The sequence below is a fragment of the Schistocerca gregaria genome, chromosome 4 (genome assembly GCF_023897955.1).
Source record: "Schistocerca gregaria isolate iqSchGreg1 chromosome 4, iqSchGreg1.2, whole genome shotgun sequence".
In the NCBI taxonomy this organism is placed as follows: Eukaryota; Metazoa; Arthropoda; class Insecta; order Orthoptera; family Acrididae; genus Schistocerca; species Schistocerca gregaria.
This window is the reverse complement of record NC_064923.1, coordinates 37,797,676-37,941,854: the sequence shown is the minus strand read 5'-3', so window position 1 is coordinate 37,941,854 and position 144,179 is coordinate 37,797,676. Positions and strand designations below refer to the sequence as shown.

General features: G+C 39.1%; 1 protein-coding gene across 8 annotated transcripts; it reads left to right on the top strand.

Annotated features, from left to right (window-relative positions):
* The first annotated feature begins 77,823 nt into the window (after window positions 1–77,823).
* LOC126267302 (putative transferase CAF17 homolog, mitochondrial) lies at window positions 77,824–142,567 on the top strand. 8 transcript variants are annotated; one of them, XR_007548980.1, is made up of 5 exons: window positions 78,221–78,312; window positions 78,444–79,599; window positions 103,738–103,826; window positions 120,663–120,701; window positions 141,992–142,567. XR_007548980.1 is itself a non-coding variant. In XM_049972377.1 (4 exons), the coding sequence occupies exon 2, from the start codon at window positions 78,511–78,513 to the stop codon at window positions 79,597–79,599; it is 1,089 nt and encodes a 362-aa protein (XP_049828334.1). In that variant the 5' UTR covers window positions 78,221–78,312; window positions 78,444–78,510; the 3' UTR covers window positions 120,663–120,701; window positions 141,992–142,555. The 8 variants fall into 8 exon arrangements, 2 of the variants coding, with proteins under 2 accessions (XP_049828334.1, XP_049828335.1); XR_007548983.1 differs by having other exon boundaries at window positions 77,824–79,599; XR_007548982.1 differs by lacking the exon at window positions 120,663–120,701.
* The last annotated feature ends 1,612 nt before the right edge of the window (window positions 142,568–144,179 follow it).

The window sequence follows — 144,179 nt, the reverse complement described above, 5'->3', positions numbered from 1 at the left end:
TGACAGGAAATGTTCAAATCACAGACCGTTTGAAGTGGTCTCACACATCAATACCAATATGCAACAGATGTGTTAAACACTTGATGCTTGCATAAATAACTGAGTAAATAAATAAGATGTAAAGGACAGTATTAAATCTTCATCACACTTTATTAAATACTAAGGCAGTATTCCCCTCGCCCCCTCGTACTTTTTTCCCTTCAACAACAAACTGTATAGTTATTAGAACAGAAGTCGCAGAAACAGTTGGCTATGGCGGCGACTTCTCAGCCGAGCCTCCACGTGTCCAGTTCGCCGCTGACGACGAGAACATCGACGCCCGCACAGATGTGTCGTGCGTGTCGGCGGCTCAGAAGTGCTGGACGCTTCGATGGGGAGAGCCGCAGGGGTGCGTGGTAGGGGCTCTCCAGCGTTCTGTAGGCGGAATAAAGAAGCTGGAGAATTTCGCCACAAAACAGTAGTCTGAATACTGCAATCGATTGTTTCAAAGTAACTGGCAGGAAATTGCGTTAATTCCCAGAGCTGCATTTTAGCGTGAAGGTCGTAACCATGCTGTTCCGATTTTCAAATAATGGAAGGCACAGGTTGGTCGACTTCGCAGTTCACAGACATTCGTGTGGTCACCTCATGAAAGGCATTCGATGTAACAATTCTAGGGTATTGTTCTTGCATTAAAGGAGTTCTCATGTAGTACGTCGGACTGTTCGCATAGAACGAATTCAGAAGCGTACTCCTACGATAGGAAGAGGTCGGTTTAGCCCACACGAAAAGAAACAGAAATTCAAGTCTAAATTTAATGAAACTCTTTGGATGAAAGACTACGCACGTCTGAAACTTTGTAGCGTAAATTTAGGGATCCTGTATCTGAATAGGACTGTACGACATAATGCTGCTGCTGTCGTCTGCATCACAAAGGAAACATCAGATCAAGAGACTACCAGGAGACAGAGGTGGCTACACAGTCAGGTTTCATCACTCAGCACAAGAATGAATTTTCACCGATATTCGATAACATTGTTAAGAAGGTCACTCTACCAAACGTCACACTCTGCGTTCTGTTGAATATTGATAGACATAAATTTACCACTTCTGATTGTCAGCAGTGAATGTAAACTAAAAACGTAACAACAATACGAACATTAAGTCTCTGATCACTCAGTAAAAGCCTCATCTTATGGAATTGCATTTAAACTGACGGTGCCACTATCTTTTGCTGCAAAATTAATAAGATCTTTGACATATTGAGTACTTTCTCCTTGATTTCCTGCCGCTCATGCCGGACGAAATGAGAACGGCGAAAAAGTATATAGCTCATTCAGAGGTTAACAACAGACATTCCCTCCAGCCACACTACATTGGCAAAGCAGCACAGAAATGGGTGAAGCGACAATGCTACCAGAAGAACTCTCCGCCACACACAAATAAGAGTAAAGTGTGTCAGAACACAAACGCAAATTAGAGATTTGTGTTGGCTGATCGGTACTTACACCCAACATTACATATGTTGTTGTTGTTTTCTTCAGTCCTGAGACGTGTTTGATGCAGCTCTCCATCCTACTCTGTCCTGTGCTAGCTTCTTCATCTCCCAGTACCTACTGCAACCTACATCCTTCTGAATCTGCTTAGTGTATTCATCTCTTGGTCTCCCTCTACGATTTTTACCCTCCACGCTGCCCTCCAATGCTAAATTTGTGATCCCTTGATGCCTCAGGACATGTCCTACCAACCGATCCCTTGTTCTAGTCAAGTTGTGCCACAAACTTCTCTCCTCCCCAATCCTACTCAATGCCTCCTCATTAGTTATGTGATCTATCCACCTTATCTTCAGCATTCTTCTGTAGCACCACATTTCAAAAGCTTCTATTCTATTCTTGTCCAAACTAGTTATAGTCTATGTTTCACTTCCATACATGGCTACACTCCATATAAATACTTTCAGAAACGACTTCCTGACACATAAATCTATACTCGATGTTAACAAATTTCTCTTCTTCAGAAACGCTTTCCTTGCCATTGCCAGTCTACATTTTATAACTTCTCTACATCGACCATCATCAGTTACTTTGCTCCCCAAATAGCAAAACTCCTTTACTACTTTAAGTGTCTCATTTCCTAATCTAATTCCCTCAGCATCACCCGATTTAATTTGACTACATTCCATTATCTTCGTTTTGCTTTGTTGATGTTCATCTTATATCCTCCTTTCAAGACACTGTTCATTCCGTTCAACTGCTCTTCCACGTCCTTTGCTGTCTCTGACAGAATTACAATATCATCGGCGAACCTCAAAGTTTTTACTTCTACTCCATGAATTTTAATACCGACTCCGAATTTTTCTTTTGTTTCCTTTACTGCTTGCTCAATATACAAATTGAATAACAACGGGGAGAGGCTACAACCCTGTCTCACTCCTTTCCCAACCACTGCTTCCCTTTCATGCCCCTCGACTCTTATGACTGCCATCTGGTTTCTGTACAAATTGTAAATAGCGTTTCGCTCCCTGTATTTTACCCCTGCCACCTTCAGAATTTGAAAGAGAGTATTCCAGTCAACATTGCCAAAAGCTTTTCCAAGTCTACAAATGCTAGAAACGTAGGTTTGCCTTTCCTTAATCTTTCTTCTAAGATAAGTCGTAAGGTCAGTATTGCCTCACGGGTTCCAAAATTTCTACGGAATCCAAACTGATCCTCCCCGAGGTCCGCATCTACCAGTTTTTCCATTCGTCTGTAAAGAATTCGCGTTAGTATTTTGCAGCTGTGACTTATTAAACTGATTGTTCGGTAATTTTCACATCTGTCAGCACCTGCTTTCTTTGGGATTGGAATTATTATATTCTTCGTGAAATCTGAGGGTATTTCGCCTGTCTCATACATCTTGCTCACCAGATGGTAGAGTTTTGTCATGACTGGCTCTCCTGAGGCTCGAATGTTGTCTACTCCTGGGGCCTTGTTTCGACTCAGGTCTTTCAGTGCTCTGTCAAACTCTTCACGCAGTATCTTATCTCCCATTCCGTCTTCATCTACATCCTCTTCCATTTCCATAAATTGTCCTCAAGTACATCGCCCTTGTATAAACTCTATATATACTCCTTCCACCTTTCTTCTTTCCCTTCTTTCTTAGAACTGGGTTTCCATCTGATCTCTTGATGTTCATACAAGTGGTTCTCTTATCTCCAAAGGTCTCTTTAATTTTCCTGTGGGCAATATCTATCTTACTCCTAGTGAGATAAGCCTCTACATCCTTACATTTGTCCTCAAGCCATCCCTGCTCAGCCATTTTGCACTTCCTGTCGATCTCATTTTGAGACGGTTGTATTCCTTTTTGCCTGCTTCATTTACTGCATTTTTATATATTCTCCTTTTATCAATTAAATTCAATATTTCTTCTGTTACCCAAGGATTTCTAGCAGCCCTCGTCTTTTTACCTACTTGATCCTCTGCTGCCATCACCACTTCATCCCTCAGAGGTACCCATTCTTCTTCTACTATGTATCTTTCCCCCATTCCTGTCAGTTGTTCCCTTATGATCTCCTTAAAACTCTGCACAACCTCTGGTTCTTTCAGCTTATCCAGATCCCATGTCCTTAATTTCCCACCTTTTTGCAGTTTCTTCAGTTTTAATCTACAGGTCTTAACCAATAGATTGTGGTCAGGGTCCACATCTGCCCCTGGAAATGTCCTACAATTTAAAACCTGATTCCTGAATCTCTGTCTTATCATTATATAATCTATCTGATACCTTTTAGTATCTCCAGGATTCTTCCATGTATACAACCTTCTTTCGTGATTCTTGAACCAAGTGTTAGCTATGATTAAGTTATGCTCTGTGCAATTTCTACCAGACGGCTTCCTCTTTCATTTCTTAGCCCCAAACCATATTCACCCACTATGTTTCCTTCTCTCCCTTTTCCTACTGACGAATTCCAGTCACCTATGACTATTAAATTTTCGTATCCCTTCACTACCTAAATAATTTCTTTTATCTCATCTTACATTTCATCAATTTCTTCATCATCTGCAGAGCTAGTTGGCATATAAACTTGTACTACTGTAGTAGGCATGGGCTTTGTGTTTATCTTGGTCACAATAATGTGTTCACTATGCTGTTTGTAGTAGCTTACCCGCACTACTATTTTTTATTCATTATTAAATCTACTCCTGCATTATCCCTATTTGATTTTGTATTTATAACCCTGTATTCACCTGACCAGAAGTCTTGTTCCTCCTGCCTCCGAACTTCACTAATTCCCACTATATCACATATATTACATATGTGAATACAAAGTGGTGCAATAAGAACACTTTGGAGGAGAGAAGTCACCACAGTCGTATTATTTGTAAAGCCAAGAGAAAATATCACTTATGCAAAGCCTTATTGGAATTCCACTAATATGTGATAGACTTCAGTAACCAGTGCAGATGTTTCATGCAGTCAGGTTGCCCCAGTTGCCACTGTTCCGTCTGCCCTGTCATCAGTGACGTAACAAGGGCCCCCTCACCTGCAGAGTGTCTGGGGCCGCAGCAAGGCTCTGCTCCTCCTCTTCCACGTACTCCTCCATCTCCTGGCATCTGGCTCCAGGCAGCACAGGTTCCTGATGCGTTGCAAAATCTGCATACACACAACAAGGTGTGAGGCAGTTGCCAGAGCAAGCGAAATGCAACGCAATTTAATACATGCTGATGATGCTACACAGTTCAAGTCATGCAAGAATTACGAGCTTTCTCCTCTTTGATGAAAAACATCTGACTGTGTGTCAATCTGTGTGGAACCCCAGTTTCGCAGCCGTCGGGAACGTCAGTATTACAAATAAACGTTAAAGTTCCAGAAAATGCAGCTACTTTACTCGCCGACAGCAGTTACCTTATGTAATGAAAACCCAATATATTGTAGGTCATCGATTCGGTAGACTCAACAACCCATAGACATCTTCCTCCCTAAAATGCCATTGCTACTGTTTATCTTTCAGTTCATCGTACATACTAAGAATTGAAAACATGCCATCCCCTGAGTCTATATCTCTACTAAAACTGCACTCTGCGTACGTATACTACTGGAGACGTACCGCGTGGCGTGCAGATCCTTTTCCCCCTCCCGTGTGTTGAGGGCGCCAATGCAACGGGCGCGACGCGACGTGTGGTATCTCTGGAGAGCGGGACGTCTCGGTGTCCACACTAGTCCAGCAGGCAGACGAGGCGCCTCCAGTGTCCTGGAGAAAAAAATTAAAAAGTTTGAAATACTGCCGCCTAGCAATGGTGTACTAGACTGACGTCTTTGGTAAGGATATAAGCATTAGCGGGAAGCTAAGGTTGCTGCCTTAGCATTGAAAGGTATGTGTTATGAACTGTATGAATATACATGTTTATATATGACTATATATGTTTGTCAGACACTTAATATAAGTGACAAGGGTTTCATTGCGTCAACTGTGCTAAATAAAGGGGCCAGGAAAAAATATCCTCGTATTTTTTCAAGACGCCGTCTGCACTGCTAACATATAATGACTGGAGGCAATTTGCAGTAGTTGTCTCCAGACCACTCCTACAGCGCAAGAGTACGGAATCTGTGGTACTCACCCCTCCAGCAGCACGCTCGTCCTCTTCGTGCAGGCGGCTTTCCATCAACACAACAAAGAACTCGTCCAGTGTCAAAGTTTGCATCTGTTGGAGATGACAGTACAAGTGTAGACGGCGAACATTTAGTTCAAATATTGGGGCGCTGTAATACTCAACGTGTGTTTACATTATAGAACCTCGAAAAATGTCTACAGCTAACCTGACTGATTAAAATAGAAATATACGCACGTGGAACTACATGGAAACTCTGGTAAAAGGCTGGTAATACACAATATTTACAAGAAGCAAAAGGAAAGTGTTACAATCGAAAACTAAGAGAAACATGTTCTGATTAAAAGTGTAGTAAAACTGGGAGGCAGTCTTCTTTCCCTACTGTCATTGCTGTACATCAAAAGCATTGAAGAAAATAAGAGAGAGGGTCATCAGTGCAATTAAAATTCGGAGAGAAAGAATATGAATGGTACAATTCACTGAGATTGCAATCCTCTTTGGATGGGAGAAAGGATTACGAAACAAAGAGAGTGAACTGAGCACCGTAATGAGCAGAGAATAGGCTCTCTGAGGAATGCAATTAAATAAGTAACCAATCAGGTGGAGGGGGGAGGAATACTCCTAGTATGGAAACAAAATAACACAAGATGGTCATGCAAGGAAGCTACAAGGAGTAGACTAGAACAGATGAAGACAGCGATATTCCGTAAAAAGAAATCTGCTAACATCAAACAAAGGTTAGTAGCGTTTGGTAAGTGCTGTTAGAGACTTGCCTTAAAATTCAGAAGACTGGTAAGATAAGAAATAATGAAGTCCTCCTGTGAGAAAACAGGAATGTATGAAAATTCACGGACTACAGTCATGAACTTCAGGAACTGAAATTTATCAGGATGTCAGGGAATAAATTCCATTTAACCACAGTGCGCCGTAAAGAGTCAAATCTTCTGGAGAAAGCACATTTTGTAACGCGTTCAACAAATAATTCAGAATGATTGTAAAAGTTATTGTAAAACGAAGAGGTGGGCACAGTGTTCTTTTATTCTTTGTGGTCGCATCAAACTAGTGGGGATACTCGTCACATTGCCTCCGCTCCTGATAGAAAAGGCGCTTCACAACACAAGGACATCCAGTGCACCCTCGACGCCTGGCAGACTCCTTCTATACATCACCAGAGCAAGACAGCTGCACCGGCGCCTTCCACCGCCAGGTCCTGTTCACGAGGCCCCCTGTCACGTACCGGTGCGACACCACCACCTGCAGCGCTACCCCGACCTTATCTGTAATCAGCTTCCCTCGTGTCGGCCTTGTTACTCGCAGCTGAAGCCGTAAGTAGCTTGTTGTGGAACTCTTTTGCACACTTCAGTTCTTTCAGTAACATTAAACTGTGTGCATTCTGGAAGAGTCCGACTGAATCTGAAGGAAAACTAATGAACTATCTTCATCCCTGACAACTTAAGTTTTGCTCCGGGCAGCAATGTAGCGCGACGAGACTCAGCTGTAAGGCGTCTTCTGCTGGAGAGACGTCGCCCTCCAGGTGCGTCTCCTCCGCCTCCCCTGGCATTGCTGACCGACAGCAGAACCACTCCCTCATACGAGGAAACATCTGGGCAGAGGAGGCACCACGTCACATGTAGTCCAGACACTCCACAGGGATAAACATAACGGCTGGTGACATTACATTTTAAGAATCAACTTAACTGCTAATTTCAGGCTGCTATTTTTCACAAATTTCCTTTACTTTTATTATTACTTTGCTTATTTCACAGCAAAAAAAAATCCTTTTTGCACAATTACGCCACTATCTTCAAGGCTTTGTAACTGAAAATAAAGGTAAGAGTTTAATGCAACAAAGTCACATTTACCGTCTCGCTGCCTCCTCGTATCGTACGTAAACGGTGCGGTTTTATGTAGTCTTTCAGTGTCGTTCATCAATTAAACTTCATCTTCTCGTAACACCAAAGACAAATATGAAATCCAAGAAAATGGTGCATTAGCTTGGGAAACTCATTAATGAACACAGTGCATGTTCCATCTTTTACAGGTCACTCACAGCAGTGAAAACGGGACAATAGGCCGGTGTGATCCCGCCGGCCAAAGCCCAACCACAGTTCTGCCGAAAAACCTTTCTAGATTGTAGGATGAGCAAGAGTTGAATAGTTAAATTTAAATATTTTGAATAATTGCAATGCCAGGCATGTTCCACGACGCGCCTTAGCTATGGGGGTAAGGTGGTACTTTATCCCCAACCGAAGAAATTAAAAATTGCAAAATAAATTAACTGTTGTTAATTTACGTTAACAGCATACTTCATAAAGAGCTACTGAAGTGTAGTTAGGGATTAGAGTTACCATCATGTCTAAAAGAAAGCTAAGATTACATAGTGACTCTGATAAAATCATTCCAGAATTGGGGGAGGAATTAAGTGATTTGTCTGAACAAGAGGAAAGTGGTAGGACAATAGTCAATGTAGGAGGAGAAACCTTTACAGAATTATATAAAGTAATTACTCTTAGTGTATTGGGTGTTGGAATGGGAATTAAAGTTATGGAGTTAGCAGATAATAATAATTCTGACACTAAGGAGGAAATAGGTCACGAATGTATGATGAGTGTCAACAGACCCATTCTGGAAGTGTCAGTGTACTCATTGTGATATTGGCAAAATTAAATATATTGGGTGATACGAATGCTAAAATCAATGAACAGCCAGCAATGGTGGATTATATGAATGCTAAAAACAATGAACAGCAAGCAATATTAAACAGTAAATTTTCTAACGTAGATAAAAGGTTAACTGAACAACAAGCAAATTGAGAAACTAGATTATCTAACATAGATGCTAAGATAGTGCTGCAGGAATCTGCTTTTGAAGCCAATTTTAGGGAACAACTACAAATCTTTGAAAATAAATTTTCCAAACAGCAAGGTACTGTAGCTAATAAAATTGAGGATGTGGAATCTAGAATAAGAAACAGGAAAAGGAGAAAGTAAAAATTATCGACCGTGTAGATAAAATACTAGAAAATATCGATAATTTATCGGAGCAATTTGGAATAGTATCAGAAAGGGTTAATTCATTGGCAAAAACTAATAGCAATATTATGGATCGTTTAAGTGAAGCAGAGACTAACTCAGCTAATAAGATAGATAAGTACCTATCAGGTCAAAGCAAAAAGTTCGAAGAAGATCTCTCTGAGTAGATACTGCTGAAGACCGTACAGATTGATCATAAGGTGCGATCCACACTTGAGACTGCACAGACAGTAGTGGAAGAACAGGCCGAGATGAGTAACAAGTTAATAAATACTTTTGTTAATGTATTTAAGCAAATTAAAAATTACACTTTTGAAGAGTGTGTCCAGACATACAGCTCAAAAGGTAGATTTGCTCGAACATGTGGGCAACAATGTGGTAGTGACTGTAAACCATAAAATGAATCTATATGTAGCCAGTCAAAATCTAACTGCAAGAAGAAACGTCCGCAAATACAACGTAGTGCGTATACCAGTGACCCATGAGAAATAAACGCACAATCGGATATACAGGATGATCCCTATGTACAACAGAGTTGTATTTCTTCATTATAGGTTGAACACAGTATTTTCAAGGATAGACAATTCCCAATTTTCTCTAGTGAAAAGAATAACATTAAGCCAAAGGTATTTATCAATTCTTTTAAGAGAATATTTCCGCGTAGTTGGACCGCATTTGACAAGATCCAATTCATAGAATCTAAAATTATAGGAGAAGCTGCATTGTGGGCCGCCGTAATAAGCGAAACCTGCAATACATGCTCCGAGTTTGAGAAACTATTTTAGTAAAATATTGGCCATTAAGTCGACAAGAGTGTTTACATAAACAGGTTTATCAGTGTGAGTTTTACAATCCAAAGAAAGACATCTTAAGACAATATTTTGAGCGTTATTTTAACAAGACAAGATGTTGGACTGAACCAATTTCGAGTCATGAAGTCATTAGAATCTTAAAAGGAAGATTACCGATCAATATAAGACAGAAACTTATTCACATACCTCATAATGATATAGAGAAATTTCTATTCTTGATAGATCAGTTGAAGGAGGATGCTAAACAATGACAAAACAACAGCAATTATTATTACTCTAGGTAAATGTCAACGGAATCAGAATAAGCAGATTAACAATCATTCTCCAAAATTCAACCGAAATGACAATAATCGTCAAAATAGTAGTGGACAGATAGATGGCATGCCAAAGAATAATCATAATTGGAAGGCGAATTACAATTATCCTAAAAGGTCATTCGTAGAAAATAATAATCCAATGGCAGGACCAAGTGGTTTTCAAAGGGTGAATTTGGTATCAACGAATAGGAAAAAGATGTTTGAGGGGTGGCATTCGCCAAACCATCGATGTTGTGATAATGGACAAAGAAACAACTGTGCTCGCATAGAACCGTCAAATAAGTCCAGTTGGGGGACATGTCATATGAATAACATAGGTTGGACAAATACCAATACTACAGGCATATCCTTTGAATCTAATATACCTATACCATTAATGGATGGAAGAAGTGTGCTGATAGACAGTGCATATCCCCAAAAAGTAAATGATGTACATTTAGTAGACGTGCATGAACCACCAAATAAATTGAATGATAGATGGTCAAACGAGAACCAGTCATTTTAGGCCTTCCTCAGATAGCTGGTAATGAGGAGGGAGGCAAGTTTCACGAGTCCATAAACATCCTTAGGCCTAACAATGAATCAGATATAAGAGATTTAATGAATGAACCAAGGGCTGAATTAAATAAGAGAGTGTATACTTTACAAGCTACTGTGGTCGCAAAAATCAATAAAATACTGGTAAATATACTAATTTATATGGGGCCAATGGTCAGACGACGATTATGCAGTTTGAGGATGCCAGTTCTAGTAAAGTTTGCTTCATCAGTAAAGTGGACTGATGAGAGAAGTTCCATAATTGCAATGTTCTGATGCAAGAAGCATCGACAAAATCCTTCCCATAGAGGAAAATCCGCTGTAGATAATACTATCCCTCGTTGCAGGTTATAGGGATAGCAGCAGTTGTCATGCAGAACAACTATAATCGTACGTTGACTACACCATGTTGATGAGCCACTTGCCTGGAGCTTGTACCAGGGTTCGTCTCAATATCATGTAGAACCTGGTCCACAGAATACGGTGTACTCAAGCCTGCCCGCTGCCTACCTGCATGTTCGTCTATCTGAAAGGACCCAAAATCACATACAGGCCGAAGACGGTTGTGATGTCGTTGGTGGCCAGTTATGGTATTTATTTTGGTATGGCTCCCAGTGTGGGGCGATCTCATTGCTAAGTTTCATGTTATGATGTCATGACAAAATTCTCTTTTCACTACAATAGAGGTACAGCGTATATAACTATGTAACTTTTGGGATTGATCTATATTCTCTCTCATCACTTTTCCTGATCATTTACTTTTGCGCAGCTGCAATGTCAGATTTCTCTTAGCTTTCGGACTCACTGTAATTTGAAGTCTAAATTGGCATTGGAAACAATCGCACAACTTACAAGCGCCCTTTCTAGGTATCTGCAAACAAAACAATCTTAGCATCTGACAATATAGCACACGAGAGGTCACTAATATACACGAGAAAAAGCAACAGGCCAAGATGGAAACTTGAACTCCACATTAATTAATTCCCAGTCACATGAAGACTTATTCCTTACTTCACAGGTATTTTGCAACAGTGTTCTCTGTTTCCTGTTAATCAGGTAAGACTCCAACCGTTTGCAGCACCGCCAGTGACACCATAATATTCTAATTTACTTAAGACGAGTCTGTGATCACACAGTAAAAGCCATTTGACAGATCACTGAGAATGCCAGTAGCCTCTAATTTCCTATCTAATGAATTCAGTATATTCTCACTGTTCGTTTAAATAGGCTTTTGTATATGGAACCATTAAGGAACCCAAACTGTGACTTGGATAATATATTATTTGCAGTCAAATGCTTAAGAAGACGCTTGAACACAACAACACAACCTTTTCAAGAGGCTTAACTTCAGCCTGTTTTATCGTCTGGAAATGTTCCACATATAAGAGATTGATTACGCAGGTAACGTAAGATAGGACTGAATCACATGTATGCAGTGATTAATTTTGTTGACATGTGATCATAACCACTAGAATAGTTTGTTTTCATGGATTTTGGGATAGTTTCTACTTCTTTGGGCTATGTGAGTGTCATTTACGTTTTACTGCAGTTATTTGTGGAGACTGTTCTTAGATACCCCATTGCACTGTTTTCTTATTCTGATAAACCCAAGCTGTCAGTCACAGAAACACAATATTTGTTTAAGAGATTTGCAATACAACATGCACTTGTTGCCAATGTCTAATTCAATTTTGGAGCTATCTGTTCCTATTTCTTTCTGGTCTCACCTGCCGCAGTCTTCGCTGTATGCCATATAGTTTTTATTTTGTTACCTGACGTAGCTTTCTTTTCTCATAATAAAGCTGCTTAGACTTCCGGATTACTTTTTTCAATATTTTTCAGTAGCCGTTGTAATGTACTGCATTGTTAGCATCAGAACTGTTCCTACATAGTGGACACGGTTTTCTTTTTGTCACGCTTGATACTTTTACTCCTTGCATAATCCGTGCCCTATTTTTAGACTCCTGTTTAATTTGAGTTACCTTTAGGGGAAACAATTTTCAGGTGAGAAAATAGGTGTAAATATGTATCTAGTTCTTCTCTTTGAGTAGTCTCCTAAAACTCTCATTTTTTAATTGATTTAGTACCCTCCTGTACCCGGATTTAATAGATTTTATATCCTCACAAGTTTCAAAGTATACCATAAGACGATGCATATTAGGAACAGACGAATGACAGTGTTACTAAATGTAATAATTGCTCACTAACAGAGCTTTTGAACTGAATGTGGCGTCTGACAACCCGTCGATCAGGACACATACAATTATTGTCAAGAGAGCTCTTTCTCTCACCTATATATTGTGCACCAGATTGAAAAATGCTCCTATCACAGCACAAAAAGGATGGGCATGTCCTGGGCAGAGTTAGGGATGTTAAAGAAGGGAACTATTTTTTCGACTTATATGGCAGCTTTAAAGACATTTAAATCAAAATATCTAGACATATTCTCACTTTTTTATTTGCTAATATCAATATCCACGTCATGTAATAGAATGCATTGTGTCACGTAAAGTAACATATTAAATGATGTTGTATCGTATAACATTAGGTGTGCTATAATGTCATCCATCAAGGCGTCATGTCTTACAGTTGTAACTGGGTAACCTGTTTTGATGCTAGTCAACTGTCAGGATGAGCATTACTGCAAAGTGCATTTGATTCTAAAGTATTATGTGAGGGTGAAAAATACTGAATAAATTACTTTTTCTCTCTTAACAACATGTGGGCAGGGTGGGTTCTTCCTTGGCTCGGGTATCAGATAGAATGAAACAGCATTTTTACATAAGACAACTTTTATTGGAAGATTTGTACAATGGTTTCCTTACTGGATTGTTCTGGCTGGGAGAGCGTCAACTGTGTCATTTGCGAAACCTTCTGCTGCGTGAGTCTTCAAATACCCTCTAACTTCTGTCTTCTGGCGGCGAGGGTGCTGCTTGCTATTCCATTACAGCGGCGGACTTGGCGCTTCTGTGTACGATGCAATCTCTTCCTGCATGATGGTCTTCAGCACCGACTGAACTGTGCTGGAACTGAACTCGAACCGAAACTGACGTGAAACCTACTGTAGGGCCCACTGATTCTCGCGTATTTATTTACTTCAGTTCACTGGAGGTGAACGACTTCACGGTCATTGCCTCTTCTGTCACGTTGAAAAGCTTCTCGAAAAATCTTCTTTACGTCGGTCATTGCCTCTTGGAATGTAGGCAAGGGACTTTGATAACATGTGACAACTGAGAAACACGTGAGCCGGTCGGGCGATGCCCTGATGGCTGAATCGACAGTTTCCGCTTATGTGGGGAGGGCAATGCCTTCTCCTGAATGTGCTGACTTGCAAGCGCCAGCCTGCTCTCCCCACTGTTTGCCATTACATAGCAACACCTGTTTAATAAAGACTGAAGTACAATAAAAAAATTAATACACTAATGCTCAGAAGTAACCACTGAAGTACACCATTTAAGAGTGTGGTATCCAGTTAACAGGGATTTTATGAAGTGGTGTATTAATATTTGGCTTATATTTTCGTCTTAAATAAAACAAAACTGTAAAAAGCAGAAACACCAATACAAAGGTTACAGATATATCCGTCCCTGGTCTGTAATAACTTTGAATTTCCTACCATACAAGTAGCATTTAATGTATTTAATGCCATAAATAACACTTAACAAATCTTTCTCCGTTGTGGAATAACTTCTTTCTGCCGTTGTTAGTTGTCGCGAAGCGCAGGCTATGGGCTGTTCAACGATATTAATATTCTGACACAAAACAACTCCTACTGAATGACCACTTGCGTCACAGGACAAAATAAATTCTTTATTATAATCTGGCTAGACTATGTGTTCACTTATCTTTAAGGGTTTGAAATGCTGATTCACAATCTTCAGACCATCAGCAAAATTTTGAACATACTTTTGGTAATACGATGCATGGCCAATGAAACTTTGTACTTCCTTAACGCGTTGTGGTGTCGGGAAGTCCTTAACTGCCGAAATTAATCGAGGATCTGTTTTAATTCCTTTTTCACTAATGACATGCCCTAGGTATGTAACCTCTGTCAATGCAAAAGTACATTTTTCCATATTTAATGTTAATTTAGCTTTTCTATGTCTCTGAAAAACGTTAAGCAGACACACAGCATGTTCATTAATGTCTTTGTAGAATACAATAATATCGTCTAGATATACACAACATTGCTGAGTTTTGAGTCCTCGCAACACTCCATCGAGTAGTCTTTGAAAAGTTGCTGGTGCGTTCTTCAAACCGAAAGGCATTCTTTTAAATTGCCAGTGGCTTCCAGGGGTAGAAAATCTGTTTTATGTCTATCTTCAGGTGCAACTTCCAGTTGATGATATCAGCTATGTATATCGATTGTTGAAAAATATTTACTGTTACCCAAACTACCAATGATATTTATAAGACTTGGAAGAGGATAAACATCTGAGACAGTTGTGTAGTTAAGGTGTCTGTAGTCGCAACAAAATCTATATCGTTTGGTACCGTCGGGAGCCTTCTTTGGAATGATTACAATATTTGAATTATACGGCGAATCAGAATATTCTATAATTCTATCTCTTAGATGCTGTTCTAAAAATTCATCCAGTACTGACTGTAAGTGATACACAACTCCTAGAGGCTTCCTATGAACTGGGGGGCTATTCTCTGTTGGGATCGTATGCTGTGTGATCTCCGTTGCTGGCAGTGGACCTGCTGCATTAAATAAATCTTGGAACGCGAGTAAACTGCTTCTATTGTGTCTCTATCATTTTCTTTCAAAAGCTCAATCTTATGGCGTAATGCAGTTTTATGGGCGTCTGGTTTCTGACCATCAGTAATATCTGACCATTTGAAATCCTCTTCTTCAAAAGTACTGACTCTTTTTCCTCCACTCCGAAATTGTCAATATGTACCGGTACTTTTCCTTCTCGCTCAACGTCTTGAACTCGTACAACACTTCTACATACAAAACAATGTGATACATCTAATTCCTCATTTTCCTCTAATTGCTCTATTAAACACATTGTATCTGTCGGTACTTCGGGGTCAGCGTTCATCCAGAAAAGTTTTACTGAGCCAAATGGTATCTTATCCCGCGAATCAACATTCAAGGACGTTTCACGCAGTGTAGTTGATTTCGCCTTCCGGTTGGGGAAAAGTTGCGGCAACGGGCCCTTTGCAGCGGTCTCACCTAGCTGAAACACTACCCCGCTAAGTTCTACAGTTTGCTGTCTGAGGTCGATTTTAGCGTGATGTTTATTCAGCAAATCCAGCCCTAAGATTGCGTCGTACCCTTCAATTACCTTTGTTACCACTTCTACGTCTTCTTGAAATTGTACACCGTGAGTATAGAAAATCAATGATGTACATCCTAATGACTTGCCTGTACCTCCTCTGCTCCACTCAATCTATACCTTGGATGATATTATTTTTTTCTCCAACGTATTCATTACTCACCATTTATACTTTTGCGCCTGTATCCAAAAGTATCCTTGCCTCTTTATCCTGTATGGTGGCAGATAACTAGCATTCCGCCTTCACATTCGCCTTAACGGCATGAAATTTTATTGGGAACGCCTGGTGGCTGCTCCGACATTCCCGTTTGAGTTAAACTGATTTCTATTTCTGAAAACTTTCTTAGACCTGCATTCCTTGAATGTGTGACCTATTCTTTGACAATTAGTGAATTTTTTTGCTATATGTTCCTGTCGATTGCACCTAAAACATCGATTTCCTGTTGAAAATACATTTCGCGTCTCCTTGTATCTGGTGACAATGTCTGTTTCTTCAAAAGCCGTCGCCACAGATACAGCTTCCGCTAAATTTTTAGGAAACTCTGCACTGACTCGACGGGACGTTTTAGGAGGTAACCCACGTAAAAATATAGCCACAGCTCTGTCTCCTGCATTTTGTAAAATACTGTGTTTGCTTCATCACTAGTTGTCAACTGATAGGTGTTAATATTAACTTTTCTAATCCTATCTACAAACCTTTCGAACGACTCGTTTTGCTTCAGAGTGATAGTGTTTAATTTTTCCCTATGAAATCTACAGCTGTTCTGTTTTTGAAAACGTTTAAGTAATCCTTCCTTCAATTCCTCAAACGTTTGAGCATTCCGTAATTCTTCATGGTATAATATGTGTGCTTTAGCCTCTCCTATCAATCTTAACGTTGTCATTTGTAAGAGCTGTTCATCTGACCATGATCCTAACTTTGTAGCTGCTACTAAATCATCAAAAAAGGCTGTTATCTCCTCGCCAGGTTTACCTCGCCAGGTTTACCTGAATCTAGGATGGGAGGGATTGGACCAGTATGCCTAACCTCACGCAACTGTTTAAAAATCCATTATTATCATTTTTAAGCTGTGCTATTTGTTTAACTAAGCTCTGAATAGCTTCCTGAATAGAAATCGCTTGTGGTGCTGACTCTGACTTTTGACGATTTCGTGTCATCATTTTACAAACTATTAGTTACACAATCTTACTACACTGAATGAAAAGATGTTTAAATATTTTCGACAAACTTTAAACATTATGAGAGAAAATACACTTGTAGATAAAGAAAATATTACGACTGCTATGCTAACTTCTATCTTTTCACACATTAAACAATACTAACTGTGGGCTTGGTGCTTCTGTGTATGAAGTAGTCTCTTTCTGCATGGCGGTCTTCAGCTGCAAAACTGAAGTGAAAACTACTACTCCTCTTGGGCCCACTGCGTCTCGCGTATTTATTCACTTCACGGTCATTGCCTCTTCTGTCACGTTGAAAAGCTTCTCAAACAATCTTCTTAACGTCGCCCATTGGCTCTTGGAATGTAGGCGAGGGCCTAGATCACATGTGACAACTGAGAAACATGTGAGCCGGTTGGGCAATATCCTGACGGCTGAATCGACAGCGTCCGCTAATGTGGGGAGGGCGGCTTCTCTTGAACGAGCTGACATCATGGTCATTGGCTCTTCTGTCACTGCTGCTCTGACCGCTGTTTGCCAGTGTGTAATTCTTCTAAACTAAACTAAGTTTTTTATTTATTTTCTAATTTCTACTTCACTTCACACTGATTTAACTAATTTATTCACCTATCTTAAGTACCACTCAACAATACAACAGGCACCATGCCGACTTCTGTCCAGTGAGTAGCGCCTCGAACTGTCTGTGTTTGGAACATTTCCTGAGAGTTCAGTAGATGTTTTCGATGCACCACTGCAGTTTTACTGCATCGAGTTTGATTCAACAGGAAGCATCCTGACTTCTGGACAGATGAGTAACGGTTCAGACGGTCTGTCTTTGGAACTTTTCCTGGGAGTTCAGTAGTAGTTTACAATGCACTACTGCATGTTTATTGTAACCCTAGGACCTTCATATTGACGATGAAACACAGAAATTTCATCGTGATTGAATACAACAGGCACCACGCCGACTTCTGTCGAGGAGAGTAACGCTTGAAACGGTGTGTGTTTTTAAACTTTCCTGGGAGTTGAGTAGTAGTTTCCGATGCACTAATGGAGGTTGACATTAAGGGGACCCACAGGTGCCTATGCTGCCCATGTTAAAATCACTAAGTTTCAGGAACAATTATGAATAAACTACCTAATAGAAAAATTTGAATTTTTTTCTACATGTAGAGTGATTTAGTATTGCAGTTATGACAGAGGGATTTTGGAGTATCTTTTCTAGTTTCCTTCCAATATTTTTTTTATTAATGACCCACATTTTTTTACAAATAATTGCTTTATAATTTAACTGAAACGAAACTACTAAACATATTGTTAAATGCTGTGTTACAATGTACATTAGACCACTAGAAGTGCTGTATAAAAATTTCATCTCTCTAGCTTTAGTGGATTTTGAGAAAATGTTCCTTATATTCGAAAAATTCTAATTTATGGGAAATGGCTATCAAAGTTTCTCAATACATTCCTGAACTATAGGATGGATTATCAGGGTCTTCTTCTTCATCCTCCAAAAGCTTCCTCTTCTGTCTTCTTTTCTGGCCTGTTGTTCCATCATACTTCATATGCCTTTCTCTTCTTTCTGCTCCTCTTATCCTTTCTCTGCCAATATTTCTTAGTGCTCGTACAGTGTTCACCCCAGCTGTAAATCCTAATGGCTTCAGAACTTCTCATTTCACACTGTTCCCTTGGTTGTAGGTTGCTATTGCATCATAAATGTCAAAGTGCAGTGTTTTTGCTTACAAACACCCTTTTAGAAATCACTTTCCAAATCAAATTGTTTATGCTCTCATTAGGATTCTGCATCTTTCCATGTAGACATTTGTGTAACAATTCTGGATGTGCTAAGGCATGAAAAATTGGTTTTATTGCGTTTATCACAGCTGCTGGCAAACCATGTTTGTGATCATAGTCCTTTATTGCATTATATTTGCACCAGGTATCTTTTGGGCTGCTTCTCCCTCCTATTGTCTTTCCATCACTGAGCTTACTTGAACCCAAAGTTTGTTTGAGCCTTCAAAGCCATGCACCCATACGCTTTTGCACATGCCCAATGCATTCCAACTTTTCAACTACAAATTCATTTCCATATGGTTTCAATTCCTCTATAGTCTTGAAACCTTTGGAGTCACCATCCCCAAGGTAGTATTTGTACCTAACGTTGTATCTGAGAACTGAATGTTCAAAAATTTGTTTTACTCTATCCACTTCCATTGCTCCACTTGATCCACTAAAATTTGCCTCCCAGGTTCCACTGTGCTCTCATTTGATTTTATTTTTGCACCTACAATGTTTTGATAATATTGCAACATCTATCACTTTTGCGCTACCACCACAAGTAGCAGTTACAACCCCATTCAGGGATTTATGACCCCTCTTTTGCCAGGAACCATCTAATGCCACTACCAAATCCCTAGAACCACCGTTCATTTCTACAGATTCCTCCACTGCTTCCTTCATGGTTTTCAAAGCCACATCTTCAACAGAGGGTCCTACCATTTCAAAGTAGTACCCAAATTTACTTGGAGGCGATGGCAAGTTCATAATATCACAAAACAATTTACCAGCAGCAGACCCTTTTCCAATGGATCGAAGAACATACACAAGTCGAACTTTCACATCAAACACTCTAGATCGTCCATTTTCACCAAAGAGACTGGCATGTGAATTGTAGAAAGTCACTTGATACTTGCAACATGCACAGATTATCTTCATCTCACTAGCTAAACCAAAGTGCTTTGTTATCTCTCGTCCCACTCCTACACTTGAACACATTTTGCACAGAACACTTTCTTTCAGCACAGAAGATAATAATCTAATATTCAGTACTTCGTTAATATCATCACTGTCACTAACATATTCACGAAATCTGTCACTTCCACAAGTTAGCTTCTTGCTAGAAGATGTCACAGGCTGGCCATGTGTTGCTTAGCAGAAGAACGCACTGTTTCAGTAATTGTAGTATCACAACTTGGTATTAGTGTTAATTTTCTTTTCCCTATGTTCTTCCTCTTCTTATATACACGGTTACTAAAACTTGGCATTGTAACCAGAACAACGCTTTACACAAGAAGTATAATACTACCAACAACAGGCGCAACACGGAACTAATTCGAAATGGTAAACAGCAAAGACACGATGTTCCACGCTTTTAGCGCTTCATTTGTCACAGAAAACAATGTAGCCAACCCTTGCACACTCGCTGTATGGGTAACATACCGCGCTGTATGCGTAACAGGCCGAGAAAATCCCAAGCAGTTCGCCAGGAAGTCACGAGAGGGTGTTAGATGCATTCAGCGGCCGCCCATTTCCTCTGCAGGCGTGGGGGAAAATGGTAAAAACTCCACTTCTAGGGCGAGTAGAACAATAATTCAATGTTTACATTAAAGAGGAAAGTTCCAATTAATTTTCGGTAGCAAAAAAAATCGTAATTTTTTGGATTTGACCACCTCAGCACCCCTTAACCCTTGGTGTTTCACATTGACAATGAAATACAGAAATTGCATCGGAATTGAATACCATGACAACTTCTGTCCAGGTGAGCAATGCTTCAAAATATTAGTGTTTGGAATCTTTCCTGTTAGTTCAGTAGTTCTTTTCGATGCACCACTGAATGGTTACTGTAACACTTGGCCCATCACAATGACGATGAATCACAGAAAATGCCTCTGAATTGAATACAACAGGCTCCATGCCATCTTTTGTCCAGGTGAGTAACGTTTCAAACGGCCTGTGTTTGGAACCTTTCCTGGGAGTTCAGTAGTTGTTTCCGATGCACAACTGCAGGTTTACTGTAATTCCTGCACCCATCTAAATGATGATGAAACACAGAAATTGCATCGGTATTTAATACAACAGGCACCATGCCGACATCCTCCCGAGGCACTAATGCAGGTTTACTGTATTCCTCTGACTTTCACATTGACGATGAAATACAGAAATAGCAACAGAATTGAATACAACAGGCACCATGGCGACTTCGGTCGGACTGAGTAACGCTTCGAAACAACAGGGCTTGGAGTCGTTCCCAGGAGTTGAGTAGTAGTTTCCGAAGCACCGTTGCAGGTCTACTATAAACCTTGGACTTCACATTGACGATGAAACACAGAAATTGTATCGCAATTGAATACAACATATAGCATGCCAACTTCTGTCAAGGTAAGTAACAGTTGAAACGCTCTGAGCATGGACCCTTTAGTGGGATTTCACTAGTAGTTTTAGATGCAACACTGCAGCTTTCCTGTAACCCTTGGACGTTCACATTGACGCTGAAACATAGAAATTGCATCGGGATTGAAGACAACAAACACCATGCCGACTTCTGTCCAGGTGAGTAATGCTTCAGATGGTCTGTGTTTGGAACGTCTCCTGGGTGTTAAGTAGTGGTTTCCGTTTCACTAATGCAGGCTTGCTGTAATCCTTGGACCTTCACATTGACGATAAAACAACGAAATTGCATCTGAACTGAATGCAACATATACCATGCCAACTTCTATCCAGTTAAGTAACGGTTGAAACGCTCTATGCTTGGACCCTTTAATAGGAGTTCAGTATTAGTTTTCGATGCATCACTGCAGGTTTACTGAAACCATTGGACCATCACATAGATGATTAAACATAGAAATTGCATCAGGATTTAATACCACAGGAAACATCCCGACTTCAGTCCGAGTGAGTAACGCATCGAAAGGACTGGCCTGGAGCCTCTCCTAGGAGTTTAGTACTAGTTTCCGATGCACTCTTGCAAGTTTACTGTAAACCTTGGACATTCACATTGACGATGGAACATAGAAATTGCATCGTTATTGAATGCAACGTGCACCATTCCATCTTCTGTGCAGGTGATAAACGCATCGAACTTTCTGGGTTTGCAACCTTTTCTGAGAGTTCATTAGTAGTTTTAAATGCACCACTGCAGGCTTACTGTAACCTTGGAACTTCCCATTGACGATGAAACATAGAAATTGCATCGCTATTGATTACAACAGGCACCATGCCGACTTCTGTCCAGGGGAGTGGCGCTTCAAACAGTCTGTGTTTGGAACCTTTTCTGGAACTTCAGGAGTAATTTTCGATGCACCACTGCAGGATTACTGTAACCGAGCTTGATGGCAGATGTGAGCGACCATTGTCAGTGCCTTAGCCAAAGAGGCAGCAGGTGTGGGGAGGTGTAGCAGTGGCCAATGTGTTCATCTATTTCCAGGGCCAGGGTTGCAGTAGACATGAGGAGGTGTAGCAGTGGCTGATGAGAGTGTCTATTGCTGGACTTCAGCCAGGGTGGCAGAAGGCGCGAAATGGTTGAGTATCTGCTGATGTGTGCGTCTATCACGAGGTCCTGGGCCAGGGTGGCAGCAGGCGTGAAGCGGTTGCGCGGTGCCCGATGAGACTTTCTATTACGAGGACCTGGGCAAGGTAGCAGCAGTTGTGTTGATGTAACACAGTGGCCAGTGTCAGTGTCTACTGCCAGGACCTGGGCCAGTATGGTAGCAGGGGCAACGAGGAGGAGCAGTGGCTGATGTGAGCGTTTATTGCTAGGACCTGGGCCAGGGTGGCAGGAGGACGTGGAGTGGTGGCTGATGTTAGTGTTTATTGCCAGGACTTTGGCCTGGGTGGAAGCAGGTGTGGGGAGGTAAAGCAGTGGCCAATGTTAACGTCTATTGCCAAGACTATAGGCCAGGTTGGCAGCAAGCACAATGTGGTGGAGTGGCAGCTGTTGTGAGCGTCTACAGCCAGGATCTGTCAGAGGGTGGCACCAGGCTCAAGGAGGTAGATTGGAGGCCAAAGTGAGCCTCCATTCCCAGGACCTGGGCCAGTGTGGCAGCAGGGGCAACAAGGTGGAGTGGTGACTGATGTGAGTGTTTGTTGCCAGGACATGGACTGGGAACTCATCAGGTGCGAGGAGGTCGCGTGGTTGCCATTGTGAGCGTCTATCACCAGGTCCTAGGCCAGGGTGGCAGAAGATGCAAAGAGGTGTCATGGTGGCCGTAGTGAGAATTTATTGCCAGGACCTGGGCCAGGGTGGCAGCAGACGCAAGAAGATTGCGAGGTTTATAACGATATGTTTACGTAATGTGTATACATAAACATACGTTATAAACGTCCCCGTTCGTAGTCACTAATTATAACAATATGTTTCTTTTGTGCTGCAACATATAGCTATAATCAGCGGTGGAAGTATATTTGCGAACGCCCACCGTGTGCGGCTGCCTCTTGTTGGATCGTCTGATCAGTCGGAAGTTGCATTGCAGAGGAGAGTAAATGCCTATTCAAAATATAATTACTTTTGGATAGCTCAACATGAATTTCCTAAGGGACCGTAGTTTATCATGCATTTACCAGTAGAATGTGGCGCAGAGAAAATATTTCGCCGCATACAACTTCCGTCCGATTTCGACGAAAGAATTCGTGACTGTGAACTCTCTATTTGGCAGAAACATAAAGAAAATTAAATAACTTCATAAAGAAGTGAGACATAGATTCTACACTAAATAAATAGTCCATACACCAATTCCATTTAAATCTGAATTTATGGCAATTAATAGAAGAACTTACACCGCAATGAAAGATTTAACATGGATGCCGTTTTTGACTGGCACTTCTCTTCTGGTAATGACAATAATTCCTTTGACGCTTTCACATACACGTCGCAAAATAAATTTACTGCTATGCAGTATTGCACTTTTAGTATTGCACTTTACTTTACACTAAAATAATATTATTTTTAACGATAATAATACGGCGGCAAGACAAGCGCGTCCGACACAAGTTACAAGAGACAAGATAAGAATGAGTAACTGTTCATCGAGAATATCTTGTTAACAAAAATTAATGTGTAAAAGTGTTCTTCTTCTGTCCGTTTTTCGCGCCGCGGTTTTCAAAGTCAATAACTCACTGCATCTCTGACGGCGCTTCGACAATAAACAAGTTACGTCACAGGTCTTTCTCCTTTTACATTCTCGCAACATTACTTGCTAACTGTAGCTGTTGCCGAGCGACTACTCGATTGGTGAATGATTTAAAATGATAAGGCAATCACATAATGTTACATTGCCTTCCATGGGAATCTTGGAAATCAAGGAGAGTACCAAGGTTCACATGTCGCCGTTAATATTATGGGATTGTGTACTTTACAGATTTACATTGATCAAACACAGTATTCCTGTCATTTGATTATTATGATTACACAAATGTGGTGATCACTCATTCATAGACAAAGACAATTGTTAAGGTAAAGATACACAAAAAATTTAAAAACTAAGACAGTAAATCTACGAAGTTTACAATGGAGATTATACATTATACTCATTACAGTCTTTTTTTACAGAGTTCATAACGACCGTCTTTGTGGCCTCAAGTCCATGTCCAGATCTCATAGGCTCTTTGTTCCAGAAAGAAAACACATATGATTCATCTTTTAATACACACACAATTCTCACACATGGAATTTCTCACACGTGTCCATTTTTATACATATATAATTCTCACACATGGAATTTCTCACACGTGTACATTTACCATTGCTCACTAGTTGTCATGATTTTTACGCCTTCACTGTTTGTGTATTTGACAGGTAAGTTAAAATCTGATTCTTCTCCAGGTGAAGCTTATCCCTTGAGGAGTTGGATCGGTACTTTGCGTTCTCCGAGTAGAAAACTTTTCATCAGCTCTGGCGGGCTTGTCTCACTCGCACGTTACGTACACACGTTACATGTAACAAAAAATATAAATACCCATTAGTCTAAGAATTAAGCTTAAATCTCATTTTAGGACTTGGGATTCATAGGAATTTGACTTTGTCACTATTCCAATCAGTCACATTTGATCGCCCTCTCACATGAGAACAGAACACCATTCAAGAAAATATTCAAATTCCTTATCGCGATCTCGGTTTGCGTCTCTGATTGACTTTAAAAGGAAAAATAAAGACATTTCAAAACTAGCTCTTCCCTATTTCGTTCACGCGTTTCCTTTTGAAAATCGTATGCCAAACCAGCCTTCCACATCAACCGCATTTCTCAATCTGTGACGTCAAGTCTACGGGACGGGTTTAGGCGGGTTAGGATATTTACACAAATTCAGAAGAAAGGCATAGGTATAATAGTACATAGAAGAAGAAATCTAGCAAACAACTCCTTGTTCCTTATGACTTAGAAATTAATTTTCCTTTGCGCCGTACATCTGCGTACGAGCTGCACTTAAGAACTAGTTGCGTTGTTTTGCCGGCGGTCTTATTCTCTCGTTGACGCCTGCTTGCGCTACACTGCATTGACCTCTATATATGACCTGAACTCATCATTGCTTTGGCCTTGTCACTTACGCTCTCATACTTGGTATTTATTTCACTTATGGCTTTGAATGTATCTGACCCGTGTATTGCAATTACAATTAATGCTACTTTGTTTATCTAGCTGAAGGATAGCGCTTTCGTGGTCATGTTTCTATTTACAAGTAACTCACATGCTTCGTAAGCTTTACGTTATTTTAATGCAGAGATGAACCTGTTCCAGATTTCTATGTACATTAGAACTTAATCTAGACATAGCTGACTTAGAAACTACTTACTCGTTTTCCTTTTTTAGTGGAATCAGGAACCAATAATTGTCAAGCGACCCTTGTCCATGACGAAAACAAATTTCATTTCTCGATCATTGCTCCTTGAACTTAAAAAAATTTCTTACACCCTATGTTTTATTTTCACTTCTTTAGCATTTCATGTCGCAGAAGCCGGCTTGTTAGGCACATCCTTCGCTTTATATTTCATTTTTCTCTTAAATATTACCTCCTTAAAACTAAATCTTAAAACTAGAGTTCTTGGAGTTGATCACTTTCTTTGTTAAATAAGAATTTTTTTATTTTTTATCAGCTTGCCTGTACTTAAATTATGGCTCAAGATAACATATTTTAAATTTTCTGCTGTATAGCAATACAGACTCACTGTCGTGTAATTTATTCTAGGCATTTTTTTTTACGAAGTCAGATCAGTTGTCACTTAGTCACTAGCAGCTAACCTTCTCTTGCCATTATAAAGATTTCCTTTTGACTTATTCTGTAGCATGATATTTTTTAAGATCGGAGTGATGATATAACCCTTTTATTTTTCCATTTGCGGGATCATAAATCAGATAACAACCTGTGTGCGGTGTACGAAGGATCTCGTAAGGTCCCTCAAAAAGACTTTGCCATTTTCGATTTTTGCGTAAGAGCAACGATGGTTTAAAGTGTGTTTTTAGCAAGACCTTTTCGCCTGCTTCAGAATTTAACATCGTATCTCAGTACAAGTACGTCATGGTTAATCTCTCCGTCAAAGTGGTCGCCCCCATTCTGCCTCACAGCATACCTTAGGGGGCTTTCAGATGCTGAACTTAGTTTTCCTGCTTTTGTGGTTTTGATTGGCCTTCATCATTAGAAAATTCGACCAATCTGACATTGTGAGAACACTGAGGAACAAAATTACTGTTATGCACAAACCTTGTGTCAAAATGTTGCTGCGTTCGTTCTGTTGTCCAATACGTGTTACTGTCTTCCGCGTTTGCGAAAAATACAGGGGGATTGTAATGCCTTCTCGGGGTCTGATGATTTTTATTACTATTATTATTTCCGGAATTGTTACTGTGAAATCCACCTTCACACTGTGGTTTGCCGTTAAAATGTGTGTTTCTGTACATTCCCTGCGCTTAATTTTTAGCAGGCGCGGAGTTGTATTGGTATGAGTGGGCGTTATCAGCTGTTTGTAGCTGCTAGTAATTAGAGTGTTGGCTGCGCGAGTACGGTGCATTCCATTGCGATTCGCTCTGCTGTTGCCAACCTTTTCGACTGAAACCATTTCCAAACTTATGCTTGTACGGTTGATTGCCGTACTGGTTACCAGTCGTGTTATACACGGGATTGAATCGGTTGTGTTGATTATGTCTATTCCTTTTGTGCGGATACCCATTGCCTTTATTTCCGTTTTGCCAATCGTTACTATTTTTGTAACCGTTCCCTGTCTTTTCATAGCCGTTACTCTCGTAATGTTGTGGCCAAGAACTGTGCGGAGGAATCCACGGTTTGTTAGCTCTCAGGTCCTCATAGATCAGGTCTAGAGAATCTAATATCGACAGAAAGGTATCTGGATCATCATCTGGTATGGCTATCAGCTTTTCACGAATCGAAATGGCTAATTTAGACTTGAGAATCATAATTACATCTTTACTATTGATAGGGGTATCCCAATACCTGATTTTGCCAAGATATTTTTCGAAGTACTTTCTCAGGCTACTATTCCTGGGGTCAAATTGTTCTGCATTATAGACTTATTTACGAAGGCGCTTCTGAACACCTTCGCTCCAAAATTTGCTGAGGAAACAGTTCTCAAATTCCTCATAAGTTTGACACTTATCAACCATTTCGGTTCTCCATATTGGCGATTCGCCACCTATATATCCGGTAACAAATTGGATACGCTGTCTATCAGTCCACGAATTTGGAAAAATGCCAGAGAATCCACGAAGAAAAACAATTGGGTGGATATTTCGTTTTTCCGGGTTAAAGGTTTGAAAAACTCGATGCTTTGTCATGCTTTCTTCCTTCATAATTTTTACTACTGAATCAGATTCTTGGTTTCGGTGACTAAAAGGAATATGTGGTGGTGAAGTGTGTTCATTAGATACAACAGGTACTCGGAATTGCCGAAATAGTTCATCTTCTTCCTCTGAGGCTAACGAATTAGGATAATTCGGTCTCTGTATTCGGGAACTACTACTCACTTGTGCCTTCAGGTTATTTAGCTGTTCCGTTACCTCTTGCTTCCAATTTGGTAATTCTTGCTGAAGGGTACGCCTAATGCTACCGAGTTCAGACATTACGGTATCTCCGGAGCTTCCAGGAGCTGACAAGATACCAAGAGTGGTTGCTTTCACAGTCTCTACTAGGTCTTTGATAATTTTATCTTCGACAAATTTGTCCTTTCCAGCAATCCAGTTCTCATAGTTTTCTCTAAATTCTCTCTCATGACTATCTAGCCTCTCCTTTACTTTCGTTTCAGTTTCCAGAGTCAAGTTTGACATTCCCTCGGTTAGTTTTTTACCTGCGTAATTACTCTGTCTAATCTGTGATTAACCCTGGTTACGGTGGAGTCAAGATTCTTGGTTGCGTTTCGGATGTCAGCTGTCTCGCTATGCATGGTAGCTAAAGTGTCATTTAGTTCGAAAATTATTCCACTTCGCATTTGAGAAACAGCATCCTTAACTTGCTTCGCTACTTCTTTGGCTACGTTTTCTCTAACAGTTTTTATTTCTTCGCTTACTGTAAAAAGTTTATCTTCAATTACTGTAGAAAGTTTATCTTCAAGCGAGGCTAACATTTGTCTATTTTCGTCTTTCATTTGGCGATTTCCGTCCTGCATCATTTGACTTATTTGACTCAGTAGCTGTTTGAATACATCGTCTGTCACTACCCCTGAATTGCTTTCACCTGCCTCCCTTGTAACCGGTATATGGCTACGACTACAAGTGGCAGAAACTATGCTGGCATTGTCTAGTTCCGTACCGGTACGTAACATTATGGTGTGAGGCACCAAAGTCCGTAAGATTTCCCACTTCACTTTCTACAATTGTTTCGATTGGTGTCTCAGCCCTACTAATTACCCTGCGTGACAGTAAGCGACGCGACAATTCACTCGTTTCGTTCTGTTCATTTGAATCTAGTGATGACTTTTTATCGTCTCCCATAGCTCGCTTATTTTCAAACAGTAAGTCAATGAAGTTCGTTTGAGCTACGTCCGTCAGCTGTTGACAGAGATGTAATTTATAGGTTGCGAGTCGGTTGTCACTGCTACGTCACAAGATCGGAATGTCGGGAGTTGCACGTCACGAGAAAAAGAAACTATTCTGGACCGAAAAGAAAGTATGGCTGCACAATGGTCAAAATAAATGAAAACTACGGCTGGTCAGCTCCGTGAACAGGCAGCTGACATTTAAAAACAAATGATATGCAATACACAACAATGGAATTTAAACAATCCTTAAAGAAATTACCATTCTACTAAATGCAATCTACTGAATTCAAAGCAAATTTTTACTGCAACTACTAAAGATTCTTTTTCTCGTGACGTGCAACTCCCGACATTCCGATCTTGTGACGTAGCAGAGACAACCGACTCGCAACCTACCCTGGACCGAAAAGAAAGTATGGCTGCACAATGGTCAAAATAAATGAAAACTAAGGTTGGTCAGCTCCGTGAACAGGCAGCTGACATTTAAAAACAAATGATATGCAATACACAACAATGGAATTTAAACAATCCTTAAAGAAATTACCATTCTACTAAATGCAATCTACTGAATTCAAAGCAAATTTTTACTGCAACTACTAAAGATCGTCATAAATTGATTAATGTCGGATGAAATTAAGGAAGCTTGGCTACGGCTAACGAAATTTTAACTTACGTTACTGATGACTGCCTTGGGCGTTACAACTAGATTTTCGCACAAATTCGGTTCCAAAAAAAACCTCTCTTCCGTAATTTACTCTGAATATCTCGTTTCTTCCGCTCAATGGAAATTTTATTGGATGGTGTTTGATGCCATGCAACAAATAAAAAGCACAAGATTAGCTAAAATTCTTTGTGAATATTCCCACAATGCGTGTCTTATATAAATTTTTATTCCTTTGAGTTTTTTTTTTTTTAAATTCGCGTTCCTGTTCAAGCGCCAATTCTAACGATATGTTTACGTAATGTGTATACATAAACATACGTTATAAACGTCCCCGTTCGTAGTCGCTAATTATAACAATATGTTTCTTTTGTGCTGCAACATATAGCTACAATCAGCGGTGGAAGTATATTTGCGAACGCCCACCGTGTGCAGCTGCCTCTTGTTGGATCGTCTGATCAGTCGGAAGTTGCATTGCAGAGGAGAGTAAATGCCTATTCAAAATATAATTACTTTTGGATAGCTCAACATGAATTTCCTAAGGGACCGTAGTTTATCATGCATTTACCAGTAGAATGTGGCGCAGAGAAAATATTTCGCCACATACAACTTCCGTCCGATTTCGACGAAAGAATTCGTGACTGTGAACTCTCTATTTGGCAGAAACATAAAGAAAATTAAATAACTTCATAAAGGAGTGAGACATAGATTCTACACTAAATAAATATTCCATACACCAATTCCATTTAAATCTGAATTTATGGCAATTAATAGAAGAACTTACACTGCAATGAAAGATTTAACATGGATGCCGTTTTTGACTGGCACTTCTCTTCTGGTAATGACAGTAATTCCTTTGACGCTTTCACATACACGTCGCACAATAAATTTACTGCTATGCAGTATTGCACTTTTAGTATTGCACTTTACTTTACACTAAAATAATATTATTTTTAACGATAATAATACGGCGGCAAGACAAGCGCGTCCGACACAAGTTACAAGAGACAAGAGAAGAATGAGTAACTGTTCATCGAGAATATCTCGTAAACAAAAAATAATGTGTAAAAGTGTTCTTCTTGTGTCCGTTTTTCGCGCCGCGGTTTTCAAAGTCAATAACTCACTGCATCTCTGACGGCGCTTCGACAATAAACAAGTTACGTCACAGGTCGTTCACCTTTTACATTCTCGCAACATTATTTGCTGTTGCCGAGCGACTACTCGATTGGTGAATGATTTAAAATGATAAGGCAATCACATAATGTTACAGGTTGCGTTGTGAGCGTCTATCGCCTGGTCCTGGCCCATAGTGGCTGCAGGTGTGAACAGGTGGCATGGTGGCCATAGTAAGCATTTATTGCCAGGAACTGTGTCAGGGTGGCAGCAGACCTGTGGCAGGTAGTGGCAAAAATCCTTCACCAAGCCACCACTCCACCTCATCTTCCCTGTTGCTGCCCTGGCCCAGTTCCTCAGAATACGCACTCACATTGGCCTCCGTGCCACCTCCTTGCACCTGCTGCCACCCTTTCATGAGTCCTGGCAATAGACAATCACATGAGCTATGCTACACGTTCTTGCTCCTGCTGCCACCCTGGACCAGATTCTGGCATTAGATGTACACATCAGCCAATGGGCAACATCCCCCCACCTGCTGCAACCGTGCCCCGGATCATGGCGTTAGATGATCAGATCTCCTAGCAGCTGATGCCATTCTGGCTCAGGTCCTTTCAATAGACAGTTACATCAGCCACCACTCCACCTCCTCACTACAGCTGCCACCTTGGCCCAGGTCCTGGCAATAGACGCACACATTAGCCACCGCTCCACCTCCATGTTCCTTCTGCTACCCTGGCCCACGTCATGGCAATAGACACTCACTTTGGCCAGTGCTCCACTTCACCACACCTGCTGCCACCCAGGCCCAGGCCCCGAAAATTGATTCACACATCATGCCACCTCCCCACACTTGCTTCCACTCAGGCACAGGGACTGGCAATTAACGCTCAAATCGGCCACAACGCAACCTTGTCTCGCCTGCTGCCACCCTGGCCCATGACCTGGCAATAGACGCTCACATAAGCCACCACTCCACCTAATCATGACTGTTGCCACCCTGGCCCAGCTAATTGCAAGAGACGTTCATATCGGACACAGCGCCACCTCCTGGCACATGCTGTCGCCCTAGCCCAAGTCTTCGCAGTAAACACGTAAATCAACCACTGTAACACCTTCTCTCAGATGCTGCCGCCCTGGACCAAGTCCTGGCAATAGACGCACCAATTGACCTCCACTCGAACTCTTCGTGCCGGCTTCAACCCTGCCACAGGTCCTCACAACAGATGCACACATCAGCCACCGATCCACCTCCTCGAGCCTGCTGCCGGCCTGGCTCAGGTACTGGCAATAGATGATCATATCAAACACTGTGCCACCTCCTTATGCATTCTGCTTTGTTGGCCCAGGTCCTGTCAATAACCACTCACAACCTCCACTGCGCCATTTCCTCACAACTGCTGTCTCTCTGGCCCAGGCCCTGGCAATAGACGCTTACATTGGCCACCGCGCCACCTCCTCGTGCCTGCAACCACACTGGCACTGGACCTGGCAATAGAGGCTCACATCGGCCTCCACTTCACCTCCTGGCCCAAATACAGTCAATAGACGCTAATCTTGGCCACCACACCACCTTCTCCATCCTGCTGACACCCTGGGGCAGGTCTTGGCGATAATTCAAGCCACCCATCAGCCTAATCTTGCCTGTTGCCACAATGGGCCAGGTCCTTAGAATACGAACTCAAATTGGCTAACGCAACACTTCCCCACACCAGCTCACACTCTAGATCAGTCCCTGGCAATAGATGTTCACACCTGGCACCATGACGCCTCCCCAAAGATGCTGACTCCCTCGTCCAGGTCTGGGCAATAGATGCTCACATTGACCAACAAATGACCTCCTTGCATCTGCTGCAACCATGGCCCAGGACCTAGTGATAGACACTCACAATGGCAACCACGCAACCTCCTAGCATTTGCTGCCAACCTGGCCCAGGTCCTGGCAATAAACATTCACATCGGCCACTGCTACATCTTGTCGCCCCTGTTTCCACACTGGCCCAGATTCTGGCAATAGACACTCTACACCTCTTGTAGCCTACTGCTACCATGACCCAGATCCAGGCCGATTTGAGTGTTTACTGCCAGGACCTGTGGCTGTGTGGAAGCAGGTTTGGGGAGGTGATGTGATTGTAGCTGTGATCGTCTATTCCCAGAACCTGGGCCAGTGTGGCAGAAGTGGCAACAAGGTGGAGCAGTGGCTGATGTGAGTGTTTATTGCCAGAACCTGGGCCATGGTGATAGCAAGCTCGAAGAGCTGGTGTGGTGGCCAATGTTAGCGTCTATTGCTTGGACCTGGGCAGGGAGGCCCCAGTTGTATGGATGTGGCGTGGTGGCCAATTTGAGCATAAATTCCCAGGGTATGGGCCATGGTGGCAGTAGGCATGGGGAGATGGAGCAGTGGCCATCAGCGTCTACTGCCAGGACCTGGGGCAGGGTGGCAGCAGGTGTGAGGATGTTGTGCTGTTACCGATGGGTGTGTGTATCACCAGGTCCTTGGCCAGGGTGAAAGCAGGCACGAGTAGGTGATGCAATGGCTGTTGATAGTGTTTATTGCCAGGACCTGGGTCACTTTGGAAGCAGGTGTGGGGAGGTGGTGTGGTGGCAGATGTGAGCGTCAATTCCTGGGCCAGGGCCAGGGTGGCAATAGGTGTAAGGAGGTGCAGTGGTGGCCAATGTTAGCTTCTATTGCCAGGATCAGGGCGAGGGTAGCAGAAGGTACAAGGAAGTGGAGCGGTGGCTGATGTGAGTGTCTATTGCCAGGACCTGGGCCAGGGTGGCAGCCTTCACTAGCAGGTGGAGCAGTGGCTAATGTCCATGTCTATTGTGAGGACCTTGGCAGGGTGGCAGCAGTTGTGTGGATGTGGCATGGGTGCCAATGTCCACATCTATTGCGAGGACCTCGGTAGGGTGGCAGCAGTTGTGTGGAGGTGGCATGGGTGCCAATGTCTATTGCCAGGACTCGGGGACAGGTTGACAGCAGGCGTGAGGTGGTGGCGCAGTGGCCGATGATAGTGTTTCTTGCCAGGACCTGGGTCTGTTTGGAAGCAGGTGTGGGAGGTGGAGTGGTGGAAGATGTGAGTGTGTATTGCCCAGACCTGGGCCCGTGTGGCAGCAGAGGCGACGCGGTGAAGAGGTGACCAACGTGAGTGTTTATTGCCAGGAGGTGGGCCAGAGTGGCAGCAGGTGTGAGGAAGTTGGGTCGTTGCCAATGTGTGTGTCTATTGTCAGGTCCTTGACCAGTGTGGCAACAGGAGCAAGGAGGCGGCATGGGGGCCAATGTAAGTTTCTATTGCCATGACCTAAGCCAGGGTGTCAGCCAGTGAGGGAAGGTGGCGCATTAGCCGATCTAAGTGCCTATTATGAGGACCTGGCCAAGGGCAGCAGCAGGCAAGATGAGGTTGGTTGATGTGAGTGAATATTGCCAGGACATGGCTCAGCGTGTCAGTGGGATGGAGGAGGTGGTGCGGTGGCCAAGATTAGCATCTATTGACAGTATTTGGGCTAGTGTGGCAGCAGGTTTGAGGAGGTGAAATGGAGGCCAATGGAGCCTATATTGCCAGGTCCTGTTCCAGGGTGGTTGCAAGTGCGGAGGTGGTGCAGTGGCCAATGTAAGTGTCTACATTGCCTGGGCCTGGGCCAGGGAGACAGCAGTTGTGAGTAGGTGGCGAAGTGGCTGATATGAGCAGTTATTGCCAGGATCTGGGCCAAGGTGGCTGAATGCATGAGGAGGTGGCACAGTTGTTGATATGATCGCCTATTGCCAGGACCTGAGCCAGGGCGGCAGCACGCTCTAGGAGGTGAAGTGGTTGCTGATGTGTGCACCTATTGTGAGGACCTGGGCCAGGGTGGAAGCAGGCACGAAGAGTTGTAGGCCACATTAAGCCTCTATTGCCAGAACATGGGCCAGGGTGGCAGCAGGTGAAAGGAGGTGGAGTGGTGGCTGATTTAAGTGTCTACTGCCAAGACCTGGCCTAGGGCGACAGCATGTGTGAGTAGATGGCGCTATGTCCAATGTGAACTTCTCTTGCCATTATCGGGGCCAGGGTGGCAGCAGTCATGACGGGGTGGTGCGGTGGCCAATGTGAGCATTAATTGCCAGTCCCTGGGCCTGTGTGGAAGCCGGAGTGGGGAGGTGGCATCGTGGCAGATGTGTGCATCAATTGTCAGGGCCTGGGCCTGGGTAGCAGCAGGTGTGGTGAAGTGGAGCACTGGCAATAGTGAGCATCTCTTGCCTGAAACTGGGCCAGGTAGCAGAATGCGTGAGGAGGTGGAGCGATGGCTGATGTGAGTGTCTATTGCCAGGTTTAGGTAGGTTTTTCTTGGATATAAATGATGAGGTAAGACAATGGAAAATAAATTATGAGGTAAGAAATATGTGAACATATAAATACCGAAAGCATGTTATAATAGGATTTTTTGTGTGTGAACAAATGTTGAAATAAGAGGAAAGATCTATCGAATGAAGTTTTGGTTTGGACTGCAGTACCAAATGTTACACTGAAAATAAACCCTGCCCTTTCCTTTTGTGTTATTCCGCTATGTGTTTCAGTATCCTTGTGTATTTGTGTTTTTCCTGTCTATAAGTGTTTAGCTAACAAGCTTTGTGTTCTAGTATTTTTCCAATACTAAGCTATATTCACTATGATGAGGAATACTGTTATCCTCAAATATAATTAGCATAAATAATATGTTATTTACTTTGTAAGGATGGTTAGACATTGTTTTCGAAAGCTATTCTGATTTTTTATATATTTACTAATGTCATAATTCATGTAACACTTATGTGTATGTTTTTTTCTATTCTTTTGTAAATCTTGTATTACAACAAATGTTATCTGCATTATTATGTTTTTAATGTTATTTTGTGTACCTTTGTAATTGTATACTCATGTTATAAAGTTGTAATTGACACCAGTTCATCAATTTAAGTAACTTGTAAGCATTCATTTCAGTGCACACATTTCTGTTGGTCATAGAATATGCACAATGTGTGAGATGTTGGGACTGTTAGTGTTTGCACGTGTGCTAATAATTCAGCAAGGGACTGATTACAGCATTGCTGGTTCTAAGGACAATTCCAAAAGCTTTGTGCCTGTATAATTAGTGGTTTATGGACTTGCTATATTCTCCACAAGACTCTTCGATGGTGATAGTGCACCTGCACAGCCACAACAGATGGCTGCTGGCCATCTCCACAAGGACTGCAGTGGGTCTGCACATTTGATGGCCCACCAATACCATACTCTCTACCAGGACTACAGTGGCTCTGTTCTGTGGTGACCTCCATACCAATATTCTTCAAAAATTCGAATGACTCTGTTGTGGGTTTGCTGTGTTGTGGCCCATTATCTGTCTGCACATCAAGAGTCAGCACTGCCTTTCCATTGGAAAGACAACAGTACTTCTTTGAGGCTGCATGGAAATCCATTACTTCTGTGTGCATTTTCTTTTACTGCTCAGACTTTGAGAAAAAAAAGAAAACTGTAATTACTATTGTGGTGAATGATCAGGACTGTCTTGTTGTTGTTGTTGTTGTGGTCTTCAGTCCTGAGACTGGTTTGATGCAGCTCTCCATGCTACTCTATCCTGTGCAAGCTTCTTCATCTCCCAGTACCTACTGCAACCTACATCCTTCTGAATCTGCTTAGTGTACTCATCTCTCGGTCTCCCTCTACGATTTTTACCCTCCACACTGCCCTCCAATGCTAAATTTGTGATCCCTTGATGCCTCAAAACATGTCCTACCAACCGATCCCTTCTTCTAGTCAAGTTGTGCCACAAACTTCTCTTCTCCCCAATCCTATTCAATACCTCCTCATTAGTTACGTGATCTATCCACCTTATCTTCAGTATTCTTCTGTAGCACCACATTTCGAAAGCTTCTATTCTCTTCTTGTCCAAACTAGTTATCGTCCATGTTTCACTTCCATACATGGCTACACTCCAAACAAATATTTTCAGAAATGACTTCCTGACACTTAAATCTATATTCGATGTTAACAAATTTCTCTTCTTCAGAAACGCTTTCCTTGCCATTGCCAGTCTACATTTTATATCCTCTCTACTTCGACCATCATTTGTTATTTTGCTCCCCAAATAGCAAAACTCCTTTACTACTTTAAGTGTCTCATTTCCTAATCTAATTCCCTCAGCATCACCCGATTTAATTGGACTACATTCCATTATCCTCGTTTTGCTTTTGTTAATGTTCATCTTATATCCTCCTTTCAAGACACTGTCCATTCCGTTCAACTGCTCTTCCAAGTCCTTTGCCGTCTGTGACAGAATTAGAATGTCATCGGCGAACCTCAAAGTTTTTACTTCGTCTCCATGAATTTTAATACCTACTCCAAATTTTTCTTTTGTTTCCTTTACTGCTTGCTCAATATACAGATTGAATAACATCGGGGAGAGGCTACAACCCTGTCTCACTCCTTTCCCAACCACTGCTACACTTTCATGCCTCTCGACTCTAATAACTGCCATCTGGTTTCTGTACAAATTGTAAATAGCCTTTCGCTCCCTGTATTTTACCCCTGCCACCTTTAGAATTTGAAAAAGAGTATTCCAGTCAACATTGTCAAAAGCTTTCTCTAAGTCTACAAATGCTAGAAACGTAGGTTTGCCTTTTCTTAATCTTTCTTCTAAGATAAGTCGTAAGGTCAGTATTGCCTCTCGTGTTCCAACATTTCGACGGAATCCAAACTGATCCTCCCCGAGGTCCGCATCTATCAGTTTTTCCATTCGTCTGTAAAGAATTCGCGTTAGTATTTTGCAGCTGTGACTTATTAAACTGATAGTTCGGTAATTTTCACATCTGTCAGCACCTGCTTTCTTTGGGATTGGAATAATTATATTCTTCTTGAAGTCTGAGGGTATTTGGCCTGTCTCATACATCTTGCTCACCAGCTGGTAGAATTTTGTCATGACTGGCTCTCCCAAGGCCGTCAGTAGTTCTAATGGAATGTTGTCTACTCCGGGGGCCTTGTTCCGACTCAGGTCTTTCAGTGCTCTGTCAAACTCTTCACGCAATATCGTATCACCCATTTCGTCTTCATCTACATCCTCTTCCATTTCCATAATATTGTCCTCAAGTACATCACCCTTGTATAAACCTTCTATATACTCCTTCCACCTTTCTGCCTTCCCTTCTTTGCTTAGAACTGGGTTGCCATCTGAGCTCTTGATATTCATACACGTGGTTCTCTTCTCTCCAAAGGTCTCTTTAATTTTCCTGTAGGCAGTATCTATCTTACCCCTAGTGAGATAAGCCTCTACATCCTTACATTTATCCTCTAGCCATCCCTGTTTAGCCATTTTGCACTTCCTGTCGATCTCATTTTTGAGACGGTTGTATTCCTTTTTGCCTGCTTCATTTACTGCATTTTTATATTTTCTCCTTTCATCAATTAAATTAAATATTTCTTCTGTTACCCAAGGATTTCTAGCAGCCCTCGTCTTTTTACCTACTTTATCCTCTGCTGCCTTCACTACTTCATCCCTCAGAGCTACCCATTCTTCTTCTACTGTATTTCTTTCCCCTATTCCTGTCAATTGTTCCCTTATGCTCTCCCTGAAACTCTGTACAACCTCTGGTTCTTTCAGTTTATCCAGGTCCCATCTCCTTAATTTCCCACATTTTTGCAGTTTCTTCAGTTTTAATCTACAGGTCATAACCAATAGATTGTGGTCAGAGTCCACATCTGCCCCTGGAAATGTCTTACAATTTAAAACCTGGTTTCTAAATCTCTGTCTTACCATTATATAATCTATCTGATGCCTTTTAGTATCTCCAGGGTTCTTCCACGTATACAACCTTCTTTCATGATTCTTAAACCAAGTGTTACCTATGACTAAGTTGTGCTCTGTACAAAATTCTACTAGGCGGCTTCCTCTGTCTTTATGAGAACAATTTTTGATTTGACAACATTGCATCAATAAGTGTGTGCATTTGATATCTTTGTTATTGCAATTAAGAAATATTTTATCAAGTCATTATAAAACAGTTTGTAAAACTTTTTGTGGGGAGCATGGCGGCTATGTAAGCACGCTGTTTTTTAGAGTTTAGGTTTTAGAGTTACCATCATGTCTAAAAGAAAGCTAAGATTACATAGTGACTCTGATAAAATCATTCCAGAATTGGGGGAGGAATTAAGTGATTTGTCTGAACAAGAGGAAAGTGGTAGGACAATAGTCAATGTAGGAGGAGAAACCTTTACAGAATCATATAAAGTAATTACTCTTAGTGTATTGGGTGTTGGAATGGGAAGTAAAGTTATGGAGTTAGCAGATAATAATAATTCTGATACGAAGGAGGAAGTAGGTCACGAATGTATGATGAGTGTCAACAGACCCATTCTGGAAGTGTCAGTGCACTCATTGTTATATTGGCAAAATTAAATATATTGGGTGATATGAATGCTAAAATCAATTAACAGCAAGCAATGGTGGATTATATGAATGTTAAAAACAATGAACAGTAAGCAATATTAAATAGTAAATTTTCTGACGTAGATAAAAGGTTAACTGAACAACAAGCAAATTGAGAAACTAGATTATCTAACATAGATGCTAAGATAGTGCAACAGGAATCTGCTTTTGAAGCCAATTTTAGGGAACAACTACAAATCTTTGAAAATAAATTTTCCAAACTGCAAGGTACTGTAGCTAATAAAATTGAGGATGTGGAATCTAGAATAAGAAACGGGAAAAGGAGAAAGTAAAAATTATCGACCGTGTAGATAAAAAACTAGAAAATATCGATAATTTATTGGAGCAATTTGGAATAGTATCAGAAAGGGTTAATTCATTGGCAAAAACTAATAGCAATATTATGGATCGTTTAAGTGAAGCAGAGACTAACTCAGCTAATAAGATAGATAAGTACCTATCAGGTCAAAGCAAAAAGTTCGAAGAAGATCTCTCTGAGTAGATACTGCTGAAGATCGTACACATCATAAGGTGCGATCCACACTTGAGACTGCACAGACAGTAGTGGAAGAACAGGCCGAGATGAGTAACAAGTTCATAAATACTTTTGTTAATGTATTTAAGCAAATTAAAAATTACACTTTTGAAGAGTGTGTCCAGACACACAGCTCAAAAGGTAGATTTGCTCGAACATCTCGGCAACAATGTGGTAGTGACTGTAAACTATAAAATGAATCTATATGTAGCCAGTCAAAATCTAACTGCAAGAAGGAACGTCCGCAAATACAACGTAGTGCATGTACCAGTGACCCATGAGAAATAAACGCACAATCGGATATACAGGATGATCCCTATGTACAACAGAGTTGTATTTCTTCATTAAAGGTTGAACACAGTATTTTCAAGGATAGACAATTCCCAATTTTCTCTAGTGAAAAGAATAACATTAAGCCAAAGGTATTTATCAATTCTTTTAAGAGAATATTTCCGCGTAGTTGGACCGAATTTGACAAGATCCAATTCATAGAATCTAAAATTATAGGAGAAGCTGCATTGTGGGCCGCCGTAATAAGCGAAACCTGCAATACATGCTCCGAGTTTGAGAAACTATTTTAGCAAAATATTGGCCATTAAGTCGACAAGAGTGTTTACATAAACAGGTTTATCAGTGTGAGTTTTACAATCCAAAGAAAGACATCTTAAGACAATATTTTGAGCGTTATTTTAACAAGACAAGATGTTGGACTGAACCAATTTCGAGTCATGAAGTCATTAGAATCTTAAAAGGAAGATTACCGATCAATATAAGACAGAAACTTATTCACATACCTCATAATGATATAGAGAAATTTCTATTCTTGATAGATCAGTTGAAGGAGGATGCTAAACAATGACAAAACAACAGCAATTATTATTACTCTAGGTAAATGTCAATGGAATCAGAATAAGCAGAATAACAATCATTCTCCAAAATTCAACCGAAATGACAATAATCGTCAAAATAGTAGTGGACAGATAGATGGCATGCCAAAAAATAATCATAATTGGAAGACGAATTACAATTATCCTAAAAGGTCATTCGTACAAAATAATAATCCAATGGCAGGACCAAGTGGTTTTCAAAGGGTGAATTTGGTATCAACGAATAGGAAAAAGATGTTTGAGGGGTGGCATTCGCCAAACCATCAATGTTGTGATGATGGACAAAGAAACAACTGTGCTCGCATAGAACCGTCAAATAAGTCCAGTTGGGGGACATGTCATATGAATAACATGGGTTGGACAAGTACCAATACTACAGGCATATCCTTTGAATCTAATATACCTATACCATTAATGGATGGAAGAAGTGTGCTGATAGACAGTGCATATCCCCAAAAAGTAAATGATGTACATTTAGTAGACGTGCATGAACCACCAAATAAATTGAATGACAGATGGTCAAACGAGAACCAGTCATTTTAGGCCTTCCTCGGATGGCTGGTAATGAGGAGGGAGGCAAGCTTCACGAGTCCATAAACATCCTTAGGCATAACAATCAATCAGATATAAGAGATTTAATGAATGAATTAAATAAGAGAGGGTATACTTTACAAGCTACTGTGGTCGCAAAAATCAATGAAATACTGGTAAATATACTAATTTATATGGGGCCAATGGTCAGTGTAATGACAATTAATTGCCTAAATGTGGTTAGTCAACTGCAGAAATTACTCACTTTGCCAGTATCAGGATGCACAGTATCAGGGGCAATTAGCACTAAGGCGCAATTCTTGATAGTTTCCAGGATGTCTACACTGTCCGTATGGGGGATGGATTTTTTGTATAATTATAGTGCAGTCCTTGGTATTAAAGAAGGTATTTGTACTTTGTTTGTTAAAGACAAACCATTGAGTGTAACATTAATGACGAAAAGAGTTATGTTAGGGAAATATTGTCAGCATTTAATTGTTTATTGTTTTCCAGTAAATGCTTACATTGTCTGAATAATGACCATGTTAAACCAACTGATGTTTAGGCTGATATGCCGAGCATCTAAAAGGAAGTCCAGGAATCGGAATTTTTATCTACACAACAACAAATAGAATTAAGAGAAGTTTTATAATTATATTTACCAGTATTCAATGAAAAACCAGGTGTGATTAAAAACTTCAAGTATAATATCGAAACTTATCTACATACCACATTTTGTAAAACAATTTATTCAGTTCCTTGGTCAAAAAATGAAGTGTTAACTAAAGAAATAAAAAAGATGTTGGACTGGGGAGTTATCGAGACCTCGGTGTCCGAATATTCTAGCCCACTATTAGCAGTAACTAAGCCTAATGGTGATATACGATTAATCTTGGACCCTCGACATATGAAGAAAATTATTAAGCCTGTTAGGAATCGACCATAAAATCTAGAAGAACTCATCCAGAAATTTCACGGGGTGAAGTTCCTGACCTCCCTGGGCCTCACAAACTCTTATTGATGGATAGAGTTAATTGAAAGTTTTGAAATAATGTACAATGAATTACCACATACGTCGACCGGTTATGCGCCTAATGAAATTCTATTCAATAAACAATATGGTGACAAATGGATTGGTAATTTACCATGTATACGTAATAAGGAAAGGGATCACAGTGAGGTTATACATAAAGCTTATTTACGGTTAAAACATAAGGATAACATACAAAAAAACCAATTTGATAAGAAATTAGGTGTCGTAATTAGTTATAAAGTTGGTGACTCTGTATTGTTTAAAAATCATCCGAAATCATCAAAGAAAAAGAAAATAAACCAAAAATAGTGTACTCTATATAAGGGACCATAGCTAGTTGTCAGAATAACACACGCTGGAAGTTACCTTCTAGAGGATGAAGACCAGAAGAAAATAAAAGGAGTCTGTCCTCACATGGAATTAAAGAAGTATTTTAGTTATGCCAAAATTTATATTTTTATATGACAGGATCCATTGTGAAGCAAGAGAAGATTAACAATGTATCAACTTCCTATATAGATATAGTAAATAAATAGTTAGTAATAATAATTATTTTGACAGTTAAGTTAAATTGAGTCATCCAAGGAGATGATAGATTTTACAAAGGATCAAATAATTTCTATGAGTTTCATTAAATTGTTGCAAGAGCCATCAAGAATTGTTGGAGTTTTGTTAAGTAATTCCGTATGTATTTATTATAGATTAATTATAAATGTTTGTTTGTTTAAAATATTTTTGTTAATAAGCCTCCACATGTTATGTTATAAAAGAGGCATCACACTCACGTACACGCAAGCAAACTGAAAAATATAATCAGAATCAGTTTGGGTAGAAGATTGATGTGAAAGAAAGATCACTTATTTTGGGGGAGAGCATGTGAAAACTGTAAACAAAGGGGCAAAGAGACCGATGAGGAAAAAAGGTAGTGAGGAGCATTTCAGTGACAGGACAGCAACAGAAAAGTGATTATAGTGTTGAACAGTCTATGTATTGATAAACTAATGAGACTCATATGAAAAGTCAATGATTATTCAGACTCATAAATAATATTATTAGATAAACACAAAAACAAAGTTTTGGTAGGGACCAGTAAACGGGTAGTGTCCTGAGAGTACACAAGAGAGAGAAGTGTGAACTAAGTGTTAAAGATTCATGACAGTCGTGATGCGGACCATCAAGCTGTAGATTGTACTAAGTCCTTAGTACAGTCTACCAGGGGCGACACCACTTCACAACAAAGGTCAAAAATCAACCGCAAATAATCGGATTGTAATCGCAGCTTGGTACGTTCTGATGAAAGCTTCCCCAGGGTTTCGGAGAAGAAGAAACAGGCTTTGAACTGTTCCATGTTTCGCAGCTCACATGGTCGACTGCTGACGCAGCGTCAGTGCGACGATGTGTCGATAACACAGTGCAATATGATGTGACCTATATAAGTGATGAACCTTAAGTTCATGTTATTGTATTGATCAATGTAATATTTAAATTTTGTATATGTAGGTGTACGAGTGGTGTAATATTTCAATTTTGGACATGTATGTGTGTGAATGTGTGCGTGAAAATTAAAAACAGGGACCTTACCTAGATAGGGACTTCGAAATGGGAAATAAAATACTCACTTCATCGTCTGGGGGCATATGTAACACCCCAAGAAACCCGAAAACCCAAATAACAAACAATGGAAAATCCAGGATTGAATGTAAGAATACAAGGGAAGGAAAGTTGCTACTCACCATAAAGTGGAGATGCTGAGCTGCGATAGGCACAATAAAATATGGTAGTTTCAGCTCTCTGAGACTGCAGATGTGTGTACAAGTAGCGCTTGTGTGAGTGTGTGTGTGCGTGTGTGTATGTGTGTCTACTGCTGACAAAGGCCTTAATGGCCAAAAACTATGATTGTGTGAATATTTTTATTGTGCCTATCGCAGCTAAGCATCTCCTCTATATGGCGAGTAGCAATTTTCTTTCTCTCGTATTGAAAACCCAAATAAGAATGTCACATTAATTTAAAGTAGGGAACAGTGTTATCCTGAGAATTACGACAACTTTGACAATAATATAACATCTCAAAGTTTTGATGAACACCAATTTCAATAATTACTGAGTATGTCATGATATAAAGGTAAAAAGAAAGAAATGTTATTTTTAATTAGCTATCAAACATCTCAGTAATAACAGTCAATCAGTTCGACGAAAGTTAAGTCCAAAGTAATATGTCGGTCAGAAATAACATTTATTGTGAAAGAGAGTTGTAAATGCATGTGTAAATGTGGCGAAAAGGAATTTCAATGCGTCTACAATGCTCGATCACGGAAAAGTTAGTCGCTTGGTAGCTTGCTTGCTATCAGGTTGAGGGAGAGCACGATTTGTTACAGTATTACAAATGGAACAGTACGAGATTGTTTCTTTACAAAAAAAAGTAATATTGTGTGATAGAGATGCATGGACTTTGTTCTAAGTTATTCTGGCTTGAGAACTTGAACTGACTTGAACTGAAGTGATATTCACGACGAGTTAATGAACTTTAAATATTGGAGATATTATTGTTGGACTCAACCTTCATCAAAGTCAACTGTTACAACGAAGACTGGACATAGTACCGAAGAATGCAATACCTGATTAGCCTGGAGTAGAAAACATTAATACGACCACATGAAGATAATACAAATACATCGGTTGTAAAAGTTGTCGTAATTATCACGATCACCAAACTAAAAAGAATCGGAATTGATCTGATCAATCGGTGTGCGTGTGATTTGATGATTATAAACTAATTGCTAAGAAGGAACAATAAAATTGTTCGTCAGCAATGGAAATCTCACACATTGGCTCCATCATTAATTGAATATACATTTTTAAATTGTTTTCGCGTTAGTCTCTCCTCATATATATTTTCGACAAGTGTATTCACAACAATGAGCATCTGGTATTTACAATAAAGTATTATTGCTGACTTATCGTGTTATGATTAGACCCACACTTCAGTTCAATGTCTCAAGTCAGAATAACTGAGAACAAAGTCCACACATCTCTATTACATCTGGCCGGGGCGGCCGAGCGCTTCTAGGCACTACAGTCTGGAACCACGCAACTGCTGCGGTCGCAGGTTCGAATCCTGCCACTGGCATGGGTGTGTGTGATGTCCTTAGGTTTGTTAAGTTTAAGTAGTTCTAAGTTCTGGGGGACTGATGACCTTAGAAGTCAAGTCCCATAGTGCTCAGAGCCATTTGAACCATTTCTCTATCACACAATATTACTTTTTTTTTTAAAAAAAAAAAGAAACAATCTCGTAGCGTTCCGTTTGTAGTACTAAAACAAACAGTGCTCTCTCTCGACTTGATTGCTAACAAGCTAGCAAGTGACTAACTTTTACATGATCGAGCATTGTAGACGCATTTAATTTCCTTTTTGCTGTGTTTACAACTCTCTTTCACAATAAATGTTATCTCTGACCGACATATTACTTGTGGCTTAACTTTCGTCGTACTGAGTGGCAGTTATTACTAAGATGATTGATAGCTAATTAAAAATAACCTTTCTTTCTTTCTACCTATATATCATGCCATACTCAGTAATTGTTGAAATTGGTGCTCATCAAAACTCTAAGGTGTTATATTATTGTCAAAGTTGTTGTACCTGTCAGGATAACACTGTTCCCTACTTTAAATTATCATGACATTCTTAATTGTGTTTTCGGGTTTCTTGGGGTGTTACACTGCTACACTGGTCGTTCGTCAGAAGGAACACACTGTCATATAATTCCTGTGCTGTGAAAACGAGACAGTGGGAAACATCCACAAGAGGTTGAGAAAGTTGTATGGAGATGCTGCTGTCGATCGCAGTACATTTACTTGGTGGGCAAGCAGGTTACATGATGAAAGCGGGCATGGCAATGTTGAGAATTGTCCTCGCAATGGCAGGCCTTGTACTGCACACACTCCAGACAATGTGCAGAGTTAACGAATTGGTGACTGCTGACAGACACATCACAGTGAACGAACTGTCACGCTACATTGGGATAGGGGATGGAAGTGTTTGCAGAATACTGAACGTGTTGGCGTTATAAAGGTTGTGCCAGGTGGGTTCCCAGGATGTTGACAGCGGCTCACAAAAAAACAAGAAAAACGGTATGCAGCGAACTTTTGGAACAGTATGAGAATGGTGGAGACGAATTTCTTGGAAGCATTGTGACAGGTAGTGAAACATGGCTCCATCATTTTTCACCATAGACGAAGAGGCAATCAATGGTGCGGCAGCACACAGATTCACCCAAGAAAAAAAATTCAAACCACAACTTCTGTTGGGAAAGTTATGGCTATGGTGTTTTTCGATTCCTAAGGATTTTTGCTTGTGGACATCATGCCAAATGGAACCACTATAAATTCTAATGCATATGTGACGACACTGAAGAAACTTCAAGCTCAACTGAGTTGTGTTCGACTACATCGGCAAAAGCAGGATGTTTTGCTGTTGCACAACAATGCACGGCCACATGGCGGTCAAAAAACCATGGAAGCGATCACGAAACTCGGATGGACAACAATGTAACACCCGCCTTACAGTCATGACCTGGCTCCATGTGACTGTCATCTCTTTGGGAAACTGAAAGACTCTCTTCATGGAACAAGATGATGACTCCTTTGTGGCACACTGCCAAACAGTGGCTCCAACAGGTTGTTCCAGGATTTTACCATGTGGGTATACAGGTGCTGGTTCCAAGATGGTGTAAGGCAATTGAAAGGGATGGAAATTATGTGGAGAAATGAAAATATTGCTCCTAAAGAATGTATCTACACACTGTAAAACTTTCAAACATGTAGAATAAAAGATGGATTAAAAAAAGAGTGAATTTCTTTTGGAGAGACCCTCGTATTATCTGTTGGATAAATTTATCAGATATTGTTTTCATGTCTTCATAGAAATATTGAGTCCATACACTGTAGTATATGTCTGCATTTCTATAGGAAAGCATTGTAGTTGCACCATATTTTGATTTCATAACTTCATGGTGAAAACTCACACATCAGTTCTCGAGATAAATCAAGTATACCTATACTGATTAAATTGGTTTATTAAACATAATTTAAGTTTTATTCATGTGAATTGCAGCAACATTTTAATTAAACATTATTCTTCCTTTGAAGTATAGAATTGCCAAAATCGTTCACATTTATCTCCACCTGAACTAATTTTGTATCTACTCAGCTTCTATTACTTTTTTCCAGATTCTGAATTATTCATCAATTTGTAGAAACCTTTTTCAAAATCGTTCCTTGCTTTCATCATCATTTCTCTAGTGAAATATTTTTTTGGACCAATCAGGTTGTTTAAATTTTAAAACTACATGTATTTTTGTTGTCTTCAATTCTCTATCTCCCATTTTTACTTATTACTTCTTGAGAATGACGCGTTTCAGGAAATTTTCTCCACTTCAAGCACCAAATATGATAATGTATTAATAGATTAAACACTTATTAATTGTTATTCATATGTCTCATCATTTGATTCTACAAACAGTTCAACAAACATCAGAAATTCACCTGAAACAAGTACGTTGTTAATAGATTGATTTAGGGATACAAACATATAGTTTTTAGTTTTCGTTTCTAGTGATTTATTTTTAGTTGAGTGGGATATAAAATGTTCAGTTACTGAGACATCTTCTTATGTCTATTTTAAAATCAGTGGGTAACAGGTGACAATTTGTATTAGCTTCAAAAATGAAAATCTTCTTGACTTTTACATTATGTCATCAGTAACAAAATCAAATTTCTTATAATGCTTATCACATATTATGTTTTGAAGATAGCTTAATTGGTTTATGTATGGAGCGAAATCTGTCTTCGAGGAATAAGTTGTAAAAACTTTTTGTAAAGTAATTATTTTCTAGCAGTGTCATAGCGGGATATCTAAGTTTTATTAGTAACTGAATCGTAACCATTTCCAGGACCTTTTATATCTACTAATCTTCTACCTTTAAAATAATATGTTAATTAATTTAAAAATATTATCTAATTCTTTCTGAAATTATTTAATTATTTTTGTCTATAATTTTCAATCTCAGCATTGATTTTTTCCTAATTCTCCATTGCAGCACTTCATTCATTTATCTTATTTTAAAATGCACCCATATATTGGATTAATATAGTATTGAATTCTTAATTATCTGACTACAGCTTTAACACAAAACAATCAAATGCGCACAAATTTTCTATTGTCTACAATCCGCAGTATAGTTCATTTTCTCCCAACAACTGACTAGATGTTATGGTATTTTGCCACTGGATGAATCAATAACAATTTTTGTATTATTTGTTCCATAGTAGTATACCCATTATTTACCAGTATGATCAGATGTATGTACATTTACTATTCCACATTCGTTATATTTTGGTTTTTCTGATTATTCACCAGTCAGAAAGATGGCACGTAAGTGTTTAAGTTTTAATTGTTTAGGAAGTTTTTCTGTATCGAAATTCCTCAAAGCATTAGCATACAAGCTATTTTTTTGGAATTTCGTTTTTACACCTCATCCCTTCTTTACAAGCTTGATTATGCAACCTTTGGTCTTCCAATTCTTTATCACCTTCCTTTTTATTTATAATTACATTTGCTAGTGCAGCTCCTGCATGAGCTAATCAACCTGTTGTTGCCATATATGATAGTAATTTCTCAAGTAATGACAGAAATCGTCCTTCATGCTTCCTTTTTGTTAGATACTCAGTAAGTTTTTCACAATGGTTATGCCTAATGTTATGAGCAACTTTCCGCTAGTTTCTTTCTGTAGCATAAGTTAAATATTATCTATACTACACAGCTGTTCATTACTGAGTTTAATTTTAATTGATTTTGTTTAATTTTGCCAATAGTTAGCAATTTATGATCAATGCTGAAACTTTTCATTTATGTAGAATAAATTTTTTTCAAGGATGAAGTGTATATAGTCCCTATCCATTTTCATCCAAGCCAGTTTCAGATTTTCTTTTTCCATACGTTATCCCTCTTAAATTGCAGTTCCAACTAATAAAGAATCAGAAGCATGCATTCTTTCTTTTACAGCCAATTGAAGTTGTTTATATGATTTATGCCTTCTATTCAAATTCTTATGATCTCTATTGGCAAAGTTAAGTTGTTTATGTGCTTCATCTAGAGGATTAATTTCTTGATTTTTCTCTATCTACCTAATGTTTCTTTTAGTTTGGTTCCTTCCCCACAAAATCTATAGCCTGTTAGGTGCTTTTCGAATGGAAGTGTGTTGTTAGTGTGATTATAAAGTCTTTTCCAAACTTTCACTCTTCCAAAGTATGGTAAGTTATTCAAAATTCTAATGAAGTACAGAATTCCTTTTGGATTGTAGATGATGAAGTCTCTAAATTTATTTGATAGCACCTATGTTGTACCAGTTTTTCATTTTGATAGTTTTTAGGACCATTATTTCTTTATTAATTAATGCTAATCTATCAATTAATTCATATACATCATTCATCCAAATACTTTCACGTAGTTTTTCAGTATATATATAATTTTGTATCTAAGTTATATAAAGAATCTGAACTTGGTTTTAATTTCCTAAATTATGGGAAGTGGATGTATACAATTTCTTTTATAAAACATTTATATTTTTTTCCTCTTCATGTTATTACGTTTGCAGCAATATCAGAATGTCATATTCCTGAATGGTACAATATATTTGCATAATTTGAAAAATCAACAGCATCAAATTTTGCACTCATATCATCCATATTATACTGGTTTCTTTCCTTTGTCGAAAGATTCACCACTCCATCTGTAGCTTCATTTTCTTTTTCCCCAATAGTTAGATTATCTCCATTGAATTGAACTCTGAAAGGACCAACAAATTTAAATGTACCAATAGGTTTTAATATAAAAACTTAATCTTCACTATGGTTAATGAGCTGTAACATTCTTTCACTTACCTTTCATTTTTAACATCACCCTGAGAGGCATTCTCTTCATCATCACTAACATTATTTAGTTTTCACTTTTTTTACAGTATTATAAACTCTTGAAATTTTGGTAGATCTAAACTGTTATAGTGTACATACAAATGGCTGATTTTATTCCAGTTTAGTAATCCTAGAGTCAGAATATAATAGTTACTCATTAATGATGTTTTGGCTCATCTGCTTGGTCTTGTTATTACTCATAGAACAGAGTTAGACAAGATCTGGCCATGTTTATTGTTTGATTTCTTCCCAAACAGCTTTCAGTTAAATAATAATATTTTTATTCGTAGATAAGAGTTGCCAATTTCAACAGAGTGGGAAGTAACTTGTTATGGAAAAGATTGGTTGTAACTATACAAAACAACTATAGTAATATTGTAATAGAGTTATTATTGAAAGAGATGTTAAATTGTATATGGATACAAATGACAGTATTGGAATTTGAATTAATAGCCAAATATTCTTTCTAATGAGAAGGCTGTTGCTAATGATGTTCCTAAAATTACTCCATTCAAATTAAGCACCATAAATTTTAATGTAGCTGATGGATGATTTGTGAAGCATACTGATCACTTGCATTGAAAATTTAATATTGTTTCATTCAAGTCAAATGCTGAGTTTTTTGGGCTACTAATTCATAAAACGCATTATTGAGTATACATGATGGCTTTTGATACTACTCAGCATTTACAATTATCTAACGAAAATGATAGTTTAATTAACTTCAGTCATGCTTGTGTGACAGTTTTTTTGTTTGTTTTTTTTTTTACAAAAGACTTAGTAAAATTTTAAACCTTATTAAATGAAAAACATTGAAAGCTATCATTTTTACTTATTTCCTGTGAATGAGAAAAGTAAATGTAACCTAAACATATCTAACAAGGACAGTGGGGATTAAGAATCGCATTGTTGATGGTTGGCTTCAACATAACCAGCTTTAGGATTGTTGCAACTGATGGATCAGACTAGGCAGCATGTGACACAAATACAATAAAAAATCAAACATTAATTATGTGGCAAAGCTAGTTGATTTTATATCCACTAAGCAAATAATATTTTTCTAGAATTTAAGATTCTTGTATTTCATCACCAATTTAATTGTATTTGACTTATCTTTTTCTGTTAAAATAAGCATGGAAGGTGATATACTTAATAATGGAAAAATAAAGAGCAAGAAAAGTGTGGTGCTTTATCCACTTTGCAATGCTTGGTGGATTTTCAAACATTCTGAAGAGACCACTTCGGAAAGCCATTTTTCTGTAACTTTGTACATAGTCTTCAAATGCTGAATATGATGGAACTTCCTGTCGCATTGAAACTGTGTGCCAGACCAAGAGTTTACCTTGGACTTTTATCTTTCATGGGCAAGTGCTCTATAGACTCAGCTATCCAGTCATGACTCACAACCCATTCTCACAGCTTTACTTCTTCCAGTACCTCGTCTCATAAAATACCATCCAAACTTCACAGAAGCTCTTCTGTAAACCTTTCAAGACTAGCACTCCTGAAAGAAAGGATATCATGGAGACATTCATTCCCAGAATGAAATTTTCATGCTGTAGTGGAGGGGAAACCATTCCCTAGGCTGTGGCTAACCCATGTCTCTGCAATATACTTTGTTCCAAGAATTCCGGTCTTGAAATGTTCGCAGGATAGCTTCTGAATAGTCTGAAAGGTAGGAAATGAGGTTCTGGCGCAAGTAAAGCAGTGAGGGTAGGTCGTGAGTACTGTTTAGATAGCTCAGTTGGTAGAGCACTTGCCTGTGAAAGACAAAGGTGCCGAATTTGAGTCTAACTCCTGCACACAGTTTCAATCTGCCAGAAAGTTTCGTATCAACACTCACGCTGCTGTGGAGTGGAAGATTCATTCTAAAACCATCCTCTAGGCTGTGATTCAGTCATGCCTCCACAATATGCTTTCTTCCAGTAGTGCTGGTCTTGCATGTTCGCAGAAGGGCTTCTGTGAATTTTAGAAGGAAGGAAACGAGGTACTTGCGGAAGTAAAGTGTGAGGACGGGTCATAAGTCATGCATGGGTAGCTCAGTCGGTACAGTGCTCACCTGCAAAAGGCAAATATCCTGAGTTCGAGTCTTGGTGTGGCACACAGTTATAATCTACCAGGAAGTTTCATATCAGTGCACACTCCAATGCAGAGTGAATATTTCATTCTGGTTGAATGTGATTCTTAAATGGGCTTGTCGAAATGATACTGGAATTGAAGCAAGAGATACTCTTCCAAAATAAGACTGATTTGTTGTAGAATCTAAGGAGATTCGTGTACCTGCAGTTAAATAGTTATGACCTTGATCAACAAGAAGGTATTTTGAAAACCCAAAAATTCTGATAACCTTTTATGAACTGCAAACTGTAGAAATTTCTGCACTGAGTGGGAAGAAGAATTTTTGAATTAGATATTACGAATTTCTATAACTCATCAGAATTTGATATGCCTTCCTTTGTGTTTGTTACATTTCAGACAAACAGAAAAAGTAATCAGTAGTTTGATTCATTAATATTTCATTATGTTAAGCTATGCACGATTTATCTAAAGAATGGAAGAAATGACGTTTTTCCGCAAGAAATGAGTAACTTAGATCCACCAAATAATTATTTAAAGGCTTATGGTTCTCTTCTAAATTTTAAATGAGTTAGACAATTGAAAGGCGATGTTGATATGAATCTATATAATTTCATAACGAATTATCAAGTTTATGCCACAAATATGAATTTTAGTAAGAATGTAACTGCAACACAAAAAATGATAAAGAAACTTTGTGCACCTTTTAGTGATACGTTTCCTGCAAAAACGCTAGCATATGTTATCATGTATCGAAAGAAAAATTTGGTATATGATGCACAGGGCATTTTACTAACTGAAATTTTTTAATTATATAAATGAATAAAAATGAGAAAAAATACAGAATTGGTAACCACATTTTTACATTTCGTTTGCTAGCAATTTTAAGAAAGACAAATGAAATAAAACTGAAACATTTAGTATGTCAATTAGAAGATTATGTCCGATTCTATTTATTATTTTTTCTCTGGATAGCCCTTTCCATTTAGACTATCGTAGCTTTTTGAATTTTTAAAATGGCACAATGTTTGTCTGAGAAATAAACAAAAATCTATCTAATCAGCTGCCACTGGGTGCTAGCAGGCAGCAGCTGTTGCATAACTTGTACCTCTAGCAGGTGGCACTGTTGATTGATGTAGCACTGCATATTGCCTCTAAATATCAGGATATCAATTTCCTATTTGCTCCTTCTTCCGTGCATACAATGTCTGTACTGTTTATAGAGCAGTTAATGACTTCATTCACAGATGACGCTAAATTCACAAGAATACAGGAATATACATCGTTATTCACGTAAAATATTCTTTTTTATCTTTATCTGTGTGTTCATATTCACACTTATATATTGTTCAGAATTCCTCTCTTCTAAAAAAATGCAATAATTATTATAATCCATATATATGGATTATAATCCATAGAAAATAATGTATTTGAACCCAAAATAAACAGGAGTAGCACATTTTCGAATATGGTTTCTTCTTCGCTTAGTTACTATGTAAGTAGCTGCAAGCAACTTCATTTGCTCCCAGTGAGGCACACAGGCTGGGAAGTGGGGGATGCATCAGTTCAGATAAATTTGACACTAGGTGTTATCCAACAGATTATATATGTATAGTACGCCACAAGTAAATAAGAATTTTTAGTGAAAAGTGAAAGATGAATATAATGGAAAAAGAATGGAAGAATTTTGTGATTCAAGAGCAAAAACTTAATGCTTATAAAGTTGGCGACAGTGAGGACAGAAATCTAAAGGAACCAAGAAATGTGTTGTTAAAATAAAGGAAACTTAGAAGATTATAAACATTGTTTGTTTAATAATACTGAATAATACCAAACTATGGATTTAATGCAAAGTTTTACATTAGAAATTTATTCAGCTGAGGTAAATAAAAAAAGCGTTGATTCCACACAATGGTAAAATATACACCACTGGCCATTAAAAGTGCTACACCAAGAATAAATGCAGATGATTAACGAGTATTCATTGGACAAATAGATTATACTAGAACCCACATGTCATTACATTTTCATGCAATTTGGGTACATAGATCACAGACATCAGTACCCAGAACAACCAACTCTGGCCGTAATAACGGCCTTGATACGCCTGGGCATTGAGTCAAACAGAGCCTGGATGTCGTGTACAGTTGCAGCTGCAACATGATACCACAGTTCATCAAGAGTAGTGACTGGCGTATTGTGACGAGCCGGTTGGTCAGCCACCATTGACGAGACGTTTTCAGTTAGGGAGAGATCTGGAGAACGTCCTGGCCAGGGCAGCAGTCGAACATTTTCTGTATCCAGAATGGCCTGTACATGACCTACAAGTTGCGGTCGTGCATTATCCTGCTGAAATGTAGGGTTTCACAGGGATTGAATGAAGGGTACAGCCACCGGTCGTAACACATCTGAAATGTAACGTCCACTGTTCAAAGTGCCGACAATGCGAACAAGAGGTGACCGAGACGTGTAACCAATGGCACCCCATACCATCATGCTGGATGACACGCCAGTATGGTGACGACGAATACATGCTTCCAATGTGCGTTCACCGCGATGTCGCCAAACACGGATGCGACCATCATCGTGCTGTAAACAGAACCAGGATTCATCTGAAAAAATGACGTTTTGTCATTCGTGCACCCAGGTTCGTCGTTGAGTACCCCATTGCAGGCGTTCCTGTCTGTGATTCAGTGTCAAGGGTAACCACAGTCATGGTCTCCGAACTGGTACTCCATTTTGCTGCAAACGTCGTCGAACTGTTCGTGCAGATGGTTGTTGTCTCGCAGACGTCTCCATCTGTTGACTCAGGGATCGAGACGTGGCTAGACGATCCGTTACAGCCACGCGGATAAGATGCCTGTCATCTCGAATGCTAGAGATACGAGGCCATTGGGATCCAGCACGGCGTTCCGTATTACCCTCCTGAACCCTCCGATTCCATATTCTGCAAACAGTCATTGTATCTTGACCAACGCTAGCAGCAATATCGCGATACGATAAACCGCAATCGCGATAGGCTACAATCAGACCTTCATCAAAGTCGGATAAGTGATGGTACGCATTTCTCCTCCTTACACGAGGCATCACAATAACGTTTCACCAGGCAACGCCGGTCAACTGCTGTTTGTGTATGAGAAATCGGTTGGAAACTTTCTTCATGTCAGCATGTTGCAGGTGTCTCTACCGGTGTCAACCTTGTGTGAATGCTCTGTAAAGCTAGTCATTTGCATATCACAGCGCCTTCTTCCTGTCAGTAAATTTCGCGTCTGTAGCACGTCATCTTCGTGGTGTAGCAATTTTAATGGGCAGCAGTGTATGCTCTAGACGATAAAATAGATACATTGCCATGTAATCTATTCTTCGACATCACTGACCTCAAAATCAGGAATCTCTTCATCTTTTTCCACTTTAAAAGGTAAATAGTATAATTCAGGTTTTTACATACCATTTCAGCTATGTCCCAACAATAGAAATCCTTACAGGTTTTTTGTTGCTGTGTTCTGAGTGGTCTGTCTGTAATGTACAAAATTAAATTTTAATAATAAATACTTTTTTCTGAATAAATGGGGCCCCTACTCAGGGAGCTCAAGAATGCTAGCAGTTCAAATTTGTTTAAAAATGTTAGTGATCTACAGGTAAATATTTTGTATAACATTATTGGATGTGAATGTTTTCGTACTAGATATGGGGAGAAAATCTCTATGGAGCTTAATAATGAGTTTAAGGTTCGTTTACCAGATAGATACTTCAAATTAATAACTGACTGGGTTATCAATTTTTTTTTGCAGATATGCAGCTTAAACTGGGATTAAATGGAATGTAGAAATCTAAAAATTATAGTAGTGAAGTTTGTGAGATAGAATTTTTAATGAGAATTCCATTAAATTTTTTACCTTGCGTATCTTGTCTGAAGAGAAAAATTTGTATCAAATCTCACAAGGAGTGAGCATCTTCCTGGAATTACTAGAACTATTATGAAATGAAATATAAAAAATAAAAAAGTAAATAAATATAAAATAAAAATGTTATCCCCATTATTTACTTATTTATTTTTCTTAGGATTAAGGCGACTGAGGTGGGTGATTGGAAAGGAAGTAGAATCCTTTTGTAGGTTCTGGGTTATTTTTGTATTAAAAAGACATAAATTACTAAATTCTCACAGAATTCGAGGGATTTTGTGATTTATGGAGATTTTTTTCCTTAGAGTAAAATGAGCTAGTACCTACAAAAGGATAGTAGTCTCCAAATCTATCTTCAAGCTGATGGCAGTCTTCAAATTAGAAAATGCAGATTTGGCTTCTAGATTCCATTGATTATTCTTTGATTGGGTTTGCCTTGTCTGAATTTGTTCAGTGACGCAACTAGGAGAAGGTGTGTTAAGGACGAAGTGGCGATAAAACACCAAAGAACTGTTGTAGTTCCTTCATTGTTGTAGGTCGTAGGAAACCAAGTATTATGTCTACCTCCTCATCTGATCACTGAATTCCTTGAGCATTAATAGTATAGCCAAGAAATTGACACTCTGCTGCCCCAAGACGCATTGGAATAGATTAATAATGAGGCAATACTCACACTGACGGCTAATGAGTCATTGTAGATGTAACAAGTGCACAGCTTCTGAACGTGAGATGATAAAAACACGTTCGATGTATACACAGCAACAATCCAACCCGTGTGTAGCCCTCGTCTATAAATCTTTGGAAGGTCTAAGCAGCGTTACGTAGCCCAAAAGGCTTGTGAGTGAACTCGAACGACCAGTGCAAACAGCTATCGTTTAGTAATGATGATGATGTTTGGCTCTTGGGAAGCTCAGCTCCCACACAAAGTCCTAATTTTTTCATAGTCCAATTTCTTTCACAGTCCAATCTAGCCATTGTCACGATTTATGAGGATGTTGATGAAATGATGAAAAAAACACAAATACCCAATCCCCAAGTAGGGAACCGAACCTGGGACCCTGTGATCCAGATGCAGCAATGCTAGCCGCTAGACCATGAGCTGCAGACTGTCGTCTAATGCTACAGATATTTGGTAAAAAGAACTAACGAGGTCCAGAATAGAAAATATGCTCCTACTGTAGACATTGGACTTGAAATGCTCGATGTATCATATAGGGCATCATCTGTGGTTCACGTTCAGTACCAAATAGAAGGGGGAGATCCCAGCTGCTACATGACGGATGGTAGATCCCTTGCACGAGCATGGGTGTGAATTCCTGTTGAGCCCCTTTCAGTTTCTGTAACATTAAACGACAAATTCCAGTACAAAGGGGTGGCTCAGGTGTGATCAAAATGTAGAACACTATGGAGTGGTGTATGAGAGATAATGTGGGAGCTTGATATGATCTCATGGAACCATTTCAAAAGTTAGATAAATGGAGAATCTCCAGTCGTCTCCCAGATAACAACATCTTACACATAACATACTAGTCGTCTGCTAATGTCCAGCAGACACCAATGCCGAAGGTTGGGCACAATCTATAAAATGGTAAAAGATCTTCTCCCAGTATATGATGTGTGATGTCTGCTACAACAAACTGCCACTGAGGCCTGCATCGTGGGACTGGGTTTAACATTAATGTAGTACAAACACATGTAGCTATTGTAGAGCCATTGGCTGCATTGAATGTGTAACCAGCACATTTACTAAGAACTGCAATTTCATACCTTATTCTATGATAAACAGTCGACGGCTGCCGTTCAGAGCTCAGTGGCCGTTTCTTTTCCTGCTCGCAATGTGGGCTTCACTTCCATGCCTCGGACCCAATATGATTTCGTAGGCGTAGGTGAGAAGCTGCGTTTCCCAGGCGAGCGATAGCGACGACATCGGCGACTGTTTCTCTGAGTTCACAGTGCAAAGACTTGCGAGGTTAAGTTCAGTGATATGAGCTTGTAACGCAGCATTTTTGCTGTCTGCAGCTGTGGGCTAACTGCTGCAACACCCACAGATGGATACATTTCAAATATTCTACCGGCGGTTTGGGCTCGTGCATCAAGTCCGCCGACACAGACATTTAAAATCTTTCGCCCGCCAGGTGGTAGGCGTGATAGCCAAATGCTTTGCAGAATGTCATCGCTTATTGTGTTGCCAAAATACCTAAACGGCCCAGCAGCTGTAATTGCATCCGGTCGTCCAGATCTTCGACCCAAAGTCGTTTTTCTAGTCTCTTCGTCTCAGACAGCGAAAGTCGTGTGATTAGGGCGTACTTAAGTGCCGGATATCGGTCCGAATTTGGCGTGACGGTGGAATATTCTACACTACCAGCGCCATAGCTTCACTGAGTGCTGCCACAACATAAATATATCTTGTATAGTCTCCTGTGACCTGGGCTAGGACAAACATAGCACAGAATTTTGCTCCCAGAACTGTGGTGGTTTTACTGCGACGCGCTTTATTAATGCACCTGCAGTTTCATCTGCAGCTAACACAGGAACTCGATCTGCTGTCGTAGTAGCACTGCAGAATCAATAGACTACAGACGCCCGGCGCAGCTGCCTTGGAGCACGGAAGACGAGCGATGTTGTTGACAAAACTGTACTCTGTGTGACGTGGCGCTGTAAGGAGTGCAGACGTGTGTTGAATTTAATGTCTGTGACCATCGTGTATCACATCGGAGTCACCAACTGTTGCAGGTTAGCAAAACTCATTTTATTAGCTTTGAAACAACCTGTAACAGAAAATGACATTCAAATGATAAAGTGAACAAAACAACAGCATAATATATCAGGAAGAAGAAAAGTAAATGTAGATCAAAGGAGTAACACTCATTTCACAACACTTCCTACAAAGGTGACGTCAATTTAACGCTACACGCCATATCGACAATTGCATGATTGACTATAGAGCTTCGACAATGAAGAATATGAATGTTGCTGCTCCTCAGTTCACTCACAGCAATTGTAAAGGAACTGAAAATATTGTGATTTAATCGCAGAGGTGCTGAAAAATTGTTCCAGTGACACACCAGAGAAATATCTGGTAAACTTTTTATCTTTGAGAGACATAGGAACAATTTCGCCCTTCGTTTTTTATTTCTTGTATGAACGACTACTTTTTGTTCTGATGGGCTGGTGGGATGTCGTACTGTCTAATTACTAGTGTGTGTGTGTGTGTGTGTGGTAAATGAATGAGTTAAAAGACGCAAGATGTGTTTTATATTATTGTCATCGCACAACAAGCCTTATTCCCATGCCTATGGAGTATTTATGTTAAGCAGAGAAGGCGAGTTTTAGATGGAACCGAAGATCTTCAAAACGGCGCTGCTCAACAATAGAGGTACGTGATTGTGCTCTCTACTTTCCTTTCGTGGCCGCTAAAATTACTTCCGATTCGTTTTGCCGAGACATTCAGAACCTGCAATCTTCTTTTTCTTATAAAAATACTAGTCCGATGCAAAAGAAATACTCTTAGATTTAAATAATTGCCATTCTTTTACCCAGGCCATGGGGAATGATAGAACGTACGTGCCTCTACTCTGAATGTACGTTCGCAATCTCCGAGTGTGTTACGACGAAATTATTTCACAATGAAAATTTCTCATCAGACCGCAACCACTCGCACGCGAATGTACGTACCCTCTGAATGTATCTAGTCAGTCACGCGCGTTGTTCAAAAGCTTTACTTTTAATATTCAGTGGATTACATTTCCGAAATTAATTTTTGTTTATGCTGCAAATCGTACTTCACGCGAAGTATTTATTACGTAAGTTTCAGGCTCAATTTAATAAAAAAAAAGATTCCGAATAATAGAAATAAAGAATAACAATCAAACAAATCAAACCTAAATAAACAGAAAGAGGGAACGTTACAATGGCGACCGAGTGCCATGACCATAATTTCAGTAAAAATCAGTAGAATTGTTAGTTTAAATATTTAAGCTTTTTTTCTTGCCATCCATTATTGCCACTACAACATATTGTTTCTGTTGCATGTCATGTGACCTACGTACCAGAAACGAAAAACCACATGGAAATTACTAATTTTCGCAAAAAAGTTTTGGGCCATTTAATGTTAATTCTTCTCACTACAAAACCGTCAGAAAACACACGTAAGGTAAGAACAACAGCACTAATCCGCTTTAGTTGATAGTAAATGTGGGACAGTTTTTTTTTCATTTTTTTGACACCCACTGCGTAGAACGCATCAACTCCTTTTTCCCAATTCTTTTCCATTTCTTTTTAGTTTACGTAAAAATTGCATTAGTTCATTTTCTATTATATGTAAATGCATCACAAGATGGCGGGCAATTTTTGTTGATTGAGCGCGAAAAAAGTAAGAGTCATTTATCAGTCTTCTGTTTTGCCAGAGACATATTTTACTACGTGAATTTTCACGGACGAGTGCAAAGCCATCTGTGATTTATTTATGTGTAGTACGAGCTGTAGTGATAGTGAAGTTCGGCTGCACGCTGTTTTGTGTTGTGAATCGGCATGGTGAAACTCAGATCTCAGACAAAAACCATGGATAGTTCGTCAGATGAGGAATCAATAGTCCAACCCTTACAAAACTTTGAGGCCGAAAGTACTGCGAATACCGAAAACACCGTCGCAGCGACCGGCAGTGCTCAGTCGCAGGCGACGGGCGACAATATGTCGACTACAGAAACAAATACGAATACTGACAATACACAAGACCCAGTAGAAACAGACCTTATACGCATGTTTAGAGAGATGCAGACAAATTTAATGTCGCAGTTTGCAGCTCAAGTTGTAGAAAATGTTGCAGCACAAATGCAAGCTCACACAGAAAATGTTGCAACTCAGATAGGTACTGTTAACACACGAGTAGAAAATGTTGCAGCACAAATGCAAGCTCACACAGACAATGTCACAGCGCAGATAAACGCTGTCACTACCCAGATAGCCAGTGTAACGACACAAATGGACAAAATAGACAATGACGTGAAGAACCTGACCGACATGCAAAATAATCTGACGACTCAACTGACCCAGTTAAAAAGAGAGGTAGCAGATCAAGTGATAGAGGTAGTACGCGAAGATTTAAATTACATGAGCCAAGACATTGATAACTTAAAGTCCACAGTTAAGGATATGCCAGAACAGATCCGTACCTTAACCGAAAATTTTGAAGCTTTGAGTTTTCAACAGACCGAGCTTAGTGTCAAAATGCAGGACGCTGTAGACCAAGTTGATGACATGACGAAACAACAAAAACAGCAATTTGACGAATTTTTAGAGGAAAAAGACAAACATATCAACCATACATTAGAAACAGAACTGAAAAAAGCAATAACTAACACTGTAGAACAGGTGTACACTACCCAAAACACGTCTGTAACTAAACTTCAAACTGACCTAGCTCAGTTACAAAAGACTCTGACACAGGACTTACCTGACTGGAAAAAACATGTAGACGAGCAACTAAAGAGTAAACACCATACACAGAACGAAAGAGAACAACATTCAGAAGAGGAATTTGATGACAGACGCACAGGTAAGAGTGACGACGCAGCAAACAGTTATCTTTATCCCGATGTACCCATGTTTTCACCAAACCAAGGTCGTTACGGTAATCAACATTACCGCGACGAACGAGAGAGACACCAGACAACCGAACCAACTTTGTTGGCTGTTCTGTTAGAGGAAAGCCTTATAACACACAGGCAGTTTCAAGTGTTTATCCCAGAAAAAAAATCCGTCCACCCGGTAATTTTTATAAAGTCATTTAAGAATGTGTTGCCTAAGACCTGGTCTGAAAAGCAAAAAATACAGTATGTAACTGGATATATTCAAGGGGATGGTGCCCTATGGGCAATGGAAGTGTCGGAAAATTGTCAGACATTAGAACAATTTGAAGCTGCATTTTTATCTAAGTATTGGTCCCATGGTGTACAAGAGAGATTGAGAAAAGCTCTGTTTAACCCGGAGCCATACAATCCAAAATTTGAATCACTCCGGAAGTATTTTGAAAAATACTTAAACAAAACGCGATTCTGGGACGAGCCCGTCACACACACAGACGTACTGCGCATCCTGAAGGCAAAATTACCGATCAGTATCAGAGAAAAATTAGTACAAGTACCAGAGAGCAATCTCGAATATTTCCTATCTGTATTAGATTCTACCGATTTAATTAATGAGGATGCTATCAAAATCAAGCCTACCAAAACAATTTTCGTGGCAGCGGTAGCAACCAGCTTATGCAGCGCCAGCCGCATTACGGCGTCAACAATGTAGCGTGCGCGGCTGAATCGCGACCGGCTTTTGTCGATCGCGCCCCTACAGCACAGATGCCAGGCCCGCGTTCGGGAGGAAATTACAACTGCTACAATCAGACCTGCCATCCGCAATACAATAGAAAAAGAAAAAACGGGGATAGGAATTTTTCTGGTTATTCCGGTGACCGAAAACGTAACTGGTACAGAAATGGCAATAGGAACCAGTGGGGAAATAGTTATAATAATTTCCAGCCTGAATTTAGCCGCAACCACACGGGAGATCATCAAAGTAGGCAGTGGCAATATCCTGCTAACAGCCAAGCCTATCAATCAGAAACGCTAGGTGACACTATTCCGCTAAACTCAGGGCAAAACCACGACAGAAATACTCAACTAAGGAGCAACACGTCAGGGGTAAACATAATTGAAGTCGCAAACGAAACACAAACAGATATGAACCGTGGAGCGTTAAACTAAACATGGCCCCATTATGCTCCCCAATGTTGGCCATAGATTGTCGTGGGGGCGATCCATGCTGTCATGAAAGTAAATTGCTCAGGTACCAAGATGAAACGGATATGCGTGATTTATTGACCAAGGAGGAAGAACCACAGTCATGTGAAGGTGATGGTATAGTACAAGCTAATTTACAGGCCGTAGTAGGAAAAGTACCTACGCATATCCTTGTAGATACTGGTGCGAAAATTAGTGTGATGTCCAAGGCACTATTTAAAGAGATTAATATCCACACGACTTTACCGACCTATCCAGTACAAAACTGTAGGATATTAGGAGCCATAGGCGGTAAATCCAAGTTAATTAAAATGCAAACCATGGTCGAAGTGAAGATTGAAGACATTGTTTTTCAGTCAATTTTTCTAGTTGTAGAAGGGTTGACAGAACGGTGCATTTTCGGCATGGACTTCTTAAGGGAAAAGTGTGCTAAAATTGACTTGGAATCTGGAAAGTGTCATTTATATATTAACGGAAAGAACTGTAGTGTGGGTTTAATAAAAGTCAAGAGTAGGAACGACAAAGCTTGTCGAAATATACACATCCAAATCCTAAAGGTCAATACTTCACGAAATAGCGACTCGAGTGAACTGTGGTATCAGCAGGTAGAGCAGCATGAAATTGAACAGAAAATATCTGAATGCTCGGAAATCTCACAACAACAGAAGGGTGATCTTAGAAGTGTATTGTTACACTATGCTCGTGTGTTTGATAAAAGACCGGGGGTCATTAGGACGTATCAGTATAGCATGGATGTCCGTCCCCACGACACTTTCTGTAAGAATACCTATTCTATACCTTGGTCACAAAGAGAGGCAGTGGCTCAAGAAATAAAGAAAATGCTCTCGTGGAATATCATAGAGACTTCATTATCGCCTTATTGCAGTCCACTATTAGCGGTCAAGAAAGCCGACAATTCGGTGAGACTCGTTCTCGACGCAAGGGAAATTAATAAGATTATAGTTCCAGTAACCACCCGAGCTGAAAACCTGGAAGAACAGCTGCAGCGTTTTCATGGGGTGCAATATTTAACTAGTGTAGACCTCCGTAGTTCATATTGGCAAATCCCACTATCACCTGATAGTAGGAAGTATACGGCATTCATATTTGCAGGTAGGTCCTACCAGTATTGTGTTCTACCGTTCGGATTGAACGTTAGTGCCGGCGTTTTCATAACTGCGCTCGACACTCTTTTAGGACCTGACCTTCTTGACAAACTCACAGTTTATATAGATGACATATTAATAGCAACACCTACATGGGATGAACATATAGAGCTTTTGGAAAGAATATTACAGAGGCTTTCAGCGGCAGGTGTCACAGCAAACCTTAGCAAATCAAAATTTGTGAGAAAAGACATAAAATTTCTCGGTCACATAATTTCGCCGGCAGGGATAAGACCCGATCCAGAAAAACTGTTAGCCATAAAAAACTTTCCCGCGCCGTGCACAAAACGACAGCTAAAGGCATTTGTGGGATCGTGTTCTTTCTTTCGCAGGTTCGTGCCGAACCAATTGCTCAATAGCCCTGCATTATCGGGCCTCTTAAAGAAGGACAAACAGTGGATCTGGACGCCTCAATGCCAGACCGAGTTTGAAAAAATAAAACATGCTTTGGTTAATTCTAAAATACTAGAACATCCTGACATGAGCAAAGATTTCTGTATAGCGGCGGATGCTTCATTTTCAGGACTAGGAGCCTGTCTATTTCAGCTGGACATAGGCGCTAGCTCCGACAATGTTAGGATAATTAGTTTTGCTAGCCGTACTCTGTCAGAATGCGAGCGCAGGTATTCCACAACAGAATTGGAAGCCCTTTCTATTTTGTGGGCTATTAAAAAATTCCACTATTATCTATTTCGCAAACATATACGAATCTACAGCGACCATCAGGCATTAAGCTTTTTACTCACTTGTAGGTTGCTACACAATCGCCTTGCGTGGTGGACGTTATTTTTGCAGTCTTATGATTTTGAAATTATATATGTGAATGGCAAGGATAACGTAATCGCCGACGCACTGTCAAGATTACCACAAGGACTACCTGAGTTCGAAGAATTGGTAGGAGAGATCACAGAATTTAAAGTTATGCTCATCAAGGACACAAAATTCAGGAAATATTTTTTGGATATGTGCAATAATATGGCCAAATTACAGGAAGAAGATGACCGGTGGAGAAAAGTTAGATTCCAGTTAAACAATAACCCCCCTTTACCCATAAGACAACATTACAAATTACACAAGGATGTATTATTTTACAGGAGGAACATGTACAGCGATGCATGGTGCGTTTGTGTGCCCGAAGCATATGAGAAAAGTTTAATTTGGCATACTCACTACGTTTGGGGACACTATGGTGCCCGCAAGTGCTATAAGAAATTAAATATGTACTGTTACTTTCCCAATATGCTTCGACGCACACAACAAATTTTGAAAACTTGTATTATTTGTCAGAAGGTTAAGCCTGTCAATCTGAACTGCGAGACAGAGTTGCATCCTATTTTACCAAAAAACCCACTAGAGCTAGTATGCATAGATGCTATGGGTCCTTTACCCTCTGCCAGGGGAGGTGTAAAATATATTATTGGTGTATATGATGTATTTTCAAAGTATGTGAAATTATATGCCACGAAAACAACTGCAGCTAAGCCTATTATCAGACGTATGCTAAACGACTACTTCCCGTCTGTTGGGAAACCACAGGCGATCTTAACAGATAACGCAACCAATTTTACGTGCCATGCTTGGAAAAAATTTCTGAAAGAACAACAGGTTAAACAAATACTGATATCCCGGTATAGCCCGCAATCAAACCCTATTGAAAGAATATTCCGTGAATTGAATAGGTTTATGAGGACATACGTAGCCAACATGCAGTCTAAATGGATTGAACAGGTGGTAAACAATCTCCCAATATACGACACTGCAGTTACGCCGTCAGAACTAATATGCAATAAGAAAGAAAATAATGAATGGGTAAACCCTATCCCGTCTTTTCCTAGGCAACCCGTCGACCTAAATGAAAAAATAAGGCAAGTATTAATCTCTATCACACAACAGGCCCAATGCCGAAAGAAGCATTATGATAAACGACTACATGGTGTTACCAGATTTACAATCTGAGAAAAGGTGTTACTCAAAACTCATGTGAAATCTTCCTTGCTAGCTAAGAAAAACGCTAAGTGGCAAATGAAATATACTGGTCCGTACGTAATCGCACATATTCCGCACGACGGTTGTTATTTACTTGCATACCCTCACAGTGGTAAGATCAAAGGGCTGTATGCACACAGAGACTTAAGAAAATTCTACTATAATTAAGTATCATACGTCATATCTAATAATGCACACGTATAAAATAAGTTACTGTAAAAAAATGAATGAGCACGATTAGGATAAAGAAAATACATCTTATGCAGCTAAGTGATTCAGAGCATTTCATTATTTCTGTTTACATTTGTCAGTGTACGTGGACGTAAGACACAGGTAAGCTAGGACATACACGTCAGTTGGTGACTAGCGATGTTTAACACGAAGTGTACTTGTAAGTTTTGACGGAATGTTTTTTGTTTGGTCACAGTGGTATTTTAGTTTTAAGTTTATGTACGGAGGTATCTGGAGCGAACAATTGGCACAGACCTCACAGCAAACTAGATGTAAGTTATTTATTCTTTTTTTTTGCCACTTGTGTATCAAGGCAGTAAGGTACAGGGTAAGTTACAAAGAAAAATATTGGACTCCCTAAGGTACAAAGGTTAAATTTGTGACGCAAGTACACGATAGGTTGCTGAGAAAGTATTTTGTGTCTTTGACGTATCCACACCACGAGTTTTTATCTATAAATATATCGCACAAAACACGACCTTAAATTTTTTTGTATGCTGCAATTATAAAAAAGGATTCCTAACTGCTAATGAAAGTGTAGGGTACTATATATATATATACCACACGGACAGTAACTTGATCTAAGAAAAGTGCACCTAAAGATAGGATACATGAATAACAACTTGTGTGATCTTACTGTCATACAGATATTTTTTTTAACTTTATATACATGTTTGAATGCAAGTATGATGTTGAGATACAATCTGTGAATGTTAACTGAAGCAAACATAACACCGTCCCTTATAAAAAAAAATAAAGGAGTATGTATAAGGTAAGTTACAGGTAGCCAACTAGCCGAAAAAGTGAGGTAACGCCGAAACAAACACAATTATTTACAGGTGGCGCTCGGCGAGATACTGCGAGACTTCAATCAGCGGGGAAAAGTCATGAAGTTACATTAATGTCACTATGACTGACGATTGACGTAATAAAACATTACCAAGATCACTGAGAAACACACTACGTGATACCCAGTAACGCCAAAGAATTTTAATACTCTATTTTTTTTTGTATGAAAATACGAAGGATGTACGCTGACTTCAGAGGGATGCAGTACATTGATTATATTTTTTTATGTGTTTATAATATTTTCACCAATCTGAGCGGAAGATATTTGATGGAAGGAGAAGAAGTAACACAAATATGAACACAAAAAAAAAAACACCATATACGCGAGCACAGACTTTAGAGGTAGTAGCGCACAGCAGCCAAGCTTCATTATTAATCTGTTGTTTGTACTACCTAGCAATTTATGTATAGTGATTTATTTATGTCTGTTTACTCATTTCCTATTATTATTTTATTCCTTTACGTTTATGATGTGTGTGTACCATGCATTGTTACAAACTTGGGTGACAAAAGGATGAAAGAATCCCCCCTCCCACATAGTAACTCGCGGGTAGAGAATGAACAAACTTTGCCTCATTTGGAGACAACTTCTAAAAGCACTTATAGTGCGTTCATGTCCTAGTATTGTTATTTCAATACATAAGTGCATCAGTAGCACGACATAGAGTAAAAAAGTGCTGTTGTTCTCAAACATGTTCTCCTATGCTCTATGAGATGTCAGACAGTGTCACGATCGCGAAATATAGTATTAGAGGCACGTACTTTCTGAGAACACAATCACCTACCAATTTATGTAATAAAAATGTTATGAGCAAAAAGGTACGCCGACAAGGTTCAGTAAAAAATCGCTGGAACAAATAACGAACGTGGGCATTTATCATAAAAGACAAGCTAGTGATATCATGAGCTACAGTTTTGTTTCTGAATGGACAGGACAGTGTGACAATGTTATTCAGTGTCAGTGACGTGTGAGCTATATGCAAATAGACAAGTGAAAATACGTTTCATATCACGAACCTTTTCCTTCGAGGTAAAAGAGACATAGTGAATCGACGAAGACTGCGGCGGTACAAATGTTTGTGCACTACATAGGACAGTGTGCTGTTGCTAGCCAAATAGTGAAGTGCAGTACTTACCTTTGTGCAGTGGACTTCGGAGACACCGGGTGGTCCCTTCCCACAGCCAAGGTGTACAGCAAGTGGAAACAAGTGCGGTTGGTTTTTTTTTGCAAACTCTGCGAACACTGCACGAGACACTGAAAAGTTTGGACCGAGACGCGCAGCATCGCTTTATGGCGGTGGGCCCGCGCAACTGCCGAGTTCCACACGGCGCGCAGCGCGCCACCAAACTGATTGTTGCGAGTGCTGTTATGTGCATATGAAACATTATTGGCTAACGGCATAACATAGAAGGACAATTTAAATGCAAAGCAAAATCTACGTTTAAATGGACACCCAACGAAGTGCCAAGACATGTAGAAACACAGATTCCTGAAACCCGAAATAAAGTCTGACTACCCCAGCTCATGATTCACGCCCCACGTTACCTTTGAACAACGCCTATGTTTATATGTATATATATGTATTAGTATTAAGTTAGACTAAGTATTAATCCATGTGAATTTTTGTTTGTTACATGTTTATATTACCCATGACGAGACAATAGTAAAATACGGAGAGGATGTCACTAAGCAGATCTTGGCGTAGAAGAGAGAAGCAGTGGAAAGCAGAACCAACTCTAAGCAAGAGCTAACGCCTCTTGCTGCCCCAGACACGACTATTAACCCACAATCTAGATCCGAACACTCTAATAAATATGTGACTTTCCTGAAAATTTTTTTTAATAAAAAAAAAAAAGACTTAGGAATTATGAATTTTATGAGCAGCAAGTGTAAAAGAAGACTGTTTATATAGCGATAGACTATGTATAAAACAATGTAATACCTTTGTATAATGCGATGTACCAAGAAATAATAAAATAATTTTGTGTATACAATACAAAAAAAAGAGAGAAGAAAGAAGGTAATAGGAGGACGTAACAATTATCCTAATGTGATGATTTTGTGTCAAGGACGATGTAATAATTTTGTGTGTATAATATGTAAGTTTATATGTGTTTTACATGTGTTCTGTGTATCCTTATATAAATGTTTTGTCCTCATTGTCATGTGTCAAAACTGGCATCAAAACCATGTTTGTAGAATGAAGTGATCGGGAGAGAGACACTGACAGTGCAATCCCATTACGTGTGAATAACAGTCAAGGACTACCAGTGTGCAAAGTGTTTGGGCTCATTGCCCGCAAAATTGACATTTCTTCAGACAATTCGCCCATGGGGGCGATGTAAAGGAACTGAAAATATTGTGATTTAATCGCAGAGGTGCTGAAAAATTGTTCCAGTGACACACCACAGAAATATCTGGTAAACTTTTTATCTTTGAGAGACATAGGAACAATTTCGCCCTTCGTTTTTTATTTCTTGTATGAACGACTACTTTTTGTTCTGATGGGCTGGTGGGATGTCGTACTGTCTAATTACTAGTGTGTGTGTGTGTGTGTGGTAAATGAATGAGTTAAAAGACGCAAGATGTGTTTTATATTATTGTCATCGCACAACAAGCCTTATTCCCATGCCTATGGAGTATTTATGTTAAGCAGAGAAGGCGAGTTTTAGATGGAACCGAAGATCTTCAAAACGGCGCTGCTCAACAATAGAGGTACGTGATTGTGCTCTCTACTTTCCTTTCGTGGCCGCTAAAATTACTTCCGATTCGTTTTGCCGAGACATTCAGAACCTGCAATCTTCTTTTTCTTATAAAAATACTAGTCCGATGCAAAAGAAATACTCTTAGATTTAAATAATTGCCATTCTTTTACCCAGGCCATGGGGAATGATAGAACGTACGTGCCTCTACTCTGAATGTACGTTCGCAATCTCCGAGTGTGTTACGACGAAATTATTTCACAATGAAAATTTCTCATCAGACCGCAACCACTCGCACGCGAATGTACGTACCCTCTGAATGTATCTAGTCAGTCACGCGCGTTGTTCAAAAGCTTTACTTTTAATATTCAGTGGATTACATTTCCGAAATTAATTTTTGTTTATGCTGCAAATCGTACTTCACGCGAAGTATTTATTACGTAAGTTTCAGGCTCAATTTAATAAAAAAAAAGATTCCGAATAATAGAAATAAAGAATAACAATCAAACAAATCAAACCTAAATAAACAGAAAGAGGGAACGTTACACAATTTAAGCTTTCCTCTTAGGTTCCTGCCTAACCGCACACTCAGATGTGACACATATTCGGAAATAAACAGCCCAGTATTTGTGAGAAGGGTGAATATGATTCTTACTGCAGCTCGTTTCAGTTGCAGCAATTTTAACTGGCCTCTTAGGTTCCTACCTAACCACACACTTGGAAATTGCTAAATATTTATTTCATCCTTCGTTCTCAAATCAGATAGAATGTCAATAACAGCAAATATTGCAGAACATGCATGTATTACATTCATAAGAGAATACCAGAATGCCTTACCAATGGTAACATGAAAAAAATCTGCATGGAGAGAGAGAGGCCACGACATAATCTCTTATACTAGTCCTTTGTTGTATGATATATGTCTCCTGCCTTGGTTATCAAGGTGACTCTTGAAGGTTTATATCGTTGATGTATTGTAAGTGGCACTTAATGGTAATAGTGACAAGTTTGTGATAAATTTTCAGTGCTCCTTTACCTTGAACTGGTATACTTCAAATTATAATACAAACTATTTCATCCTCAATTTGTAAGTTATTGATTATAACAACTCACTCCTGAGAGAACAGTCTTCTGTGATGGCATTAAATGTCGATGAATCATTATTTGACATTTAATTAATGCAATAAATATAATAAATTATTCCAAGAATGATGTGTTTTTATAAATCTCCAATACATGTGCATGAAGTCTTGTGAGAAGCCTGTACCGAACGCTAACAAAAGCCGATAACCAATTGCGAAGTCACTGATATTGTGTCTGATGCCAAAGTGATATCACATTTAAAGGAAGTGTTACAAAAGGAGTGTTTCCTGATCGTAAGCTGAGCCAAAGATGATCTTGCACGGAACCTTCACTTGTACATAGCACTACACCATATACACACACTATACACTAGCTTGTGTACACTTCAGTGGAATTCAAGTAGTTTCAGCAAAAGTATTTTTTCCACAAGTCTATTGGATTTCTTCTATCACCTTTAGAAATCGGTATAGCTCATTTTGGCATGGTTTGGGTACACAACCTGTTATAGAAAAATATCAATTTATTCATGATACGCAAATTACAAATTACTGAGGTCATTTATAAAAATCGAGGATATGTTTTAATATGAATAGTGTGTGGGTCACTTTCCATTTTGTGATGAAGGTCTTCAACTGTATAAATCAAATAGATTAGAAAGTTAAAAAGAGTTCTTCAGTGTTGTGATAGGAATCTGATTCCAGTCTACACACTACTTTCAATCATTGGCTAGTATGAAGGTAACACAGTATCATTTCCATTTTGCTGTAACACCGTGTATTCTCAAAGTATTGTAGCTAAGACTATGATCTTGATGAGTTTCATCTTATAGCACAGCTATCAATAGTAGTAAGGTATTTTGATTTTTGTATAATGATAACAATTTTTGCTGTGGTCATTTAATGTAAATGTTCCAATTAACTGGAAATAGAATATTTATTTTTCACTTCAAAGGTTTAAGGCTCTACTTGACTCAAAATAAAATCTCAAGGAGACTTAATAGTGTTTTCAATGTATTGTACACTATTATATTTGTGGCAGTAATGTGAGATATTTCTTTTGAATTATTTTTAATAATTTTTTCCATCTTCTTATTATTGTTGGTTACTTATTCCTGTGATGTGCAGTGCACTATACCAATTGTTGGATTGACTGTCAGTGCTGTTATTTATTTTTAATGAAGCAGTGAACAACCATTTATACAAAGAGTGCATACTCATGCACACAACAGTCAGTCATTTAAACATTCTACCATTCCTCCAAGTATGAAATCTCCATGCAATGTGCTCATCAGTATTTAAGTATGGGTACTTCTAACTGTGTAATAAGAAGAGTAAATTACCAAGATCCTCACATTTAATTGATGGTCCAGTAACTCTTTTATGATACAAGGTCATGGAATTGAGAAAAGTGCCCTTCTTTCTGGGCAGTTGAACTAGAGCCATAGTAAAAATTTTAAGCTCAGAACATCTCTGGCGTTCACTGATGATTAATTATTACCCTGATGTCTCTCAAAAAGCAAGCAACAATTCTTCAAGGGCCAGTTGCACAATTACAGGCTATATGATGCTAACTATAGGTTAACTTGGAGTTCGCGTTGTACGACGCCATTTTATTCCCCAGTTATTTACTCTGGAAACAGCATTAATGTCCAGTTGAGTTAACAAAAACTGAAGAGCATTCTGGGGATTTTCGGATATATCTTTTCATATTCACTTATGTTAGTCGCCGTCTGCAGAAATAGTGTGTCAAACATGAGTGATAAGCGTTCCATATCGCAGAGCTTCTCGCTTGTGGGTACTTTGAGGCTCCTAGATGGTGTAAGTGGTTTCAAGAGTGTACTAGAAAACACGAAAACTGCTCCACTCTCATTCAATGAAAATATGACTACAAAACATTTAACTAAATTGGTAGGATGTTTATAGGCATAATAATACAAAAATCTGCTTGAAATTAATGAAAGGCTCAGGGATTTGTTGTTTGACCAGTAAGAGATTTTTGTAGATTTCCAAATGAAGTTCGGGAAAAAATGTGCAGCAGTTTCAATTCACAAACAACGTTAGAAAGATGGAGAGAGCAGCTACAACAGATGTATAAATTTTTTAAAGGAAGAAAAACGTAAGTATGATGCGCAGAAAATGTAACAGATGCAACAGATTGGTGGCACCCAATACATGGAATGTAAGTACCAAATTGTGCATAATGAAATACATGATATGATAAAACTGTCAACAGAAGGATGTCATAGACAGTTCGATTCACATGCAACTTTTCTACACCTGATAGTATTCCATGAAATATAGCTGTATGGTAGATGGTGAATTGTAAGTGAGAAGATAATATTGAAGCGGCTGTGAAATGTGGTTTGCTTTTTAGTTTCTCCAAGAAACTGTGACAACACAGACATCATGAAGATTGATTTTACTGAAAATTCTGAGAGGCATTACTGGTCAGCTTGTTGTTGTATTTGTCTTAGGTTGATTGCTTTGTTACAGCAATAACGGGTCTTATACAAAAACTGCCCTTGCTGGATTACTGAACACTATTTGTGCATTTTGTTTTGCAATTCTTGGGCAAATATAAATTCTGTTTCTATGATGTGGCGATTATTAATGATATTGGAAGGTATATGAAGACTAAGATGCTAACATTTACAATAAACAACCATTGTTTTATTACAGTCCAGGGGAATAAATGCACCAATGGTACATATCTAACTGGAGGTTATTGTTATTGTATCTCATCCACATAGTTTGAGGAACAGTAGACCTTCACTGTGTTCTACCTTACATTCTATAGTTGTCTCAGCATATAACTGTCAGTTTCGTTATCAGAATAAAAATAACTGCTCCCAAATGTGAAAGAATTAGCAGAATTGCAGATGGTTCTGCTTCAAAAGTTGCTTGACAAGAAACAGAGAGGGGAGGACGTGCTGCATTGTTAACAAAAGAGCATAAGGCTCAACATTAGGATCAGAAAATAAAAAATTAAAACAAATGATTTCAGAATAGAAATATATTAATCCATATATATTTGTTTCTTTTATTTTCATTTAATTACATCAGAGAACTGAAATAATTAAACAACTCTCTCTTGTGCATATTTTCCAGTGTTATTAACTCCCTTTTAGTAATCCTGTTGGCTGTCCCCTTGCCAGTACCAATGATGTCTCCAGTCGAAAGAAGAAAATCACCAGGGTCGAATAGTTCAGTGCTCATAATAGTTGGTCCATTAGTGGAATAGTGTGATCTCTGAAAGAAAGAAAAGAATGCCATGAGACAGTCCAAGAAAAATTTAAAAACTTAGCTTCCCAGCCACGCCTTCCACTGTTATGATTATGTAGATTCTGTAACTAAATATCCCTGACAAGTACATATGTTCCTATAACGCAAAGAAAACAATTACTTTATGCTAAATATGGATGTGGTCATGTGGATAATGCTAATGACTGAGAAATACAACAGCTGTCTGCTGTAGCTCTCTTAAAAAGCTTATTTTCCTGTTAATTTTACCATGTTAAATTTAGCTTGAGTAATCACAAATAATTTACATGTTTGTGAGAATAATGCTGGATGGTAGATAATTTTGTTGTTCTGAAGCAGTCACTAAAAGACAGTAAGTTGTTATCAAAGGGATGTAAGAGTGACAAATATTTTCTGCTGTAGATGAGGCTGAATGAACTCAGAACATTACCATACTATTAAACTTTTTTTTCATTAAACAATCATAATAAGCCACCAATTTTTGAAGAAATGGTACTTCATACAAGTACAATAAAGGATAGTTGAATTTAAGTTACCTTAAACTAGCTGAAATTTGACATAAAGGAGGACACTGAAAATAACTTGATATTCAACAAAGTTACAAACTTAATATTCCAGGCACTCTTTCCTCATGCTGAAACTATGCAGATTCAATAACTAAATTCCTGTTCTGCTCTTATAACATACACATACAACTATTATTTTACAGCAAGTCTCAGTGGGCTTATGAGGATAATACCAATAATTGAGGAACACAATAGCTGGTGAAGCCTCACATACACTTTTTTTTAAAAAAAAGAAAGGAACAATTTCATCTTTCGTCTTAGTCTTACTGTGTTAGATTTGGCAAGAGTTATCACAAATAGTTCACAGGTTTTAGTGAATAATGTTAGGTGGGAGACAATGTTGTTGCTCTGAAACATTAATGGGTCTGTGGTCCTTAGATTTTCACTAAAAGGCGGAAAGTTGTTGTGATCCTACTGTGGTGTCTAGAAAAAGGGGCATTCCAAATGAAAAACGGAGACGAACAATATTTTCTGGTACTGACACAATGTGGGTGAGTTTTTTTAATTAATTTTTTTATTTATTCGTGTTACATAGATCCAGTATACAAAAGAATTGCATGGATATGTAACGAGTCACAATATAAATTAACACAGTAGCCTACTTGTATATGCTAACAAATGTAAATTGAATTGGTGTATTGTATGTTAATAGTAGTAAACAGTATGTTAATAGTTACAGGCTTAAGCTTTTTCTATGGTAAAACTGAGGTATAAAACGATAAAATGATAAATTACAATTTTCCATATTACAAACTGTACATTAGCAGGAATTTGATCGTGGCAACTGCATGAACACGAATTCCCATACTGGTGTAAGATGTATTAAGTTACAAAGTGGCAACATCAAATATTACAAGTAAAGTATTACATCTAAGTTACAATGTTACATTAAAGAATTGATTAAGAGAGTTAAACACTTTTTACAAAAGATATTCCTTCAATTTACTCTTAAATTTTGGCATTTCACTGGTAAGATTTTTTGTCTCAGACGGGAGTGCAATAAACACCTTTATGATTGAGTTGTATACTCCCATTTGTATCAGACTCAAATTTTTTCTGTCAACATGAAAGTCATGTTTTGTTCTTGTGCCATAGTCATGATAAGAAGTATTGGTTTTTTACATGTGTAGTTTCTTATCTGAAAAGCACATACGGGATAGAATATATTGTGAGTTCATTGTTAATATTTTGTGTGTTTTAAAAAGATTTCTACATGAATGATTCCTGTTAACTCCACTTATAATTCTAATTCCTCTTTTCTGAGTTACAAATACTTCATTTGCCATTGGTTGGTTACCCAGAATATTAAGCCATAGAATAAAAATGAGTGTAAATAGCCAAAATAAGCAACATTAACAGCATCACTATTATCAGCTGTTGCTATAATATATAGGGCACAAGTTGCTGAACTAAGTCTTTTTCTCAAGTCCAAAACATGGCAAGACCAATTTAATTTATGGTCAATGTGGAGACCTACAAATTTTGTTGAAGAAACTTGATGTACATCTTGATCATCACAGCTTAGACTTATGTCTTCCTGTACTTTGTGAGATCCACAGAAATGTATGAACTTTGTTTTTTTAGATTTAAACTGGTTCCCTACAGTTTTCTAAAAACGCTTGGCATCATGAAAAATCGATGTTTTGTCTAAAACAGAAAAAGCTGTTAGTACAAACAGTACACATAACAGACGTGGTTTCTCGATTTGTTTAAATCTATTATAGCGCTGTCTGCTAAATAAAACGAAACAGTCATTTCCACTACAGCATCGAAAATAACAGATGTTAGATAAACAAGACAATTTTTGCATGGAACGTCATTTTAATGTGCCTGATTTACACATATAACATGATGGAATTCGCAAAGTACTGTAATTAAACTTATATTACTACAAACAAACAGCATTATTTAAGAAAACAGAGAAATAGCTCCCTTGTCCGTCATATGCTCCAGTTTCACATGTAATAGATTGAAAAGACGACCTATGGCTTCCTTTCGCAAGCGAAATTTGGATATCAGTTCGGAATCGGCGTCATTCCACTTTCTTCTCCTTCCTCACTCTCATGAACAGTTCTGCTAAAATTTCGTCATCACTGTCTGCGTCTGTCACTATTCCTGCTGTTTTGATATAATTTTTTTTATTTATGCCTTTTGGTTCCATATTCTACAAAGGGTGTATTCCTAATATAGGGCAAGTCAAATAATACAAAATCATGTGAGCATTATATATATGAAGCAAATGCTAATATTCTATACACTATTGGTTGCAAACAGTATTACAACCTGCATTTTACTGGTGTAATTTCAAGTGAATATCTAAAACAGCAGAGTGAATAGAAGTACACATTTTTATCCCAGTACTACAAATAAATAAATAAAGGTACATTTTTCATTATGATTTAAATTAAAATAGAAAATTTTTATTTTCGTACATACGTAAGTTCAAGTTACTTATCAGTGTAGAAAATATGGTAGTACACATTTTAACCGACGGTATAAATAAGTTTCCATTTTATCATTACAATTTATGTTAAGAATTCACAATTTTGTCTTCATGCTGATATAGTAAAGATTCTCTTTTAACAGCTGTTTTTTAATCTATGAGTATTCCTGTATTTTTGCTTGTATTTTTGCCTTATTACTCTAGGAATTCGTTCATTTTATAAAAAGAACGTTTTTAGTTTCCCTTTGAATGTGTGGAAGTTATTGCTGGACACAAACTTCATCAGTGAGTATACTTAAATTAATTTGCAACAGTAAATATCCTGGTAATCTTAAAGAGACCTCTGTGGGATATTCTGTTAGAGACCCCACAATTAACCTCAAAGCTCGTTTGGGTAGTCTGAAGACTACTTCAACTCCTGAAGCATTTTCCCAGAAGATAATGTCATAGGGGAGTACAGAATCCACAGCAGGCTGATTTCATTTGATCTGTCTTTGAGGGAAGCAGGTTACAAGATGTTTGAGAAATAAGACCAGGAATGAGTTGAATTTCTCGTTCATTATGTCTGCCTGGCGCACTTCTTCCCATTGTTCGTGGTGTAAACTGTTTCTAAACAAGCTAGTAGATTACATATTTATTATTCTAATACGTTTAACCTTGGTATGACCACTTACTGTTTTTCTATTGGAGAATTTTAAGGTTCATAATTGATCATCGTGATCAGAGAGGCCATTTAACATGGCTTGTGTTTTTAGGTCACTGTAAATTGTGGAGTTCTTAATCCCCAGTTAAGCTCGCTAACATGCCAGAAATCGACGGTTAAGTTATCCTGCGTTAGTTCTCCAGTTAGGTGTTATTCCAGATTCTCACAACGCATTTCTCGCGCTATTCCGAGATTGGAGCTTAACTGGCTGCCATGTAGAGATTGTACAACTGGCCGTAAGTAAACTAATAAGTCTTTAGAGATATTAAAATAGGCTGAATCACTGACTGATGAGAGGTTCTACTCAATAGTATTAAGTTTGGTTACAAAACTAAGTACTAGTACAGGGAATGCTAAATTTACAACAGTTCTGGCCCTGACCAACTTTAGGAATTAGAACAGATTATAGCTGTTGAAATAAGAAGTTATTTCCCAATGTACTCACAGGAAATGTAAACGGTTGACTTTTGTATACAGGAAGAGATGCAGCCCAGTTGGTATTCAAACTTAGATTCATTCAATCGAAGATGTTTTATGGATTAGATTTCTTCCCCTGCCGATTAGTCTGCGATCAGTGTGTTTCAGGCTCCCGAAAGATTTCAACGAGAAATTCATTTTCGCACTCAATATTTGTACGACCGTCTTCATTTAATTAATGTTTCTGTAAGATCTAGGAGTAAAAGATGTAGAACAATATTTATGCCCGCACGAATTATTTCGGTTGATGCCATCTAGAAAACGATGCCAGTAGCAATACTGATTGCACACATGGAAACTGGCTTCTGATGTCATAGCATGTGCAAGTTTTCGTTGCCAGTGGTGGCCCAGTTTCACAGTATGGCGACAAATCATGTCTTTTTTATATGTTGGCTCCACTGTCGGAACCTGACAGCAATATTATTGTTTACATAGTAGTGAGTGTTAACGTGTTTAGAGGTACGTTTGGATTCATGTCGTTCATGTAGATCGTTAATTTCCCGCAAAATGTAAATCAGAGCATACGATGAGATATATCTTATCGTTGACGTTGTTTGTAAGTAAACCGTTGTTCTCATATTTTTTTCAAGCGGTTACAGATAAGAATCAGACTCATCTTGGAGACTGCTCTGAACTGTACATAATCAAGAATACAGAATGTTCACGCTACTGAGCAGGAGATCACTGAAATGTTTTCAACTTACCGCATTGAACAGTAGAACATTTACTGAATCATTTTCCAAATCAAGAGGAAATGTTTATGCTGTAGAAAATCTTACGCAACGTGGGCTTCTGAAGGTGCAAGGAGTTGATGTTCACAATTTTTTGCAAGGACTAATAACAAATGATATCCGTCATTTAGAAAGTATGAATTCTATTTACACGTTGTTTCTGAACGTAAAAGGACGTGTTATGTGTGATACAATAATTTATAAAACTAGAGAAGAAAATGTTCTTTTGATTGAATGTGATTCGTCTTACATTCATTTACTTCAAAAACATCTTAAGTTATACAGAGTACGCAGGAAAATCGACATAGATGTTGCTGACGATAAATTGAAAGTATGGGTTTTTTATAGACCGATTGATGAATTAGATTTCTCACAAGGGAAAGTTTCGTATGCCAAGGATATCGTATCACCTGAAACTCTTGGATTTTACAGTCATCGTGATGATGTGATCATATGTCGCGATCCAAGAGTAGCGGCACTGGGATGTCGTGTTGTTGCCCCCGTATACGAAATTGTTCGTGATACTTTTGCAAGAGAATTAGGTGGTAGTTCATTATATGATGGATTCTTGAATTACAGAGTTCACAGATACGTTTTAGGAATAGGAGAAGGCATATGTGACCTACCACCAGGAGTGTCTTTCCCTTTGGAAGCAAATAGTGATTATCTGCATGGTGTAAGCTTTCACAAAGGTTGCTATATAGGACAGGAACTTACAGCACGAACACACCATACTGGTGTTGTTAGGAAACGCTTGATGCCAGTGTTTTTTAGGTCCAAACCAGAAATAGAAATACCATCTGATGCACCTATACAGCTACTAGACTCTTCCAAAAAATCTATTGGTAAATTGAGGGCCGTGGAAGGTAAAGTTGGCCTGGGGCTGCTGAGAGTAACAGAAGCCATAGCAGCAAAAAATATTACTGTGATGGGCGTTATAGGAGAGACTTGCAAACCACAGTGGTGGCCACAGGAAGCTCCGAAGGATCGCCTTGCTGTGAGCCGGGAAGCATGAGTGAGTTTTGAAAAATGTTGTTGTATGTATATTTTGTTATATAGTTGATTTTTCGTGTTTGCTCTATTGTAACCTTCATGTTATAAAGTTTGCTGAAAACTGCTCGTTTGGAAGTAAGACATCTGTTTTATCATCTTAATGAGAAGTTGTTCTCCCCTCATTTTTCTAATATTGCAATAAGTACTGTGAAAACTGCCAGAGAATAAAGTTTATATACTTACTGCAAGAATTGAGGCCTATTTAGAGGGTTGTTAATGGTTCAAACAACAATTTTCAGTCATCATGCCATTGTGGATTGACACACATTGCAAAACATTGATGAGTATTTGCATCTGAAACTGGCAATAGCTCAAAACCGGCTAGTTGTGGGTGTTCCAGTAAATCAAACAGCCTAATGCCAAACATAATTTTCCACAAAAATCAGCTTGATTGCTGAAAATACCAACTTTTCTATCAGAAATTGTGTAATATACGAACAGATTCCTAGATTTTAGTGATTTAACGACCTTTGTAATCACCTTAATGGTTGTGTTGTTGGATACACAGTGTCTATTGAGTAATTTCATGTGTCTGCATTTAATTTTAATTTCTGTGGTTACTGCCACTTTTTAGAAGAATTACATATTTAAATGTTTCATAATTTCTGTCACAGTTTGTAAATGTATCTTATTTACCAACACTCAAATTTATTTTTAATTTGCTCTTATATTGTTTAATACTTAGTGCATAGCGTATAACTTATACTTTCTTTAATAACAGGCTATTCTAGCAATATGTAGTTTCAACTCTCAGTTACAATCTAGCCTCTAAATTATCATTCTCTCATTATGACAAAAAATATAGTTCCAGATGTTCCATTTTCTCATCCTGTTCCTGCCCATTTTTTTCTCAACTCTCTTAAGAAAGAGCATGATTCGGAGTGACGTGGGAATGTCAATGTCTCTGGATGGTTATTCTTGCAGGACTGGTTGTTTTGTACTTTTGGCTGTCCCCTTGTAACAGGCTTCAAAGTCCCTACTGAACACTTTCAGCTCTGGGGAAGCAACATACGTCCAAACTATAAAGCAAAGCAAACATAAAACATCTCAAATATATTCTCACTCTTCTCCCACCTGGAACGTTTCACATTGTCGTCAGTGCAACCTCATTCAATACCGTAACACAAATGGCCTCTTAGCCACCTGACTGCCTCCCAAACTTCATGTTTACCCAAAACTGCTTCACATCTGATGATCAGAATTACAAACATATAAGAGGTTTAGCTGCAGGAACCAGGATGGCCTCAACTTGCTCATGGATTTTGTGGAAGAGAGATTCATCAGTACCCAGAGGTTGAGCCCTCTGGTTCAGTGTAGATTTATTGTTGAAATCATTTTGTGTTGGGAACTCTGGTCAAGAAACCCTTTGCTTTGTGCAGTAATTCAGTTCCTTTTCACAATTGAAATTCAACTTGTCCTTTTCCAAACACAAAGTGTCCTTCCTTAGCACTGACTGCAGAAAGCTAAAACATTCTTCATAAGGGTAATGCATATTACACAAGCAAAGATTACTTAGATGATTCAGAGTAGTGGTTCATCTTGTCACATTAAAATAAATGATCAAAGAAAATCATGTGCAAAGATGTATAGAACATGATAATAATATCTTGTCATTTCTCTTCTTCTTCTTCTTCTTGTATTATGGCCTCTGTAGGGCCATGGGTAGCCCCTTTGTGGACTGAATTTTCCTTTTCTTCTCCCAGAACCTCTTCATTCTTTCTCTTCTTCTCTTCCACTCTTCTTGCGAGATCTTCAGTGTCCTTTTCTCCTGTCGGCTCCACTGGTGACACTAATCTTTTCCTGTATTCTTCTCTGTTGTTGATCTCTGGCATATTGGTCAGTGTATATTTGCTCCTCCAATTTTCCTTTCCTTTGACCTTGATCCCCAATTCCAACCAGTCCTTCCGAAGTTCAACAAACCACTTGGTTCCTTTCTTTCCCCCTTGTCCTCCCTGTTGTTTCCCACACTCTCTTCGTCATTCTCCTGTTGTTTCCCACACTCTCTTCATCATTCTGTCCATATTCATTCTAACTACATGTCCAGCAAACCTTGCCCTTTTGAGTGTGATTTACCCAGATATTGTTCTCATGTTCCTGTACAACTCTTCCCTAGGCCTTTGCATCCACCTCTTTTGGGACCTAGTATTTTTCTCTCTTCCTTCTCTAGTTGTTCTGCCCATTTCTTCCTAGCTCATCATCTCAGCAGCATATAATACTGCATTCCTCACTGTTGCCTTTCAGTGGCTTATCTTTGCCTCTGTGGATATATTCTTTTTATTGTATATCTCTCTCGTCATTCAGGAGGCTGAACCCATCTTCTTTATCCTCTCTGTTATTCCCTCCTTGATCCTATTCCTTCCTTTTATAAATATCTTGTCGTTTGCTTACATGGGGGGGGGGGGGGGGGGGAGGGTTGTCTTCAGTGTGATTACACTATTTATCCACTAACAGTCAGAAGAAAAACTGGAATTTCTACTGAGCTAAACATGTCATTCATCATGAGGTGATGCTAACTCTGTTTTGGGCAGATCAAGAGGGGTACATGAAGACATGCACAGGGCATACTTAAATATTTATGGGCCTGAGTCTGTTTTCTGAACAGACTACAGTTAGTGCAAGGAGCATACCAACATGCTTGTGCTCCAGGAGTCATCAAAGCTTGGTTTTGGTGTGTGCACTGATGAAGTGAAAACATATATTTTATTATATAAGTTATTTGGAGCAGATTGTGTGTAAATTAAAGAACATTTAGGGACAAACCAACTGAGGCAGTGCAGTTGTTAAGGTGGAGTTTACTCTCTACAGCCCTCCTGATTTAGGTTTCCCATATTTTCCCTAAATCATTTCATTTAAATGTCTGGCTGGTTCCTTCACAGAGGCATTGGCCAATCACCTGTCCTCTCCTCATAAATGCGTACCTATATATTCTGGGTGTATGCATATTTTGAGCAATTTATTTTCATTGTAGAATGATGAGAAATAATATGTCTAAGTGAGATTATCCTTGATGGATAAATAAATGAAACTGAACCTCATTGGTACTTACCACTGAACTTCAGTCAGTGTAGAACTAGACAATAAGTAACACTTCCTCAAAATTGCCTGTTACCTTCCCTTCAACATCAAATACTCCCTGTACTACAACCTAGGCATTCGTGATGAATGCATTTACTCCAATGCCAAGACCCTTAATACCTATACCAGCTATCTCTTCCAGGTGTTCGTCTTGAGCAACTGTTTCATAGACCTTGTGTTCTCTGACTTTCTCTCTCCAACAAATACAGTTTCAGCTTCTAGAAGCACGCCCCCACCCCCATTCCTTTTTCACCCAGTACCACACAGACCCCAGATGCCTCAATATACTGACCTGCGGAAGCTGTGAGTTTCTCACATGTAACCTGGAAAATAATAAATTATATCTTTCCAGTACCATCCACTTCCACCTTCATAACATTCTTGTCGAACCGTATGACATTACTATCCCTGCAATCATTTATGCTGTAAAACCTTCTTCCTGCACTCAACCACTCCAATCCCACTGTCATGAAAGACTGAACAACATGTGATGCCTCACACACTGCTTTAACATGTATTCACTGCATAGCTATTGATATAGGAGTGACCATCAGTAAGCTGATTTGAGTGTGCAAAACAATAAATAGTCACAAAAGAGCTGTAAGCCTTAGAGTAGGCTCCTCCAATGCTGCCTCTTGCGGACAGATGCCTGTAGGCACCCATCAGCTCAGCCTCATACAGGCACAGGTAATGTAGACTACCTGCAAGGTATCTGTTGCATGCTTTCTGCACTTGCGTAAGCTACTTCACCGTCCCTGCCCTTGAGTGTTCAACAAGGGCAGTAAGATTATGTACGAGATCAAGTTTCTGAGATTAGTATGTTGTTACTGATGAAGACAATGGAGGTTGTCATCGAAGGTTGAGGCTTTACTCATATTTGACCTGATGTGGATCAGGTGATTCTGTATTGATACAGGATGTTGGTATTGTCCCATGGCATAATTATGTTTTGGTGTACATTGTCATATTTGCAAAAACAGTGAGAAAACAGATGCTAAATTTTTACAGATTTGTTTTTCCTACACATCTGCATTAGCTAACATTTTTCTACACTTAGAGGTAGCAGCCAATTATCACACCAGCTAGAAACTTGGTTTAAGTTATCTTGTATCCACCTACAGTCACTCAATGATGACATCTTCCTGTTCACCATGACACTATCAGCAAACAACCACAGAATGCTACTTATGATGTCTGCCATATCGTTTATGTATATAGAAAATAAAGAGTGGTCCTACCCTCCTCCTGTGGTGCACTTACGGCATTGCTGTCGCCTTTGATGAACACTCGCCATCGAAGACACCATGTTGGCTTCTGTTACTTAAGAAGTCTTCTAGCCACTCACACATCTGGGAGGCTATTCCGTATACTCATACCTTCGTTAGCAGTTCACGGTGGGGTACCTTGTCAAATGCTTTTCAGAAATGTAAAAATATGGGATCTGCATGCTGTCTTTCATCCATAGCTCACAGCATATCAAGAGAAAAGAGCAAGCTGAGTTTCGCATAAGTGATGTTTCCTAAAACCGTGATGATTCGTGGACAGAAGCTTTTCCATCTCTTGGAAATTTTTATAATCGAACAGGGAATATGTTGACAAATTTTGCAGCAAACCAATGTTAAGGCTATTGGTCTGTTCTTGTATCCTTTTTATATACAGGAGTCAGCAGCGCTTTTTTTCCAGTTGCTTGGAACCTTGTCATGGATGAGAGATTCATGATAAATGCAAGATAAATAAGGGTCGAATGCTGTGGATTACTCTTTGTAAAACCGAATTTGGATTGTGTCTGTACCTGGTGACTGACATGTTTTCAACTCTTTCATTTTCTGTTAATTTCTTGTAATAAGTTTCCACAGCATCTATAAATTTTTAAAATGAAGTCATCTTGCTTGCAGATGTCAGTGTTTAATTTTACAGTTGCAATTTTGGCATTAAGTCATTTTCAGAACTAAGATATTGATGTGCATAAGTTTATATTACACAGAGATAACAATGCAATATGCAAATGAAAGAACAACTTTGTCCGGGGTGCGTATTTGCATGTCCTCCATGCAGGAGTCTGAGGCACGGTCAGATGATTGTGTGTCTGTATGATTGCCCAGTGTGAACGATTCCTTAAACTTGAATTTTATGACTTCCACTTTCCTTTTGCTGTCTTCCACTGCCCCATTAGACTTGTCAGCAAGTGACTGAATTAGACCCACTTAGTGATTTTATGTAGGACCAGAATTGTCTCATGTTCTTGGCAATATATTTTGCTAAGTTATGACAATGATAGTAGTTGTACACTTCACACATTAATCTTTTTACAACTGCATGACTCTCTGCTATTGCCTGTTGTCACTAGCATGTTCTCTTTTGAACCAATAGTGCAATGGGTTTGCTTCCTTAGTATTTACTGAATTTCGCTTAAAACCACAGTGGGTCTTTTCTGTCCTTAATCCACTTATTTGACACATATTTCTCCAGAGCACGATTTACAATCCATGTAAGCTTTGTCTGTAATTCATGCATGGCCATCATACTTTAACTAAATATCAATTCATTGTCTGAGAGTGGGATGCTAACAACTGCTTATCTGCTCCTTCTAGCAGAAGTGCTTAACTGCTTCTGTGCTAGCTACAGTTAGTCTCATCTTAAACTGCCTCTGTGCTACCTATAATTAGTCTCATCTTACCTTCATGATCCTTACAGTAGTGATATGTCAGGGGCATCGATAACCACGCAGTTGAATGCCCCACAAACCAAATAGCATCACCATTATTATCAGTGATATGTCTGGAGCTGAAGAATAGCTCTTCAATCCTCACTTAATATTAATTCTTCAAATTTTGTAAGTAGGCTTTTGAGGGATAATTGACATCTTATCTTCAAGCTCGTGCCGATTCAGGTTTTTCCATGTTTCCAAGACATTCTTCAATGAGTCGGACAAGCTTGTGACCATTCTTGCCACTCTTCTTTGAATCTGTTCAGTAACCTCTGTTTGTGCTATTTGCTAAGGGTCCCCCACACTTGTGCAGTATTTTAAGACTAGGTGCAAAAGTGATTTGTAAGCCGTCTCTGTGCAGCCTGCCTGCATTCTCCCAGTGTCCTCTCAATGAACTCAAGTTTGGCACTTGCCTTACCTATGACTGAACCTATGTGGTCATTCCATTTTGTATATATACAAAGCGTTACACAGCTGGGTGTATGAGTTGACTGATCCCTTTTGTATTGTTGTCCTAGGATACTACATTTTAGTGTTTTGTAAAGCACACATTTTCAAATTTGTGATTATTAGGTCACAGCAAAACTGTGAAAAAGTTTGAGATTACTGTTAATGGTTTCTGGCAAGTCATGAATATACAGCACACCTGAAGCAACAAGTTTCATATGATACCCCATATAATCACACTTTTGGTAATAAATGTTGCTGTGGTACCATAGCAAACACTTTTCAGAAGTCTAAAAGTATTGCATTCACCTGACTGACCTGATCAATCACTTTCAGGATGTCATTTGAGAAAAGTGTAAGTTGGTTTTCCCATTATCAGTGTTTTCACAATCCCTGCTGCTTGACATGGAGGAGGTGATTCTGTTAGAGGTTCCTCATTATGTGTGTATTCAAAATGTGTTCCACACTTCAACATCCAGTAGATAGATGTCAATGATGTTGGGTGGTTCTTTTGTAGATCACTTCTGCTACCACTGTTGTAAACAAATATAACTCGTGTTTCCTCCAGTCATTAGGAACAGTTTTCCATCCAGTGAATGTATGATATATTATGGTTAAAATGCATGCTAATTGAGCTGCATATTCTGTATACAATCTGATCAGGGTTACATTGAGCCCTGCAGTCTACTTTAATTTTTGCAATTTGAACTGTACCTCAAAGCTATGAACACTACTTCTTATATCACTCATCTTTGCAGTCCCGCAGGAAGTGAATTGGGGGAGTACTTCTATACCTTCCTTAGTAAAGGAACATTTGAAAATACTGTACAGCATTTCTACTTTTACTTTACTATCTTCAGTTTCAGTTCCTGTGTCACACACGAATGTGAAACCTTTGGTTTCATTGACATCCTTTATGTGTGACCTCAGTATCTTTGGGTTTTGTGAGAGATCTTTTCATAAGATTCTTCCGCAGTAGTCATTGAAGACTTAACATGTTGGTTTCTTGACATCAAAACATGTTTTATTCAACATCTCTCTAATCTAGTATTCATAGCTCTATTATGCAATAGTCATTTCTTGATGAATTCCATTACAGCGACTGTAAACTGCAGAGGATCCCTCCCATCATTAACTGTTCTACTACTTAGGTATCTGTCCAATGCACATTCGTTGAAACTTGAGCCCCAGACATTCTACATGCTCCTGCCAAAAGGTAAATGTTTTGAGTTCCTCTTTGAGACATGACACGTCTGCCTCTTTATCTAGCTTACTCAATAAGTAAATCTTCTTACTTGATTTAGCTGTTCGTTATACACAAGTAATTGTTGTTGCTGCAACAGCCTCATGAGTTAGTGCAGATTGTAATATGTAATGGATTCCAATCATGTCATGGATGGGTTAAGTATGTGCTTGCACTATGCTATCATTTCTGGCAAATGGCTATTCTGTTGTCACTACCTCTGCATGCTTTCTAGAAACGTTTCCAGATCCCTTCAGTTACATGACTTTTCTAGATAATCTTCTGTATTGTTGTGCAGCACCACGTTTCAGAAGCATATATTCTCTTCATGTCTATGCAGATTTTAAATTGTAAGACATTTTTAGGGGCAGATGTGGACTCTGACCACAATCTATTCGTTATGAACTGTAGATTAAAACTGAAGAAACTGCAAAAAGGTGGGAATTTAAGGCGATGGGACCTGGATAAACTGAAAGAACCAGGAGTTGTACAGAATTTCATGGAGTGCATAAGGGAACAATTGACAGGAATGGGGGAAAGAAATACAATAGAAGAAGAATGGGTAGCTTTGAGGAATGAAATAGTGAACGGAGCAGAGGACCAAGTAGGTAAAAAGACAAGGGCTAGTAGAAATCCTTGAGTAACAGAAGAGATACTGAGTTTAATTGATGAAAGGAGAAAATACAAAAATGCAGGCAGGGTGAAGCAGGCAAAAATGAACACAAACGTCTCAAAAGTGAGGTCGACAGGGAGTGCAAAATGGCTACGCAGGGATGGCTAGAGGACAAATGTAAGGATGTAGACACTTATCTCATGAGGGGTAAGATACAGGGTGTTTCAAAAATGACCGTTATATTTGAAACGACAATAAAAACGAAACGAGCAGCGCTAGAAATACACCGTTTGTTGCAATGTGCTTGGGACAACAGTACATTTTCAGGCGGACAAACTTTCGAAATTACAGTAGTTACAATTTTCAACAACAGATGGCACTGCAAGTGATGTGAAAGATATAAAAGACAACGCAGTGTGTGGGTGCGCCATTCTGTACGTCGTCTTTCTGCTGTAAGCGTGTGCAGTTCACAACGTGCAAGTGTGCTGTGGACAACATAGTTTATTCCTTAGAACAGAGGATTTTTCTGGTGTTGGAATTCCACCGCCTAGAACACAGTGTTGTTGCAACAAGACGGAGTTTTCAACGGAGGTTTAATGTAACCAAAGGACCGAAAAGCGATACAATAAAGGATCTGTTTGAAAAATTTCAACAGACTGGGAACGTGACGGATGAACGTGCTGGAAAGGTAGGGCGACCGCGTACGGCAAACACAGAGGGCAACGCGCAGCTAGTGCAGCAGGTGATCCAATAGCGGCCTCGGGTTTCCGTTCGCCATGTTGCAGCTGCGGTCCAAATGATGCCAACGTCCACGTATCGTCTCATGCGCCAGAGTTTACACCTCTATCCATACAAAATTCAAACGCGGCAGCCCCTCAGCGCCGCTACCATTGCTGCACAAGAGACATTCGCTAACGATATAGTGCACAGGATTGATGTCGGCGATATGCATGTGGGCAGCATTTGGTTTACTGATGAAGCTTATTTTTACCTGGACGGCTTCGTCAATAAACAGAACTGGTGCATATGGGGAACCGAAAAGCCCCATGTTGCAGTCCCATCGTCCCTGCATCCTCAAAAAGTACTGGTCTGGGCCGCCATGTCTTCCAAAGGAATCATCGGCCCATTTTTCAGATCCGAAACGATTACTGCATCACGCTATCTGGACATTCTTCGTGAATTTGTGGCGGTACAAACTGCCTTAGACGACACTGCAAACACCTCGTGGTTTATGCAAGATCGTGCCCGGCCATGTCGCACGGCCAACGTCTTTAATTTCCTGAATGAAGATTTCGATGATTGTGTGATTGCTTTGGGCTATCCGAAACATACAGGAGGCGGCGTGGATTGGCCTCCCTATTCGCCAGACATGAACCCCTGTGACTTCTTTCTGTGGGGACACTTGAAAGACCAGGTTTACCGCCAGAATTCAGAAAGAATTGAATAGCTGAAGCAGTACGTCTCATCTGCATGTGAAGCCATTCCGCCAAACACATTGTCAAAGGTTTCGGGTAATTTCATTCAGAGACTACGCCATACTATTGCTATGCATGGTGGATATGTGGAAAATATCGTACTGTAGAGTTTCCCAGACCGCAGCGCCATCTGTTGTTGACAATTGTAACTACTGTAATTTTGAAAGTTTGTCTGCCTGAAAATGTACTGTTGTCCCAAGCATATTGCAACAAACGGTGTATTTCTATCGCTGCTCGTTTAGTTTGTATTGCCGTTTCAAATATACCGGTCATTTTTGAAACACCCTGTAGATACAGCCTACATGAAAATTAGAGAGACCTTCAGAGAAAAGAGAACCACTTGCATGAATATCAAGAGCTAAGGTGGATATCAATTTCTAAGCAAAGAAGGGAAAGCAGGAAGGTTGAAGGAGTAAATAGAGGGTCTATACAGGGGCAATGTTCTTGAAGACAATATTATGGAAATGCAAGAGGATGTAGATGAAATGGAAGATATGATACTGCGTGAAGAGTTTGAAAGAACACAGAAAGACCTAAGTCGAAACAAGGCTCTGGGAGTAGACACCATTCCATTAGAACTACTGACAGCCTTGGGAGAGCCAGTCCTGACAAAACTCTACCATCTGGTGAGGAAGATGTATGAGGCAGGCGAAGTTCCCTCAGACTTCAAGATGAATATAATAATTCCAATCCCAAAGAAAGCAGGTGTTGACAGATGTGAAAATTACCGAACTATCTGTATAATAATTCACAGCTGCAAAATACTAACACCAATTCTTTACAGACGAATGGAAAAACTGTTAGAAGTCGACCTCAGGGAAGATCAATTTGGATTCCGTAGAAATGTTGGAACACGTGAGGCAATACTGAACCTAAGACTAAGGGAAGTGTTAGACTCCAATTTTGTTGGTTTGTTGTGTTTTTTGTGGTAATGATGATTGTGGATGTGGTTGTAGTTTTGTGTTTCATGATTTGGTATCAATAGTTTCTGTTGACCCATATAGCTCAAGGGAAGTGTTCGATTCCAGTGGATATTGTTTTTAGTTGATTTTTGGAAGGTTATGGTCATTTTGTTTTATCTTTTTTGTCGTTTGGTTTAGTGGCTTGTGTTTATTTTTTGTTTGTCCCCACCCAAAAACCCCAATTTCCCTTGCTTGTTCCATTAGTTTCATTATATTTTTAGCAGAATCTGTATGTGATGGTTTTTCGATCTATTTTTGTGTTTGTTGTCATACTTAGACGACATCATAGTCGCGATAGGGGAGTTGTTGTGAATGGTCATTTCCGCCAGATTGGTGACCTCATCATTAGTTATGTGATATACCCATCTAATCTTTAACATTCATCTAAAGCACCACATTTCGAAAGCTTCTATTCTCTTCTTGTCTAAACTACTTATCGTCCATGTTTCACTTCCATACATGGCTACACTCCATACAAATACTTTCAGAAACAACTTCCTGACACTTAAATCAATACTCGATGTTAGCAAATTTCTCTTCTTCAGAAATGCTTTCCTTGCCATTGCCAGTCTACATTTTATACCCTCTGTACTTCTACCAGCATCAATTATTTTGCTCCCCAAATAGCAAAACTCCTTTACTGCTTTAAGTGTCTCATTTCCTAATCCAATCCCCTCAGCATCACCCGACTTAATTCAACTACATTCCATTATCCTCGTTTTGCTTTTGTTGATATTCATCTTATACCCTCCTTCAAGACACTGTCCATTCCGTTCAACTGCTCTCCCAAGTCCTTTACTGTCTCTGACAGAATTACAATGTCATCGGCGAACCTCAAGGTTTTTATTTCTTCTCCATGGATTTTAAGACCTACTCCGAACTTTTCTTTTGTTTCCTTTACTGCTTGTTCAATATACAGATTGAATAGCATCAGGGAGAGGCTACAACCCTGGCTCACTCCCTTCCCAACCACTGCTTCCCTTTCGTATCCCTCTACTCACACTTTCTGTACAAATTGTAAATATCCTTTCTCTCCCTGTATTTTACCCCTTCCACCTTCATAATTTGAAAGAAAGTATTCTAGTCAACATTGTCAAAAGCTTTCTGTAAGTCTACAAATGCTAGAAACGTAGGTTTGCCTTTCCTTAATCTTTCTTCTAAGGTAAGTTGTAGGGTCAGTATTGCCTCACGTGTTCCAACATTTCTACAGAATCCAAACTGATCTTCCCCGAGGTCGACTTCTACCAGCTTTTCCATTCAAAAAATGCGTGTTAGTATTTTGCAGCCGTGACTTATTAAACTAATAGTTAGGTAATTTTCACATCTGTCAACACCTGCTTTCTTTGAGATTGGAATTATTATATTCTTCTTGAAGTCGGAGTGAATTTTGCCTGCCTCATACACCTTGCTCACCAGATGGTAGAGTTTTCTCAGGACTGGCTCTCCCAAGGCTGTCAGTAGTTCTAATGGAATGGTGTCTACTCCCGGGGCCTTGTTTCGACTTAGGTCTTTCAGTGTTCTGTCAAACTCTTCACGCAGTATCATATCTCCCATTTCATCTACATCCTCTTGCATTTCCATAATATTGTCTTCAAGAACATTGCTCCTGTATAGACCCTCTATATACTCCTTCAACCTTTCTGCTTTCCCTTCTTTGCTTAGAACTGGGTTTCATCTGAGCTCTTGATATTCATGCAAGTGGTTCTCTTTTCTCCAAAGGTCTCTTTAATTTTCCTGTAGGCAGTATCTATCTTACCCCTCGTGAGATAAGCCTCTACATCCTTACATTTGTCTTCTTGCTATCCCTCCTTAGCCATTTTGTACTTCCTGTCAATCTCATTTTTGAGACGTTTGTATTCATTTTTGCCAGCTTCACTTCCTGCATTTTTGTACTTTCTCCTTTCATCAATTAAATTCAGTGTCTCTTCTGTTTCCCAAGGATTTCTACTAGTCTTCATCTTTTTACCTACTTGATCCTCTGCTACCTTCACTATTTTGTTCCTCAAAGCTACCCATTCTTCATCTATTGTATTTCTTTCCCCCATTCCTGTCATTTGTTCCCTTGTGCTCTCCATGAAATTCTGTACAACCTCGCTCTTTCAGGTTATCCAGGCCCCATCTCCTTAAATTCCCACCTTTTTGCAGTTTCTTCAGTTTTAATCCACAGTTCATAACGAATAGATTGTGGTCAGAATCCACATCTGCCCCTGGAAATGTCTTACAATTTAAAATCTGGTTCCGAAATCTCTGTCGTACCATTATATAATCTATCTGAAACCTGTCAGTATCTCCAGGGTTCTTCCATGTATACAACCTTCTTTCATGATTCTTGAACCAAGTGTCAACTATGGTTAAGTTATGTTCTCTGCAAAATTCTACCAGGCGGCTTCCTCTTTCATTTCTTAGCCCCAATCCATATTCACCTACTACGTTTACTTCTCTTCCTTTTCCTACTGTCGAATTCCAGTACCCATGACTATTAAATTTTCGTCTCCCTTCACTACCTGAATAATTTCTTTTATCTCATCATACATTTCTTCAATTTCTTCATCATCTGCAGAGCTAGTTGGCATATAAACTTGTACTACTGTAGTAGGCGTGGGCTTCGTGTCTACCTTGGCCACAATAATGTGTTCACTATGCTGTTTGTAGTAGCTTACCCGCACTCCTATTGTTTTATTCATTATTAAACCTAATCCTCCATTACCCCTATTTGATTTTGTATTTATAAGCCTGTATTCACCTGATCAAAAGTCTTGCTCCTCTTGCCACCGAACTTCACTTATTTCCACTATATCTAACTTAAACCTATCCATTTCCCTTTTAAATTTTCTAACCTACCTGCCCGATTAAGGGATCTGACATTCCACACTCCAACCCATAGAACGCCAGTTTTTTTCTCTCCTCATAACGACATACTCTTGAGTAGTCCTTGCCCGGAGATCCGAATGGGGGGCTATTTGACCTCCGGAATATTTTACCCAAGAGGACGCCATCATCTTTTAATCATACAGTAAAGCTGCATGCTATTTTACTAATAACCAGGTAAAAAACAAAATGTCAGTTAGCCACAGCAACAGTGCTGATTTTGTTTTTTGTTTTTCAATAACCTTTTTTTTTTTTTTTTAAAAAAAAGGAGCAATTTTTATTCATAAAGTTTGCATTGTTTTGAAATATTGTAGTGTTAAAGAACATAGGAAAAGTGATCAGTGCTATTTTAGTAACAGTGCCAACAGACACAAGTGTCAAACATGTGGCATAAGAACTGGTACAGCGTCATTGAGACAATAATGTTCCTGTTGCCATGTGTTGTGGCTTAACGTACGCGTGTAGGTGCAGTGTGCAAGAGTTGCTCTTACCATTTCTATATGGTAGTTTTTTTTGCTGTCATCACCAGACATCCATAGAATTGCTTGATGGCATCAACTCTATTCTGGAAATATAAGGGGCATTCAAATGAAACCCGGTCACTCCTGTAAAGTAATGGCAATGATTTTATTAACTCAAAAAAGGACCTATATGCAGTACACATACTCAAAAATAGTCACCAAAACTACTGGCACATTTATCCCATTGCAAGACTGGCTGGTCAATTTTATTCTTGAAGAAGCTAGTAGGCTGCTGCCAGATCCAGGCCTGGACCGAGTCACAGATTTCAACATCCGTTGTGAATCAGTGTCCGTGAATAGCTTGTTTTAGAGGTCCAAACACAGTGAAAGATTGGAACTGTAAGGTGGATATTCTAGCAGTTTCCCACCGAAACTGCTGTGATGTTGTCTTCACTGTATTGGCCATGCGTTGTGTGTGTGTGTGTGTGTGTGGGGGGGGGGGGGCATCATCATGCAAGAGGGTAATGGCATTGGACAGCATGCCTCAGTGTTTCGACTTGATGGCTCATGGAAGCCTCTGAAAAGTGCCTTGATAATGCTGGACATTGATGGTGGTTCCCCGTTCCGGAACTCTACAAGCAGTGGGCCCTTGTGGTCAAAAAAGGAGAACATCATGACCTTACCAGAACTTGTGTGCACAGCCTTTGGTTTCTTTGGAGGTGTTGAAGTTGCTTGTTTCCAATGCTTGCTCTGACGATTGCTTTCCGATTCAAAATGGTGACACCATGCTTCGTCACCTGTGACATTACATGACAGAAAGCCGTATTGGTGACAGAGGGAGTTGGAGGTGCAGATGACTCAAAGACAGTGCCATACAAGTATTGCGCTGTTCGGCGGTCAGTTGGTGGGGAACCCACTGTGCACAGATTTTTCAAAAGTTCAAGTGTTGATGCATTATGGTGTGGACAGTGCCCACGCTAATACCCAGTAACCGATAGATCTCGTCCAAGGTGATTCTGCAGTTGTCCAAGACTAAAGCTTTCACTTTCACAAACATTTCCAGTGTGATGACATGATGAGCCTTTCCAAGACGAGCATCGTCTTCCATTTACTCGTGCCCCTCAAGGAATCATTTGCACCATTCTGCAACACTTGAACAACTCAGACTGTACTCACCGTACACAACTTTCATCCTTCAATACATTTCACAGCCTCCAACTCCCTCTTCCACCAAAAATCGAATCACTTCTCATTGTTCCTGCTTACTCGCCTGTATGTTCGGTAGTGGACGATAACTTGTGTGACCAGTTTCTCTTCGGTGTGAAACCACACTGACACTATGCAACATCAAAGAGCGGGCACGCACGCATCACTCTCTCTACCAATAGACGGCGCCACCATACCTGCAGTTATGTGCTGCCACCTTATGTGTAAGGCAAAGGTAGATGCACTGACCAGATTGCATTTGAATTAACCTCATAATTTTAGGTAGTGACCTAGCAATGAAGTACAATGCTTCATTTGCTTTAAAATATTAAAGATTTGCCTGCTGTGACCATGACATAATAGGAGGGAAATTATTGTAATAGTAACACATTAAAAACTTAACAGTAATTCATTCAATGTGTACAATAAAAATAGAAAGTAGCTGATATGCTGCATGTGTGCACATAATATGCCTTTATCTTGTAGCCCTAGAAAAAAAAAAAAGACACATTAAGATGAGAAAACAGTTTTTCAACCTCAGTTTTCACCCTTTATCACTGTCTGTTTGTAACACCCAAATAGTGGTATGATCCCCAATCACAAAATGATTTTTGAGCAGAGTTTAAGTAAAAAAAAAATTGATTCAATAGGTGAAACTGGTCATTTTTTGGTATGTGACAACTTATTACTTTTTGAAAAAAGCAGTGAACGGTGAATGGAATAAGCTTTTGATTCTTGAAGCTATGTATCTTGAAACAGTGTCAAATTTTTCAGTTTCTTTTTCGATTTCTACGTTTGTTAGAAGAAATAATATGAATAAAAAGCTGAAAACTGGTCATATCAGAAAATGGTTATTTTCAACACTTTTAAATGTCATGTTAAACTGATGTGGAAGAAAGCTGATATAACCAAAACCTGGTTGTTTCAGCAATAACTGCCATCCCTGAACTCCACAATACACCTATAATCAATGCTGGCCTCTTAATAGCAGCTTCAAGTTCAAAAGATTTACTTCTCAGACTATGGATATTACAGCTTAAAATATGAAAACCACTAGATTAGAGACTGGTGACAGTTGTATTTGGTCAACTTGCTGTTTGTGAATTTTCGACCAGAAGGTATCATGGTTTTGTTCATATTCTGGAGTAATTCTTGCGAGTTTCATGTCAGTTTTGACCTTGCCAACTCATTTCATTGTGTCTAATTTGGTCATACACTTGTTTTAAATTTACTATTTGTTTTGTAAATCTGTCTAGATTCATTCCTTTAATGTGCTCATAGAATCTTAGCCATCATTTTCTAATGTCAGTGTGAATATTTGTATATTGTTTGATTTCCTGATTGCTTTTGAATTGGTATGATTTGTCTACAAATTTTGTCATCATCATTTAACAGTTCCAGTTTCTCAGGTACTGGTAATGAGCCTCTTCCACTTCATCCTGTCCAAATACACCTGTTCACGGAGAATGTCATCCACTGACCATCCTATGATCACTAGATTTGCCTTAATCAAGTCCACCCATCGAGTTTGAGGTCTTCCTTGAGGTGTTTCCTTATCCACTTGTCTTTCCAAATTTATTTTGGCTGTTCTAGTTGGCTCCATTCTCATCACATGCCCATACCATCGAAGTTTAGATGTTCCAATTCAATCTAATCGGAATGTCTTTACTCTGGCTTCTTTCCTCATCTCTTCATTCCTTAACTTGTCCATCTTGGTCTTCTGGATGGTGGATCTAAGAAATTTCATGTCTGATGCTTGCAGGCTTGATGATTCTCTTGTTTGTGAGGGTACATGTTTCGACACAATAGGTCAATATTGGTATGAAATAGCTATTAAACATCAACAGTTTGGCTGGTTTTGGAATCAAGTCATCCCATAAAAGTGATCTTACTTGTTGGCAGAATTCAGATACTTTTTGCACTCTGTTGGTGATTTCATTTCTGACCAAATTATCAGTAGAGATTACACTTCCAGGAGAACTGTCCACACACTCTAGGTGATGGTCTCCTAGTTTTACACTCGCTAGTTGTACATCTATGTTGACTGCCATCACTACTGCCTTGGTCTTGCTGATGTTGAGGTTATATTTCTGGAACTGAGATTTCCATTCATCGAGTCTGATCTATTCTTCCTCTTCAGTTTCACCCCATAACATGATGTCATCAGCAAAGGCAAATGCATTCAGTTCACCTGACTCCTCCTTGATGTTCTTCATTATAGTATTCGTAAGAGTGTTGAATAGTAGTGGGGACAGTGCACTTCCTTGCTGAACTCCACTCTTGGTCTCAAACCATGATGATCGTCTTTTCACAATTTGTACACAGGTAGTACAATCGTTGTACAACATCTGAATTTTTCTTATTAGTCCTTCAGACACATTCTTTTTACTCAGGTATTCCCAGATCTTCTCTCTTATAACATTACCATAGGCTTTTTCTATATCCAGGAATACAATGACCAGGTTCTTTGCCTTTCTCCCAATACTTTTCCATCAACATGTTGGTGCTAAAAATTAGATCTATTGTTGCTCTGTTACTTCTGAAACCATATTGTCCCTCCTCCAGCTGTGGTTCTACGATAGTCCTCAGTCTGTTTTCTATTATCTTCTCAAGTATTTTCAGTCCATGGGACAATATGGCTATTCCTCTATAGTTGGTGGGTTTCCGTCTGCTACCTTTCTTAAACAGGGGAATTGTTACACCCTTGCTTCAATTCGCAGGTATTTTGTTATGTACCCTTATGGTATTGAGTACTTGGTGCAGCCACTGTATGCCTTGAATACCTGCTAGCTTAATCATGTCTGCGTTCACTTCATCTGCACCTGAAGATTTTTCTTTAAGCATAGATTTTAAGACTGCCTCTGTTTCTAATCATGTGATGGGAGTTTCTGCATTGTAAGTGTGGATTTCCAGTTCTGTATTTGGTTCTTCAATTGATCTTTTCGACTCTGTAAGTGCAGAACAGGGAAGCAGTGATCGTAAGGCCGTTGCAGCATCCCTGAATATGGAAGTAAGTAGGAATATATATATATAAAAAAAGGGAGTAAGGTTTATCTGTTTAGCAAGAGTAATAGGAGGCAGATTTCAGACTACGTACCAGATCAAAACGAAAATTACTGCTCTGACATTGAGAATGTTGAGTGTTTATGGAAAAAGTTCAAGGTAATCGTAATATGTGTTTTAGACAGGTACATGCCGAGTAAAACTGTGAGGGACAGGAAAAACCCACCGTGGTTCAACAACAAAGTTAGGAAACTGCTGCGAAAGCAAAGAGGGCTTCACTGCAAATTTAAATGAAGCCAAAACCTCTCAGACAAACAGAAGCTAAAAAATGTAAAAGTTAGTGTAAGGAGGGCTATGCGTGAAGCGTTCAGTGAATTCGAAAGTAAAACTCTATGTACCGACTTGACAGAAAATCCTAGGAAGTTCTGGTCTGAGGTTAAATCAGTAAGTGGATCGAAACAGCATATCCAGGCTCTCTGGGATGGTAAAGGCATTGAAACAGAGGATGACACACGTAAAGCTGAAATACTAAACACCTTTTTCTGAAGCTGTTTCACAGAGGAAGAGTGCACTGCAGTTCCTTCTCTAAATCCTCGCACGAACGAAAAAATGGCTTACATCGAAATAAGTGTCCAAGGATTGAAAAGAAATTGAAATCACTCAACAGAGGAAAGTCCACTGGACCTGACGGGATACCAATTTGATTCTACACAGAGTACGCGAAAGAACTTGCCCCCCTTCTAACAGCCGTGTACCACAAGTCTCAAGAGGAATGGAAGATTCCAAGTGATTGGAAAAGAGCACAGGTGGTTCCAGTTTTCAAGAAGGGTCATCGAGGAGATGCGCAAAACTATAGGCCTGTATCTCTGATGTCAATCTGTTGTAGAATTTTAGAGCATGTTTGTTGCTCACGTATCATGTTATTTCTGGAAACCCAGAATCTACTCTGTGGGAATCAACATGGATTCCGGAAACAGCGATCATGTGAGACCCAACTCGCTTTATTTGTTCCTGAGACCCAGAAAATATTAGATACAGGCTCCCAGGTAGATCCCATTTTCCCTGACTTCCGGAAGGCTTTCTATACAGTTTCGCACTGTCGCCTGATAAACAAAGTAAGGGTCTACAGAACATCAGACCAGCTGTGTGGCTGGATTGGAGAGTTTTTAGCAAACAGAACACAGCATGTTGTTCTCAATGGAGAGACGTCTACAGACGTTAAAGTAACCTCTGATTTGCACAGAGGAGTGTTATGGGACCATTGCTTTTCAGAATATATATAAATGACCTAGTAGATAGTGTTGGAAGTTCCATGTGGCTTTTCGTGGATGATGCTGTAGTATACAGAGAAGTTGCAGCATTAGAAAATTGCAGCGAAATGCAGGAAGATCTGCAGCGGATAGGCACTTGGTGCAGGGAGTGGCAACTGACCCTTAACATAGGCAAATGTAATGTATTGTGAATACATAGAAAGAAGGATCCTTTATTGTATGATTATATGATAGTGGAACAAACACTGGTAGCAGTTACTTCTGTAAAATGTATGGTAGCATGCATGCATGCGGAACAATTTGAACTGGAATGATCAGATAAAATTTATTGTTGGTAAGGCAGGTGCCAGGTTGAGATTCATTGGGAGAGTCCTTAGAAAATGTAGTGCATCAACAAAGGAGGTGGCTTACAAAACACTCATTCGAACTATACTTGAGTATTGCTCATCAGTGTGGGATCCGTACCAGGTCAGGTTGACAGAGGAGATAGAGAAGATCCATAGAAGAGCGGTGCATTTCGTCGCAGGGCTATTTGGTAAACATGATATCGCTATGGAGATGTTTAGCAAACTCAAGTGGCAGACTCTGCAAGAGAGGCACTCTGCATTGCGGTGTAGCTTGCTGTCCAGGTTTCGAGAGGGTGTGTTTCTGGATGAGGTATCGAATATATTGCTTCCCTCTACTTATACCTCCCGAGGAGATCACAAATGTAAAATTAGAGAGATTCGAGCGTGCATGGAGGCTTTCCGCGAACCATATGCAACTGGAACAGGAAAGGGAAGTAATGACGGTGGCATGTGGGGTGCCCTCCACCACACACTGTTGGGTGGCTTGTGGAGTATGAATGTAGATGTAGATCTATTTAAGAGGTGGTGGAAATGGTTTTTCAGGACTTCTCTCATGTCACTTTCTGTCCTAACCAGATTTCCATTTTCATCTTCAAGTGCTTCTATGGTTTTCATTGGTTTCGTTACACCTCTGATAACCCTATACAACAGTTTCTTATTGCCTCTACTGTCCTCCTCCAATTTCTGAGTGAATATCTTCCATGCCTTGGTCTTTTCTTCTGCAACTGTTCTTATAACTTCCAGTTTCTTGATTTGGTGCATTTGTTTGAGGTTTCTGATCTTTGCCTCATCTCAAATAAGTTTGGGTTTATTTTTGTCTCAATCCCTCTCTTTCCTGAAGAGATTTCTTATGATTACTGCTCTCGCACTTTTATTCCACCAAGGTGTTTCCTTCTCTATTGTCATCATACTTGTCTTCGCACAAACTTCAGTGGCTTCCTTTACCAATGTGTACCTTAATGTGGTCCATTCTGCCTCTCCATTTTTCCTTTCATCTCTTGGTAATAGGGATTTTATCTGATTCTGATATTCAGCTCTCTTCTGTTTTCTGGAGCACCCATACTTTGATTTTTGGCATTTTCTTGTTCTGTACTTTTGGCACATGCAAGTTTCTCAGGTCTGCTACTAATAGACGGTGATCACTGTCAAGGGTCTCACTAGGAATTACTCTGACATCAGTGATTTATGATGACATAATCAACTGCAGTCTTTTGTAATCCATCCCAACTGTATCGTGTAATCTTATTGCTCTCTCTCTTCTCAAACCAACTGTTTTTCACCACCAACCCAGTCCTCATACAGAAGTCTAGGTGATGCTCACTTTCTACATTTCTTCTACCATATCCATGGGGTCCCTTTACATTTTCATATCCTGTTCTATCTGTCCCAAGCTGTGGATTTAGGTCTCCTATAATGATCACTCTATCTTTACTAATCACTATTTCCAAATGTTCAAGAAACTGATCTTATCCTCTTGACATCCAGTTTGAGTTGCATACACCTGTACGAAAGTTAGCTTTTCTTTCCCTTAATGTACAGTCATCTTTATTATTTCCTCCCTAATGTATTGAATGTCAGTGACTCCTTTTAGATCTTTATTCATGATGGAACAAACACCATTCTTCATCTCTTTGTTATTTTCATGCCAATGCAGTGTGTACTGTTTCACTCATCCCCAGTATCATTAATTTTCTCCTTTCCATAAGGTCCACTATTTCTTCACATTTTCCTGGGTGGCTGAGTAAGTTGATGGTCCCAAGTGTAAGTCTTCTCGATGATCTTTGCATTTTGCAAGACCCTGGGTATTATCAGGCCTTAAACCATCATCCCTGATATGAGTCTGCTCATGTTGGTATCTTGAGTTGATTGCGTTCTGAGGCTCTTATGTGTCTTGAAAGCAACTACAAATATTCTCCTTTACTGGCCTAACTTAATTGAGGATTTTCTTTCAGGGCTAACTCATCTCAGACTATCAAAGTCATGCTACAAGGCAGCAACTGCTGGTCTTGGTCCACCTTGGGTATTTTATTTCCCTGGTACCCATCATATCTGGTGAGCATTCCCCTATCTGGCACAAGGGGAGGTGTTCAATGGGAGACCAGCAAACTCCACATGGGCCTGCAATTTATACAGAATAAATATGACACAAAATGATCTACAGACACACAAAACTAAGACATTACAATACAATAATTTAACCAGAATGCCTCTATGCATCAGTAACGCTGATTTGGAAGACAAAAGTAGACATTGAAAACACTCAGAGGAAGGAATGCAAAACTATAAGAAAAAAACTTGTAAAGTTCTGTACCTAGAATTTCTCTTATGGCCTTCTCTGAATCCTGTCTTATATCCAGATATTCTCCAATTTTTTATTCAAGTTGTCCCTATGCTCTATCAAGAAGACACTGGGATAGACTTTTGTATGCAATTAATATTTGTGAGTTCACTGTAGGTATTTACATCTGTTCTAGACCCCTTCTTCTGTAACGTATGAACTAAAGCATTTTTGCAGTTGTCTGTAATTTGTTCTGTTTGCCAAATGTCTCGCATGATTTTTGTGATTGCTTATGGCATTCGAGTCTGCAGATTTGAGGATTTATACTACAATTCCCTCTTCCCTTCCCCAGTGCTGTGATTGTTTTTGAGCCTTTTGTTCTGACTGACAGTTTCTACTTCATCTGATGGTAATGAATTTGGATTAGTGTCCTCAGATTCTTTTGATGGGTCTCTTTGGGTTGGCTCTGGGCAGTTAATTAGCTCTTTGAACTATCAGGTGAGTTCATTGCAGTGTTCTTGATTGTTAGAGCAGATTGCCCATTGTCTTTCTAGAATCAGAGACTTTGTGGTTGAAACCCTGTGGGCTTAGTTTTGAAGTTCCTATAGCAATTTCATGTGCTGTTTCCCTCAGAATATTTCTCAGTATCAACTAGCTGATCCTTTTCATATTTCCTTTCAGTCTCTCTGTTTTGTTTTACACTGTCTGGAATGTTTTGTACTTCAAATGTAAAGGAGGACAGCAGTCAGTCACAGAATCTGTAATTTATTGCTGATTTATATTTCGATTATAACATTGTCACCATTAGTCCATTACCAAAAGAGCCGTGTAGGTATAACCGTGTCGGAGCACAACTGTTTGTCAATTGATGCTAGCATTTACATGGCAGAAACATACCCCTCATTAATGAAGCTGTAATTCAAAATCCTCAGTTTCTAGTTTTTATGAATCAGTATGGCTACAACAGCTTTTGCATGACCTTTATTTAATGCCAATATAAATAATATTATTTACTCAGTGAGTTCATTCACTCAGGAATGAAGGACTTTTAAGTTTCATTCGTGTGTCTGTAATTACTACTGTTGTTTGTTTCTTTCCAGCAATATTTTTGTGGTTTCATTTTATTAGAGCAAAGTTTTCTCACACTTCAGATGCCATCTGTTTCATTTACATTAAGTCTCAACCTGTTTGCATCAAATCAGTTTCACTTGAGCAGTAGTTGTATACCAAAATTCTGTTGTGTTGCTTACTGTTACACCGTCATCATCAATGAACAATGAGAATTTCCAGAACTGTCCTGAGACCAGTATACCATTCATGTACAAGGAATGCAAAGGATCTGAAACATCACTGTATAGCTCTACTGTATCAAATGCTTTTCATTTTATGATAAAAATGAACCGATGTGATTTTTACAACCTTTGTTCAGTATTGGAAATATGATTTGAACCACATTTCTCCCCTCCTGTGAATTCCTAAACCTCCTAATTTGCCTGAAATAATTTTGTGATTTAATTGAAGCATAAACTATCAACAGTGTAGTGCTTTTGTGGATAGTGATATCAGTGTTGGAATTTCAAATCTCTGGAAAAACACTTATTCGTTGTTGATGATTTCCTTCACAATATATGAAGCATTTATTTTTAATCACACTGATGCTTCATGTGCACCTGCCGAAATTTTGGTTTTTAGGCCCATAATGAGATGCATTTACAGAGTAATAATTTGTACGATTTTGCAATTATATTCCCAGTCTTAGTTTTCTTTCTTTCTTTCTATTTTTTTTAGAGTGTATTTAATGTGTTGAATTTTCACATGGAGATAAAATTACGAAATGGCTTGAGTTACATAAAGCACACATGTAATTTAAACCTTAAATGACAGGGATATTCTAAAGTGTATGAAGTTTTACACAGAAGTAATATGTGTCTTGTTCAACATTGACAGTAATTCAAATTGTCTGTGGGGCTCTTGTCTAAGAATTGTAATTTCGGTAAACTATGAGCCCTCTCCTACTCTGCCAATGCATTCAGTCTTTGAGTCTGTTTGTGTTTAAAATTATTATATGTATCCCAACAAGAGTAAGTTGTGTGATGCTGATTATGTTAACAAATTGTATATGATTTTCCTCTTTTATTCTACAGATGCTGTTTCAGGAGGACAAACAAGTAGATTTCTCCTGTTGTCATCAAGAAATAATAGGAAACTAATGTAATAGTGTTTGTTTCCGTGGGTATGTTGAATTTTTTGTTCATATTGAGATATACTTTGCTAAAATGGATATCATGACAGTCTCAATCAATTTGTGTGTGTGTGTGTGTGTGTGTGTGTGTGTGTGTGTGTGTGTGTGTGTGTGAGAGAGAGAGAGAGAGAGAGAGAGAGAGAGAGAGAGAGAGAGAGAGAGTGGTGGTGGGAGGGGGGTGGGGGGTAGAAGGGTTAGTGGGTGATTAGGCAGGGGTTTGAGAATCAGGGATAATAAAACTAAAAAGTAATATACAGTAAAAAAAAATACAAATTAACAATAAACTAATAGGTTACAGATTAAGTTTTTCTATTTAGAGCTCCTGAGGAAGACAGCTGGACGTATAGAGGAAGACATAAATGTATGAGTAAAAGGTAGCTTGGAGTGGTTTTAGTAAACTAAATAGGTTTTTATAATGAATTCTTCATTGTGTCTGAAAAGGAAAGTTTGCAATCAGTATCATTGTTTTTTCTCCTGGCAAAAGGCCTTGGACTTTTAAGTGTGAAAACTATACCAAACCTGAAGGTAATTGAGAGGTGCATGTCAGAAATTACAAGTAGACACAAAAAAATGAACAAAAGGACAAAGGAACAAAGAGCAGTGGAAGATGTAATCATATTTAATTAATAAAACAATGGTAAGTCCTGTTTGGAATATCAGTGCTTCTGAAAAGGATAGGTTGCTACTCACTGTAAAGATGATATGATATTGCAGTGCCTGTTTTATTCTGATTATGATGCAGAGTTCCCTGGGACTGGCATGCAGGTGTTGCAGTGACTACAGCCGCTATGAAATACATTAAATGTATTTGCACTTGCGAATAAGGGCAACTATCAGTTGTAGAATGGAATGACAACAACGAAAATTTGTACCCATCCAGGACTCAAACCCGGATTTCCCTCAAGCGGTTGCCTTACCATTTGGCTATCTGTGCACAACTCATGGCGTGGTTGACGATGTATGGAAGAGTGGGTCAGGCTGCGAGCCATGCTCAGATAGACAAATGGTAAGTCACCTTGCTTGCGATAAGCGCGAAGTCCGGGTTCGAGTCATGATGTGGCACAAATTTGCATTGTCATCATGTCATTCTACAGCTGTTGGTTGTCCCTATTTGCAAGTGTGAATATATTTAATGTAATATGTCTAAAAACAAAGAAGCTGTAATTTACCAAATGAAAGCATTGGTATGTTGATAGAGACAATAAAAACAATAAAAAACACACACACACACACACACACACACACACACACACACACACACACACACACACACAAATTTCAGGCTTTCACAACCCGCGGTTGCTTCATGAGGAAAGAGGGAAGGAGAGTGTAATTTTTCCTCCTATCTATGTAGTTCTCAATTCGTTTGAGCAATCAATCATTCATGATAGGAAACACAGTCATAGCTCAGTCATTCATAATGATTCAGAAATTTTACTTGTTAGAATGAAATCAGGCGATGATTCTTCTCTGCAGGCTCGTGCTTTGCGGCAGTCTGCTAATTTGTACAAATAAAATGCCTTGTAATTTTGGGAGCGTTGTATAATAAGTCGGGAAACCTCATATCAAGCGGATATTTGGCTTTGATGAAGTTTAACCTTCAGAAGAAGTAATGGAGCTCTTGGATTATTAAATGCAGGTTCATATCCAGTCTTTCGTAAGTTCCCTTCTGATTAACAACTACGCAATATATCGATGAATATCATTAATTATCAAATGTTAAATACACACCTTTTGTGTGAAGGAGAAATATATATATATATATATATATATATATATATATATATATATATATATATATATATATATGTGCGGATGGATATGTGTGTGTGTGTGTGTGTGTGCGCGCGCGAGTGTACACCTGTCCTTTTTTTCCCCTAAGGGAAGTCTTTCCGCTCCCGGGATTGGAATGACTCCTTACCCTCTCCCTTAAAACCCACATCCTTTCATTTTTCCCTCTCCTTCCCTCTTTCCTGACGAAGCAACTGCTAGTTGCGAAAGCTCGTAATTCTGTGTGTGTGTTTGTGTGTTTTGTTCATGTGCCTGTCTGCCGGCGCTTTCCCGCTTAGTAAGTCTTGGAATCTTTGTTTTTAATATATATATATATATATATATATATATATATATATATATAATATAAATAAAATAGAAAGAAACTTCCACATGGGAAAAATATATTAAAAACAAAGATTCCAAGACTTACCAAGCGGGAAAGCACCGGTAGATAGGCACAATGAATAAAACACACAAACACACACACAGAATTTCGAGCTTTCGCAACCAGCGGCTGCTTCGTCAGGAAAGAGGGAAGGAAAAGGAAAGATGAAAGGATGTGAGTTTTAAGGGAGAGGGTAAGGAGTCATTCCAATCCCGGGAGCGGAAAGACTTACCTTGGGGGAAAAAAGGATAGGTATATACTCGCGCGCGCGCCCACACACACACACACACACACACACACACACACACACACACACACACACACACATCCATCCATACATACACACACACATCCATCCATACATACACAGACACAAGCAGACATATTTAAAGGCAAAGAGTAAGGGCAGAGATGTAAGTCAAGGCGGAAGTGTGGAGGCAAAGATGTTGTTGAAAGACAGATGAGGTATGAGTGGTGGCAACTAGAAATTAGCGGAGATTGAGGCCTGGTGGATAACGAGAAGAGAGGATATATTGAAGGGCAAGTTCCCATCTCCGGAGTTCAGATAGGTTGGTGTTGGTGGGAAGTATCCAGATAACTAGGACGGTGTAACACTGTGCCAAGATGTGCTGGCCGTGCACCAAGGCATGTTTAGCCACAGGGTGATCCTCATTACCAAGAAACACTGTCTGCCTGTGTCCATTCATGCGAATGGACAGTTTGTTGCTGGTCATTCCCACATAGAAAGCGTCACAGTGTAGGCAGGTCAGTTGGTAAATCATGTGGGTGCTTTCACACGAGGCTCTGCCTTTGATCATGTACACCTTCCGGGTTACAGAACTGGAGTAGGTGGTGGTGGTGGTGGGAGGGTGCATAGGACAGGTTTTACACCGGGGACGGTTGCAAGGGTAGGAGCCAGAGGGTAGGGAAGGTGGTTTGGGGATTTCATAGGGATGAACCAAGAGGTTACGAAGGTTAGGTGGATGGCGGAAAGACACTCTTGGTGGAGTGGGGAGGATTTTATGAAGGATGGATCTCATTTCGGGGCAGGATTTTAGGAAGTCGTATTCGTGCTGGAGAGCCACATTCAGAGTCTGATCCAGTCCCGGGAAGTATCCTGTCACAAGTGGGGCACTTTTGGGGTTCTTCTGTGAGAGGTTCTGGGTTTGAGGGGATGAGGAAGTGGCTCTGGTTATCTGCTTCTGTACCAGGTCGGTAGGGTAGTTGCGGGATGCGAAAGCTGTTTTCAGGTTGTTGGTGTAATGGTCCAGGGATTCAGGACTGGAGCAGATTCGCTTGCCACGAAGGCCTAGGCTGTAGGGGAGGGACCGTTTGATATGGAATGGGTGGCAGCTGTCATAATGGAGGTACTGTTGCTTGTTGGTGGGTTTGATGTGGACGGATGTGTGAAGCTGGCCATTGGACAGATGGAGGTCAACGTCAACATCAAGGAAAGTGGCATGGGATTTGGAGTAGGACCAGGTGAATCTGATGGAACCAAAGGAGTTGAGGTTGGAGAGGAAATTCAGGAGTTGTTCTTCACTGTGAGTCCAGATCATGAAGATGTCATCAATAAATCTGTACCAAACTTTGGGTTGGCAGGCTTGGGTAACCAAGAAGGCTTCCTCTAAGCAACCCATAAATAGGTTGGCATACGAGGGGGCCATCCTGGTACCCATGGCTGTTACCTTTAATTGTTGGTATGTCTGGCCTTCAAAAGTGCAGAAATTGTGCGTCAGGATGAAGCTGGCTAAGGTGACGAGGAAAGAGGTTTTAGGTAGGGTGGCAGGTGATCGGCGTGAAAGGAAGTGCTCCATTGCAGCGAGGCCCTGGACGTACGGGATATTTGTGTATAGGGAAGTGGTATCAATGGTTACAAGGATGGTTTCCGGGGGTAACAGACTGGGTACGGATTCCAGGCGTTCGAGAAAGTGGTTGGTGTCTTTGATGAAGGATGGGAGATTGCATGTAATGGGTTGAAGGTGTTGATCTACGTAGGCAGAGATACGTTCTGTGGGGGCTTGGTAACCAGCTACAATGGGGCGGCCAGGATTTTTGGGTTTGTGAATTTTAGGAAGTAGGTAGAAGGTAGGAGTGCGAGGTGTCGGTGGGGTCAGGAGTTTGATGGAGTCAGGTGAAAGGTTTTGTAGGGGGCCTAAGGTTCTGAGGATTCCTTGAAGCTCCGCCTGGACATCAGGAATGGGATTACCTTGGCAAACTTTGTATGTAGAGTCGTCTGAAAGCTGACGCAGTCCCTCAGCCACATACTCCCGACGATCAAGTACCACAGTCGTGGAACCCTTGTCAGCTGGAAGAATGATGATGGATCGGTCAGCTTTCAGATCACGGATCTCCTGGGCTTCAGCTGTGGTGATGTTGGGAGTAGGATTAAGGTTTTTCAAGAAAGATTGAGAGGCAAGGCTGGAAGTGAGAAATTCCTGGAAGGTTTGGAGAGGGTGATTTTGAGGAAGAGGAGGTGGGTCCCGCTGTGATGGAGGACGGAACTGTTCCAGGCAGGGTTCAATTTGGATAGTGTCTTGGGGAGTTGGATCATTAGGAGTGGGATCAGGATTCTTTTTCTTCGTGGCAAAGTGATATTTCCAGCAGAGACTACGAGTGTAGGACAGTAAATCTTTGACAAGGGCAGTTTGGTTGAACCTGGGAGTGGGGCTGAAGGTGAGGCCTTTGGATAGGACAGAGGTTTCGGATTGGGAGAGAGGTTTGGAGGAAAGGTTAACTACTGAATTGGGGTGTTGTTCCAGATTGTGTTGACTAGAATTTTGAGGTGTTGGGGGTAGTGGAGCTGGAAGTGGGAGATTGAGTAGATGGGAGAGACAGGGTCTGTGTGCAATGAGAGGAGGTTGAGGTTTGTTGGAAAGGTTGTGGAGGGTGAGTGAGTTGCCTTTCCGGAGGTGGGAAACCAGGAGATTGGATAGTTTTTTGAGGTGGAGGGTGCTTGTGTCTGTGTATGTGCGGATGGATATGTGTGTGTGTGTGTGTGTGTGCGTGTGTGTGTGTGTGTGTGTGTGTGTGTGTGTGTGTGTGTGTGCGAGTGTACACCTGTCCTTTTTTCCCCCTAAGGGAAGTCTTTCCGCTCCCGGGATTGGAATGACTCCTTACCCTCTCCCTTAAAAACCACATCCTTTCGTCTTTCCCTCTCCTTCCTGAAGAAACAACCATCGGTTGCGAAAGCTAGTAATTCTGTGTGTGTGTTTGTGTGTTTTGTTCATTGTGCCTGTCTGCCGGCGCTTTCCCGCTTGGTAAGTCTTGGAATCTTTGTTTTTAATATATATATTAAACACAAAGATACCAAGACTTACCAAGCAGGAAGCGCCAGTAGACAGGCGCAATAAATAAAACACACAAACACACACAGAGAATTTATAGCTTTCACAACCGACAGTTGCTTCTTCAGGAAAGAGGAAAGGAGAGGGAAAGACGAAAGGATGTGAGTTTTAAGGAAGAGGTTAAGGAGTCATTCCAATCCCGGGAGCGGAAAGACTTGCCTTAGGGGGAAAGAGGGACAGGTGTACACTCGCGCACACACACACATATCCATCCGCATGTACACAGACACAAGCAGACATTTGTAAAGGCAAAGAGTTTGCTTGTGTCTGTGTATGTATGGATGTGTGTGTGTGTGTGTGTGTGTGTGTGTGTGTGTGTGTGTGTGTGTGTGTGCGCGCGCTCGAGTATATACCTATCCTTTTTTCTCCCTAAGGTAAGTTTTTCCGCTCCCGGGATTGGATTGACTCTTTACCCTCTCCCTTAAAACCCACATCCTTTCATCTTTCCTTTTCCTTCCCTCTTTCCTGACGAAGCAGCCGCCGGTTGCGAAAGCTCGAAATTCTGTGTGTGTGTTTGTGTGTTTTATTCATTGTGCCTATCTACCGGCGCTTTCCCGCTTGGTAAGTCTTGGAATCTTTTTAATCGTACAATTTCGTATCAGTTATCTTCCGTCATAAATCTCAATAATCAGGTTACAGTTCTTCAAACAAAGCTGAGGCTAATCGGCACGAAGACAATCTCGGAAGCTTTTTTTTTTTTTTTAACAACCACCAGAGAGAGTACTACAAAGAATCATTATGCGCTCATGGCATAGATATTGTATGAAACTATTTTGCGCATGGATTCTGCGAGTATGAAGATAGAAATTTTGTAAACGTCATTCAAGTGTAGAATTGTATCAGAATAATTCATCGAATATAAAGAGATATTACAATTGCCCCTCGCAGCGAGCAATGTTAATGATAATACACTTTGCGAGCTAACAGGAAAAATTTGTTGGGTTGTTTATTCAAAAGAGGAATATTTTGAATTAATAGAATTTTACTGTAGAGAGTATGGGTATCATGTTAAGGCAGTAAGTTACGAGAATACCTAAGCTGTAGCTTTCACATGTACCGGGGTATACCCGCGTCCTGAGTACATAACCAGGGAATATGTAGATTGTTGTAATTACGAAAATGGTCTACCCATTTGGGAACTGGCCTTCACAGGGAAACCCTAGAGCCGGAAGAATAGACCCCAGCTCAGGTATTAAAGAAGAGAGGAAAGCCTAAATCCAGTAATTTTGAAATATATAGAAGCTCCACAGATTAGATCAAAGGAAAAGTGCCTCATAGACAAAAAAAATTTACAATAGTGCTCCAAAAAAAATTTTCAAAATTCTTCCTTCAATGATGTAGCCGGCGATCTCGTTGTGAAGTCGATGGAACAGGAACACTGGGTACGGACAGCAGGTAGGTGACGCACAGCGTTTGGTGGAGGCGGCACGGAGGACAGGTGATGGCTTATGGTACAGGACAGAAGCTGGTAACGTGCCGTAGACACAGCAAGATTATCTCAGGAACAAATGGTCAGGGACGTGAACATGGAACAGGTTTAAAGTGGAATAAGAAATGGTTCTGACTGAATAAATTCCTGGAAGAGAGTGGATTAAGGCAACAAAGTCCATATTTCATCGTTGAACTCAAAATTGGAGTGGATTCTTATATTCTTCCATCTGTACTAGACTGGAACATCCATCAGTCTTGACAATTGCGATTTTTTTAAGTCCTCAATACCAAAGTTGTTTTGCATTACAACTGCTGATTATCCACAAGATTTCCAAATAGACTGTGGGCATTCAAATTTTGTTGTAGCTCATATCGAATGTATTCCTCTCAATTTTTTTTTTTTTTTCTAATCTTCGTTTTGTTATAGTGCAGGTGGAAGTAGAGCATTGAATATGTCTGAGGTTTGCTTTCAATTACGAAATTATGGATAAAATTTAAGTTTACACCTGATGAAAAATTTTGAACATAGGCATATGACACTGACTCCACAAAGGGAATAATTTCTAGAAAAAAACCTCTGAAAAATTTTCATTATTCTTATAATTAATTGATTTATAGATCCACCTGCAAATAAATATCATTAATGATGACATACGTTCATTTAACAAATCAGCCACTTGCAGAATCTTCTTCATTCTTTCATGAACATTTATGGAAATATATTTCAACAACTTAGTCCATAATATGAAACACACAAACTGCTATTCTTAAAATGTTAATTAAAATTCTTAAATTAATTCTCCTGGTAGAGAGGGCATATGTCAAAATCTGATAATTATAATAATTTTCTCTCACGCTACCAGAGAGTTTCTTCAATTGTTTGCAGCAGTGACATTATCGACTGTTGCTCCATTTCACAGTTCATTTGTTTTCTCGCTCGAACAGCGCACATCATACACACAGCGTATTTACCTACATATCCCACACTGTCCAAGTTCCACACACAATTCTCATGTAAATGCAGTGTCTTGGGGGAATGTAGATGCACTTTCATTGTATATCACTCTGGCTTCTGCTCATAGTCCACATTTAAAAACACTAGTATTTAACAATTTCTTCTATCTATCTAAACATTTTGTGCTAAACTATCACAGGAGTAATCTCACTGTCTCTTAACCTATCACAGGAGTAATCTCCCTGTCTCTTACCCTCTAGACAACATAAACTTCTTGATATTCATATACACATTTGACTCAGTCAAATTCCACTTTAAATTCTTCTCCATATTTGGTATCACAGATCTCCGATCCTTCAAAAAATTTCTTAATATCATTATGCGGGAATAATCCCTTTATTCTTTTCGATACGGGATATGCCAACAAATATGATCCAGGATTTGGTATATTTACAATAACATATGGTCTGCTATAAATAAGATTCAATTTCTTTATGTTCTTCATCAGTTTCGAGGAATAGATGTGTCGCCTCAATAAAACCTTTTCTCCAAGATGAAATGTCTGAATCCGGTGAATCCGTTTATCATATGTCAATTTCCGTTGTATTGCCTTTTTAGTTAAATCGACAAATGCGTGTCGAATCTTTTCCTCCAATTTTAAATTGTGGTCTTCATACTTTGACAGATGGTTTATCCAGAAGTTCTTTTCAATCTGACTAGTTGATGGCTCAGTCACGTTCCATTCTAACATTCTATTTATCTCCCTTTGAGCAGATTGTTTTAAACACCAGGGGATCGGATAGTGCGTGTAACAGTAAGTCTGATGTGGCTTCACTTGTAGGTGCCAAATATACCCTTTAACAATTCGTGGTTTCTCATCAAAAATCTCTTCATATGCCTCTAACAAATAATGAAGCTGCTGCCTTTGTTCTCTGGTAAGCTGATATGATTCACTAGCTTTTATCATTGTTGTTTGGTTAAAGTCTTCCTGTTGTATCAAATCCTTTGAAAGCTCCTTCCAACGATCGTTTGCCGTGTCAATTAATTGAATTATGGCACCGCGGCAATATTTCTCATTCACAGTTTCCTTTCTATTTAAATCCAGTGATATCTCTTCTCCATGTAATCTAAATTTAACTATTCCTTCCAAAAAATCAATCTGACAATCATACTCCTGCATACTCCCAATACCAAGAATACAGTCCACTAATAACTTCTCCACTACAAGGAATGTGCATTTTATTGCTACATTTCCCATTTTCATCTCTAATTGTGTTTGTATTTTGACATTGGGAGAGCGTGCTCCAACAGCTCCGATGATTTTGCAGTTCTGTACCGGCAAAATTGGTACCTTCTTCTTCCTAATAATTCTCCTAAAAAGAGCACCTGAGATGACATTGGTGGAAGCGGCGGTGTCTAATATCACATTCTTTGGAACTTCCTCTATTTCAACAAATACTTCCGATACCGGAACACTCGATCTGTCATTATGACACGTTATTAAATCCTTTGTTAACTCTTCAGTCAACAGCTCACCATCATTATATCTTAATAATTGTTTACTGTTTCGCCCCTAACACATCCCCTGACCGCTCCTCCAGGGCACGATGCGGTCATGTTTAGTTTGACTGATTGTTGGTTCGATTGGTATTTGTCTCTTCAGCTACTTCAGTGATTATCGGTTGTTGTGGTGAATTCTGTCTATATTGTCTTGCTTTTTTCGTGTAATGATGTTGTTGTTCTGCTGGTGCTGGTAGAACTGTCCTGTGTTGCCATACATTGGATTATATCGATTAAAATTCCTATTGTTCCTAAAATATCCCCTCGCTGCACCATTACTAAAGTTTCCATTATGGTAATAATTATTGTTTGCATTTTGTCCATTTCTAAGTCTCCTCGGAGAGTGTAGTTGGTTATGATTATTGTTACTGCTACCATTACTGCCATTCCCATTCGAGTTGCAATCGGATTCGCTTCTATTACCCTTCTTTGATATGACATTTCTCTTGCCCTTTTATTGTCCTCCTCAATTATATCAATATGATCAAGTGTAGTCATAAATGACTATATCCTTATCATTTATATATAACGGCTGATTTCTTATACTGGTGGGTAGTCTGGACTTCAGTATCCTAAGTATTTCTGGCAAAGGAATCAGTACATCTCAATACAAAGATTTATTAATGTATTTCTCAAAATATCTCTAGAAAATGAGAAAGGCCCAGGATATAATACTTCATGCCTAAGTCTTTCTTGTATTCCAGCAGACCAATATTTTGCTAGAAAAGCCTGCTCAAATTTTTTAGAACATTTACAAGAAGATGTTTGTTCGGATGTCCACAATGCTCCTGGTCCTTGTATATATCCAGATACAAAACTAATCTTTTGCCATTCTGTCCTAGATCGTGGAAATAGACCTCTGAAACTTCGAATAAAGACTACAGGATGAACATTGTTTTTGTCAGGGTTAAAGCTTTGAAACTGTCTCTGTTTAATCATCTTCTCCTCAACGGTCCTACGATTCCAAAAATCATCCTTTTCATACTTTTCCCTGTGGCTATCCTTTATATCGAATCTAACTTGTGACGTTCCAGTTCTGTGTACATCGGATCTTGACGTGGACGGAATGTCATGCGCAGATTGAGAATTTTGTTTCCTACTTCTCGCTGTTTCTAAATCCCCCTGCAAGAGATTTAGTGATCTTTTGATATTTTCTTTCCAACACTAGAATTCTTCGCCAAGTTGTTCATGAACTTCCTTTAACCCTTTGTTGAAAAAATTCGTTTTGGAACTTTCCGAAATTGACTGTAAAGCTACTTTCACAGTTTCTTCTATGGTTTCCGAAGGAAAATTGTGCCACTCTAGTGTCATTTCTGAAAACTTTCCCGCAAGTACATCCATTCTATGTTCCACTGTCTCCTGTTTTTCCTTCACTTCGTCAAATTGCTGCTTTAGATTATCTTGGGATTCTATAATCTCTGGTATCATAGCTACGGAACACTGTATGTCCTCTTGAGCTTGTATTACTTGAGGAAACAATTCTACTTGTTTTTGTATCGTGACAATTTTGATGGATACATATTCGGTTAGTTCCGCTTTTAATTTACTATTGTTTTCCTGGCATTGTTGGCAGACCTGCTCAATTTGCGCAATAAAATTCCGTTCGGTCCTTACTGCCTGTTCTTTTATTTCCTGTGTCTGGGTATTTAATCTCTGATGTAATTCGGTAAAGGTTGCTTTTAATTGATTTTGTAATTGTGTTTGATTTTCGGCTAATTGATTTTGGAGTTCATTTTGTGTAACGGATAAGTCTCATTTTACCTCCGCTTGGCCTTCGGCTAGTTTAGACATCTGTTGCATAACAACAACTAATGTGTCGACAACACTCTGATCAGCTGTTGTATGAATGTTTTCTGAACCAGCAGGATTATTTATATTGCTACCGCTAGCCACAACAGTCTCAGGATTGCTATCTGTGGCCTCTGCTTCTGTGCAAACAACTGAAGGCTGTTGCACGTCTCGTTGTTGATTCAGTGACATTTTAAATGTCGCTCTAGTCAATACCATTAAATAACTGTCAATATCAGGTTCCAATTACTAAATACAGTTTCAAATTTACTGTCGTAGACACACTTAATTTTGAAATTACTTCACAGATAGTATAAAGTTCAATGTCCAAATATGAAAATCACACAATATACAGTTCTACAATCTAACTACTATCTGGAAAAAAGTTCTTTCTAAATTGATTTCAAACTATTTTAACTACAGGATTAAAACAATTAGATTTCTCTGGCCTTGTTCTGTAGTCTGAGTGTTGTCCAATAGTTGAAATTGTTTCTTGGTATGAGCAATCTTTTACTATGGGCACCGAATCTATTCAGATTAGTTACCTCTCGTTCTCGATGGTTTTCATGAAACATAAAATACTTATATTATATAACAATCCAAGAGAGTCCTGTCACACTGGCGCCACTGCAATTTTTCCTCCTATCTATGTAGTTCTCAATTCGTTCGAGCAATCCATCATTCATGATAGGAAACACAGTCATAGCTCAGTCATTCAAAATGATTCAGAAATTTTACTTGTTAGAATGAAATCAGGTGATGATTCTTCTCTGCAAGCTCATGCTTTGCGGCAGTCTGCTAATTTGTACAAATAAAATGCCTCATAATTTTGGGAGTATTGTATAATCAGTCGGGAAACCTCAGATCAAGCGGATATTTGGCTTTGATGAAGTTTAACCTTCAGAAGTAGTAATGGAGCTCTTGGATTATTAAATGCAGGTTCGTATCCAGTCTTTCGGAAGTTCCCTTCTGATTAACAACTACGCAATATATCGATGAATATCATTAATTATCAAATGTTAAATACACACCTTTTGTGTGAAGGAGCAATATATCGTACAATTTCGTATCAGTTATCTTCCGTCATAAATCTCAATAATCAGATTACAGTTCTTCAAACAAAGCTGACGCTAATCGGCACGAAGACAATCTCGGAAGCTTTTTTTTTAACAACCGCCAGAGAGAGTACTACAAAGAATCATTATGCGCTCATGGCATAGCTATTGTATGAAACTATTTTGCGCATGGATTCTGCGAGTATGAAGATAGAAATTTTGTAAACGTCATTCAAGGGTAGAATTGTATCAGAATAATTCATCGAATATAAAGAGAGATTAAAAGAGGGAAAGATGAAAGGATGTAGGTTTTAAGAGAGAGGGTAAGGAGTCATTCCAATCCCGGGAGTGGAAAGACTTACCTTAAGGGGATAAAGGGACAGGTGTACACCTGCACACCCACACATATCCATCCGCACATCTGTATGTAAGTTTTTTCGAACTGAACCTGGGGAATTTTTGATGTAAATAAATGAATGCAGAGCCATTTAAATTTAAATAAATAAAAAAAATAATAACCTTCAGAAATCACAGTCTTATGTGTAGTGCCAGAACAAAATATTTGATTGGATACATTGATAGTCCACGCACAACATTTTAAGGAGTTAAAACCTCTTTCTGTGGCTGACTTTTCTGCAAGTAATGTCTGTCACAAGCACAGTGGTTTCCTCTTGCACAAGAAACAACTGTGCTAGGTGCATCAGGTGTACGGACCTAGTAATATGGCAATAGCTTTGAAACCCCGACACATTTTCCTCTTGTATCATAGCAAATATGACTGGAGTAATTTCTTTTGTGTTGGTACTGTTGTGTAAAAGTACGGCTTTAACCCTTTAACTGCTCTGGACGTGTTAACGTGCGTGTCTTTGTATCTGTTCCTGTATGCTCTGAACTTATTTACGCGCACCTTCTACCTGGTACTCTGAATGTGTCTACACATAGACACGTTCAGAGTACCAGGTAGAAGGACTGGTGGTGCACATAAACACGTTCAGAGCACACAGGGACAAGTACAAAGGTGTGCACATTAACACATCCATAGCAGTTACAGGGTTAAGACTTATCTTCAAAGCATCAGTGAAGGATCTCCACAGATCAGGACTATGAATCTATATTTTTGCAGTATGAGAGGTCATTCAGTTTTAAAGAACTTCTCCAAATCTTTAATTCTGTTTCAAAATGTAGACACTTTGGCAGAGTCATAGATAATTTCACTGTTTCAAATGTAATGCCAAAAGTTTTCCTTATTTGTAAAATGTTCTAGACTCCCAATGAAATCATTGAACTTTCCATGCGTCATCATATGTATCCAGGACGACATGCTTTAAGAGAGAAGTTTACATTTCTTGGACTGAAAGGATTTTCACCTTGAGTTAAACATTCGTTACAGTTCACTTCTTGGTTCAGAAAGATGATGTACCTTGTCATAAGGTACAGGGGAAGTTGTAGAGGTATTTTTGTTCAGGGAGACTCATTTTTAAAAAAATGGGAATTACACAGAAATAAGTCATCAGTGATGATTGGTAATCGCCCTCCAAACCACTTTGGGGTTTGATGAATGTGTAGTGCACCCCATGTCCTGGTCTCCTGTCTCATAGTCAAAATACGGTAAATATGCCTTTCTTTAAATAGGTGATGTAATTGATTATTGCTATGAAGCAAATGTAATTGCACCACAAATAAAGTAGAACTTATCTGCATTATTAGCACACTGACAATGTAGTGATCTGTGTGTTTGTTAACAGTAGCTTGCCAGCTGGAAGTATATAAAAACACACTTCTTGTGAAAGCCCGTTGAGAGGCACCAAAATGCTATGACTGATTTATAACAGTTCTTAGGATCTATAGACCTGTTTATACATCTACACCCATATGCTGCAAAGTACTGTGCAGTGGATATCAGAGGGTACATCCGATTACACCGATTATTAAGGCATCTTCCCATTCCGTTCTGGGTGTGAAACCTGGGAAGAATGAGAGTTTAAATGTGTCTGCACACACTGTAATTAATCTAATCTTGTCCTTGTGCAGGAGAGTATGTATAGGGTTGTAGAATATTTATAGATTCATCATTTAAAGGTGAGTCTTGAAACATTGCAAGTAGGTTTTCCTAGGATACTTTGTATCTATCTTCTAGTGTCTGCCAATTCAGTTTGTGCAGCATCTCCATGACACTGTCCCATGGGTGAGACAAAACAGTGATCATTTGTTCTGCCCTTCTCTGTATACATTAAATATCTGCTGTCAATGCTATGTGGTATGGCTTCCACACACTTGAGCAGTACTCTAGAATGGGTCACACCAGTATTTCGTAAGAAATCCCCTTTGTAGGCTTATTGTATTTCATTGGAAATCCACCAGTGAACCCAAGTCTGCCATCTGCTTTGCCTATGACTGAGCGTATGTGATCATTCCATTTCATATTTCTACAGTGTTTACACCCAGGTATTTACCTTTCTGAATCTTTGAAGCACCACTTTCAAAAAAACTGCAGATTTTGATAAGATTTCATACAGTGCTACGTCATAGCTGCCAACTAGTATGGATTGTCTGTAATTATTATAGATTTATCACCTTCATTAGGGAGTTACGGAGACGTACTAAAAATTATGGAAATGGACATTATCGATTTCATGTTTAAAAAAAAAAGAAAAAAGAAATGGAAAAGATACTGTTTGCTTTCTGCCAGTCATATGCTGCTAAATGTTGTACAGATTGTAATGATTTCTTTGTAAAGTATGTAGTAAACCTGTCTATGAATGATTTCATTGTACAAGTTTAATGTGACAGCCATCTAGCAGTGGAACTAAGAAAATTGATAGACACATCATCCATGTGTGGAAGTTGTAACCACCTGTAAATCTGTGCATACATATTAGGTGGTGATAAAGTGTACATACATCCAGAATGTAGTTCCCTGATGTTTCATAAGGGAACAAAAATTATGTAATGAATAATAATAATAAACAATTACTTAATGAATAGGAACCGTGAACTCTTTGAAATATTTAAATTCAGGTGAGTGACTCGTGCATGGAAACACAGCAGGACTCACATGGATTTCGTATAGACTGCTGGTATTTTTGGTAACAGTTACATTGTGTTTGGTGGTAATTGTCGAAACTCCAGCTAGCAAAGCTATAGAACTGTGATTTGTACTTTCCAGACCTGACTCTCCTTGGAAAAGTTCTGCTGCTATACCATAGTTGGATGCATCTGTTGAAATTTTAAATGGCTCACCCTGCTGTTTTTACATTTTCAAATGCGTCATTGGCCTCTTGGTCCAGAAACCACAGTATTCCCTTCCTTAAAAAAAAGTAAAAGTCTTGGGCCGTTCAGCTCTTGACTTCGTGTATATTGTCTACAGTACCTGGCTATTCCAATAAATCTCTTCAACTGTCTTATGTTTATAGTGGGTGGACACTCCTTAATGACCTTTATACGTTCCGGGTCTGGTCTAATTCCTTGCACTCTACGATTTGCCCCAAACCTTAAGCTCTTGCCTCCCATAGTGCGATTTAGACAATTTTATTGCAATACCTTTTTCTTTAAACCTTTTTAGAGTTTTACTCAAGGTAGATGAAATTATAAGTATATTATCTACATATATTATTAAATCTTTAACAATTCTGTTCCTAATGTCTCATCCAGTGCATGTATAAACATGGATATTTAGCCCAAATGGTAACACATTAAAATGATATGACTTCCCATCAAATAGAAATGCTGTATATTTCTTTGATTCAGGATGTAACCAAATTTGCCAATTTCCAGCAGTCAGGTGCATCATGCTAAAATACTTTGCTTTCTGAAATTTGGACAATAATTCATCGATGATAATTGGGCTGTCTCATTACCTCTCCATATGCTTATTCAAAATACATGCGTCTAGCACTAACCACATACCTCCTGTAGCCTTTCTTACTACTACCAAGGGATTATACATGATGCTAGAGCTACGTTCTATTATGTTATTGTCAATCATCTTGTCAATTTCTTCCATAAGCGCTTCTTTTAGACTTAATGGTATGAGATATGGCTTACAGGAAAATGGAGTAATATCTTTGATTTTAAATTTACGTGTATAACCTCTAATACTACCGGGGCGATCGGAAAATACTTCTTCATATTCCATTAGAATTTTATATAAATCTTGTTTTTGTTCACAGGTTAATATCGGTGATTCATTTACTTTGCCCTGTATGTCAACTCAATGTGGCACGTGACTTGCCTTTTCAGCATCTGGTGACAATTGTGCTGTCGCTGTTAATCGCAAACATTGACTCTCGGTTGTTTGTTTACCAATGTAGCTGTTCGTTGCAAATGGTACACAATATTTGTAGCCACCTTTATCATAATAAAGAAGATTCTCCTCAAAATTTAATATGATGTTAAATTCTGACAGCCAGTCTTGGCCATACAACACATCCCTATTGATATTTCCTACTGCTAACAGTGTCTGATGAAATGGGATATTCCCAATGTTTCAGTTCACCTAGGTCTCGTGTTTTAAGACTTTGCTTTTCATTCCAGCGATACTGACTACATACACCCCCGTTCCTGGCAATATCGGTAAGTAATGTTTAGTTCGTAATGTGCCAAAGAAAGCGCTAGAAATAAGTGACACTTCACTCCCAGAATCTATAAATATGTTAACATCAAAAGCCTTTACTTTTCCTATTATTATTGGTTGTGGATTAATGGTGGTTAAGCTCAGTTCTTCCAGTAACAACCATTCTTTGGTTGGTATTTTATGCGTGAAATTAACATACTTATTATGGACTAGCCCCCCTAATGTATTTCTACGACCTGGGTCCCAGCCCTGGATAGAGATCGCACTCCATTTTACTCATTATTGATAATCACTGGTTGGTTACTGAATTGGGTTATTACATTACCACTTTGTATTTTATTACTGAGTGGTACGAATTCTTGCAATGTCACTGGGCCTATATTCAAAGTTGGATGTTTCTTTTGGTAATTTTCGCTACCCTTATTCTGGTTACACTGGTGTACTCTAGCTAAGGTGGTTTCATGTGTCTTAAAAGTACTATTACAACTACCTCTTCTGTAATTGTGTTTTTCACTTTGATGTACGTTTTCGTTGTGGTCTTTGTTTAAGGCATCAAGTGCATCTACAAAAGACAACAGTTCTCCTACTGTTTTCCACCCACTACACAGTATATCTTTGCTGGCATAAATGGGTAGACGTCTTATTAAACTTCGCACCAACCCTATTTGCACCATGGGCTTATCTAAGTACTTTGCACGTGTTAAATGCCAGTCAAAATACTTTCTCATCGTACCCCACATACTGTTATAATACTTAGGGTCCCACAAATGAGATATTAATTTTTCCAGGGCACTAGCTGACCAATACTTCTCCTTGGACTACTTCTGGAAGTCTGCCCAAGACAAAAAGTTCTAGATGTTTCCTGTGCCCCACTCCAAAGCTTCTCCTAAAATGTACCCTACTCCAAATCTGATATTTTTTTAATCTTTCCAGTTTTTCGGCAAGGCTTGGTTAAACCAATTCAGAAAATGGGTAGGATGTACTTAACCATCCAGCTTAAACTTAGGGAACTGTCTAAATAACCTTGAATTTGCTCCCCATTGTAACTCTGTCATGACTTCACTAGTTAATACTACATTGGGGGAAGTCACTACTTTGCCCTGCATAAGTTTGAATTCCTTCCACAGTTCATCTACATCCTGCTTGGTATTACTAAATTCAGAAGATAATATTGGAGATACATTGTTGGAGGTTACTCTCGCATCAGCTTTTCTGTCTATCATCTCTTCTACCTGTTCCTCTAGATTACTGATATTTATTATATCTGAAGTGGCTAGTTTCTCTTTAAAATTTCTTTCCGCATTATCAACTCGCATGTCAGTGCCTGCAATTTGCAATTGGACTACAGGAATTACTTTGTCCTGCTTTTCAATACTTTCCTTTAAAGTGTGTAATCTTTGTTTCACAACATCAAATGTAACATTGCATATGCTTTGAAATGATCCTAATTTTTCTCTAAATTCAGATCCTACATTATTACATTTATTTTCAATATCAAATTCTAGTTGTGCATTTACAGCTTCTGACTCTGCCTGCTGGGCTTTAACCCTTTCAGACCCACTGGCTACAATTGTGTACATTAAATTTTACTGTGTCCTGGCTGCAGCAGAAGTATTTTTTTACCAATGTTAGCCTGAAGCATACATTTGTGAGTGTTCAATCTTTCCATCATGTGCAAGTGCTGCCAACTGTTGGGCTTCACTGTGAAAATATCAGCAAGACAGTGTAGCACATGATGAACAACAGTATACACGGTTGTGGTTGGTTCGATACATTACACCGTATAATCAAATATTGTTATTGTTATTTTGCATGATAATTATTGAATGAATATTTTACTAATTACTACAATAGAGAAAATTTCGAAATTAGTTATTTTGGTCAATATAATGAAGTCAAATGTACGAAATATGTTTTGAAAAGAGGCACAGAGTGTTGTATAAAACTTGCATATATATTCTTTAAAAAGTCATCTAAGAGCATTAACACATAAATAAAAATTTTCCTTCCTCCAGAAAAAAGTCGGGTCTGATAGGGTTAATTAAAATCATTATTTCAGACCAGTCTAGCATTTCCCTAGTCACTTTAACAGCTGTTGCTGGTTCTGCTAGTTGCTGTTCTTGATCCAATTCTTTCTGCTTTTAGATCTCGTAATCATTAAAAAAAAAAACGATCACCTCTGGGTATAATAACTATACTAACAGTATATTATTGAATACTGCCCTTAACTTAACAAATAATTATTGTCTTTCACTCACACGGCATAGACTCCTACGCTGCGTTGGTGAGTAGGTGTTGAATCGGCGCCGGTGAACAGCACGGGCGCCGGCAGCGTCGAAGGTTAGTTTCAGTGTTGGTGTCAGTGAACAGATTTGTAATCAGCACCAGTGAGCAGCAGTTGGCGCCGTTGGCGTTGGTTGCTGGTTATTGTTTCCACGCCCCTGCGATGTGTATGAGGGCTGCTTACTCTCCACACTGGAACCTCCTCAAATAGATCTTGTCATAACTCTTCTTAGTCTAAACTGTTGAGATTTTCCGTACTTCTTCATTTGTGTGGTATTGATCAGCTTTCATCCTTTTTGCCATTTATGCTGAATCCAACTCTGCAAAACAATTTCTCTGTCTTGTTACTATTCATTGCTATGGCAACTCACAGTATCTTTTTACTTTGATTTCATTTTAAAAGTCCTCTTTCTTCGAGTCCTGATCACATCCGTCTTACTATGTTCTGACAGTTTGGTGACAAGAAAAGCGGTGCAAAACTGCATTGCACACTCTCCTTTTCTCTTATTACAATTGACTGACTGACTGACTTGATGGAAGCCCAAGTGTCTCTAGAATTTACCCCGAAATTCTCGATGCATTGCACACTCTCCTTTTCTCTTATTACAATTGACTGACTTGAAACGTTCAGCCAAACCTCTTCTCTGGATACGAAGCTGCATTGATCTCCACGACGTCTTCTCCAAAGAAATAATGCTGGTTAGAGGGATTAAAAGAAAAACTCTCTCTCCCCCATCTCCACAAGTCTCACATAAGTATACAAATTCTTGCAACTCAATTGCGTCTTTAACCGTCAGGTACAATTAAGTATATTTACAATGTGGCGAGTTTAATAAGCACCAGAAATTCAAAGACAGTTCTCGTTTCTAGCAAATCTAACACTCGAATTAAGTGTCTCTGGTCAAATCATATTTCATTTGTTTATAACAATTACAATCATTGCACCATCAAAGAATAATGCATGCTTGCTCCTTGTACGTCTCATACAGCTCCTATGGTGTGAGCAGCAAACACTTGCTTGTGCCGTTTTACCACCACGATTGCAGTATTCTCCTGATACACGTCCATCCTGCACACACAAAAACCGGTGGTGTGGTAGACACATCTCCACTCTCCCACACTCATACTTAATATATCGAGTGTTAGAGATGATGGAAGCCCAAGTGTCTCTAGAATTTACCCCGAAATTCTCGATGCACTACAATGTTCCTCCCACTTCCCATTTCCCAGCTCTCAATGCCCCCCCCCCTCCCCCTTCCCCCCCTCCATCCCTGTTCCCCTTCGAACGCCCTCTCACCCTATATGCTTTTGGGTATGGTTATGCTGTCTTCCTCAGGATGGCAAGTATATTTGTGGTGCCTTGAAAACAGACAACATGTGGTTTAATGTTTGTTTTTCCGTGGAACATACTATGAAAAGGTTGTTTTATCTGCACAGAATTTGCAAAGTTTTGTGTGATTAAGTTTTTTTGCTTGTAAATGGTCATAAGTGATGGAGATTTTTGGTTTCCTATTGTTTTAATACCAATATTGCTGTTCATTTTTAGAGATTTTTTCATGCTACATTGCATACAACTTTGTAATACACACCACAAGTGGTGCTGTTTTGTTTTACTGCCCAGTGGGTTTGAATAGTTAACTGTTTCTGGTAATGGATTTAAAAAGTAATAATTTTGTTGTTGGCTTTGCATGGTTTCACATTTAATGATTTTTATGTGCCAACATGGCATACAATTTTGTAATACACATCATATATGGCGCTGCTGTTTATTACTGGTCAGTGATTTGACTCTTTTTGGTAAAGATTTTAAAAAGATTAAAAAGTTTGGTGAAGATTTTAAAAAGCTACTCCAGCAGGCTGGAGGTTCATTTAGTAATGTTTTTGTGAATGGATCTGTTTGGCACAGTTGGTAAAAGCTGTTAATGTTGTGTTCCTAGGTGATTTGCTTGCAACTTTTCTGGTAATATCTTTTATAAAGTAAACTCTCTATCCATTCTCCAAATGTACTGCTAAATGTTGCACAGTTGGTTTGAGTTCGTGTATGGGAAAACCAAAAAATGCCATGCTGCTTTGTTATGTATCTTCCCATTTAGTGCATGACATTCTTCTTGTTTGTTTTGTTATTTACTGTCTTTGGCTATTTTAAATTCTGCCGTGTTACTGCCATTTTTCACATACTTACATATTTTATGGATTTCTTTGAATTGCAGTATTCTACGTTTATGTGTGCTTGGAACATTTTGGAAAATAGTGTGTTGTGTGATACTACCCATTGAGTACCTATTTTCAGTTTGTTGCTGCCTCATATTCATATTTTTACAATGAAACCACCATTTTTGGGAGATCATCTTCTATATTCGGGATAACTATCAACTCTGGTTTGTGTGTTGTCCAAGTATGGCTCTGATTTCTGTTTTTTCCCTTCCATCACTCATACATGGCGAATTGTGCTTTAAATGCCAGTGTGGTCTGTGAATCATGTTTTTCACTACTATGTAGTACAGTTCTGGGTCTTCTCGTGGATTGTGGAGTTCAGATTGGATAATTTTGTCAATATCTATGGGATGAATTCTGTCGTGTAGACATATGAGATTGTGTGAGTGAGGCTGTCCTCATTTTTGCCACTCAGTTGTGGTCATCCAGCATCTAACGGTTCCCAAGACATGGTATTTTATGATGACTTCAATAAATCTCATTTCTTTTTTGTCGGAAAACTCGGGCTATTATGTCGTGGTGATACGTAGGGGCTATTCAAATCTTAGTTGTTCTTTGCTTTCTGGCCATGATGAGTTGCTTGTGAATGTTATGAAGAGGTCAGTTCATCAATATTTTCTTATGTAGGTCATGGCATCTTGAATGTATTTGTGCATATGTCTCAGACTTCTTATGTAACACTGTTCCAATGCCATCAATGTTTCCGTCATTTATGATTGTGTTTTGAAGATGGATGTGTTCTTCTGGTGTAGTTTTTTTCTGATTCAGTCTTATGTAAAGCATCTGTTCTGATTTTATTTTTGTAGACATATCTACCAGGAATTGTTGGTATAAATGTTGCGTGTTGAGAATGTGATTGTATGTTTCATTGTCTGTGATCATTAAGCAGTAAGCATACAGCTCGTTGGAAGTGACTTTTTGTTTGTTTTTTGTTGTATTTGTTTCACATAATATGATATCTTTCCTCTCCGTGCAGAAATATTGGAGGCCGTCCTATCAAAGTTGTCTCTGCAATTCGCTGTAGTCCTTCTATTCTTCATTGTACAATTACATGACGGCTTGTGTTTTCATCATCCACAGTTGTGATGGCAACTTCGTCTACCTGAGGTGCATTAAATCAACATTCATATTCTCCAGGCGATCTTTTATTGGCTTGAATTATAACTTTATAGTCATCAGAAATCATTCAGTCTAGTGCTGTTGTGAATACTGAATCAGTCGTTTGTATTTTTGTAATATGCTCTGTACATCTTGGAATACTTCTCCTTTCAATCCACTGATACTTGTGCATCATTGATCAGTTTCTTTTCCCTCATTTTTGACGTAATATACTTGAAGAAATCTATGGTCTTCATTGGGTAGTGGTAATAATGGTCCTGCGTTTTGATAGATTTGTCCTTGGGTTGGAAAAAAAAAAAAAAACACAATTGATTTCATCTCTGGTTCAAAGTGACATCAAAAGAAGTAATAATTTTGAAGCAGGTGTTGTATGCTTTTATATTTTGAAGGAAGTGTTTTGACTCTGGAGTTTGCCCGATTATTTAATGTAAAAATTCCTGTGGAGTTGCTTCTAGTTGTGGTAATCCATGGAGCAGAATCCTGGTTTTCTCTACTGAACATTTTTGCATTGCAGAATTGGCAGACATTATCCATTTTTCCAATTACGTGTTTATGTTCATTATATTCTTTCATCATGTACTGGAATGCTTCATTTGTTAGGTCATACTGTTTACTTTTCCTCATCTTGTCGAATGATATTTTCATGGCTAGCTCGAGTTTGCCATCTTTTATTATAAAACTGTGTTGCAATTCTTGATTCTTCAATCTGTTAATTTCGTTGATCTTTGGTTTCTCTGCTTTCCACAGTGCTCATTGCCGTTCGTTGGGAACTTAGACATGCTTTGTCTTCTTCTTTTTGTTTTCTCCATTTGCTTCAGAATTGGCAATATCTCGTCCTCTTTTACATTTGGGCATTGTCCAAAACATAAATGAAATCAATTTTTTAGTAACAGGTGCACTGAGTACACTTTGCACAATTTTCATGCCTTGCTTTCAATTTACATTCAGTCATTGTATCACTTTGACTACTCACACTTCACTATTTTTTTTTATTCAGTCAGTTCACTATGTTTTTGGTTCATCCTTTTGTCTTTGATATGAAACTGATGTTTGTACCTATGACTGGTTTTGCTTTATATACCCCTACCAATGGGTAGCCCCACCAGTGGTGAATTCTAGAACATACCAAAAAGACTTTGAATAGTCCACTATGTTCCAGAACATTCCACATTATTCGAGAGTGTTCTGGAATCCCCCACAATGATTTGGGATGTTCTGGGATGTTCCTTAACATTCTGGAATGTTCCAGGTTATTCCCGTAACATTCAAAAACATCCCAGATCATTGTTGAATGATGTGGAATGCTCTCTAATACTCACAGATGTTATGGAATCTTCTCAAATATGCTTGAATGTTCTGGAAATTTCTAGAGGGTGAAACTTCCCAGCCCTTCCCTTATATCATCAAAAGCATGCCCTTCAGGTAAAAATGAGAAACTTCTTCATTGATGGGGGCAGAGGGCTATCACACCATATAACTTCCTTGATCGTTCTGAGATTCGTTTCTGAGTTTTAGTGACACACATTATACACTTACTTTTATGGTGTACATTGATTAACAGTATGATAATACACTGAAGTGCCGAAGAAACTGGTATAGGCATGCATATTCAAATACAGAGATATGTAAGTAACAACAATATCATTTTCTAGCATAAAAGAAGGTTGTATACATGGAAGAATCCCGGAGATACTAAAAGGTATCAGGTAGATTATATAACGGTAAGGCAAAGATTTAGGAACCAGGTTTTAAATTGTAAGACATTTCCAGGGGCAAACGTGGACTCTGACCACAATCTATTGGTTATGAAATGCCGATTAAAATTGAAGAAACTGCAAAAAGGTGGGAATTTAAGGAGATGGGAACTGGATAAACTGACTAAACCAGAGGTTGTACAGAGTTTCAGGGAGAGCATAAGGGAACAATTGACAGCAGTGGGGGAAAGAAGTATAGCAGAAGAAGAATGGGTAGCTCTGAGGGATGAAGTAGTGAAGGCAGCAGAGGATCAAGTAGGTAAAAAGATGAGGGCTAGTAGAAATCCTTCAGAAACAGAAGAAATATTGAATTTAATTGATGAAAGGAGAAAATTTAAAAATACAGTAAATGAAACAGGCAAAAAGGAATACAAACATCTCAAAATGAGATCGACAGGAAGTGCAAAATGGCTAAGCAGGGGCAGCTTGAGAGCAAATGTAAGGATTTAGAGGCTTATCTCACTAGGGGAAAGATAGATACTGCCTACAGGAAAAATAAAGAGACCTTTGGAGAAAAGAGAACCACTTGAGCTCAGATGGAAACCCAGTTCGAAGCACAGAAGGGAAAGCAGAATGGTGGAAGGAGTACATAGAGGGTCTGTACAAAGGCTTTGTACTTGAGGACAATATTATAGAAATGGAAGAGAATGTAGATGAAGATGAAATGGGAGATACGATACTGCGTGAAGAGTTTGACAGAGCACTGAAAGACCTGAGTCGCAACAAGGCCCTGGGAGTAGACAACATTCCATTAGAATTACTGACAGCCTTGGGAGAGCGAGTCCTGACAAAACTCTACCATCTGGTGAGGAAGATGTATGAGGCAGGCGAATTTCCCTCAGACTTCAAGAAGAATATAATAATTCCAATCCCAAAGAAAGCAGGTGTCGACAGATGTGAAAATTACCGAACTATCTGTATAATAAGTCACAGCTGCAAAATACTAACACGAATTCTTTACAGACGAATGGAAAAACTGGTAGAAGTCGACCTCAGGGAAGATCAATTTGGATTCCGTAGAAATGTTGGAACACGTGAGGCAATACTGACCCTACGACTTATCTTTACCAGGGGTAAAATACAGGGAGCGAAAGGCTATTTACAATTAGTACATAAACCGGATGGCAGTTACAAAAGTCAAGGGGCACGAAACGAAAGCAGTGGTTGGGAAGGGAGCGAGACAGGGATGTATCCTCTACCCAATGTTAGTCAATCTGTATATTGAGCAAGCAGTAAAGGAAACAAAAGAAAAATTTGAGTAGGTGTTAAAATCCATGGAGAAGAAATAAAAACTTTGAGGTTCGCCGATGACACTGTAATTCTTTCAGACAGCAAAGGACGTGGAAGAGCAGTTGAACAGAATGGACATTGTCTTGAAAGGAGGATATAAGATGAACATCAACAAAAGCAAAACGAGGATAATGGAATGTAGTCGAATTAAGTCGGGTGATGCTGAGGGAATTATATTAGGAAATGAGACACTTAAAGTAGTAAGGGAATTTTGCTAATTGGGGAGCAAAATAACTGATGATGGTCGAAGTAGAGAGGATATAAAATGTAGACTGGCAATGGCAAGGAAAGCATTTCTGAAGAAGAGGAATTTGTTAACATCGAGTATAGATTTAAGTGTCAGGAAGTCGTTTCTGAAAGTATTTGTATGGAGTGTAGCCATGTATGGAAGTCAAACATGGACGATAAATAGTTTGGACAGGAAGAGAATAGAAGCTTTCGAAATGTGGTGCTACAGAAGAATGCTGAAGATTAGATGGGTAGATCGCATAACTAATGAGGAAGTATTGAATAGGATTGGGGAGAAGAGAAGTTTGTGGCACAACTTGACCAGAAGAAGGGATCGGTTGGTAGGACATGTTCTGAGGCATCAAGGGATCACCAATTTGGTATTGGAGGGCAGCGTGGAGGGTAAAAATCGTAGAGGGAGACCAAGAGATGAATACACTAAGCAGATTCAGAAGGATGTAGGTTGCAGTAGGTACTGGGAGATGAAGAAACTTGCACAGGGTAGGGTAGCATAGAGAGCTGTATGAAACCAGTCTCAGGACTGAAGACCACAACAACAACAACAACAACAAAATCATTTTTTGAGATATGCAAACAGGCAGATTATCGTGCTACAGTCGGCAACAATTATATAAGACAACAAGGGTCTGGCACACTTGTTAAACTTGTTACTGCTGCTACAACGGCAGGTTATCAAGATTTAAGTGACTTATCTCCGAGGTGGCAATGAAGTGAGGATTTTCCCCTATGACGATTTCACGAGTGTAATGTGAATATCAGGAATTTGGTAACATCAAATTTCCAACATTGCTGTGGCTGGAAAAAGATCCTGCAAGAACGGGACCAGTGATGTCTCAAGAGAATCAGTCACTGTGACAGAAGTGCAACTCTTCCACAAACTGCTGCAGATTTCAATGCTGGGCCATCAACAAGTGTCAGTGTGCGAACCATTCAACGAAACGTCATCTATATGGGCTTTCAGAGCTGAAGGACGACATGTGTACCCTTGATGACTTCACAACACAAGGCTTTACACTTTGGCTGGGCCCATCAATACCGAAATTGGACTGTTAATGACTGGAAACATGTTGGCGAGCTTATCTGGGATGTCTTGCAGCATACTGTTCAGAAGACATCTCCACTCCCTCATACTCTTACGGATTTATGGACAGCCCTGCAGGATTCATGGTGTCAATTCCCTTCAGTACTACTACAGACATTAGCCAAGTCCATGTCATGCCGTATTGTGGCCCTTCTGTGTGCTCGTGGGAACATTTGTGATATTAGTCTGTTTTTTCCAGTTTCTTTGGCTCTTCAGTCTAGCATATGCCTATGTGGACTAGGAAAATGGCCATGAAAGCACAAGGAATATATATGATGACTTTATTTGTGAAGTTGTCAGGGATGTTCAACAACTAAGAGGATAGTATTAATAAGAAAATATACTAAAGACCCAAAGAAACTGTTACATGTGCTTAATATCATGTTGTGCCCGCCCAAGCATGCAGGAGTGCCGCAACATGATGTAGCATGGACACAACTGATTCTGAAGTAATGCTAGAGTGAATTGACACCATGAATCCTGCAGGGCTATCCATAAATCTGTAAGAGTTTGAGGGGGTGGAGATCTCTTCTGAACAGCACGTTGCACGGCATCCCAGATATGCTCAATATTGTTCATTTCTTGGGAGTTTGGTGGCCATAAGAAGTGTTTAAACTTAGAAGAGCGTTCCTGGAGCCACTTTGTAGCAATTCTGGATGTGTAGGGTGTCACATTGTCCTGCTGGAATTGCCCAAGTCTGTCAGAATGCACAATGGACATGAATGGATGCAGGTGATCAGACAGGATGCTTACATACGTGTCACCAGTCAGAGTTGTATCTAGACATATCAGGGGTTCCATATCACTTATTTCCTTATTACTTCTCAGCCTATAAGTTTCTCCATCAGTAATTTTGGGGCCTAATATTTTCCTAACAATCTTTCTTTCTTTCTTTCAAATTTTGCCAATATCCCTCTTTCTATTAAATTAAATTAAAGTTTCTGCTTCATATGAAGACATTCGTGTTTGATTACAGTGCTGTAATATCTAAGTTTAGTTAACTTAGAAAGTTATTTTTTATTATAAATGTTCTGTGTTAATCTGAATGCAGTTGCCATCTTTTGACAGCAGACTACATATTTAAACTGAGACACCCTTTTTATTTTTCCATATTTTGTATTCAAAAACTTTGGTGCTGGTTTGTTGCATGTCATGTATTTTGTTTTTTTGAATGATATTTATAGTCCTACTTCTTTAAGAATTTCAGTGTGTTTTTGAGATGTGGTAACATCCCTAGTTAAAATTGCCAGATCATCTGCAAAGGCGAGGCAATCTACTCTAATATAACTTCTGCCTAACTTGATTGATTGGTCTATATTTTGCATTGACTTTTGTTCTCGCCATTCTGTAATTACCTTTTCCAAAACACAGTTAAACAATAATGGAGAGAGTCCCTCTCCCTAACACCAGTCTTTATTTGAAATGGTTCAGAAATCTCTCCCATGAATTTACCTTTAGGTATACTGTCGGTTAACGTTTCCTTAATCAGTGTTAGAGTTTTATTATCTAGCCCTTGTTCCTTTAAAATTTGGAAAAGACTCATAATCAACTGAGTCATAAGCCTTTTTAAAATCCACAAATGTACATATAGTATTGTTACTAGAAATCCTTTGGTGTCTGAGGATTAGTTTTAAAGCAAGAATTTGTTCCGGACAGGATCTGTTTGGTCTAAAGCCTGCTTGGTATTCACCAATTTTAGATTCTAGTTGTTCTGCGAGAGAATTTTGTATGTCACTGGGAGGAGAGAGATTCCTCGGTAATTATTAACATCGGTCCTATCCCCTTTTTTATGCAATGATTGAATTAGGGCAGTTTTCCAGTCCTCAGGTATTTTCTCAGTTTGCCAGACATGTCCTATTAGTTGAGTGATCTCTTTTAAGTTGTTTAGTTATTTCAATTTCGTCAGATGCTTTAAAGTTAGGGTTGGTGTTATTAATTTGCCGTGTGTGGAATTTATTCGCTGGTTCTGGACAGTTCAATAGTTTTTCAAAATAATTAGCAAGTACCTTACAATTTTCCTGGTTCTTAAGAGCCAAGCTGCCATTTTCATTTTTGAAGCAAAAAATTTTAGGTTGGTAACCAATTAGTTTTGTTTTGAATGTTTTATAAAAATTGCTTGTATTGTTCTTTTGGAAATCTTTTTTGATTTTCGTAGTTTCTTTTAGTCTGTTGGATTAATTTAGATATTATTTTTTTTCTCACAGTTAGAAAGGTGGTGTGCTTTTTTTCAGTTTTGTTACTATTCCAATTTTTGAATACCTCATGCCTAGACTTAAGTGCTGTTTCGCAATCCGTGTTCAGTCAAGGGCGTTTTTTTTTTTTTTTTTTTTAAGCAGAACTAAATTTTGTGCTGTTTTGATGAACTTTTCTTTTAGGCTTTGCCAATTGTTACATTGTTTTTTGTTAAGTTCACTTGTTAGACATGGGGTTATTTTGGGATAACATTTTTTGTTTTGAAGAGTTTCTGAGGCTGAAGTTTTATTTTTATTCGCATTAAATAATGATCAGAATCAATATAAGCCACTTTTCAAACTTGAATAAGTGTAATGTGCTGCGAATACATAGAAAGATAGATCCCTTATCATTTAGCTACAAAATAGCAGGTCAGCAACTGGAAGTAGTTAATTCCATAAATTATCTGGGAGTACGCATTAGGAGTGATTTAAAATGGAATGATCATATAAAGTTGATTGTCGGTAAAGCAGATGCCAGACTGAGGTTCATTGGAAGAATCCTAAGGAAATGCAATCCGAAAACAAAGGAAGTAGGCTGCAGTACACTTGTTCGCCCACTGCTTGAATACTGCTCAGCAGTGTGGGATCCGCACCAGATAGGTTTGATAGAAGAGACAGAGAAGATCGAACGGAGAGCAGCGCGCTTCGTTACAGGATCATTTAGTAATCGCGAAAGCGTTACGGGATGATAGATAAACTCCACTGGAAGACTCTGCAGGAGAGATGCTCAGCAGCTCGGTACGGGCTTTTGTTAAAGTTTTGAGAACATACCTGCACCGAAGAGTCAAGCAATATATTGCTCCCTCCTACGTATATCTCGTGAAGAGACCATGAGGATAAAATCAGAGAGATTAGAGCCCACACAGAAGCATACCGACAATCCCTCTTTCCATGAACAATATGAGACTGGAATAGAAGGGAGGACCAATAGAGGTACTCAGGATACCCTCCACCACACACCGTCAGGTGGCTTGCGGAGTATGGATGTAGATGTAGATGTAGATTTAAATTTTTTTTGTAGTTTGGGTATGAAATTGATCAATTTGAAATTCCCCAGTAAATATATATTGGTTGCCCTTTTTTTTTTTTTTTTTTAGAAGGGTTCTTTTTAAAATATGTTGACATGGTTTTAAGGTTAAAATATTTGCATGTTTCAACAAGTCTTTGGCCATTTTGGTTTTTCCATTTGTGTGAGGAACTCCACCCACCGTTTTCTTATATTTTTTCTCTTTACCTAGTTGAGCATTAAAATCACCCATTAAAATTTTAGCACGGTTTGAGAGAATTTTCGAGATGATGCTTTCTAATGTTTCCCAAGCTTCATTAACTTCATCAGGTTTTTTACGGTTATTCTGATTGACTGGAATATGGGCATTAAGTAAAGTGTATGCTTTATTTGCACAATTAAGACACATTGTCATTAGTCTATTATTAATGGGTTTTACCTCCGTTATTGATTTTAAAATATTTTTTGAGACTGAAAACGCAACTCAAAGATGTGGCGCATTATTAAGTATTTCCGACCATCCTGATTTAGGTTTTCTATGATTTTCCTAAATCACTCCAGGCAAATGCCGGGACGGTTCCTTTGAAAGGGCACGACCGACTTCCTTCCCCATCCTTCCCCAATCCGATGAGACCGATTACCTCGCTGTTTGGTCTCTTCCCCCCAAACAATCCAATCCAAACCTATTAAGTATTCTTACCAGTTTTACTTTTTAAAAAGATGATAATTGCCTAAATCCATGGTGTTATTGTCCGTCATTCACGTTTCTGGAAGTGCCAAAATTTGAATCTTCTGTTCTTTTGATGTATCTCCCAACTTACGAAGTTTACCTGGTTGCAAAAGTTCTTGTATGTTAAGGGTTGCCAAAAAAGTATTTGTTTTGGTTTTAAGTTGGCCGGAAGGCTCAGACTTCCTCTGCTGAATCACATTGCATTTTAACCTGGCGGCCCAGAATCTGAAAGACCAGTTGTGCCTTTAATACCAGCGGTTTATTGAACACCTAGGGTAATATTGTGATTATCAAAATGCTCTGTGATGATTGTACCTGGAATCAGGTGGGGTTAAGGAAGACTCATTGAGTGAACCCAGAATGTTAAGACTGGAAGAGATAGTTTCAGAATATGGATTTCAGCCACACCACTGGTGAACAGACACTGACCATTGTGCCGCTTGCTAAAAGACAGATGCAAAGTGGATTTGGTTTTGTTTTCTCCATTAGGTTCTTCTGCTCTCTCTGCTATTGGGAGTTAGGATTCCTCTTCCGCCTTTGAGACCGTTGACTGAGCTTCAGCTTTAACCCTAGGCAGGGGCCCGCACAGGGTACTACCATCCGGAGCCAGATGGACCCAGGTTTTCTTACGAGGTGTTACTCCTCACCTTTCTCCTTCCTCATCACTTGCGAGATGAGCCCCCAAGCTTGGGACCAGAAGTTACGGAGTTGAAATCTGTTTTAAGATATCTTTATTTGTGTAAGAGTTATGACTGTTAAAGTTTAAGACACTTGCCAGAGTTGGCATGAAAGCATCTGTTCAATATGACCTCCATTGTGCTGGACACACAATCGGAGTCTTTCTTGCCAGTGCTGCTGCACACATGGTAAGATGTTGGGTAAAGAGAGGAACACATCTCCGCAATACGCTGGCACAGTTAAACTACATTGTTGATTTTTACCTCATACTCAGTTGATTTCAGATGTCTCCACAGTTACAGGAAGAGATGTAAGATCAGGGGACTGTGGCGGTCATTTGGTAGGACCCCTCATACCAATCCAGTGACCTCTTCATTCAGAAACTGCCCAACCTCAGCAGCATAGTGGGGAGATGCACCATCATGTTGGAAGTAAGTTGGGAAATCACCCTGCAGATTCAACAGCATCGGAAGCACATACTCACAGAACATGTTAAGACACTTCTTCCCATTCAGTGTTGTATTAATAAACATCGGACCTACAATTCTTGTGTCCTAAATCCCACACTAACCCGTCACTTTTTCACCACCAGCACCTTTACAAGAATCAATCCATGAGAGGTTTGCATCTTACTGGTAATGATGATTCTGTTTGTTTACTTCTCCTTGCACAAAAAAATTCACTTTGTCACTGAAAAATACCTAACATATGAAGTTTGGATGCCTGTTATGCTGCTCCCCAGCCCATTTTGCAAACTGCATCTGCTGATCAGGGTCATCCTCAGAGAGATCATGTTGCAACTGTAACTTGTACAGGTGCCATTGGTGTGCTGGATTGAACGCTGACTGTCACTGGTTGCTGTTGATAACTGTTGCATACTGCGATGTGGACATTTCACAGACAATGCCACAATTGCTGTTGCAGTCTCCTCATTGGTGGCTGTTCTTGGACGTCCACTGTGTGGCTTGTCCATCACAGAACCTGCTGCACAAAATTAGTCCAATAACTGGGGTACTGTCATGTGTGAAATGTCATTTCCCTCAGGACGCTGGGCATTGAAGTCAGCAGCAGTCACTCTGGTACTTCATCCACCACTCGTTAACACAATTTCAACATGCTCCTGTTGTGTGAGTGGCATTGTGGATTATCTGCAACAGTAAACAGAACTGATCACCTCCTTGCAATTTCAAACTTTAACACGTCTCAACTCCTACACAAATAATGGTATCCTAAAGCATATGTCACGTGTGTATTCCTGAGAAAGAGGGGGTTGAAAATGATGTACCACTTTGACTACCTTCCCATATGAAACATGTAACCTAAACCCAAGATAGTGGACTTCAAGATGGCAGCTGCTGTCGCCATAGTTCCTATAAGGTGTGCCCCCACTTACAGACACCACATACCAGACACTGTTGTGATTCCTCACACCATTCTACATTTGTAGGGGTGTACATAGACTTTTTCTTCACCCTCTATAATCACCTTACAAAGAAATAACAATGAACTAAGAGATGAGTTAAAACTTAATATTTGGGAAGCTCATGAGGTTCTGCACTCAGATCTTGAAAATATTGCAGGTAGTAAACTAACTGCTTTGAAAGAAGAGGTACATGCAGAAAGTGTGACTTAGGAAATAATGAGATACATGAACATATTAAAGAATTGCATACAAACATAGATAGTGTTTGTGAGTGTATGGAAAAGGAATTAAAATTCTGAAGGATCTTATCACAGAAGTAATGAGGTATATCAAATTATTCGAACAGAGAAGTGAAAATGGCGATACTACTTGCTCACAGGAGATGATTACTTGTTTGAAGGTTACAAGCATAGGTAGATCAAAAATTTCAATAAAAGGCAGAAAATCTGAGTAGTGTCAAACATTTTGGTAAAGGGGCTAGTTAAGAGAACAATGAGTTTGAACAGTTATGGGATGAGTTGGCTAAAACTTGCCAGGAACAGACAGACATCACACAAGACAATCTAGTGTCACTAGTAAATTGTTGGAAGAATTGTAATTTGGGAATGGCAATTAAAAAAGGATTTTCCAAAATCAACACCTGATGGTAATGTATGCCCTACTTACTTTTTTTTGAGAGCTTTACCACCTCAGTGGGAAGATTTGAAAAAGGCAGACTCTGCTTTAAGTTATTTGGTAGATGATGCTGTGGAGTGGGGAAATGCTCACTCAGGAGAATTTGTGTCTTGGAACAACTTCCAAGGAAAGTTTAAATGGAAGACTTGATCTCAATATGTATAGGAAGAACTAACATTAGAATTGCTTGACCCCAAATATTATAATAGTTCATGGGGGAGCTTTAAGAAGTACATTTAGCTAAAGTGTTAGTCAGAAGACTACCCTACCATCCTGTATAGTAAGTTTAGATACGATGAATAGTGAGAGAGGCAATAATAATCACAATGATATAAATAGTGATAGTAACTGAGTAAATAGTAAATCCCAGAAAAGGAGAGAAGCAAACTTTTGTCAAGTTACAAAGTTTGTCTATGGCAAGAATAAAAAATGTAGCAGTAGGTGAAGAAATAACAACCCTCAGATGTTTGTTCACATGGCAAAGAATAACACAACTCCAAGCATTTGTACCACCAAAAACTGTGGCAGCTCATAGCATTTATACCAACCCTACTTACGAAGGAATGATTATTAGATAAAAAAGAGCAGTATGATACTCATGTGAACAATAGACTTACAGTAACAGGAGCTAAAAGGAAGGGGAAACTACAGCCGTAATGTTTCCCAAGGGCTTGGAGCTTCACTATATGGTTAAATGGTGACGGCGTCCTCTTGGGTAAAATATTCCGGAGCTAAAATAGTCCCCCATTCGTATTTCTGTGTGGGTGTACTCAGGAGGGCATCATTATTAGGAGAAAGAAAACTGGCATTCTACGGATTGAAGCTTGTAATGTCGGATCCCTTAATTGGGCAGGCAGGTTAGAAAATTTAAATAGGGAAATGGATAGGTTAAAGTTAGATATAGTGGGAATTAGTGAAGTTTGGTAGCAGGAGGAACAAGACTTCTGGTCAGGTGAATACAGAGTTATAAATACAAAATCAAATAGGGGTAATGCAGGGGTACGTTTAATAATGAATAAAAAATAGGAGTGTGGGAAGCTACTACAAACAGCATAGTGAACGCATTATTGTGGTCAAGATAGACACAAAGCCCACACCTACCACAGTAGTACAAGCTTATATGTCAACTAATTCCACAGATGATGAAGAGATTGATGAAATGTATGATGAGAAAAAAAAAAATTCAGTTACTGAGGGAGACGAAAATTTGATAGTCATCGGTGACTGGAATTCGATAGTAGGAAAAGGAAGAGAAGGAAGCATAGTAGGTGTATGTGCAATGGGGGCAAGAAATGAAAGAGGAAGCCGCCTGGTAGAATTTTGTACAGAACATAACTTAACCATAGTTGACACTTGGTTCAAGAATCATGAAAGTAGGTTGTATACGTGCCTGGAGGCACTGGAAGGTTTCGGATAGATTATATAATTGTAAGACAGAGATTTAGGAACCGGGTTTTAAATTGTAAGACATTTCCAGGGGGCAGATATGGACTCTTACCACATTCTGTTGGATATGAACTGTAGATCAAAACTGGAGAATCTTCAAAAACGAGTGAATTTAAGGAGATGTGACCTGGATAAACTTCAAGAACCAGAGGTTGTAGAGTGTTTCAGAGATAGCATTAGGGAACGATTGACAGGAATGAGGGAAAGAAATATAGTGGAAGAAGAGCGGGTAGCTTTGAGGGATGAAATAGTGAAGGCAGCAGAAAATCAAGTTGGTAAAAAGAGGAGGGCTAGTAGAAATCCTTGGGGAACAGAAGATATACTGAATTTAATTGATGAAAGGAGAAAATATAAAAATGCAGTAAATGAAACAGGCAAAAAGGAATACAAACATCTCAAAAATGAGATCGACATGAAGGACAAAATGGCTAAGCAGGGGCAGCTTGAGAGCAAATGTAAGGATTTAGAGGCTTATCTCACTAGGGGAAAGATAGATACTGCCTACAGGAAAAATAAAGAGACCTTTGGAGAAAAGTGAACCACTTGTATGAATATCAAGAGCTTAGATGGAAACCCAGTTCTAAGCGTAGAAGGGAATGCAGAAGGGTGGAAGGAGAACATAGAGGGTCTATAAAAAGGCTTTGTACTTGAGGACAATATTATGGAAATAGAAGAGGAGGTAGATGAAGATGAAATGGGATATATAGTACTGCGTGAAGTGTTTGACAGAGCACTGAAAGACGTAAGTTGAAACAAGGCCTCGGGAGTAGACAACATTCCATTAGAACTACTGACAGCCTTGGGAGAGCCAGTCCTGACAAAACTCTACCATCTGGTGAGGAAGATGTATGAGACAGACGAAATACCCTCAAACTTCAAGAACAATGTAATAATTCCAGTCCCAAAGAAAGCAGATGTTGACAGGTGTGAAAATTACTGTACTATCAGTTTAATAACTCACGGTTGCAAAATACTAACGTATATTCTTTACTGATGAATGGAAAAACTGGTAGAAGCCGACCTTGGGGAAGATCAGTTTGGCTTCTGTAGTAATGTTGGAACACATCAGGCAATACTGACCCTAGGACTTATCTTAGAAGATAGATTAAGGAAAGGCAAACCTACATTTCTAGTATTTGTAGATTAGAGAAAGATTTGACAATGCTGACTGGAATGCGCTCTTTCAAATTCTGTAGGTGGCAGGGGTAAAATACAGGGAGCGAAAGGCTATTTACAATTTGTACAGAAACCAGATCGTAGTGACAAGAGTCAAGGGGCATGAAACAGGAAGCAGTTGTTGGGAAGGGAGTGAGATAGGGTTGTAGTGCCTCCCTGATGTTATTCAATCTGTATATTGAACAAGCAGTAAAGGAAACAAAAGAAAAATTTGGAATAGGAATTTTAAATCCATGGAGAAGAAGTGAAAACTTTGAGGTTTGCTGATGACATTGTAATGCTGTCAGAGACAGCAATGGACATGGAAGAGCTGTTGAACAGAGTGGACAGTGTCTTGAGAGGAGGATATAAGGTGAACATCAACAAAAACAATACAAGGTCAATGAAATGTAGTCGAATTAAATCAGTTGATGCTGAGGGAATTAAATTAGGAAATGAGACACCCAAAGTAGTGGGTGAGTTTTGCTATTTGGGGAACAAAATAACTGATGATCTTCAAAGTAGAGAGGATATAAAATGTAGACTGGCAATGGCAAGGAAAGCTTTTCTGAAGAAGAGAAATTTCTTAACATCGAATATAGATTTGAGTGTCAGGAAATCATTTCTGAAAGTATTTGTATGGAGTGTAGCAATGTATGGCAGTGTAACATGGACGATGAATGTAATTTACCATAATCTTATCATTAAGTGTTCATTTCATGTACTCACTTTTTTTGGTTCCTCAAACTGAGAGCAAATAAAAACAACTCTTAGTTCTTGCCAGAACTGCTACTCTTGTTTGACACGCAGCAGCTCACTCACTCGCATTGAGCAGCATTCGAAATATCGGTTCCTGCATCATGACCACGCTCTGTTTGACCCCAGCTGACTGTGGCAGGCAACAGGATGTCTTGACTGCATGGTCAACCTGCTGTCTGTCTGATTGAGCCTTAAGTGTGGGAAGAGAGTGGTGCATAACAATGATGGAAGGTGACTGAGTTCTGGGGTTGATTGCAGATATTCTCAGTGATATTTTCAAGTTTACCCCGTTAGAAGAAACAGATCTCCTTAGAGCCTTTCAAAAGGAATGAAATACACATGATATCATTTTGATGTTCTTTTATGAGAAATTGGCACAAATACACAAATAAGTAACTGGAGAACATATTGTAATCAGCTGGTAATCCATCCATCCTCGTGTAATCTGTGGTTGTGCTCTGTCTCTAATGACTTCATTTTCTGTGGGATGTTAAACTTTATTTTCCTTCCTTCTTCCATGACATGCTGTTTTCAGTGAAGTATAATTTTCCCACTTACATATTATCAGTGTACACTTTGTAACATTGGCTTTAATGCCTGTGCTAATTGCAAATATTGGCAGCTCAAACTAGATGTTAAACAAATCCAATAAAGAATGGTTTTGTGGAGACAAAGTGGAATATTGCTTATGTCTTCCCCACAGCTTTTGACTGTGTCAGAAGAATTGTATAAAATGTAATTCTTCCACTATTATGGAAAGGATAGCTGCTGGTCACCATATAGTGGAGATACTGAGTCACAGAAAAGCACAACAAAAAGACTGTCAGAAAGTGAGCTTTTGGCCAGCAAGTGCTATGTTGAAAATAGGCAACACACACACACACACACACACACACACACACACACACACACACACACACACACACACACACACACACACCAATGTGTGGCCAGTCTCTGGCTGCTGTTGTCATGTTTGTATGAGTAGCATTTGTGTGTGTGTGCGTGTGTGTTCGTTTGACAAATTGTCGAAGGCCTTCTTGGCAGAAAGCTCACTTTCTGACAGTCTTTTTGTTGTGCCTGTCTGGGACTCAGCATCTCCGCTATATTCATAATATTGTTACATCACTTCCTGTATTTTCCATTGTTTGATGATTCTTCCTCTAAGTATTCTTTTTTTCCTTGTATTTCAGATTCACTGTGATGGCAGAAACAGATGGACAGAATAGACAGAATGAAGGAAATATAGTGGAAGCTCCTGTTGCAGATAAGCCAGATGAAAGTGGCGTATTCTGTTGTTATATATGTGGTCTGGAAGAGCACTATGACTATTTTGGACAGAAACCACCATTTTTGAAAAAGATATTGTTTACTGAAGACAGTTACATTATGAGGAACCCATTTACACCACCAAGACAAAATGATTTTCTGTTATTAGGTTCAAAGTGTTCCAGTTGTCACCAGCCTGTATGCCAATTTCAGAAATGCAGTATTTTTTATTGTAGGAGATACTGTACTTCATGTGCTAAAGAACACATTGACAGTTTTCCTGGTGCTATTCAGACCAAGATAAAAAATGCATGATTTAGTAGTAAATAGTGTCATCAAATGTGCAAAATAAAAGTAACAGGAAGTTTTCATGAATCTGTACTTCATGAGTGTGAAAGATAAAATTTCAGGATGTGATCTTGCCAAAAGATTTCTGACTGTGCTATTGTAAATATTTTATGATATCAATAAAAGAAATTGGGAGAAAAAGATTATAAAAACTGAGAGTGACAGACTGTGTCCAGAACCCCCACCCTTTTCTCGCATCCCTCCTCTCTCTCTCTCTCTCTCTCTCTCTCTCTCTCTCTATCTATCTGTGTATGTTGTCCACTCAGGACTTCTCATTTGAGAATTCACAGAATATTAGAGGAAGAATGAGGGAGAGACAAGAAATCAAGAGATATGTGAATAAGTAAAACCATAAAGTGAAAGGCTCTTAAACTTCTCCAGACACAATAAAAGTAGTGTTTAGTTGTACTGGGAACACATCGAAAGTAGAAATTGTAAAATAGTGCACATTCATCACCCTAAGAAAGCAGTATCCAAGTGCTAATTTTTCCCTGTATAGTGTACTAATGTGTGAATGTGTTAGTGTGTTTTTTGAAAGAGGTTTTTTTTCTATTATTAACCATGAATCTCATGCAGGAGTATATCTGCAGAGATGGCAGCTTTAGGGTTCTGAAATATTGATTATTGGCCTATGCCGAGTTCATAAACACACTAAAAATTGTACGAGTGTGATGCTGCTGCTGCTGCTGCTGGTGGTGGTGGTGGTGGTGGTGGTAGTGGTGGTGGTGGTGCTGATGATGATGATGATGGTGATTGTTTCAAACAATGTGGCACCATAGTATATGATCTTGTCTTTTAAAGAGTAATGAAAAATTGAAACGAGGAACATAAAAAGTTATGCTTATGAAATAAACCTGAAAATTATTTTACCTATAGTGCTTTCAGAAAGCACTGATTGCATGTACTGAGTTTTACTTGTTCTTTCCTTGCAGTTTTCTTGTGTATGTTTTTCTTGAATATTATAATTGTGTCGTTAGTTGCCATTAAGTAGCCTCGGTTATACTGTTAGTTTGTACATCATGACTTGCACCTTTTTCACTGTCATCATATCACTGCAGTGGGTGTAGGTGTGAATGTTTCTGTTTTTAAAAACAACAGAGAAAGAACGTGAGATTGTTAGAAAATAAGTTACAGTATTTGGCTCACTGTGAGAAAGGTGAGATGTACTATTCAAATCTGCTGTGCTGTGGGCCCTGGTGAGTCCATTACAAGAATTGTGTGTGTTCACAAAACTGCTCATGTTCAAAGAAACAAAGAAAATGGTTTGGTTTGTGTAAATGTCACCAGCTATGGCACTCTGAGCCTCCAAGGGAAGTGCTGGAGGGCTAGTGAGAATTTTCACTGGCGTGAGAGAGGTGTGTTGTTGCAGTCTAGATCTACATCTACGTCTACGTCTGTTATATGTGCACCGCCTTACGGTACTTACAGCACCAGTATGATCATCAGCCCTTCATCCACAGAATGTTCAGCTGACATTATTGCAGAGAACAAGTTTATAGGGCGCAAAATCTTGGAGCAGCTTCAGTGAGTGAATGTTTTTGATGTGCTAAGTGAGTAAGGAAAATGTGGATCTGTTTAGGAGTGTCAGGGCGAAGCAGGAGCTGACAGGCCAAGCCAGAGAGGTGTGAGGAGGGGCAGCAATGCCTCTGTGCCCAGATAAACCAAACATTACGGAATGGGAACAGTGTCTGGTGGCGGTGGTGGTGGTGGTGGTGGTGGTGGTGGTGGATAAAAACGGTGGGTGGGTGGGTGGGTGGGGGGGGG

Coding starts and splice junctions, on each gene's coding strand:
- LOC126267302 (XM_049972378.1), top strand. CDS start 78,511: ATGTTCACGCTACTGAGCAGGAGATCACTGAAATGTTTTCAACTTACC.